The sequence below is a fragment of the Sciurus carolinensis genome, chromosome 16 (genome assembly GCF_902686445.1).
Source record: "Sciurus carolinensis chromosome 16, mSciCar1.2, whole genome shotgun sequence".
NCBI classification, from domain to species: Eukaryota; Metazoa; Chordata; class Mammalia; order Rodentia; family Sciuridae; genus Sciurus; species Sciurus carolinensis.
Window position 1 is genome coordinate 54,115,553 of NC_062228.1, and position 144,179 is coordinate 54,259,731.

Sequence of the window (144,179 nt, forward strand, 5' to 3'; positions counted from 1 at the left end):
CTATAAATCAGATCTGCTTTGTATGTTTGCCTCAGCGTGCTTCTCTGGTGTTAATCTTCAACATCTGAGGGAGCAGAACTCATCACCCATAAACAGCAGTATCAACATTATGGGTGGAGAAAGAAGTCGCTCTCTAAAGACTACACTTGGTGTCAATCACTTACCTAATATTCTTGGACAGGCCAAACTGCAAGGATGGAGAACAGACTGTGGTTTCCAGGGGTTACTATGAAGTGACCACAAAATGAACATAGGAGAGAGTTTTAGGGGTAAAGGAGCTGTCCTGTGAGAGACAACATTAGAGAGCCTGAGAAACAGGAGGGGCTTCAGGAACATGGACACCTGCTGTTGCAGTAGCTGTGGGTCCCTCTCCCCACCTAGAAGCTTCACACAACCAGCACATCCAAAGGAGTCAGTGAAATTCTCTCTGATTTTGCAGTTTGTGTGTATTCTTCACTGCACTGATTTCTACTATAAAAACATTTTCCAGTTGGGGGTATAGCTCAGTTATGTCCCCATACGTGTACAGCTCAGTTATATGCCTCACATGCACAAGGCCCTGGGTTCAATCACAAAATCACAAAAAATTTTTCCCCCTGTGGAAACATGGAAATACTAAGTCAAACAAAGTTATCTTGTGAAAAATCTTCACAGTGCACATTTAGAAACCTGCTGGGCAGGAGGCATGTCAGGGGCTGTCCTGCGGGGCTGTTTCTGGGCTTGTTCCTACCTGCTGTCTCCTCGTCTTCTTCCCTCTCATGACCCTGAGGGCTTACCCTGGATAGGAGCCAGTGGTGTGTCAGCTATGGTGCTGATAATTTAGATCTTTGGTAAGATTGGCACATTTCGTTTACAATATATCTTGCTACAGGGCACCGTGGTTTCATCATGGAAGAAACAGGTCATATTTTCTGCTATTTTAGAGTGCTGCTCATTAGACTTCCATGTGGATATCAAGTCAAATCTCAACACCTTAGTACAGTAGTTGTCTCCAGTGCTTCTTATCATGCAGCAATCCTTGATGGGCTCTTCTGTGGTTTTATAAGACTAGTTTTGTGATATTTGGGAAATTGCTTGTAGTTACTAAAAGAGATAGAAGTAATAGTATATAAGCTCCTATGTCCTGAAAAATCTCTATACAACATGTTACCAGAAAAGGATTTGATTTGGTAGCAACTCATAAGGAATATGCCTGGAGATTTCAATTTTCATGATATTTACAAATATTTTATTTGATGCTTATAAATCCTGACATGGGCACATATCATTATTTCATTGACTTTGGAGAGGAAATGGAAGTTTAGAAGTTAATTAAAATCCCACAGCTTATGTTAGAGCTGAGCCCCAAGAACCACTAAAAGGAATTATGAAGTTACCAAAGCCAGAAACTAGGAACAGCATCAGTCTCTGGGGAGTGTCAGTGGAGGTTACAATACAAGGAGGGAGGGAGACTTTCATTTTTAATATATAACAATTACATCCTGGAATTTTTCTTATCTATACATGTCTTAAATAATATTTAAAAATCCAGGTTGAACTAACAATCAGGAGTGTCACAGGCTATCACAATAAGCACAGTGAGGATGTAAGCATGAGTCCTATGGGTGCAGAGCAGGCACGTAACTGAACCAGAGAGGGCAATGGGAACAGGCTTGGATGGTGTGCAGGAGGTGTCTGAGTGGAGCCTGGGGAGAGCAGTCACTCAGGTGAAGGGCCAGGGAGGCCTGCAAGCAGGGACAGGTGGCTGAGCCAGGACATGGAGGCCTGGTTGGGGTGATGTAGCAAGTGACTGTTGGGTTGATGGGGAGTGGCAGGGAGGGGAGTAGGTGCTGGAGGACACACAAGGCCAGGTCCTGGAAGGTGTCACCTAGGGCTGGTGGGGAGTCATCAGTAACTCTGAGTTGTGAAAACTCATAATGAGATCTGCATTCTTCCAAAAGCAGGTCCCACTTCTGCCATCCTAGAGTATCTTTACCTCACACACTGGGGACCATCAGTCATCAGGGCTGTGAGGCACTTGTCCCAGCACCACGCCCTGTGCACTATTATTACTTTCTTTGTGGATTTATTCATTTTGAAATCAGTGTTGGCTTATGGGCATCAGAGGCAAATCTCCATGGCCTCTTGCATTTCCACACGTATTGCAGTGAGGCAGTGACTGTCCTCCTTTTCCACAGTTTTTTCAAGGATGTCACATAGTGAGTAGTGGAAGACAGAAAGTGTCTCCCTCCAGGGCAAAGCAGAGCACTGGTCAGCATCCTGTATAACTATGATGCCCTCTGTCATCTTCCTCCAGGATGAAGCCCAGGCAGCAGACTTACTGCCCACTTTCAAAAGGCACTACTTAGCTGGGTACCATGGCCCATGCCTGTAATCACAGATACCAGGAGACCAAAGCAGGAGGATCACAAGTTCAAGGCCAGCCTGGGCAATTCAGCAGCATAGTTCCAAGATAGAAATAAAAAGCTCTGGGGTGCAGTTCAGTGGTAAAGAGCCCCTGGGTTCAATTCCCATTAAAAAAAGAGGTGGCATTTAAAGTACACTCCATCTTTATACCCCTGCCTTGCCTTTATTTTTCAATATATGGCAACTCAGAAATTGTCTGCTTCTCATGGAAAACAGATATGGCTCCTGTTTGTGTGGAGTTGTACTGCATATTCCGGTCTTTATTTCCCCTGCAGAATGTGAGAATGTGTACATTGAATGTCCTTCCACAGCTGAGATTTCCCTGCTTTTTTTTGGTGCTGTTTTTGCCATGATTAGTGGTCCTGGATTTGGTCTAAGGGTCAACTGGGAGCCTGGCCCATTGGGCTGAGACTTGGGCAAACTGAAGCAAGACATGTGGGCTAGTGCTGGGGATGAGTGTATCCCCTTGATAAGAGCTGTGCCTAGGGATTTTGTAAATCAAAACTACATTTTAAGATGTTTACCTTAAAAAACATGCAGGTATCCACACCACTCAAGGCCACTCTACTGTCTGGAAATTTGAATCTCCTGAGCATTTGGGTGGCAGAGGCACTCCTTGTTCTCAGAAACAGAGAATATGCCTGGAGGCTTGATGGTGATTTCATAAACCTACAACAGAACTGGATCTATCTTTCCATTACAGGATCAGCCCCTGTAGTTTCAGGCCCACCGTGGACTAGGCATCAGGGCCAAGCAATGAACAATACTCTTTGTGAGACACACAGGCAAGCCTAAGGGAAGTTTGAAGACGGCAGAGAGAACAAGGAAGGGCTCGGAGGTAAGGCCAGGGGAAGTGAAGTGCCATCTCACTGTGTTGGGATGTATTCACCAGGAGGATCCCAGTGAGATTTACTACACCACATTCCCTTCTGCAGGTGAACTTGGTACCCTCACCTTCCTTTGCTGAAACCCAGGTCCAGGCTGAGTCATCCAGGGCTCCACTCAGAACCCAGCCTTGCGGCAGCCCCAAGCACTAAGAGGTAACATCTGAGGTCCCTGAGTACCAGCTGCACTGAGCATTTCTTCTCCCTGTCCCAGGGGCCATACATGTGCAGTGGAGCCTCCAGAAACTTCTAGCTCCCAGGTATTGAGTCACTCCAACCTTCGTGTCTTTCCTGCTGAAGCCTCAGAAATCATGGAGCAGAGACACATTGTTCTTGACTCCAGATAGTGTGGAAATAGTAAAATTGTTCCTTTATGCCACTACACTCTGGTGACTACTAGTGAAGCAGCATTTCCCTAGGACAGAAAGTGGCATGTGGCCATGAAGAGCTGCAGCACACAATTTTTTCTTGGTCTGCAGACACAAAAAGACTGTAGAGGAAATATTCATGAAGGTTGTATGGACCTTGGTCTGACTTGGTGGGAGTTGGGAGAAGAGGGGAAACTGCAAAGGAAATCTGATAAGAAGAGCTCATTATGTGCTGGTGGAAAGTTCAGTAACTATGAAACTTGTTATAGTATTTCAAATAATAAACATACCTAATGAACTTATGGAGTTAGTTGAGAATGTTTCTAGGCAGGGCATAGAACAGAGATATAAGATGGAATAAAAATATAACCAGTTTCCAGGCCAATTTTAGAGCATACACATAGAAGTTCCAGAACTTGCTTCATTTTAATATAAACTTTTTAAAACTCCTGTATCTCCTAATGGCAAGTTTCTCAAATTTTCAGAAAATTATTTTAAAGATCAGATCAAGGTGATGCTATTTGAGTTTTTCTTGACAACCTCATGTCTTAGTCTGTTTTCATTTCTCTAACAAAACCCCTGAGGCTGGGTGCTTTATAAGGAAAAGAGGCTTTTTAAAGCTCAGAGTTTGGGAGACTGAACCATCCAGATGGATGGCCCCATATCTCCAGATCTGATGAGGCTTCCTGGCTGTGTCAGCATGGTAGAGGTGTTCATGTGAGGGGAGAGATCACTTGGTAAGACATGAAGCAGGAGAGAGGGGCCCAGCTTATTTTTTAAAACTATTTTTTGATATCTTTTTTAGTTGTCAATGGACCTTTATTTTTATTCATTGTTTTTACATGTGGTGCTGAGAATTGAACCCAGTGCTTCACACTTGCTAGGCAAGTGCTACACCACTGAGCCACAGCCCCAGACCCAGCTTACATTTTATAAAAATAACAACCAGCTTTCTCCGAAGTCACCAGGGTGGGCCTTCCACCACCTCAACACTTTCACTGTGGGACCAAGTTTCCAGCACGTGAGTATGTGGGGGACACACTCAAATCATATTCAGATCATCACACCTCAGAAATATCCAAGGGGATGCCCCATGGGGCCTTTCAGTAAGACAGAATACCCTCTGAGCATCTCAAGGGCATATATCCCAGACCTTCCCTATCAAACTCTAGAGTGCTAAGAATCTATGTTCATCAGGTTATTATTACAAAGGACATTAAGAGGATGCAGATTAAGAGCCATTAGAAGCTGTACAGAAGGTGAGGACTAGAAGGGCCCCAAGTTCAGGGTCTCCTGCCCCAGTGGATTTGGGCTGCCTTACCCTCTCAGCACAAGATTGCATGACCAACCTGGAATCTCCCAAAGAATCTTAATGTCATTGTCCCTCCCAGGGGGCTGAAGATAGAGAGAAGGTCCTGTATCAAAAAGATGTACAGTGTGGTTTCTCTCTAGTGGGCTGACTCCCCTCAGTAAACACACAGAAGTCATAGCATGTTAAAGGTAATTGTAGTAAACAAAGCAGTGTTGACTCTGGTGAAAAATGACAGTGAGAAAATAAGTGAGAAGATGCCTACAGAGCATCAGATTCTATAGGCAGGAAGAAGTCTCCAAAAACAGGAAGAAACAGAAGCTAGATCTTATGGAAAAGAAAGGATTACTCTGTAGGGACCAAGGGTGCTTGGATTGGATCCAATGTACATAGAGAAGCATTAACAGTCAGCATATGGGGGCCAAGTCCTGAACAAGTGCTGATATCTGTCACTTATCATTTTAGGACAACTGCTCATATAAGGCATGCAAGAAGTTGGACTGGGTGAAACTACAGAGATCACCTCATGCAATTGTGGAGGTCTCCAGACCTAAGACTCAGGGTGCGTTGGACAGTAGAAGATTCAGGAGAACCAATGGCTAGTTCCAGTCCAGTCCAAGGGCCCAATAGTCGGGAGGGTCTCTGGTGTAGGTCCAGTCTGAAGGGTAGCAGGCTTGAGGCCCAGGGAAGAGTTGCCATCCACTTCAAGTCTGAAGATAGGGGGAAAACACCACCACCAATATCCCAGTTAGGAGAGAGTCACTCAGGTGTTGTGGTCAGTTTGGGATACCTTAGCAAAGTACCACAGACTGGGTGTCTTATAAATATCAGAAGATTATTTCTCACAATTTGGAGGATGAATGTCTGAGATCAGGTGCCAGGTTAGAAGGGTCATATTCTAGTGAGTCCCTCTTCCAGGTGCACACCATCATCTTCAGTTTTATCCTCATAGGCAGAAAGAGAATGAGAGATCTCTGGAGTTCCTTTTGATGAGCACTAATGCCAACCTTGAGAGCTCCACCTTCATGATGTAACCACCACCAAAAACTCACCATCTAATACATCACATTGGGGTTAGGATTGCAGCACTTGAATCTGGGAAGGCACAATCATTCAGTCCATTAAGGAGATTCAGCCTTTCCTATACTCCTTCAGGTAGTTGGGTGAGGTTCATCCACATCAGGGAGGGCTACCTGCTTTATTCATCTGCAGCTTAAGTGCTAACTCATCCAAAACATCCTCACAGAGACAGCCACAATAATATTTGACCAAACATCTGGGTACCTCATAGCTCAGTCAAGTTGACACACACATTTAATTATTACACAATGCTTTTGACATCTAGAATTTCCTTTGTATTTCTTCTGAGGATTTCCACCATCCCACTATCTTGCCTATTTGTTGTTGCATGTTGTCTACCTATTCCCTTAGAGATCTAATTGATCCTTTTCAATTCCTATAAGACTATAAAGAGAGAACCTATAGAATAGGAGAAGATCCTTGCCACCTTATGGAATGCATCCTGAGGCTGGATGATTCCTAATGAAAAGAGGATCACTTAGCTTACCCTTCTGGAGCTTTAAGAGCATGTTGGTAGCACCTGTTCAGCTCTGAGAAGGGTGTCAAGGCAGATGGTCACTTGTGATGGGAGTGTATGCAAGACCATGTAAGAGACAGGAAGACAGAGATGACCATGGAGTCAGGCTCACTATTCTATAATAACTCCTTCTCAGGAGAACTCACTCACCCCAGGAGACAAGCACTAATCCCTTCCAAGCCGTGTCCTGATGACCTAACCACCTCATACGAGGTCCCAGCTCTTGAAGTTTCCACCACCTGTTTACATTACCACACTGAGGACCAACCTTCCAGTACATAAATCTTTGGGGGACACAATCAAGCCATATCCAATCTAAAGCATTCCTCCCCAGACTCTCAAGCTCTATGTCTGCCTCACTATGTGTAATGCATTCTCTCCATGATCATAGTCCCAGTAACTGGGTATTTTATTTATTTATTTATTTATTTATTTTTGGTGTAAAGTGTTTTGGGTCCTTTGTGTGTTCTAGATATTAATCCCCCGTCTGAGGAATAGATGGCAAAGATCTCCCATTCGGTAGGTTCTCTCTTTGTACTGTTAATTGCTTTCCTTTGCTGTGCAGAATTTTTTAATTTGATGCATGTACACCAAAACTGGGGGAGGGAGGAGGTAGTGACTGTTCCTAGGAATATAGAAGAGAGATCAGTGGAGTGGGGAAAGGTGATTGAGTGGGAGGGAGAAGGGATTAGGAGAGGGAGGAAGTGTGATTCAATTGACCAAGCTATGCTGTGTGCATGTATGGATACACCACACTAAACTTCACATTCATGTATATCTATAAAGCACCTATTTTGAAAAACTACTGCAAATTAATGGAAGGAAGACCAGCAGAGTGGAGGAAGGGGAACAGGGAGAGGGAAGAAGGGAGCAAAAGGGGAGGTACTGGGACTGAAATGAAGCCAATTATAGTCTATGCTTGTATAATTATATAAAATGAACCCCATTAATATGTCTAACTATAATGCAGTAATTTAAAAAGTCCCCCAATTTTAACTCATTCCAGCATCATTAAAAAGCCCAAGTTCAAAGCCTTATTCAAGACTCAAGGTAAACTCTTTCTAGTTTTGAGCATAAAAAAAAAATAAAATCAAGTCACAGGGCTGGGTGCAGCTTTGAGGTGAAGAGGTGGCCCAGGAAGAACAAGGCACTGGGTTTAATTCACAGAACAAAGAGTAAAACCAAAAAATGTTCCATGTTTCCAAGATACAAGGGCAGGACAGGCACAGGGTAAAATACTCCTGGACATTAACCAGTGAAAGGCTCCAGAGAGATCAAATTTCCACAGGGCAGACACTAAGCCTCAAGCTCCCTGATTGGCACCCAGTGCAGATTGTTGTGTTCAAGGGACTTGGGCAACCCTGCCACCCCTGACTTTGGTGTTCAAGCCCAGATGGCTGCTCTCCTGGACAGTGCAGTGATGTCTGTGGCTTTCCTATTTGGTCGCTGCATGGTGCCCATTGCTCTGCATGTCTGAGGTCCTGGCAGCAGATCCACTCCCATGGCTTCACCAGTCATTGCCCCATTGGGGGATTTGTATGGCACCCCCACCCCTGCAACAAACTATAGACTGTCTTCCCAGGTTTACCACTAAAACCTTGGTGGGAGCTGCCATGACCTCCTCACTCTTGCATTCTGTGTGCCTGCAGAACCAGCACCTCACAGATGCACCAAGGGCTGCACTGGCACTGGCCTCACCTGGGCCTCCTTGAACTATGGCTGGAGCGGCCACAGAGCACTGTTTGGGAAAGCAGCAGCAGAGTCCCAAGGAGGCCCTGGACAGTGGGTCCTTGGAGAAAGCCCTGAGCCCCTTTCCCAAAGCTCTCTGCCCTGGAAGGCCTGTGGACCTTTGATGGTGAGACAGACTTGCAGGGTTCTAGATGCCCTCAAAGCCTCATGGGGGTGAGGTGGTTCTGCATGCTGGAGTTAGGGGTCATGGAGTCTTCCACCAGGATTTCAAAGGAAGGTCTGAGAGGTCAGGCCAAGTGCAGCAGAGTTTGGAATCCCTGCAGAGAGCCCTTGAGATGTTGATGTATGAGGATGGGAGAAGGAAGTCAAAGTTGTAGTGGGGACTCACAGTAACATGGAACATCTGCTGAGGAAGCTGTAGGAATCAAACAGAAGCAAGCCAAGAGAGAGGCCATTTGACTACGGTCAGCAAGGTCATAGGGGCAGAACTACACAGGCCTTTTATAAAGAACCTCATAATGTCATGTGCCCCCAATGCTGAATATGGAGTTTTGGATGTGTTTGCCCAGCTGGATTTTGGTCTTCCTTTGCTCCCACCTCTTCTTTCTGTGCTCCTATTTCTCCCTTTTGGAATGGAAATATTCACTTTGTGCCATGATATATGGGAGATCTGTACCTTGTGCTTGATCTTTACAGGGATTCACAGTCAAGAGTTTGCCTTGTGCCTTAGTGACTGTGAACTTGTTGGCAATGCTGAAACTGTTAAGACTGTGGAGAGTCCTGGAGGTGGACAGATTTAGTCAGCTTTAGTTTTTGTGACTAAAGGACCCAACATGAACAACTGCAGAGCAAGAAAGTTTATTTGAGGACTCACAGATCCAGTGGTCTTAGTCCTTGGAGGCTGGCCTCATTCCTTGGGGTTTGAAATGAGGCTGAACATCCTGGCTGCCTTGTGTGGTGGAGGGAAACAGTTCACATCATCGTCAGGAAGCAGAGTCCACTCGCCAGATGCAGATATGTACTCAAAGCCCAACTCCAATTTCTACCTCCTCCAATCATACCCACCACTTCAATTACCACTCAGTTAATCTCTATCAGGTGGTCAAATCACTGATTGGGTTAGAACCCTTACAACCCAGTCATTTCTCCTCTGAGCCTTCTTGCATTGTCTCACATGAGAGCTTTTGGGGGACTTCTCACATCAAAACAATAACATGGACTAAATATATTTTGCATTCTGAGATGGGCATGAGCTTTAGAGGGCCAAGGTGAAATGTTATGGTTTGGATATATGGGGTCCCATGAAAGCACATATGTACAAAAAGCAGGACTATTCCAAGATGAAATGAGTAGATAATGAGATTCTTAACCCAAATAGTTGATTAATTCATTTGATGAATAAAGATTTTGAATGTATTAATGGGTGATAACCACAGGCAGGTAGGGCTTGGCTGGATGAAGCAGTTTTTTCGTGGTGTGTTCTTGGGGAATTATCCCTGGCTCCTTCCACTAATTCTCTCTCTGCTTCCTGGTTGCCATGTCCTCACCTGCTTTCTTCTATCAAGGACTTCTACCATGATGTTCTGTCTCTTCTTGGGCCCAGAGCAATGGAGTTGTCCAACCATGAACTGAACCTCTGAAACGGTGAACCAAAATAAACTTTTCCTTTTTCAGATTGTTCTTGCTGGGTCATTTGGTCACAGGTATGAGAAGGTGACTAACACACCATATGCTTGTCCATTGCAGCCATCTATCCATATTTATAATCATTTACTTTCATTTTATAAAGTGGGCTGTAAAGTGTGGACCCATTTGTCTAGCCTTCTGATTGATTCTCTGGGCTCCTCTATAACCTTTCAATGAATTTCTTTTCTGGATTTTTTTTGGTGCTGGAGATTGAACCCAGGGCTTTGTCCATGTGAGGTAAGCACTATACCAACTGAGCTACAACCCCAGCCTACTCTTCTGGTTGTTATTTATCCTGATTGCAATACAGACTCCTAACGGAGTCATAGGACTTCAGATGAAATTGAAAGCGTTTCAGACTTGAGCAGTGAAAAAACTCTTGGAAAACTCAGAAAACCCTTATGGGATGTTTAATAGAAAAAAGTACTGTTATAAATGACTAATAGTACAGACATTGGTTAAGCAATGTGCTCATGCACCAGTCAGAACATGCAGTGTAAATATTGAAATTGTTGATATACATATGAAGAAAGAGTTAAGCAACTCATTCCTGGACCTCAGTGTAACCTTCAGAGCTGTGCTGTGGTCAGGCAGAGTATGAATGGATGCTCCATTGGAAGTCTTCTGTGGTTCTTTTATTAGTTTGGCAGAAAGTCTTGATAGAATAGGCATGAGAATTGGAGGCGGTGTAAAACTTTAATTTATTCTTTCAGAGTGAATATTTATACACTGTGCTTCAGAAATACTGCATATCTCTTTCAGGAGTGCTGCCCTGATATCTCCTCTGCAGATCTTAAGTGAAAGCATCACATGGTCTTCCCCAAAACCAAAAACTTATGGATTCCAAAAGGCTTCAGCCCCAGTATGCTGTGTGCAGAAATGAGGACCACAGTAACTGCTCCTCTCTCTTGGCTCTGGGAGATTGTGGCAGCCATTGCTTTTCTCCAGTTCCTGTCCCACGTTCTCCATGGGGGGAAATGTGAGGTCTCATAAGACTCATTGATGCAGCCAGGAACCAGTTTCCAGGAGTGCACTTAAAGTTGGGAGCTAGAGGAGGGTGTGGGGTTGAATGTTGGAGCTTCCAAGAAACATAGGAATGAGAACAAGAGATTCCATGAAATTATCCTTGGAGAGACCTAGCACTGAGCATGCTCCCTTCAGTCAGGGGATTTTCCCTCTTGCCTTGTGGGAAGGATGAGCTTGTGAAGTCACAGGGAACCACAACCCAAAAACTCCTTGAAAACCTGAAACCCAAGTTCAATAAACACCTGGAATCAGCTCTCAAGGAGAATTCCCACAATAAAATAGGTCTGCTAGTTGAATGTGAATTGCACATAAGAAGATAAAAATCTTCAGTGTAAGCACCCATCAAATGTTGTACCCAAAGTGCTCCAAAAATGGATTCATTATTTATCTGAATATCAAATGTATCTGGGCTTCTGCTGTGGTTTTGGTGTGGTTTTTCTCCAGAGGCTCCACTCATGGAAGGCTTTGCCCTCAGGGTGCTGGTATTGGGAGGTTGTGGAAAACCAAAAAGATGGAGCTTCATAGAAGGTCCCTAGGTCACTGGTGCTGTGCTCATGGGAGGGATTAAGGGAGGTCCCCTGGATTTCTTGGTTGTCTTTACAATATTATTGCAAAAATTCAAAACTGGCCCCATCCAGCCCTCTGGCTTCCTGTCTGGAAATGTGATCATTTATACCCACAGGTACTCCCTTGTGACTACCTATGATGACTATGATGGGCCTCTCCAGAGCTGAATTGATGCAATCCATACATTTGAGTCTCTAAAAATGCAAGCTTAATAAACTTTCCTTTACAAGTTGTCTTAGCTATTCCATTATGATGATGAATGCTGACTAGTAAAGTGTCCTTTTATAACTGGAATTTGGCAAACTCAACAAGCAGCACCTGGCTCTGGTGTCCATGAAATGCCCCTCCACTTCCTTGCAGATTTGAGATCAAGGAACCCCAGTGCTCCTTCAAGGAACCTGTTTAAATTAGGGATGTGGCAGAGGAACACTTAAGAAAGCATGACTTATTTCTAGCTTATCACACTCTTATCACCATCCCAGCTCAAGTCCATTTCAAGGCCAGAGTGAGATTTTCTCATGTGCAATCTGGTCCTGTTTAGAGTGTGGAATTTTCTGATCCAGCCGTGGCATATGTGGCTTCAAGCTTCACCCAGCCATGAAACACTCCCTTCCCTGGATTCTCATCTTGTCTTTTAGGTGTGTTCTCTGTGTCTTCACTTTCCGGGTTCCATACAGTCCAAGTCCAGTCCTAGGGACACTTCCTCCTTCCTGATCACCAAGATCCCAAAAGAATCAGTCTCAAACTTACACTGGGCTTCAGGCAGAACCAGAACTAATGTAGGACATTCCCCTGAAGGAAACAGACAAACCAGGTGCTGTGGCACACACCTGAAATCCCAGTGGCTCGGGAGACTGAGGCATGTGGATCATGAGTTCAAGGACAGCCTGGGCAACTTAATGATTTCCTGAGCAACTCAGTGAGAACTTGTCTCTAAATAAAATACAAAAAGGTGTGATTAGGCAGCTCTGGGTTCAATCTGTAATACCAAAATAAGAAAAAGAAAAAAACATAACTGAAAATCAGCCCCATCACCACCCCCCTTCCTTTCCACAGAGCTGGTTTGTTTTCTTGCACACCTGTGACCACACTTAGGGATTTCCAGTGATGAATAAGGAAGAAGGAGGAGGTGATTTGTGGTTGTGGAATGGATCTATTACAGAAGCCCAGCACTGGAGCCAGGCCTGGTGTTCTGTGCCACTTGAGGACATTACCCAAATTACCTCAGGAGAGGGCTAAACAGCCTCCAGTTGAGGGAACCAGATCTATTACACATGGAGGGCTGCTGTGTGGGATAGACCATGCTCACCTGGGGGACAACTGCACCTAAGGTCACACACCTAGAAATCCTCCAGATTTGTGGGTCTCCTTTGGCTGATGACTTAGGGGAAAAATCCCAGATGTCAGCTGTGATTGCAGGAATCCTTCCACCATCAAGGAAGGCACCAGTTGGGAAGTCTCCTGGACTCAAGGAGAGAAGGCACATGGAGAGAGCAGTGGGGAGGAATTCACCCTCTGCACCTCCTGAGAGAGGACCTGCTGTGTTTTCCACCCTCAGCTCCCCTCTCAGGTTCTTTTCTACCTTCTCTGCATCTGTGTTTCCATGAACCCCAATTGCAAAATGTTTCTCCTTTTGTCTTTTCAGATTAAAAAAGGAAAATTTTGTCAGAGAAGCCAGAGCTCATGTTCTCTGGAAGAGGCTTGCAGAGAAGCCTGTAGTCCTAGGCTACGGACATGGGTAGGCTAAACTACAGTTGTAGAGACTGAGTTTGGAGTCATTTCTCATCAGGATAGAATGAAATGTACGGTAGACCAAATGCAAACATGATGTTTTAATTATGTGCTCAGCTGAAAGAGATGCTTTTTACTTGGTGATTTTGCTTGTGAAGTGTGGACTTAGGTAACTAGTTCTGCATTGTTTCCTTATTTTCTTCTGCTTTGTTCATTCCTGAGTCAAAGAGTTGAAGTTCTTTTAGAGTACTGAGGGTATTAAAGCCCTCTGGCTGTTCACATGATGATGAATTTTCTTTCTCTGGCTGGATCCATCTTTCTTTCTGGACCAGTCATGCCCATGGCTTCCCTCTGATGAACAGTGGGGAAAGATCTGGATCCTAAGGCAGACTTGGCTGGGGATTCAGCATTATAGGTGCTTCGGGCATGTGTGGCCACCCCTCAGCCTCAGGCCACTGCATGTTTGCCTTTGCGAGGCACAGCACACAGAGCACTGTCTCTGCTTTACTGACTTCACTTCCCAGGAGGGTCTCATGCTAGAGACCACTTTAGCCATGATTAGGGATTGGAGAGCACATTTCTCTTCTGTTCTTGGATTCTGGCTGCAGGAGTGGTGCTGAGTCCCAGTCCAGGGGCTGCAGGGAGCACAGGGAGAGCTGTCCAGTCAGCACTGCTCAGAGCAGGAGGCCAGATAAATGTTGCCATGTACTAGGAAAACCTCTGCACGACATTGACTGTCCCCATACAAGAGGTGGGGGCGTGAGGGGCTTTGTTCCAGGGTTCACCCCAGGATCAGGCACTGCCAGTGCTAAGAGCAAAATCCCCTGCCCCTTCCCCCTTTCTCTCCATCTGGTCTTTTGTTGTTGAGGTCATTTTCTGTATGTCTGCTCATTCTCTGTGATCCTTCTCTGTATTTTTGAATTTCTAAACATTACTTAAAGTAATTATACAGATAATGAGGCAGAATAGATTAGGGACACTTGTTGAGGCTCCACTCCACCTGGATTAACAGAGGTGACACAAGGCTAAGGGTCTACCTTCTTCCTGTCCCTTGCAGTTATCAGAAGAGCAAGCCTTTCCCCAATTATAAACAGCAAGATTCTGTTTTCCATATGGGTGTGGTGACATACTCTTGTAATCTCAGTGACTCAGGAGGCTGAGGCAGGAGGATTGCAAGTTCAAAGCCAGTCTCAGCAATTTAGTGAGGCTCTGTTCAAGTTAGGGAGACCCTGTCTCAAAATAAAACATAAAAAGGGCTAGGGATGTGGGTCAGTGATAAAGTGACCCACTTTAAAATCCCAATACCAAACAAACAAAACAACAAACAAACATGTTTTCCAAAATATTTCCCTACCATCAGGGGGCATGCACAGAGATCCCCAAACTTGACCTATAGTAACCTGGAGGGAAGAATCCCTTACTTAAGATCTCATACATATTCCTTCCTTCTTATGTATTCAGTGTAAAACCTAGGAACAAACATTTGGTATACACACAAGAGATATTATGGGCAAAGCATGGGAATCTGTCAATCATCCCACATTTAGCATGAACCACTCCTAGTGAAAGGCTCATCAAAGTTGAACAAAGAACTCAGAAGTGTGTAGAAACCCATATCCCCTCTGCTTGGGACAGTAGATTTGTATGTCATGCTCCTGCTATCAGGGTGCAGCTTATCTTCCTCCAATAAACTCTCTCAACTGCTTTCCTTTGTCCTGGTAAATTCTTCTTACCACCCGCCCCACACTATACCAGTCATCATCTAAAGGTCCTGAGACAGACAATGTAGGAATGTATTTTATGAAAATACATTGATAACTAGAGTTTACACAGTGAGGGCTGGTTCTCATCACATGCCCTCCCCTCACCAGAGGTAAGTGCATTTACAGGGTGAAGTTTGTATTTTTCCATAAATTCTGCATAGTTGAATACATATGTATACATACAGACTACACATTTGATTTTCATAGGTAGACTGTCATACATACCTTCTTGAAACCCTAAATTATCACAGGCATTTCTGCCTGGATCTCCTTATTAGGGATAAATTGTAATTTTCTTCCTTTTGATTTGATCCTTTTGAAAGTCATTTAGTTTTCACCCCTTTTTCAGTCTTTTCCTAAAAATGCTACAACAGATGTCCATACATTATAACATGGACTTGGAAAGCTGCTTTTGCTAAAAATAGTGACTTTACTCAGGCCTGCAGATGCCCAAGGGACAACTAAAGCAGGACAAATCTTGGCATTTTGGCCTTTGCCTACATCTGTCTCCTTTATTAAATAAAACTTTGGGTCATTTTCTTGCTCAGTTCTGCATAGAGTCATGTCAATCATTTCAGGAGAGTTCACCTAAAAGCAAACAATGTGAGGTTTATCAGTCTTAGGTTTACCTAAATTCTCATCCTCCTTCAAGATTGGCAGATTTGTAGCTTCCTGTTTCAGATGCATGGTGTGGGCCTGGAAGATTCCAGTCACTGTCCTACACTTCCTACACTCAGGCTAAAAGATGCAACTGATACTTTCTCGATGCCTCTTTAGCATATATTTTGCTCCATGCTGTACCCCAACCATAGATACCCCTAAACCAGCACACCAAATGGGTTTTTCTGCTATCAGCCCCTTTCCCACATGGCGGGAGTTCTCTCTCTAATCATTTAAATAAATTCTGTTCCTTTTGCTCTTTCTTTCCATTATTATCCATTGATTTTGTTCTTCAGATTGATGAACAAGAATACAGAAGGAAATTGGCAAAGGGGAATCTAGTCTCATTCCGAAACTCTGGTATCATCCCTCTTCTCTACAAAAGCAGCACACTTTCCTACGTCGTCTTTCTGCTTTCCAATTTTTCTTTTATGTCACTACTAGGCACCTTCTCTTAAATCTAGGACCACACCAAATAAGCAAACAAATACACAAATACATAAATAATTTTCATTTAACTGGAGATAGGAAAGTAGAAAAAGAAATTAGTGGTGATTTGCATTACAGAGAAAGTGATGTGAAATCAGGTGTCCTGGAACCTGTTGACCAAGGACATGAGTAGAAAATTTTGAGAGATTCCCCTTTAAAGTAAGCAGGATTCTGGATTGGATTCTGCAGCAGGAAGTAGAAATTAGGAAACAAATGACAAAATTAAAATGAAGTCTGTACTTTAGTTAATAGCATTGTTTCCATGTTAATATTCCAGTTTGGAGAACTGAATTAGGATTGGGTAAGGAAGAAGTTACATTGGGGGAAATTATGTGAAAAATACATAGAAGTTTTGTTCTTCTTCACAATTCATTTGAAGTATGAAACTATTTAAAAATAGTAAGCTAGAAAATATTTTACATGACACATATCATAATTACCATGACCATTCCCCAAAGATATAATCATATAATCAAGAAGCCCTTTGGGCCACCTCATGCCTGAAATTACAATCATAAACTCCTCCTCTTCTCTGTGCTATGTTCTACGTTTCCTGGACTTTGACATGGTCCAGGGGATTCTTTGGAACCCTGGTGCTCAGTTACAATACTCTACAACCTGAAACACATCTGACCAATTGTTAGCCTAGATGTAAGAGCCAAGGTATGCTGATCATTTCAGAATGTGATGGGCATGTTGTGGAAACCCAGGGAGGCAATATCCTGACTACCACATGTAACCTGCATAAACCACTAAAGACTGAACAGGTCCAAGCTTAATGGTTTGCCTATTGTGTATACCTGCTGCCCTCTGCCAGATCTCATGTTAATGCAGGGATGCTTGGAGGTGAAATGATTGCAGTGTGAGAACTGTAACCTAATGAGTCCATCCTAGTTTGAATAGATGCCTGGGGTGTTTACCTGTAGGGTGGCGGGGTGAGCGTGGAAAAGATGAATCATTAGGTGTGGCCTGGGTGGATTCATCTTTCCTCTTGCCCTTTTCCCCCTTCCCTTTGTTTCCTGGCTGCTATGAATGGAGCAGTTCTCCTTTTCAAAACCTCCCACCATTTTGTGCTCCCACATCTTGGACCTGGAGCAATGGAGTCAGCTATGTATTGGCCAAGACCTCTGAAATCAAGAGCTCAAAAGAAACTTTTCTTCCTCTAAGTTGTTCTTGCGGGGTATTATGGTTACAGCAACACAAAGCTTACTAAAACAGAAATTGGTACCAGGAGTGGGGCTATTGCTCTCACTAGCCTGATCATATGGTGCTGAAGCCTTTGGAAACAGTTTGCAGGGGGAATTTGAGATAAGTCAGGCTGGAAAATCTTTAGAATGCTGGAAGCAGAACTTAATAGTGATTCTGGTGGAAACTCAGAGGGACAGAATGCCAACAGGAATGCAATCTTTGTTCATGAGGATTCAGAGGGAAATGAGGACTCTCCTGGGAATTGGACTAGAGGCCATTCATGTTACATTCTGGCAAAGGGGCTATCCACAACATGATCATGTCCTGAGATTTTCAGTGTGGCTGAAAAGAATAGTGGTGAACTAGTTAATCTGGTGGAGGAAATTTCATGGTAGCACAACATACAGTCAGTAGCATGGATATTGCTGGCAATTTTTATCCATGTGTACTGTGAGGATCAGGAGAAGAAAGCAAGACTAAAGGATGTTTAAAACTTGCAGTTTGACCAGAAAAGGACTTGTCAAACTAGGATCGAGGAAGGGGTACTTTACTAAAGAGATTATGTCCTAGATGTTCTTTGTGGAATTAGGGCAGAGGATGGGACCTGTTTTCTCTCTTGCATTTTGGTCCTATTTTGGTTTCATCCCTTCTTTCTATGCCGATATTCCTCTCTTTGGGAATGAGAATGTTTACCCTGTGCCACTGTATATTGTATAACTTGCTTTTAATATTTACAGAGTCTCACAGCCAAGAGTTTTCCTTGAGTCTTAGAGGAGATTTTGAACTTGGACTTCTGGGCAATGGTGGAACTGTTAAGACTAAGTGACTCTTGGAGATGAGCAGAATGCATTTTGCATTGTGAGATGGACATGAACATTTGGGGGTCAGGGCAGAATGTTATGGTTTGAATAAATCTGTACACCTAATGCTCCTGTGTTAATGCAGAAATATTCAGAGGTGAAATTATTAGATTCAGATAGCTGTAACTTAATTAGTCCATCCTAATTTAAATGGACAGACTATAGGCAGATGGGGCATTCTTGGAGGAGATGTGTCACTTGGGGTGCCCTGGAAGGGTTCGTCTTCAGTGTGGCCCCGCCCCCACCCCCCTCTCTCTCTGCTTTCTGGCTGCCACCAAGGGAGAAGCATTCCTGCACCACGCCCTTCCTCCATGATGTAGTCCTTCACCTTGGGCCCAGAACAATGGATTTAGCAGTCTCTAGTCTATATTTCTGAAACCATGAGGCCCTGCATCCCAAAAGGTTTCCTTTTCTAAGTTGTTTGTATTGGGAATTTTGGTTACAGTGACTCAAAGCTGACCAAACATCCTTTCTCTACTAAGAGTTCATGTTGCCTGGACCTTACCTGACCACAACACATGCTGGGAAAACTGCAGGAACTTGGCAAACATTTCTGTAAAACAAAAGTACTATTAGCATTTAAATAGATCATATTGTTGAAAAATCTTGATTTCCAAATATCATTACAAACCACATATCCTATTTATCAGTGATTTAAAAACCACTCATTTCTTTTCCTTACACACAAATTGGGGCAGGTCTCAGATTATGTCTCCTTCATGAATTGGTAATAGGTGAACAAACTTGGCCTGGAGAATTTTCACCCAGAATGGCTGATCGGTGTTCCTGTGAAGTGGTGCTGAGTGCTATTTGGGAGACTGGGAAAGACCTTTGACTGGGGCCCTAGTTCTCTCACATGGGCCTTTTGACAGGGCTCCTTGGTCTTCTTTGCAGACCGACAGATTAACTCCATGAGTAATTTAAAAAAAATGTTTGTTTTTGTACTGGAGATTAAACCCAGGGATACTTTACCACTGAGTTGCACCCACAGCCCTTTTTATTCTTTATTTTGAGATAACATCCCACTAAGTGACTGAGCCTCACCTCAAACTCTCCATTCTCCTGCCTTAGCCTCCCAAAATGCTGGGATTTCAGGTGTGTTCAACTGTATCTGACTCTTGGGAAGTTTCAAAGAAGCTAGTGTAGTAGATACAAAGCTTATGGTCTACTTTGGAAATTAGTCTTGATGATGGAAAACTATGTCATTGACATGAAACTCAGATTATTTGCAACACAATCATCAGGGAAACCCCAGATTTAACAGGGTGGAGGGAAAATTAATTTTCACTCTTCATTGGGAAAAATAGGAAGCATTTGGGGCCATCTTTCATCTACCAGATACATGGAAATTTATTATTAAAATAAATAATATTCAATCTTGTGCTCAACCCCTGTGGTAGCCAATGGCGCTCTTGTTGCCACCACCTCTGAGTAGAGGATGGTTGTGTCTGCCACATACTATGATCTTGGCAAATGTTTCAGGGGCATCTTCACCAAGGGCTATGGATTGGCTTGATACAATTTTTTTCAAAATAAAATCTGAGGATGTATTGGAATTACAATCAGAGGATCAGCCAATACAGAGACCCCAAAGAGACAGGCGACCTGGAAACAAGTACTGGTGGACAAACAACACCTGAAATTTACAGAGAAGCAGGATGGTGACAACATACTAGGCAGTGAGGCCATGGTGGAAGATCATCTTGCTCCTGGACTGACACTGACCTTTGATTCATGCCTCTCACCTAACACTGGGGGAAACGTGCTGAAATCAAGACAGGATACGAGCAGGAGCTCATCTACCTGGGCTGAAAGGTGGCCTCTAACATCCCTGAACCTTCCACAGAGGCATCTGGTGCTCAGAGGGCTGTCTGGTTGACTGACAAATGAATTCTGAGACTGCAGTGTTCCAAGCGACCCAGAACTACTTCACAGTTGGCAACAAGACTGATGATTTCCGGTTTCACACTAATGTGAATGACAGAACCAAGTTTGGTGGCTCCATTTATCAGAAGGTAAACAAGACGTTGGAGAACAACTACCTCTCCTGGACAGTACAAAACACTTGCTTTGGAATAGCAACAAAATACCAGATCCACCCTGATGCCTGCTTCTCAACCAAAGTGAACAACTCCAGCCTGATAGGTTTATGATACACCCAGATCCTAAAGCCAGGTGTCAAGCTGACTTGATCAGCTTTTCTGGATGGCAAGAACTTCAAAGACACTGTTCACAAACTTGGTCTAGGACTGGAATTTCAAGCAGGAATGAGTACTGTAACATCATTAATTTTAAACTATTTTGCAGCATAGCTACCTTCAGAATTTAGTGTACCTTTTAATGCTCTATGTATGGGATACAAGAATTGGTAAAAATCATGTTAGACCTAAGTTAAAGAGGATTCATCTTTAAAGTATTACCATTTCAGAAGTATAGATGAACCCAAGTCCATAATAAAGTCCTTTCAGCTGTAGATTTGTGTGTAAGAGACTTTGGTGGTCCATCTACAGGTTCTCTCTGTCTCTCTGTCTCTGTCTCTGTCTCTCTCTCTCTCTAAACTTAGAAAAGCCTGGAAGTGGAAGCTGGTAATGTGCTAATGTCTGGGCACTTTGCAAACTGCACTGAGTAAATGAATGAAGTGTGACTTCCTGGGAGTCACACATGGCTTCCTAACCTTAATGAATGAGACGCTTGTGCTTGGTGGTGTGTAAAAGCACATCTGAAGGGACTTTGTTTAGACATATTTTCATGACCTTTTTCTGCCCTAGTGCATCATGACCTTGTTTACACCACAAGTAGGCTTCAGGGGGTGGTTGATTTTTCTTTTGAGCCATTTTGGGGGGGGAGTGTGGGTGTAATGAAGCATGTAATTCCAGACTTCATTCCTTTTCATGTTTTTTGGCCTTTTCAACGGTGTATGAAACAGTTTCTAGGAGCTCCAGCTACAGTCTGGGGAAAGGCTGCGTTATTGTGATCCACAGTGACAACACTAGGAATCTACACTGGACCTCTGTTGTACTCTCACCAATCAATTTATTTTTTAGCAGTTTCATGGGGATACTTTATACAGTCTTCCATTGTGTGTGGAATTGGATCCTCCCCTTCAAATAATATAATTAACATCACTTAAAACTTGAACGTTATGGAAACCTTTAAAAATTCAATTTATTTTTAAAAACAGCTTTAAGTTTATAGAGAAATTAGGAAACAAATAACAGTTTCCATACACCTCCAATTGATTTTCCACTATTATTATGTTCTTAAATCAGTGTGGTAGTGTGTTATACTTAATGAAGCAATATTGACACATTGCTACTTACTAAAGCCCACACCCCATTCAGAATTCTCACAATTGCTTTCCAGAGAGGGAAGTGGGAGGTCTCAGGGCTACAGTTGAGGCAGTCAGAACCAATTTCCAGGAGTTTGGTCAATGCCCAGAGGTGTTGGGGTGTGTGTGGGGCTGAATGTTGGACCTGGCATGAAACAAATGAATGAGAACCAGAGAGCCCAACAAAGTGGCTGTGTCCCAGGGCCACTCTCCACCTAGCCAGTAAACACTCCCTCCCTGACTCTCCCCTCACTTCTTAGGAGCATCCTTTCCTGCCTTCCCATCTCTGGATCTCAGGTAGCATAAGACCAGTTCCCAGGAACACTGCCCACTCCCTGAGCACCTAGATCCCCAAGTGATCAGCCCCCAAACAACACTGGCCTTAGATCTCCAGAACTACCTTACAACATGCCCAGGTGGGAATCACAATCACAAATCAGCCCCATCACCAACTCATTCTTCCCCCACAGGGCTGATTTGCAACCCTGCCCACCTGTGCTTAGATTCAGATCCAGTGAGGAAAGGGTAATTAATAGGGAGGAGAGAATTTGTGGGGGAATGGGGCTCCCACGTAGCCCAGAACTACAGTGAAGCCTGTTTCTCTCTGCCCTCCTCATCTAATGTATCCCTGGGGAGGACTGGCCAGCTTCCAGGTGAAGGAACCAGGTCTAATACACATGGAGAGCTGATGTGTGGACTAGACCTCAGCACAAATTACCCACTTGGGGTACAACCACATCTAATGCCACACTTCCTGAAATGCTCCTCCAGATTTGTAGGTCTCCTGGGACAGATGACTTGGAGACAAAATGTCCCAGCTCTGAACTGTGACTGAAGCACTCCTTCCACCATCAAGGAAAGAACCAACTGGGAAGCCTACTGGGCTCCAGGAAAGAGAGAGCATGGAGAGAGCAGTGGGGAGGGTTTCAGCACCTGCCCCTCCTGAGAGAGGACCTGCTGTGTTCCCCAACCTCCAGCTCCCCTCCCAGGTTCTCTTCCACCTGCTCTGCATCTGTGTCTCTCTGAATCCCAATTTCAGAAAGCCTCTCTCTTTATTGGAAAGCAGATACTGGGGATTGAACCCAGGGGTTCTTTACCCCTAAGCTACATCCCCAGTGCTTTCTACTTTTTATTTTGCAACAGGATCTCTCTAATTTGCTGAGACTGGTCTTGAACTTGAGATCCTCCTGCCTCAGCATCCCCAGTTCCTTGGATTACAGGCACGCACCACCATGCCCAGTTCTCTTGATCTTTACAGATTAAAAAAGAATTCATCCAGGATGTGCAGCAGATGCTCTTTGGCAGGGGCTTAGAGAGGAGTCTGGCCTGGGATATGGGGATGGGCAGCTTACATTGCAGTTTTAGGAACTTCCAGCTCTGAGCATCATTTCTTATGATTATGAAGAGCAAGGTAAGGTGGTCCAATTTTTTTAACTTTGTTGTAAACTGAAAAGAATGGTCTTCCCTTGACTTTACTTCTTGCTGATCGTGGGATAAGTTCAGCATATAGAAACTCTTTCCTTATTCATTATCCTGCCTTGAGGATTCCCTAAGGAAGAGCTTAGGGTTTGTTGGGAGTTGAGGGCTCAGGTGCCTGAGAACAGGGCTGTGTACTCACTGATGGAATTGATTTTTCTGGCTCATTTCCATCTTTGTCCCTGGGTTAGGCAGCCATGCCTATGGTCTTCTATGTGATAAAGTTTGGAGAAAGTTCTGGAGCCAAACCCTAGAGTTTGTTTAGGATGCAGCCTGAGGCATTTGTTTTTGTTTAAGGAGGAAGTGTTACAGGTGCCTCAGGTGTGTGTGCTCATCCCTCAGCCTCAGTCCACTGTGTGACTGGTTTTGCAAGTCACAACTCTCAGAGCCCTGGGGACCTGAATCTCTTTTCTTTACTGACCTCAGTTCCCATCAAGGTAATAACCACATGCTAGAGACCACTTCAGCCATGATTAGGGATTGGAGAGTACGTTTCTCATCTGTCCTTGGATTCTGACTGCAGGAGAGGTGCTGATTCCTGGGGCTGCAGGGAGCACAGGGGGAGCGGTCCCGTCAGCAGTGCTCAGAGAAGGAGGCCAGATAAAAGCTTACCTGGACTTTTGAAACCCATGCACATTATTGATTATTCCCAGAGAAGAGGTGGGGATGCAGGATTTGCTTCCATGGCCCACACCAGAAGCCAGGCACGGCCAGTGCTAAGAGCGGAATGTCCTGACCTATCCCTACATTCCCTCCATCTGATTCTTCTGTTGATGAAATCATTTTCTCTCCCCACCATCTGTGATTCTTCTCTGTAATTTTTTTTTTCAATCTTCAAATACCATTGAACACCAATAGAGATAATGTAGTCCTGTACTATATTGAAAAACACTCATCTGCTGACATGGCAATGGATGGTCATCCTCATCACATGTACTCTCTTCCCAGAGGAAATTTCATGGGAAGGGCAGTGTCTGCATTCTCCTCTGTATTCTGAATAGCTGCATGCATATAAACACCTGTACATACAGTTCACATTTCCCTTTATGTAAAATGGATACTATAATATTCTCTTGAAATGCTACAAGACTACAGATATATCTTAGGGTTGTCAGGTTTGCATTTTATGAATAAATTGTAATATATTTAATTTGACCATTTAAAAATTATTTAATTTGTTCCCTTTTTTCTGTCTTGCCCTAAAATTCTGCAATTACTATCTTCTTAAAATTTTTTTATTTGTTCTAATGGGTTATATTTGATAGTAGAATGCATTTTGACACATTGTACACAAATGGAGCACCACTTCTCATTCCTCTGGTGGTATGTGGTGCAGAGTCACATCAGTAGTGTAATCATACATGTATATAGGGTACTAATGTCTGTCTCATTCTACTATCCTTCCCATCCCCACTGTCTCACTCTACCCCTCACTCCCCTGTGCATAATCCAAAGTTCCTTCATTCTTCCCTACCCACCCCCCACTATGGATCAGCACCTGCTTATCAGAGAAACATTTGGCCTTTTCTTTTGGGATTTGCTTATTCCTCTTAGCATGATAGTCTCTAGTATAGAGGTTTCACGCCAGTCAATATACAAAGTAGTGAAAGTCCTTTGAGTGAGCAAACTCCTTAGGACAATAAAGCTTTCTATTTGGATTAGAAATACTCTGCAGCTCCTCTGTCTTTGAGGCCTGGAGACATTGTCATCTTATAAAAACCTTTGGTAGTAGTGGACTCTGAGGAGCAAGCAAGTTATGTGATCTGCTCATGTGAAACACTAACTGCAGTATGTAACCTAGGTAACTTGGGATGACCCTGGAATAGATAATAAAACTTAACTGTCTTTCCCACAGGATCCACTTCTTGCTACACACCATCCTGTGTTCTTGCCTCTTTATTTGCTCTCCCCTAAACTCTTACAGCTCGACCCCAATTCACCTTTACAGCTGGTACCCTGAGCAGGGACCCTTGTGAGTATATTGATAGGAGAAGGGAATAGCTTACTGCCTAGAACAGGCTTTGATGCGTCACTCATCCCCTGGTACTGATCCCACTGTGGAGCTATGGGAAATTCCCTATCTGATGCTCAACACCAGCATTAGGCTGAACTTTCCTAGCTGTTTCATAAGGCTAAGCATTCTGTAAGTAATGCAAAACTTGCTGCTTTACTGTCTGAAATGGATTCTTGCTTGCTGTCCATGGTATCTGGAGAGTGGGTCCTTGAGATCCAAAGATTGGGGAGACATAGGTAAAAAATTTCACGAGGAACTGTGGGCTCCTATACCTGTGTTACATGCTTGGTATTTGTGTCAAGATGCTATCTCAAAAATAGCCCTGACAGAGTCACAAACTTCTCTGGTAGTCTCTACAACTGAAGTTTTTCTCAGTCACCTCCTCCTCCTTCCTCTCCTTCTTTTCCTTTCTAAATCCAGTCTTATTTATCTGAATGTCTCAGGCAGGCATGTGAGGAGGGAGAAACTCAGATATTGGCTGTCTGCCATATTAGATTAAATAATGGTAATCAGCCAGAATATGAACAATTGCCTTTTGCTGTGTTTAAAGAATTAAGAAAGACAATGTTGGAGAGTGGAATTAATAGTAATTTCATGCTCAATATGATAGAGATGCATTGGTGAAACGGTTACTTCTCCTGCCCCAAATATAGTGTTTTTACAAGAATACTCTGATTAAGCCCATGTTCAAGCTGAGGATAATGTTCATGGAAATGTTAATATTGATTATGAAGACTTGTTTTTTGTGGGTCAAAGAGGGACATTACAATAAGCTCAGTTATCCACAGATGCCATTGCTCAGATTAGAATCTTAGTTTTTAAAGCATGGAGGAGTCCTTTGCTATAATTCAGCAAGCCTCAGGGGAGCCTTATATTAATTTTGTTACTCAATTGAATAAAACTATTGGAACACAAATAGACAATTTGGAAGCTTCCAATATTCTGAGTAAACAACTAGCTTACAAAAATGTCAACCATGATTTTAAGGAAGTAATGAAATCCACTTGCCATAAAGTGGACACTACAATTTCTGATTTAATAAAAGTATGTCAGAATGTTGAAACTGAAAGTCATAAAGCAGGTTTACAGACTGCTACTTTCAAGCTCTGTGAGAAACTTTGTTACAATTATAAAAAAAAAAAAAACCTGGCCATCTTCTACAGGATTGTAAGAGGGCTGAGGATATAGCTCAGGTGGTAGAGTTCTTGGCCCTGCATTCAATCCCTAGCACTGCCAAAAAAGAATTGTAAGATTAAAATTGGCCACAAAAATGACCCAATCAGAAATGTCCAATCTGTCATAAAGGATTTCATTGGGCTAATCAATGCAGATCTAAAATAGACATGTTGGGAAACCCAATTACGGGTAGCCTCCTCACCCATGGCCAAAGGAGGAGGAACCCTTTTCACCTGAAAATGCAAATGTCTCCTGCATAAATGTTTTGGATTCAAACAGAAGCTCCTTCAACAAATCCTTCCATGCCACTAAGGGAAATACAGGGATAAATTTGATTACTGCTGAGGATGCTCAAATACGTCTCCCTGGGGAAGTTTGTAAAATTGCTACCCAAATTCAAGGACTTATACACAAAGATACCATTGGTTCAATTTTGACCATTCCTGCAATGCTAAAGAAGGAAAAATTATAATTACTGGAGTAATCGATTCTGACTATGCTAGTGTTATATACATTCAAGTTTGGTCTAAAATGACTTTAAATCTCCCTAAGGGATCCTTCATAGCTCAATTAATTGTCATTCCTTATATTACTTTCCTATAGCTCCTAATGAAAGAGGGAATACAGGATTTGGGTTCACTTTTATTTGAGCATGTTTACCTATTACTGAAAATGGACCAAAGTTTACCTTCTTTGTTTAAGTGAACAGTCAATCACAGGGTTATTGGACACCAGTGCTAATGTTACAGTTATACTTGTCTCAATGTGGCCTCATACATGGCCCTTACAGAGGGTCACCCCAGTTTGGGGCATAGGAGGCATTAATGAAAAATCTCTCTATGGTTATGCTCTGCCCCTTCCAGCCCACAGTAAGTTATTACTGAGATTCAACTGTATATTGTGGCAATTCCCTTTCCTATATGGGGCAGAGACATCTTACACAAGTTACAAATGTCTGTGGAGTTCCATTTTTATAGGGGCCTCTATGGACTTGACCACATTGCCATTAAAATGAAAGGTCACCACTCCTGTCTGGGTAGAACAATGGCCATTGTCTAAGGAGAAGGTGGCAGCCACAGAGGTGTTCATTCAAGAACAGTGACAATTGGGACATATCAAATCTTCTACCAGTCCATGGAATATGCCCATTTTTACCATAAAGAAAAAATCAGGGACATGGAGATTATTACAAGATTTAAGAGAAATTTAAGAATATGTATAACTAATGAGTCCACTTCAGTATGGATTGGCTAACACTAATCTTATTCCTCAGAATTTTTCCTTATTTCATGGACCTAAAAGACTTTTTTTTTTTTTTTAACTATTTCTTCCTTTTCTGATGATTGGGAGGAATTTGGCTTCACAGTTCCTGTTTTCAATCATCATAAGCCTGCTGATAGATATCAGTGGAAAGTTGTTCTTCAAGGTATGTTAAATAGCCCCACATTATGTCAACATTTTGTGAATAACACTCTTCCGCCTTTCCAACAATTATTTCCACATATTCTTGTTTATCATTATAAGGATAATATATTGATTGCTGGGCCAATACTTACAGAAGAGATTTTAACTAAATTACAACACATTCTATTACAATCTGGCCTCCATGTGGCCACAGAAAAAATTCAACAACTCCTTATTAATTATTTAGGACATAGAATACTTCAATGTAATTCCATTCCTTACATTTCCAGATTGACTCTTTCTTCCAAATATTCCTGAGTTCATTTGCAATAATTTTTAGGACATTTAAATTGGGCCTGACAATATATTTCTTTAACTACTGATAGGCTGTCACCTTTTTTCAACTGTTGAAACAGCAACAGAATCCCATCAGTTTTTTCCAGTTAACTCCTGAACTAACTGTAGCTCTTCAACATGTTAGTAAAAAATTATCTACAGTTCTTATAGACACACTCCCAACGCTCAGTGTTCCTTTATTGCTAATAATCTTTACAGGAAAGACTTACGCCTTTGCTATAGTTGTTGCCATTTTTAATCAAGACTTGTACATAATAGAGTGGTTATATTCTCCTCACTTTTCAGGAAGAAATGTGCTCTCTTATGCTGATATGTAAGCTCAATTGATCTCAGATATTTGCAATCGTATTTTATCTTTTACAGGAACAGAAATTCATGTACTTTATCTTACTTATGGAAAGACTTTACACTTAGAGTATTTACAATTTTCTTCATTTTATCAAGCTGTCTTAACGGATTTTTAGCTCCTATTGCTTTCCATGCAACTCCAGATGAACACGTTTCCTTATTGTGTCAAGTCTCTCACGGTCCTTCTTCTATAATCTCCATTCCACTTTCCAGTGGGATTACTGTCTATACTGATGGAGGAAAAAATGGGTGTGGTATCTATATTCACTGATAAAAAATGAATGGTTATTACATATTGTCTCAAGCTTCTTCTCTGAGCAGAATTAGCTGCTCTTTGTATGTTTCCCACTGCCCTAAACATCATTATAGATTCTCAGTGTTTAGCCAAACTGATGCCTCATTTCCTCTGCAATTTTCTCACCTCATTTGGACTCTAATTTATTATTACTATTTATCACTCTTCAATCTCTTTTACACTACAGGATTGTATGGCTCCAGTATTTCTTGCTCACATATGTAGCCACACCAAGATTCCTGGAACACTCACTGAAAGAAATGCTCATGCTGATGCTGTGTAAAATCACTTTATACTCTTTTCTGATGCGGTGCCATTGCACAATTTTTTTTTCATCAAAATGACTGTTCCTTAATGAAAACCTTTTCTATTTCCTCTCAACAGGCCTGTTTCATCATTAATAATTGCTCTCATTGCACACTTTCATTCCCCTACTTGGGAAACTGTAAACGCTCGAGGTTTACACTCTAATACTCTCTGACAGATGGATGTAACTCATTTTCCTCCTTTTCATACTTATTCCTTTTACATGTTACCATAGATACATCCTCAGGCTTTGTATAGGCCAGTGCACATCATTCAGACAAGGTCCCAGCCTGTACCTCTCATGTGCTCCTTTGCATTGCCACTATGGGTAACCTCATCATTTAAAAATTGACAATGCTCCTGCTTATACTTCTAGTGCCTTTGCTCAGTTTTGTAATCAATGGAATATAATTCTAACCCATGAAATCCCTCACAGTCCTACTGGACAGGCCTTAATTGAACATGCACATCACATGCTTAAAACATGCCTTTTAAATCAAAAACAAAAAAGGGGACCTAGGCTTGCTCATGTTAATGATGCCCTCAATATTGTCTTGTTCAAAATACATGCTCTTAATGTGCAGTATGAAGATAATACACATTCTACACATTGCTGATCCTCTGCCTTGGACAGGCACTTTACCCCTAAGGAACCACTAGCAAAGATTTATGTGAAATACCGAGTTCCATCAGATAAGATATAGTGGGACCCGGCACCCTTAATTACATGGAGAGTAGGGGTTTCTCAGCCACATCCTGCGTGGATGAGAAAATGGTTAACTGCCAGAGGACATTGCTGGCTATAAATCAATCAATTACCCATAAACTTATCTAGTCAATAAATGAACAAGAGCCAATACTCTTTTTAAATGAGAGGGGGTGTGATGGGTCTGAGCATAATAGCTCTGGCCTCTAATAACATGGAGTTGCCCAACTCTCTTTTATTTTTAGACACAGAGGTAAAGTGGCCTGGTACAGGAGGGGTTTCTTCTGATGAACAGGATGAGGTGGAGTTAGGGGAACCAATTTTCTCAGGGAAACTATCATATAAAGAGGTAGGGAACCACTCCCACAGTTCCACATACACCCCCGCCCCCCAGCAATCTGGTACACACCTCTGACAAGGAATCTCCAACAAAATCAAGAGACACAAGGGACTCCCAGTCTTCTAATCATCTAGTGACTTGGGGAATACAAATAGTTTAACAACATTGGCTCAATAATTTCTAGCTCCAATGGGTTTAGAATGTACCCTGGAATATTTGGTTACAACTCTGTTTGCAAATCTTACCCAACATTCACAAATATTGTGGCTATTATTGTGGTATTTCTCTGTTGTATCCCTGTTGGTGGCACCCCTGTACAGAAAACTGTTCCATCTTTGACTTCCCACACTCATTATAATATTTGCATCCACTTAGTGGAAATTGTTAATTCTTCTCAAAAATTGTATCCATCAAGTGATTGTGATAATAGGGTTGCTATTGATTATTTGATATTGTTATATCATAAGGGATGCTAGGAATATAAAAATATGTGTTGCTTCAATTTAACTGATGAGAGTAATCCCATTTAAAGGGATTGGATCATCTTAAAGACAGAGTAAAGAAGGTGCAACAAGATGATGGAGGTTGTGATTCATTAGATTGATTAACCTCATGGCTACCAAGTTTTACATGGTTCAAACAGCTTTTCACTGGGGGATGTTTATTGATACTAGCCATATTTTGTTGTACATGTTTCTGTCAATGTCTGTCTTGCTTTCTTTCTATACCTTCCTTAACAAAAGACAAGTCATGTCTGTTCAAAATGCCATAGAACACAAAAAAGGGGAGTTACAGAGGTTTCAGGCCAGTAAATGTACAGAGGAGTGAAAGTCCTTTGAGTGAGCAAACTCCTCAGGACAATACGGTCTTCTGTTTGAATGACTTAGAATCACTCTGCAACTCCTCTCTCCTTGAGGCCTGGAGACGTTGTCTTATTATAAAAACATTTGAAATTAGTGGACTCTGAGAAGCAAGCAAGTTATGTGATCTGCACATGTGCAAAACTAACTGCACTATGTAACCTAGTGTAACTTGATATGACCCTGGAATAGATAATAAAACTGAACTGAACTGGATTTCCCACAGGAGCCTTTTCTTGCTATACACCATTCTGTGTGCTTACCTCTTTATTTTCTTTCCCCTTAACCTTTATCGCTGGACCCCAATTAACATTTATACTCTAGTTCCATCCATTTACCTGCAAACACCATAATTTTATTCTTCATTAAGGCTGAGTAGTATTCCATTGTGTTTATGTACCACATTTTATTTTTTCATGCCTGTGGGCATATAGGTTGGTTCCATAGTTTAGCTACTGTGAATTGAGCTGCTATAAACATTGATATGGCTGTGTCACTGTAGTGTGCTGATTTTAAGTCTGTGGGTATAAACTGAGAAGTGGGATAACTAGGTCAAATTGTGATTCCTTTCCAAGGTTTCTGAGGAATCTCCATACTGCTTTCCATAATGGTTGCACCAATCTGCAGCCTCATCAGCAATGTATGCATGTACCCTTTCTCCCCACATCCTTGCCAACACTTATTGTTACTTGTATTCTTAATAGTTGCCATTCTGACTGAAGTGAGATGAAATTTTAGAATAGTTTTGATTTGCTTTTCTCTAATTGCAAGAGATGATGAACGTTTTCTCATGTTTGTCAGTTGATTGTATTTCTTCTTCTGTGAAGTATCTGTTCAGTTCCTTAGCCCATTTATTGATTGGGCTATTTGGGTTTTTGTTGTTAAGTTTATTAAGTTCTTTATATATTCTGGAGATTAGATCTCTATCTGTGGTGCATGTGATAAAGATTTTCTCTTATTGTGTAGGCTTTCTCTTCACATTGTTTATTGTTTATTTTGTTGTGAAGATTTTTCATTTGAATTCATCCCATTTATTGATTCTTAATTTCACTTCCTATGCTTTAGGAGTCTTCTTAAGGAAGTCAGATCCTAAGCTGAGAAGATGAAGATTTGGGGCTACTTTTTCTTTTATTAGTTGCAGAGTCTATGTTCTTGTGTCTAAGTCTTTGATCCACTTTGAATTGATTTCTGTGCAGGGTGAGATATAGAGGTTTAAGTTCATTTTGTTACACATGAATTTCCAGTTTTCCCAGCACCATTTGTTGACTAGGCCATCTTTTCTCCAATGTATGTTTTTGGCACCTTTGTCTAGTATGAGATAACTGTATTTATGGGGTTTTTCTCTGTGCCTTCTATCAGTACCATTAGTCTACATGACTATTTGGTGCCAAAACCATGACTTTTTTGTTACTGTAGCTCTGTATTGTAGTTTAAGGTCTGGTATTGTGATGCCTCCTGCTTCACTTTCCTTGCTTAGGATTGCCTTGGCTATTCTGCATCTCTTATTTTTCCAAATGAATTTTATGATGCTATTTCTAGTTCCATGAAGAATGTCATTGGAATTTTAATAGGAATTGCCTTGAATCTGTATGACACTTTGGGTAGTATGGCCATTTTGACAATATTAATTCTGCTTGTAGAAGTACAAGGGAGACCTTTCATCTTGTAAGGTCTTCTTCAATTTCTTTCTGTAGTTTTTATTATAGAGGTATTTAACCTCTTTTGTTAGTTTGATTCCTAAGTATTCTTTTATTTTTTGAGGTTATTGTGAATGGAGTAGTTTCGCTAATTTCTCTTGCAGTGGATTCAATGTTTATGTATAGGAATGCATTTGATTTATAGGTATTTGTGGGGGGCCATCCTTATTTAGCATAATCAGACTAGGTTGAGCCATGGGACACAGTGGTCTGGTTTGTAGGAACCGGTCACCACAGAGGAATGTCCCAGATTGCTGGGACACATGTGTCATTGAGTGGGAATAGTTCCCTGCCTGGTTCTGTGATAGTTCCCCTGAGAAAATGACTCTCCTAACTCCACATCATCCTGTTCATCACAGAAGAAGCCCTCCTATTCTGGGCCCATTTGTCTGTGTGTCTGCAAATCAAAAGATAGTTGGGCTACCCCATGTTGTTAGAGGATAGAACTGGTATGGCCGAAGCCATCATGCAACCTCTCACTTAAAAAGAGTATTGGCTCTTTTGTGTTTATTGATTAGATAAGTTTATGGCTAATTGATTGATTTGTAGTCAACATTGTCCTTTGGCAGTCAACCCTTTTCTCATCCATGTGAAACGTGGCTAGAGACCCCTCACAGGTATTGATTTTATATCCTGCTACTTTGCTGAATTCATTTACTAGTTCTAGATGTTTTCTGGTGGAGTTTTTTGTATTTTCTAAATATAGAATCATGTCATTGGCAAATAGTTATAGTTTGAATTCTTCTTTTCCTATTCATATTCCTTTAATTTTTTTGCCTGTCTGAAATATCTGGCTAGAATTTCAAGGATTATGCTGAATAGAAGCAGTGAAAGAGGTTATCCCTGTCTGGTTTCAGTTTTAGAGGAAATGCTTTCGATATTTCTTCATTTAGAATGATTTTGGCCTTGGAGTTAGCATAGATAGCTTTTACAATGTTGAGGTATGTTTCCAATATCCCTAGTTTTTCTAGTGTTTTCAACATGAAGGGGTGCTGTATTTTGTTTTAAAGACAACTACTGTACAATTTTGCTAGTTGCTAGGCAAGAAGATTTTTTAAAAAATGTTTCTTAGACATTGATGGAATTTTATTTTCTTTATTTATATGTGGTTCTGAGAATTAAACCCAGTATCTCACACATGCTAGGCAAGCTCTCTACGACTGATTCACAACCCCAACTCCAGGGATTGCTGTATTTTGTCAAATGCTTTTTCTGCATCTATTGAGATATGATTCTTGACTTTAAGTGTATTGTTGTGATGTATTACATTCATTGATGGCCGTATTTTGAACCAACCTTGCATTCCAGGGATGAACCCCACTTGATCATGGTGCACTATCTTTTTAATATGTGTTTGTATGTGATTTGCTAGAATTTTATTGAGAATTTTTGCTTCTATGTTCATTAAGGATATTGGTCGAGAATTATTTTTGTTGATGTGCCTTTGACTGGCTTTGGTATCAGGGTGATACTACCTTCACAGAATGAGTTTGAATGATTCTCTACTTTTCTGTTTCATGGAATAATTTGAGGAGAACTGGTGTTAATTCTTCTTTGAAGGTCTTGTAGAACTCAACTGAGAATCCATCTGGTCCTGGGCTTTTCTTGGTTGGTAGGCTTTTGGTGGTGTATTCTATTTCATTGCTCAAAATTGACATGTTTAAATTGCAAATGAAGCCCTGCTTCAGTTTGGGTGGATTGTATGCCTCTAGAAATTTGTCGATGTCCTTGAGATTTTCTCTTTTATTTAGTATAAATTCTCAAAACATTATCTAATTATCTTCTATATTGCAGTAGTGTCCATCATAATACTTCCTTTTGTATCATAAAATTTAGTATTTTCAATTTTCTCTCTCTTTTTGTTAGTTTGGCTAATGGTTTATCAATTTTCTTTAGTTTTTCAAAGAACCTACTTTTTGTTTTGTCAATTTTTTCTCTTGTTTTAATATCAATGATTTCAGCTCTGATTTTAATTATCTCCTGTCTTCTGCTGCTTTTGATGGTGATTTGTACATATTTACTAGGGCTTTGAGATGTAACGTTAGGTCACTTATTTGTTGATTTTTTATTCTTTCAGTGTATGAGGTCAACACAATGAACTTTCCTCTTAGCAGTGCCTTCATAGCATTCCAGAGATTTTGATATTTTGTATCGGTGTTCTAATTTACCTCTAATTATTTTTGATTTCCACCGTGATTTCTTCTTTTATCCACTCATCATTCAATAGCATGCTATTTAGTCTTCAGCTGTTGGAGTGGCTTCTACTTTTCTTTTTTGGTTTCATTGATTTCTAGCTTCATTCCATTATGATCTGATAGAATGCAGGGTAGTATTTCTATTATTTTGTATGTGCTGAGAGTTGCTTTGTGGCATAACATATGGTGTATTTTAGAGAAGGATTCATGTACTGAGAAGAAAGTGTATTTGCTTGATGGTGGATGAAATATTCTATAGATGTCTGTTAAATCTAAATAATTGATTGTATTATTTAATTTTAATTTTATAGCTTCTTTGTCTAGTTTTTGTTTCTAAGATCTGTTCAGTGCTGACAGAGGTGTGTTAAAGTCACCAAGTATTATTGTGTTGTTGTCTGTTTGATTCTTGAAATTGAGAAGGGTTTGTTTGATGTACATATATGCTTCATTGTTTTGAGCATATATGGTTATGATTGTTATGTCTTGTTGATGTATGATTTCCTTAAGCAGTATGAAATGTCATTATTTTTCCCTTCTGACTAACTTCAGTTAGAAGTCCACTCTGATACAAGGATGGGAACAACTGCTTGTTTACAGAGTTCATGTGAGTGATGTGTTTTTCCAAACTTCCACCTTCATTTGGTTGTTCACTTTTTATTCTTTTTTTGAATGTTCTCCATGCAATGAATTCTCCTTTTAGTACTGCTTTCATAGTGTCCCAGACATTTTGATATGTTGTATTGTCATTCTCATTTACCTGTAAGAATTTTTTTTTCTCATCCCTGATATTTCTGTTATCCATGCTTCCTTCAATAGCATATTATTTAGTCTCCAGGTGTTGGAGTAATTTCTGTTTTTTATTTTGTCATTGATTTCTAATTTCATCCCCTTATGATCTAATAGAACACAATGTAGTGTCTCTATTTTTTTGCACTTGCTAAGGGCTGCTTTATGGCATAACGTATGGTCTATTTTAGAGAAGTTTCCATGTGCTGCTGAGAAGAAAGTGTATGTGCTCTTTGATGGATAAAATATTCTATATATATCTGTTACGTATAAATTATTGATTGTGTTATTGAGTTCTGTGGTTTCTTTGTTTAGTGTTTGTTTGTAAGATCTATCCAATGGTGACAAAAGTGTGTAAAAGTCACCCATAATTATTGTGTTGTGGTCTACCTGATTCCTGGAATTTGGAAGGATTTGTTTGATGTAAATGGATGCACCATTGTTTGGGCTATAACTATTTACAATCATTATGTCTTCCTGATGTATAGTTCCCTTTAGCAGTATGAAATGTCCTTCTTTATCTCTTCTAACTTTGACTTGAAGTCCACTTTATCTAAAATAAGGATGGAAACTCCCACTTTATTACTGAGTCTGTGTGCATGGTATGGTTTCCCATTCTTTCACCTTTAGTCTGTTATCTATGAGGTGAGTCTCTTGCAGGTAGCACATTTTTGGGTCTTTCTTTTTAATTCAATCTGCCAGTCTATGTCTTTTGATTGATGAGTTTAGGCCATTAATGTTCAGGGTTATTATTGAGATATGATTTGTATTCCCAGTCTTTTGGGGTTATTTTTGGTTTAACTTGACTTGGTTCCTCCTTTGATTGGTGTTTCCTTTAAGGTAGTCCCTTAAATGCTGACCTACATTGTTGTTTTTTATTTCCTCTTCATGGAATTTTTTTTTGAGAATATTCTGTAGTGCAGGCTTTCTATTTGTAAATTCTTTTCCTTTTGTTTATCATGGAAGGATTTTATTTTGTCTTCACATCTGAAGGTTAGTTTTGCTGGGTATAGGATTCTTGGCAACCATGTTCTTTCATGTTGTTCCAGGCCCTTCTAGCTTTTAGGGTCTGGGCTGAGAAATCTGGTGCTATCTGTATTGGATTCCCCCTATATGTAATCTGATGTTTTCTCTCACGGCCTTCAAAATTCTATCTTCATTTTGTATATAAGGCATTTTCATTATGAAGTGCCTTCATGTGGATCTGTTGTGATTTTGTGCATTTGGTGTTCTGTAAGCCTCTTATAGTTGATTTTCCATTTTATTTTTCAGGTTTGGGAAATTTTCTGATATTATTTCATTGAATAGGTTGTTCATGCTTTTGGTTTGTATCTCTGTGCCTTCCTCAATTCTGATAATTCTTTTTTTTTAAAATGGAAAACGTACCAATTTCACAGCTCACAGAGCTATATTGGTACTATTATTTATTTTTTGTTTTTTCTTCAAATTTAATTTTCTTTTTTTTATTGTAAACAAATGGGATACATGTTGTTTCTCTGTTTGTACATGGCGTAAAGGCATACCATTTGTGTAATCATAAATCTACATAGGGTAATGTTGGTTGATTCATTCTGTTATTTTTCCCTTCCCCCCATCCCTCCCACCCCTCTTTTCCCTCTATACAGTCCTTCCTTCCTCCATTCTTGCCCCCTCCCTAACCCTAACTCTAACCCTAACACTAACCCCTCCCACACCCCATTATGTGTCATCATCCACTTATCAGCGAGATCATTCTTCCTTTGGTTTTTGGAGATTGGCTTATTTCACTTAGAATGATATTCTCCAATTTCATCCATTTGTCTGCAAATGCCATAATTTTATCATTATTTATGGCTGAGTGATATTCCATTGTATATATATATACCACAGTTTCTTTATCCATTCATCAATTGAAGGGCATTTAGGTTGGTTCCACAATCTGGCTATTGTGAATTGAGCAGCTATGAACATTGATGTGGCTGTATCTCTGTAGTATGCTGATTTGAAGTCCTTTTGGTATAGGCCAAGGAGTGGCATAGCTGGGTCAAATGGTAGTTCTATTCCAAGTTTTCTAAGGAATCTCCACACTGCTTTCCAGAGTGGTTGCACTAATTTACGGTCCCACCAGCAATGTATAAGTGTACATTTCTCCCCACATCCTCGCCAACACCTGTTGTTGCTTGTGTTCTTGATAATCGCCATTCTAATTGGGGTGAGATGGAATCTTAGTGTAGTTTTGATTTGCATTTCTCTCATTACTAGAGATGTTGAACATTTTTCTATATGTTTGTTGATTGTTTGTAGGTCTTCTTCTGTGAAGGGTCTGTTCATTTCCTTAGCCCATTTGTGGATTGGGTTATTTGTATTCTTGGTGTTGAGTTTTTTGACTTCTTTATAGATTCTGGAGATTAGTGCTCTATCTGAAGTATGATTGGCAAAGATTTTCTCCCACTCTGTAGGCTCTTTCTTCACATTGCTGATAGTTTCCTTTGCTGAGAGAAAGCTTTTTATTTGAATCTATCCCAGTTATTGATTCTTGCTTTTATTTCTTGTGCTATGGGAGTCCTGTTGAAGAACTCTGGTCCTAAGCCGACATGTTGAAGATCTGGACCTACTTTTTCTTCTGTAAGATGCAGGGTCTCTGGTCTGATTCCGAGGTCCTTAATCCATTTTGAGTTTAGTTTCATGCACGGTGAGGTATATGGATTTAGTTTCATTCTGTTGCATATGGATTTCCAGTTTTCCCAAAACCATTTGTTGAGGAGGCTATCTTTCCTCCATTGCATATTTTTGGCCCCTTTGTCTAGTATGAGAAAATTGTATTTATTTGGGTTTGGGTCCGTGTCCTCTATTCTGTACCATTGATCTACCTGTCTATTTTGGTACCAATACCATGCCATTTTTGTTATATTGCTTTGTAGTATAGTTGAAGTTCTGGTATTGCAGTATCCCTGGCTTCATATTTCTTGCGAAGTATTGCTTTAGTTATTCTGGGTTTCTTTATCTTCCAGATGAATTTCATGATTGCTTGCTCTATTTCTGTAAGCTACATCATTGGGATTTTAATTAGAATTGCATTGAATGTGTATAGCACTTTTGGTAGTATGGCCATTTTGACAATATTAATTCTTCCTATCCAAGAACATGGGAGATCTTTCCATCTTCTAACTTTTTCTTTAATTTCTTTCTTTAGTGTTCTGTAGTTCTCATTGTAGAGGTTTTCACCTCTTTTGTGAGATTGATTCACAAGTATTTTATTTTGTTCGAAGCTATTGTGAATGGGGTAGTTTTCCTAATTTCTCTTTCTGAAGATTCATCACTTATGTATAAAAATGCATTAGATTTATGAGCATCGATCTTATATCCCACTACTTTACTGAATTCACTTATGAGTTCTAAAAGTTTTCTGGTGGAATTTCCTGGTTCCTCTTAGTATATAATCATATCATCAGCAAATAGGGATAGTTTGAGTTCTTCTTTCCTATTCGGATCCCTTTAATTTCTTTGGTCTGTCTAATTGCTCTGGCTAGAGTTTCAAGGACGATATTGAAAAGAAATGGTGAAAGAGGGCATTCCTGCCTTGTTCCAGATTTTAGGGGGAATGCTTTCAGTTTTTTACCATTTAGAATGATATTAGCCATGGGCTTAGAGTAGATGGCCTTTACAATGTTAAGGAATGTTCCCACTATTCCTATTTTTTCTAGTGTTTTGAGCATGAAGGGGTGCTGTATTTTATCAAATGCTTTTTCTGCATCTATTGAAATAATCATGTGATTCTTGACTTTAAGACTGTTGAATGGTGAATCACATTTATTTATTTCCTGATGTTGAACCAACCTTGCATCCCTGGGATGAAACCCACTTGATCATGGTGCACTATCTTTTTAATATGTTTTTGTATGTGATTTGCTAAAATTTCGTTTAGAATTTTTGTGTCAATGTTCATTAAGGATATTGGTCTAAAATTTTCTTTCCTTGATATGTCTCTGTCTGGTTTAGATATCAGGCTGACATTGGCTTCCTAGAATGAGTTTGGGAGTGTTCCCTCCTCTTCTATTTCATGGAATACTTTGAAAAGTATTGGAATGAGCTCTTCTTTAAAGGTTTTGTAGAACTCGGCTAAGAACCCATCAGGTCCTGGGCTTTTCTTTGATGGTAGGTTTTTGATGACTTCTTCTATTTCATTACTGGAAATTGGTCTATTTAAATTGTGTATGTCCTCCTCGTTCAGTACAGGCAATTCATATGTCTCTAGAAACTTGTTGATGTCTTCGAAATTTTCTATTTTGTTGGAGTATAGATTTTCAAAATAGCTTCTAATTATGTTTTGTATTTCAATCCTGTCTGTTGCGATATTTCCTTGTTCATTCCGAATTTTAGTGATTTGGGTTTTCTCTCGTCTTCTCTTTGTTACTGTGTCCAAGGGTTTATCAATTTTGTCAATTTTTTGTATTGTTTCTTATGTTTCAATTTTGTTGATTTCAGCTCTGAGTTTAACTATTTCCTGTCTTCTACTACTTTTGGTATTGGTCTGTTCTTCTTTTTCTAGGGCTTTGAGCTGTAGTGTTAGGTTGTTTATTTGTTGAGTTTTACTTCTTTTATTGAATGCACTCCATGAAATAAATTTTCCTCTAAGTACTGCTTTCATAGTTTCCCAGAGATTTTGATATGATGTTTCTTTGTTCTTATTTACCTCTAAGAATTTTTTAATTTCCTTCCTAATACATTCTGTTATCCATTCATCATATAATAGCATCTTGTTTAATCTCCAGGTGTTGGAGTAGTTTCTGTTTTTTACTCTTTCATTTATTTCTAATTTCAATGCATTATGATCTGATAGAATACAAGGTACTGTCTCTGTCTTCTTATATTTGCTAACATCACCTTTGTGTTATAATATATGATCTATTTTAGAGAAGGATCCATGTGATGCTGAGAAGAAAGTGTATTCACTCTTTGTTGGATGGTATATTCTATAAATGTCTGTTAAGTCTAAATTATTGATTGTTTTATTGAGATCTATGGTTTCTTTGTTCAATTTTTGTTTGGAAGATCTGCCCAGTGGTGAGAGAAGTGTGTTAAAATCACCTAGTATTATTGTGTTATGGTCTATTTGGTTTCTAAAATTGAGAAGGATTTGTTTAACATACATGGATGAGCCACTGTTTGGGGCATAGAAGTTTATGATTGTTATATCTTGCTGATTTATGCTTCTCTTAAGCAGTATGAAATATTCTTCTTTATCCCTTCTGACTAACTTTGGCTTGAAGTCCACATTATCTGAAATGAGGATGGATACTCCAGTTTTTTTGCTTAGTCCATGTGCATGGTATGTTTTTCCCCATCCTTTCACCTTTAGTCTATGGGTATCTCTTTGTATGAGGTGAGTCTCTTGCAGGCAACATATTGTTGGATCTTTCTTTTTAATCCAGTCTATGTCTTTTGATTGATGAATTCAGGCCATTAACATTCAAGGTTATTATTGAGATATGATTTGTATTCCCGGTCATTTGACTCATTTTATTTATTTATTTATTTATTTTTGACACGACTTGGTTCCTCCTTTATTTTACAGTTCCTTTAGGATAGCTCCTCCCTTTGCTGATTTGCTTCTTTGTTTTTCATCTCTTCCTCATGGAATATTTTGCTGTGAATGTTCTGTAATGCTGGCTTTCTTTTTGTAAATTTTTTTAGCTTTTGTTTATCATGGAAGGATTTTATTTCATCGTCAAATTTGAAGGTAAGTTTTGCTGGGTATAAGATTCTTGTTTGGCATCCATTTTCTTTCAGGGCTTGAAAAATGTTGTTCCAGGCCCTTCTAGCTTTTAAGGTATGGATTGAAAAATCTGATGATATACCTATTGGTTTCTCCCGAATGTAATTTGGTTCTTTTCTCTCACAGCCTTTAAAATTCTGTCTTTATTTTGTATTTTAGGTATTTTCATTATAATGTGCCTTGGTGTGGGTCTGTTGTAATTTTGTGTATTTGGAGACCTATAAGCCTCTTGAACTTGATTTTCCATTTCTTTTTTCAGATTTGGGAAATTTTCTGAAATTATTTCATTGAATATATTGTTCATTCGTTTGGTTTGTTTCTCTAAGCCTTCCTCAATCCCAATAATTCTTAAATTTGGCCTTTTCATGATATTCCATAATTCTTGGAGATTCTGTTCATGATTTCTTACCATCTTCTCTGTTTGTTCAACTTTGTTTTCAAGGTTAAATATTTTGTCTTCAATATCTGAGGTTCTGTCTTCCAGATGTTCTATCCTATTGGTTGTGCTTTCTATGGAGTTCTTAATTTGATTTATTGTTTCCTTCATTTCAAGGATTTCTGTTTGGTTCTTTTTCAATATCTCTATCTCTTTATTGAAATGATCTTTTGCTTCCTGTATTTGCTCTTTTAACTGTCGATTGGTGCGATCATTCAATGCCTGTATTTGCTCTTTCATTTCATCATTTGCTTCCCTTATCATGTTAGTTTTGTACATTCGGAACTCCCTTTCTGTCATTTCTTCTGCCATACTGTCATTGGATTTTATTGATGTAACATCTAGATTTGTTTGAGGCATTTTCTTCCCTTGTTTTCTCATGTTGTTCAGGTATCAGTGGACTGCTGAGATGTTGCAGATTTCCTCTACTGACTTATAATGTCCCTGAAGATTGCTAATATATCCCCTCTTATCCTTCAGTAGCCTGAAGTCTTAGAGGAAGTTGATACTGCGGTGCTCCCCAAGGAAGCTGCCTCTCTAGGGGTGGTGGCCTTCAGGTGGGGTATATTCCCTGCTAGTGGGCAGAGGTGCCTCCACTTGTTGACCAATGGTCAACCAAAGGGGAACTAGGCTGCGGGCTGAGGCAAGGCCAGTTTGTGCCTGTGTCTCTGGTTTTACCGTACTTGTGGGAAAACCCCACCTGGCGGGGAAGACTCACCCGGTGCGGAGGTCTGCTGGTCAGTTCCCCTCCTGGAGGTTCCCCTCAATCCACAACTACCGCCTGGGCAAGGCAGCCTTCCCAGGCAATGTTCCCAGGGGCCCGGACCTACCACCTTGGCTTAGGAACCTTGCCCTTTGCAGACGAATCTCCTTAGGCTGCCCCTCCTCAGAGAAGCTGCCTGCAGTCCTGGAACCTTCGCTCTGCCCCTCAGCTTGTCTTTGTGCAGCTCTTCCACCGAGAAGCCACCTAGGTCCTGGGACCCTGGTCTGCACCTAATCGCCTGGCTATGCGGCCCCTCCTCTGGGCAGCCGCCGAAGCCTGGTGGGTTGCTCCAAGTCCAAGTGCTGTGCTGAGCGGCCTCCTATACAAAGCTCCCAGTTGTCCGTTTCACCGCTCCAGCGGGGGGGAGAGGTGTCTTGCCGGGCAACTCTACTTCACAAAGTTCCCTGCGTTCCAGCACTACCGCCCCATCCGGGATGCCTCCCCAATGGGAGAGACTCACCTGGTGGCTTTGAGTTAGTCTCAAGTCTTTCAATATCTCCTCTTTTGAATCCTGAGTCCTGGAGCAACATGAAATGCAACCACCCTCTAGTCCGCCATCTTGACTCTCTCCAATTCTGATAATTCTTAAATTTGGTCTTTTCATGATTTCCCACAGTTCTTGGAGGTTCTGTTCTTGATTTCTTACCATCTTTTCTGTTTGGTCAACTTCATGATTTCTTACCGTCTTTTGTGTTTGGTCAACTTTATTTTCAAGATTAAATATTTTGTTTTCATTGTCTGCGGTTCTGTATTCCAAGTGATCTAGTCTGTTGGTGATGCTTTCCATTGAGTTTTTATTTGGTTTATTGTTTCCTTCATTTCAAGGATTCATGATTGTTTTTCTTTTGAGAATCTCTACCTTTTTATTGAAATGATCTTTTGCTTTCTGTAGTTGCTCTTTTAACTGCTTATTGGCATGATCATTCATTGCCTGCATTTTCTCTCTTATCTCATTATTTGCTTCATGAATCATTTTATTATGTATATTCTGAACTCCTTTTCTGATATTTCTTCTACCATGCTGTCACTGGATTCTATTAATATAGAATCTAGGTTTGTTTGGATCATTTTCTTCCCTTGTTGTTTCATGATGTTTACATATCTTCCCCTCTAGCAGTGTAGATCTGGGGTATTGCTGTCTCCACCCATAGGCTTATAGTGACTATATAGGTTTCCAAAACCTTTTCTTTAAGGGGAGATCAATATTAACAGTGCCCAGTACAGACAATATGCAACCCTAAACCCAATAGCCCCTATGAAAATGTTAATAATATTGTCACAATAAAAAGAATGAGTTTAATTTTTATCTATAGTATAACAAATAGATTTGCAATAAGGTCTTCAGTTTCTAATGGGGGATGAAGCAGAGGGAGAAGGGTATAGGATGGAAGCGTTAGTGTGATAGGAAAAGAGCATATAGTAGTTCTAGATCATAGAAAGATGAAAGTGTAATCAAAAGAAAATGGTGGTTAGCATGAGAAAAGGAAGAAAAAAATTCTGAGAAAACAGACAAACAGAAGGAAATTAGAGAGAGCAGGAAAAGTATAGGAAAAAAACCAAAAATTTTCAAAATGAAGAAAAAAAGAGTTGGGGTATATTTTAGTTGGTGGAGTGCTTGACTAGCATAAACATTTATAACCATTATATCGTCCTGATTTATGCTTCCCTTAAGCAGTACGAAATGTCCTTCTTTATCCCTTCTAACATTGGTTTGAAGTCCACTTTATCTAAAATAAGGATGGAAACCCCCACTTTCTTACTGAATCCGTGTGCGTGGTAGGCTTTTCCCCATCCTTTCTCATTTAGTCTGTGGATGTCCTTATCTATGAGGTGAGTCTCTTGAAGGCGGCATGTAATCCAATCTGCCAGTTTATGTGTTTTGATTGATGAGTTTAGGCCATTAATGTTCAGGGTTATTATTGAGATATGACTTATATTCCCAGTCTTTTTGGTTTATTTTTTATTTTTTCACCTGACTTGGTTTCTCCTTTGATAGATCTTTACTTTAGTGTAGTTCCTCTCTTTGCTCATTTCCTTTGTTTTATTTATTTATTTATTTATTTCATTTCCTCTGCATGGAATATTTTGCTGAGAATGTCCTGTAGTGCAGGCTTTCTAGTCGTGAATTATTTTAACTTTTGTATTATCATGGAATGTTTTTTTTTCTTTTTAAAATCTGAAGTTTTATTTTGCTGGATTTAAATTCTCATTTTGCATCCATTTTCTTTCAGAGCTTGATATATGTTATTCCAGGACCTCCTGTTATTGATGGTCTGGGTTGAGAAATTAGGTGAAATCTGAATTGGTTTCCCCCTATATGTTATCTGATTTTTTTCTCTCACAGATTTTAAAATTGTATCTTTATTCTGTATGTTAGTCATTCTCATTATAGTGTGTCCTCAAGTGTGTCTGCTATAATTTTGTACATTTGGGGTCCTGTCAGTCTCTTGAAGTTGATTTTTTTCATTTTATTCTTTAGAATGGGAAGTTTTCTGATATCATATCATTAAAAGAATTGTGCATTTCTTTGGTTTGTATCTTTTTGCCTTCATCTATTCTGATAAACCTTAAATTTGGTCTTTTCAGGTTATCCCATATTCCTTGGAAGTTCTGTTCATGGTTTCTTACCATCTTCTCTGTATGGTTGACTTTGTTTTCAAGAGTGAATGTTTTCTCTTCATTGTCTGAGATTCTGTCTTCCAAGTGATCTAGTCTGTTGCTGATACTTTCCATTGAAGTTTTAATTTGGTTTATTGCTTCTTTCATTTTGAGGATTTATGCTTGATTCATTTTATAAATTGTGCCTCTTTATTGAAGTGGTCTTCCACTTCCTGTATTTTCTCTCTAATATCATCCTTTATTTCAAAGATCAATCTATGTATTTTCTAAACTCCCTCTCTGACATTTCTTCTATTGTGTTGTCTTTGGATTCTATTGTTGGAACATCTTGGTTTGTTTGAGGCATTTTGTTCCATTGTTTTTTCATGTTGTTTTTATGTCTTCTCATTTAGTGGTGTGGATCTGATACGGTACAATATCTACCCTATAGTCTTATAGTGTTCCTGAAGGTCTCCGGTACTTCACCTTTAAGGAGGAGACCAATATTAACAGCAAACAATACCACCTCCTATTAAGGCATTTCCAGTTTTGTCACAATGGACAATTATGAAGTATTCAATTATTGCCTACAATATAAACAGTAAGTTTGCTAAAAGAGTTTACTATTTCAAATGATGGACAATGAGGGAACAGAAGTGTAAGATGTGATGTTTATGAGGGAGAAGGAGAGAAGATAGATGTAAAAATTTATAGTAAGAATGAGGGAGGAATTAATAGAGGTTGACTGTTAGTATGAGAGAAGTGAGAAAGAGAATCCAAGGAAACAGTTGAGAGAAAATATATATATATATATACAGATTTTCAAAAGTAAAAATATAAGAATACACAACAAAACTGTAATATACTATTCAGACATGTTATTCCTCAATAAATTGATACATGAAAAATATGTGGATTCAAAGATGGTAGAGGTGTGTGAGAGAGGGTGACAGAAAAAAAATAAATAAAAAAGGAAAATTTCAATGGAATATTAAACGATTACTTCTGTAGGCTGCAAAATTTTTCTCAGCTTCCCTTCTCCACCAGTAGGTGGAGTTGTCTGAAGTGTGATGTTAACTCCAGTCTAGTGGGTGCTGGACTGCTTGGGTAGATAAGCTGATAGAAAGATGCCCTCACACCCTCTTCCAGTATTCCCACCAATTTTATCCAGCCCCTTCTCTCCCTGCACACTTTAGGACTCAATGAATTGGAGAAAGTCCAGTTTTCTACAGTTAGTCCAACCTGTGCTCACCACAGGGAACTGCCCCTAGTTTCTGGCTTTCCACAGGCTTGCCAGACCCAGACTAGCCCATGGAAACCGGGCTGCAATGTGATGGACCTGGGCTTCAACTTCCACAGTCCCTGCCTTGATGAAGTCCCAAGATCTCAATGCCCTTTCAATGTGCAGAGAGACCACCAAGGATCCACTCACACAGAGGAGTAACCCTGCAAAGAGGCAGCCAGATGGCAAACACTACCTCCCTGAGCAGAAAGACCTCAGATGCAGCCCAGAACTGCAGGTACACCAACATATCTCCACATCCTGGCCTGTGTCCCCAGATCGATGTGGCTGTTATCTAAGATGGAAACAATGGCAGCTGCAAAACTGTAGGCTCTAGCTGGTGTCCCAAGAAGGCAGTGGCCACATGTAACCAAACCTGTGGTTTGGTTAACAGACTTACAGGCAATGGCAGCAGGTGATATGATGGTGGTCTGTGGGTGGTCTGCAGGCAAGCAGCAAATGATCAGCAGATGGACCTTGGGTAATGGGTGATGGGCAGATGAAAGGTGGGTGATGGGAGGGTAAGAGGTGGGCAAATGGGCAAATGGTGAATGATAAGCAGTGGACAGCAAGCAATCTGCACTCAAAAGGCAGGCTAATTGCTGGTAGACAGTAGGTGATTGTGGCAGACGAATGTGGGGGGTATACCATTAGAGGTTGGTGGGCAGCAGCAACTACCTCAAAGAGAAACAGTATTTCCTCTGATTAAATCCTGAATGACGAAGAGACAAGGAATGCAGCTTTCCTCTAGTCTGCCATCTTGGATCCCCTCTGCAGTGAATATCTTTGCAAATCTTTGTGTACACATTAGTGTGTTTTGTCACCCACAGAGGTATAAGTGAGAATTCTGATGCAAGTTGTGCAGGACAGACCAAGCCACATGTGATTGATAAACCATGGAAACATAAACAATGAGCCAATTGATTACTTCACATGAGAAGAACCCTTCACTCTGTTGAGGCCAGGGTTTTCATTCTGCTCCAATGCACTCACTCCAAACCCTACAAAGACCATGATTTTATCAGATACTTTACTCTGGAGCTGCTACACACTGTTGTGTGATGTGCAGGTTCCAGGGACCTTCAGTCCTAAATGCCTCACAGCACGTCAAAACATCCAGTCCCTTCCTAGGGAACAGAAATCAACATTGGAGGTTTCAAGGACAGCTGCCCTCACTGACCCATCGCAACAGACATGCCTGGGCTCATGTGCTCTCCAACGTTTTGTCAAAATAAAGCTCCTTTCAAGAGCAGAGTCACAGCCCAGAAAGTGGGATCACCCTTTACCAACTCCCTCCCTGACAGGGCCTGAAGTCTTCCATATCATGGCATATGGACCCATTTCTTTTGGGTGAGTGAAATGTGTTTTGAAGGTTTTGCTTAAAAATACTTTTGTATTGGGTGAAAAACAGTCATTGACAGTGGGATAGTGTTCTAAATGTCTGGGTGACCTCAGGTGATGGTGTCACACTGCACTCCACAGGGGACTGGGACATTTCCACAATGAACACAGCCTCAAACAACTGGCAACCTCCATGCAGTCTGTGGCCTACAGTCTCAAAGCTGGAGTCTGTGGCTCAGGTGACATCTGAAGTCCATGACCCTGAAGAACCAGAGACTCAATCCCAAGATCCTGGCTCTTCCTTTGCTTGTCTGAATCAGCTCAACTTGTCCCCTCTGCTGGTTATCCATCATCCAGTGCACACAAGTATGTCAGCATGTTCAGGGGTCCTGTACACGGTGAGCCAGAATACTGAAGTGCACCTCCACCTTGAGTGTGAGTGACTGAGGACGTTACCCTTCGCTAGGTGAGCAATGCATGCCCCAGTGGGCCACCCTCTGGCTGCCTTCCACTTATGTCACTAGTTGGGCTGCTTCTGTTCAGTCTCAAACCCGAGCAAATTTTACAACAAATAAGCAAATAAACACACAAATGCATAAATAATCTTCATAGAACAGGAGATGTGGAAGTAAAAGAGAAAGATGGTGGTGACTGGCATGACAGAAAGTGGTGTGAAGTCAGGATTCCAGAAGCTGCTGCTGACCAAGGACATGAGAACTGTTTGAGAATCTTGTTAACCACAGATGTGATTGAGTCACATATTTAAAGTGCTAAAAAAGCCCCACGAATGTAGACTTCTATATTATGATAAATTAGCCCTCAAAAATTAAGTACCAAAGTTCCAACATACATCCCTGAGGGTGGTGACTGAAACCAGACTAGTTATCCTGTGGTTAACAACTGAGAAGACAGATGAAAAATGAGACCACTGCTCCCAGGTAGTGGACAAATGCATCAGAGTTCTCAATCTCTGAAAGAAGAGAAACTCACAAAGAGATTCCTGGATGACCACTGCCTGGGATACTTTCCCAGCTGAAGTGTAAGTGGCAGGGATGGAAGTGGAGGATCATAGTCTGCAGAGCTGTGGTTATTCAGGACAGTGGTGGAATTGGAACATCTCAAGTGTGGTATGAAGAAAGTGATCATAGGTGAGCCCAGAAGTCCATGGGGTTCTGCAAAAATTCCACACCAGGACCAGGCTCCACACAACAGGCAAGACCATCAAAAGCATATGAGATAGGTAAGTCTTGGGGATGCGCTACCTGTCTCATCTCTACCCACAGAATTTAAATCTGTAGAGTGACCACTCAGAGAGACCAATGCCTTTGAATGTAGTCTCTTGTTTCTCAGCTTGCTACAGATGGGAGCCCCAGCATGTCTAATGGGCACATAAGGAACCACCAGTCTTGCTGAGGAGGCAGAAGCAGGAGTGAGGGGGAAGCTGGGCCAGAGTTGTTACTGCTTCCTGTGGGAAAGGCAGGACCAGAGGGAGATACAGCTAAACTGGCTAGTTTGAGTAGCACCAGCAGGCTATGGGGCATAAGTTGTTATGTTCTGCTGCCTGGTTTTGGGTTTATTTAGAGTAGTGAAAATACTAGGTTGGTGTGTGGGACATAGATCTGTGAGCAGATCATAGGAGAGAGGTAAACAGTTTGGGTGATTATTTGGGTCCTATAATTAATGGATACCAAAGAGATAGAGACTCTGTAAAAACATACACCACTCTTCCAGTTAGAAGGGAATAAAAGTTATGATATTGAAAAGTAATGCAAGAATTAGCCATTAGGGGACAAATGAGAAAACTAAGTTCAACTCTATAGGTGAGTTGGTAGTGTCATGTTCATGTTAGCTTCCTGTGTTGAGAATTGAATTGGGATTAAGTAAGATGTTGCTTGAGAGGAAACTGTGTGAAAGGCAGACACTGTCCTGTCTTCATGACAGTTTTGTAACTCTGAAATGATTTCAAAATAGTAAGTTAGAAAATATTTTAAATGAGCCAAGTGCAGTGGCACACTCTATCATCATAGCTATTTAGGAAGCTGAGGCAGTAGATCTCAAGTATGAAGCTAACCTTGGTGATTTAGAGAGACCCTGCCTCAAAATAAAATAAAAAGGACTGGGGATGTAGCTAGTGGTAGAGCACCCTGGGTCCAATTCCCATAAAACACACACACACACACACACACACACACACAGAAAATATTTTAAATGATATAACAATAGCACAAGAGAGGCTGCTACTACTCCCTTTGAATAAAGAATGTCCACTATTCTAAAACACAAACAAAGAAAAATAGACCAAGAGCAATCCTGGAAATTCACTAAAGACACAATCAGGGTGTCTTAAATGCCTCCTCAAGCCTGAAGTTGCAGTTACAAACGCCTCTTCTCAGTACTATTGGCTAGGCTATCTGGGCTTTAATGTGGTCTAGGCCATTCTTCCTGAGCTGTAGGAAAGAGTTCATGGGAATTCTGGGGCACAGGTAGGATGACTCTATACCCACAAGAATACTGGCTAACTGTTGGACCAAGAGTAAGAGCAAAGACAGGCAGACCATTTCAGCATGGGATGGGAGTGGTGTTGAAGCCCATGGAGGCAAAGTCCCACACACAGTATGGCACCCAGATAAACATATAGAGACTGAATTGGTCCAGTTTCTACTGGCAGCAGAGTTACCACATTAATCCCCCCAGGTCATGCTGCCTGGGTCTCTCCTGAGAGCAGCTCATGCTGGAAAAATTCCAGAGTCTTGTCAAAACTCTCAATGACCCTGAGTCAGAGCCATGATCTCCACTTCTCCTCTTGACAGTGGAAGTCTTAACAAAGAGAAAGATTTTGGTCAGAATGATAGAAAGCCTTTTTTATAATGAGAAATAAAATTCCTATTAATATTTAAATAGAATCATTTCCCTGAAAACACTGATTTATGGAGTGTAATTACAAAGCATCTTTCCTCTTTCAAGACAGGGTCTAAAAAGCAACAATCATTTAATTTTCCTCACACATATGTGTTTCCACAGCTCTGTGGGGAAGGCTCATGTGTCCTTCATACAGAGGTAATGGGTGGACTGACTGGGTCTGGAGAATTTTCTTCCCGAAGGGCTCATTTTTGTTCCTGGGAAGCTGGTGGTGGGTGTCATTTGGGAGCTCAGCCCAGGCATTTGGCTGGGGCCACAGTTCTTTCTACATGGGCCTCTCATCAGGGCTATGTGGGCTTCCTCACAGCAATGAGCAAGTTTTCCAAGAATCATGAGCAGTAGCCACAAGGCTTATGATCTGTCCTTGATTGTGGAAAGAACATCACTGACATGAAAATTATTTCACTTTCACCCCATTCTATGAGAAAAATCCAGAAGTAAGAGGCAGGGACTAGAATCCACCTTTCATTGGGAGAAATACAGAGAATTTGTAGCCATCTTGAATCTACTGAATACATGGAATTTTCAATATTTTTTAAAACCAAAATTCAGTTTTTAGAATAGTTTTAGATTCACAGAAAAATAGGAAACTATACAAAGGTTACATACTTCCTGATTCCAGTTTCCCCCAGTATTAACTATTTACATTTGAAATAATTAGTGAGACACAATTCCTACAGCTTTACTAACTGGAGTCCAGGGTCTATTCACTTTCCTTCATTTCCACCTACTACCCTTCTCTTTGAGGGTACCACATCGGCATTGGGTTGTCAAGTCTCTTCAGCCTCCTCTTGACTGTGACAGTTCTCAGATTTTCCTTGGTTCTGAGACTTGACAGTTTTGAGAAGTACAGGTAAGGCATTTTTAAAAAAAAATAATTAATTTATTTTTATTTATTTATTATTATTATTTTTTATTTAGTTTTTAATTTTTTACAGACTGCATTTTGATTCATTGTACACAAATGGGGTACATCATTTCATTTCTATGGTCGTGCACGAAGTAGATTCATACCATTCATGTAATCATACATGTACACAGGGTAATGTTGTCTGTGTCAGTCCACCATTTTTCATATCTCCCTCTCATGTCCTTCTACATTTTGTTTAATCACAAATTCTCTTCTTTAATTTGCTATGTCGATGTGGTCAAAATCCTTCTTTTCCTGATTCTTGACACTGTCGTCTGTTAGACAGGAGTCCTGACTCTCAGGGTGTAAGAATTACAAGCTTGTGAATCTGTCTGATCTGCAGTGTCATGCTAGATGTTATCATGCAATGGGGACTGAGTTTGAAGCACCTGCTTCTACAGTATGAAGAAGCAGGTGACCTCAGGATGATGTCCTGGAGCCACAGAGGCACATCATTGTCTACATCCATCCAGATCTGTACCACACACATCATGTGCAAATAGAGACTCCTGAAATGAATGCTCTAATAAAACTTGAAGGATACTTTAATGTCTTTTATAAATCATTTTTGGTTTACTTCAAATTGGCCATGACCAAAGTGGACTCACATGAATATCCAAAAAGTCAGGTTGAATGACCTCTAGTGGTTTCCGCTCATGGTTTTCTTCTTTATTTTCCAGAGACTTTTCCATGGAACTTCACCATCGACCTGCTAAGTTTTCAGGATTTGATAAGCAGCTGTCTGGGTCCTTTGATGGCCTGCAGTCAATCCCCGTGACATCTGAAGGAGGAGCTTGTGCCTCGGGTGTCCTGTCTCACGCCAGGATTCCAGTCCCTGGACGCGGGGTTGAACCGTAATTCTGTGGTTTGTTTTCTTCCCTGTTTAATTCAAAACTTGGTCTCTTTGCTCACCTGGTAATGACAGTTGATTTCCACATACCAATACTTTACTGCAGTCAGAAAATATAAGTATTTCTGAAATGTGTGAATTCATATTTAAGGTTTTATAAGGTCATTCTAAGTCAATTCTGTCAATTTTGTATTAAATTTAAAATGAAAAAGTATAAAATGTACTTTGAAGTGATCAATAGTACTTATCTTTTTTCCCCTTCTTTTTGTACATATTGGAATGCATAAGGAGACTTTTGAAACTTCAAAGATACAATAGAGGTTTCAAAGTTTCCCTTTTGAACAACTCTACTATTCTAAGGAAATAATGATTATATGCTATGCTTTCCCCGAAAAACATCGTATATTCTAACAAATTAAGCCCTCCAAACGTTCTAAGTCCCTGATGTGCCAGGAGATCAAGGGCATGAAGGGTCTAAACAATATTCCCAGGATGGCAGCAGCTGAGGGAAATGGGCCAGGATGTACGTCCAGGTAGTCTGTTTCCACAATCCAGCAAATAATGCTATTGGTAGTAATTATGGAAATTAAGGTGACAATTGTCATTTAAATATAACTTAAATAGAAACTAGAATGAGAATTTCTATATAGGGATCAACTCCCAAGGCCTGCTGATGGCCGTGTTCTCTCTTCCTCCCTGCTTCGTGAGAGGCAGGCTCTTGAATTCACCCCCGGTGCCTTCTGATGTCATACATCTCTGCCTGGGAGGGCGAGATGAGATTATCATTTGTTGTTTTGCTTTTACCCAGAGAAAACATAGAAGATATTTACCATGTAAAAGAGCAAGATCATAAATAAATTTTTATTTACCCCCAAGATAAAAACAAAACAATGAAAGAAAGAAATTATTTCAATCATAAACTAATTTCAATTTTTGAATATTTTAAAAATAGGGAACTTGAATTTGTCAATATTTTCTTTTCTTTTTTTTTGGTTTTATTTATTTATTTTTTATTATTTTTTAATTTTTTTACATTTACATAGGGTAATGATGTTTATTTTATTTTTCCCCTCCCCCCACCCCTCCCACCCCTCTTTTCCCTCTACACAGTCCTTCTTTCCTTCATTCTTGCCACTGTCCTTAGCCTAACTCTAAACCTAACCCTAAACCTAATGCTAGCCCCTCCCACCCCCCATTATATGTCCTCATCCGCTTATCAGCAAGATCATTCGTCCTTTAGTTTTTTGAGATTGGCTTATATCACTTAGCATGATATTCTCCAATTTCGACCATTTGCCTACAAATGCCATAATTTTATCATTCTTCATTGTGGAGTAATATTCCATTGTATAAATATGCCACAGTTTCTTTATCCATTCATCAACTGAAGGGCATCTAGGTTGGTTCCACAATCTGGCTATGGTGAATTGAGCAGCAATGAACATTGATGTGGCTGTATCTCTGTAGTATGCTGATTTTAAGTCCTTTGGGTATAGGCCAAGGAGTGGGATAGCTGGGTCAAATGGTGTTTCCATTCCAAGCTTTCTGAGGAATCTCCACACTGCTTTCCAGAGTGGCTGCACTAATTTGCAACCCCACCAGCAATGTATGAGTGTTCCTTTTTCACCACATCCTCGCCAACACCTATTGTTGCTTGTATTCTTGATAATCGCCATTCTAATTGGGGTGAGATGAAATCTTAGGGTAGTTTTGATTTGCATTTCCCTTATTACTAGGGATGTTGAACATTTTTTCATATATCTGTTGATTACTTGTACATCTTCTTCTGTGAAGTGTCTGTTCATTTCCTTAGCCCATTTGTTGATTGGATTATTTGTATTCTTCGTGTAGAGTTTTTTGAGTTCTTTATAGATTCTGGAAATTAGCGCTCTATCTGAGGTATGGTTGGCAAAGATATTCTCCCACTCTGTAGGCTCTCTCTTCACATTTCTGATAGTTTCCTTTGCTGAGAGAAAGCTTTTAAGTTTGAATCTATCCCAGTTGTTGATTCTTGCTTTTATTTCTTGTGCTATGGGTGTCCTGTTAAGGAAATCTGATCCTGAGCCAACAAGTTGAAGATTTGGACCTACTTTTTCTTCTATAAGGTGCAGGATCTCTGGTCTGATTCCGAGGTCCTTGATCCATTTTGAGTTGAGTTTTGTGTAGGGTGAGAGATAGGGGTTTAATTTCATTCTATTGCATATGGTTTTCCAGTTTTCCCAGCACCATTTGTTGAAGAGGCTATCTTTTCTCCATTGCATATTGTTGGAACCTTTGTCTAGTATGAGAAAATTGTATTTATTTGGGTTTGTGTCCGTGTCCTCTATTCTGTACCATTGATCTATCTGTCTATTTTGGTACCAATACCATGCCGTTTTTGTTACTATTGCTTTGTAGTAGAGTTGAAGATCTGGTATTGCAATACCCCCTGCTTCGCTCTTGCTACTGAGGATTGCTTTAGCTATTCTAGGTTTTTTATTCTTCCAGATGAATTTCATAATTGCTTGCTCTATTTCTGCAAGGTAGATCATTGGGATTTTAATTGGAATTGCATTGAATCTGTATAGAACTTTAGGTAGTATAGCCATTTTGACGATATTAATTCTGCCTATCCAGGAACATGGGAGATCTTTCCATCTTCTAAGGTTTTCTTGAATTTCTTTCTTTAGTATTCTGTAGTTCTCATTGTAGAGGTCTTTCACCTCTTTTGTGAGATTGATTCCCAAGTATTTTATTTTTTTCGATGCTATTGTGAATGGGGTAGTTTTCCTAATTTCTCTTTCTGAAGATTCATCACTTATGTATAAAAATGCATTGGATTTATGAGCATTGATCTTGTAACCTGCTACTTTACTGAATTCACTTATGAGTTCTAAAAGTTTTCTGGTGGAATTTCCAGGTTCCTCTAAATATATAATCATGTCATCAGCGAACAGGGATAGTTTGAGTTCTTCTTTTCCAATTCGTATCCCTTTAATTTCTTTGGTTTGTCTGATTGCTCTGGCTAGAGTCTCAAGGACGATGTTGAATAGAAGCGGTGAAAGAGGGCATCCCTGCCTTGTTCCAGTTTTTAGGGGGAACGCTTTCAGTTTTTCACCATTTAGAATGATATTAGCCATGGGCTTAGCGTAGATTGCCTTTATAATGTTTAGGAATGTTCCCACTACCCCAATTTTTTCTAGTGTTTTGAGCATGAAGGGGTGCTGTATTTTATCAAATGCTTTTTCTGCATCTATTGAAATAATCATGTGATTCTTAACTTTAAGTCTGTTGATATGGTGAATGACATTTATTGATTTCCGAATGTTGAACCAACCTTGCATCCCTGGGATAAAACCCACTTGATCGTGGTGCACTATCTTTTTAATATATATTTGTATGCGATTTGCTAAAATTTTGTTGAGAATTTTTGCATCGATATTCATTAAGGATATTGGTCTGAAATTTTCTTTCCTCGATGTGTCTCTGTCTGGTTTAGGTATCAGGGTGATATTGGCTTCATAGAACGAGTTTGGTAGGGTTCCCTCCTCTTCTATTTCATGGAATAGTTCGAGGAGTATTGGAATGAGCTCTTCTTTAAAGGTTTTGTAGAACTCGGCTGAGAACCCATCTGGTCCTGGACTTTTCTTTGTTGGTAGGCTTTTGATGACCTCTTCTATTTCATTGCTTGAAATTGGTTTATTTAAGTTGTGTATGTCCTCCTCGTTCAGTTTAGGTAGTTCATATGTCTCTAGAAATTTGTTGATGTCTTCGAGGTTTTCTGTTTTGTTGGAGTATAGATTTTCGAAATAGCTTCTAATTATGTTTTGTATTTCACTCGTGTCTGTTGTGATGTTTCCTTGTTCATTCCGAATTTTAGTAATTTGAGTTTTCTCCCTCTTTCTCTTTGTTAGTGTGGCTAAGGGTTTATCAATTTTATTTATTTTTTTCAAAGAACCAACTATTTATTTTGTTGATTTTTCCAATTGTTTCTTTTGTTTCGATTTCATTGATTTCGGCTCTGATTTTAACTATTTCCTGTCTTCTACTACTTTTGGTATTGGTCTGCTCTTCTTTTTCTAGCGCTTTGAGCTGTAGTGTTAAGTCGTTTATTTGTTGATTTCTACTTCTTTTTTTGAATGCACCCCATGAAATAAATCTTCCTCTAAGTACTGCTTTCATAGTGTCCCAGAGATTTTGATATGATGTGTCTTTGTTCTCGTTTACTTCTAAGAATTTTTTTATTTCCCTCCTGATGACTTCTGTTATCCATTCATCATATAATAGTGTATTATTTAGTCGCCAGGTATTGGAGAAGTTTCTGTTTTTTATTCTGTCATTTATTTCTAATTTCAATCCATTATGATCTGATAGAGTACAAGGTAGTATCTCTATCTTCTTGTATTTGCTAACAGTAGCTTTGTGGCATAAAATATGGTCTATTTTAGAGAAGGATCCATGTGCTGCTGATAAGAAAGTGTATTCGTTCTTTTTTGGATGGTATATTCTATATATGTCCGTTAAGTCTAAATTGCTAATTGTGTTGTTGAGATCTATAGTTTCTTTATTCAATTTTTGTTTGGACAATCTATCCAGTGGTGAGAGAGGTGTGTTAAAATCACCTAGTATTATTGTGTTGTGATCTATTTGAATTCTGTAATTGAGAAGGATTTGTTTGACGTACGTGGATGAGCCAATGTTCGGGGCATAGATATTTATGATTGTTATGTCTTGCTGATTTATGCTTCCCTTAAGCAGTATGAAATGTCCTTCTTTATCCCTTCTGACTAGTTTTGGTTTGAAGTCCACATTATCTGAGATGAGGATGGATACTCCAGCTTTTTTGCTGTGTCCGTGTGCGTGGTATGTTTTTCCCCATCCTTTCACCTTTAGTCTATGGGTGTCTCTTTCTATGAGATGAGTCTCTTGCAGGCAGCATATTGTTGGATTTTTCTTTTTAATCCAATCTGCCAGTCTGTGTCTTTTGATTGATGAATTCAGGCCATTAACATTCAGGGTTATTATTGTGATATGATTTGTATTCCCAGTCAATTGACTCATATTTGTTTTTGACATGATTTGGTTTCTCCTTTATTTGGCTATTCCTTTAGGCTAGCGCCTCCTGTTGCTGATTTGCATCGTTGTTTTTCATCTCTTCCTCATGGAATATTTTGCTGAGAATGTTCTGTAATGCTGGCTTTCTTTTTGTAAATTCCTTTAGCTTTTGTTTATCATGGAAGGATCTTATTTCATCGTCAAATTTGAAGGTAAGTTTTGCTGGGTATAAGATTCTTGGTTGGCATCCGTTTTCTTTCAGGGCTTGGTATATGTTGTTCCAGGCCCTTCTAGCTTTTAGGGTCTGGATTGAAAAATCTGCTGATATTCTTATTGGTTTCCCTCTGAATGTAATTTGATTCTTTTCTCTCGCGGCCTTTAAAATTCTGTCTTTATTTTGTATGTTAGGTATTTTCATAATAATGTGCCTTGGTGTGGGTCTGTTGTAATTTTGTATGTTTGGAGTTCTATAAGCCTCTTGTACTTGGTTTTCCATTTCATTCTTCAGATTTGGGAAATTTTCTGTTATTATTTCATTGAATAGATTGTTCATTCCTTTGGTTTGTTTCTCTAAGCCTTCCTCAATCCCAATAATTCTTAAATTTGGTCTTTTCATGATATCCCATAATTCTTGTAGATTCTGTTCATGATTTCTTACCATCTTTTCTGTTTGGCCAACTTTGCTTTCAAGATTAAATAATTTGTCTTCAATGTCTGAGGTTCTGTCTTCCAGGTGTTCTATCCTATTGCTTATGCTTTCTATGGAGTTTTTAACTTGGTTTATTGTTTCCTTCATTTCAAGGATTTCAGTTTGGTTTTTTTTTCAGTATCTCTAACTCTTTATTGAAATGATCTCTTGCTTCCCGTATTTGGTCTTTTAACTGTTGATTCGTGCGATCATTTAATGCCTGCATTTGCTCTTTCATCTCCTCCTTCAATGCCTGCATTTCCTCTTTCATCTCCTCATTAGCTTCCCTGATCGTTTTAATTACGTACATTCTGAACTCCCTTTCTGACATTATTTCTGCTGTGCTGTCATTGGGTTTTATTGATGTAGTATCTAGGTTTGTTTGGGACATTTTCTTCCCTTGTTTTCTCATATTGGTCAGCTGTCAGTGGGACCCTGAGATATTGCAGTTTTCCGCTACTGGCTTATAGTGTTCTGGTAGATTTCCAGTGTATCACCTCCCAGCCTTCAGTAGCCTGATGTCTTGGAGGAATCTGATAAAGCAGCTCATCCGAAGAAAACTGCCCCTAGCCCCCTACTGGTTCCACGGTTTGGAACTGGCTCTGTGCGGAAATGCTCTCACTGTGGGCCTGCGCCGTGCAGCTGGCCGTGTGGGAGGAGCCCACTGCTGGAGTGTGGAAGGCTACCTTGGGAAGACTCTAGCTGCCCTGCCCGGCTCCAATAAGCCACCTCTATCTGGGCCTGCCACCCGGGCCGAGCTTTACCCAGTGGGCAGACTCACCTGTGGCTCTATTTCAGTCCGAGTCTCTCAATGCCTCCCCTTCTTAACTGCAGGGTTCTGGAGCGACTGGGGGTGCAGTCTCCCTCTAGGCCGCCATCTTGGATCGCCCCCTGAAATGAATTCTCTGTCAATATTTTCCCACTTTGCCTTTAAATAAAATTATCTGATCTAAGCCTGAAGGCATTTGAGGACACATATTCTGAAGGTACAGCTTTGCCACCATCCTATCTGTGGTAGCCTGAGGCAGTCCTCCGTATATAGCATGCTTGGATAACACCAGAATGCCTGGAATGTCATTCCCTTGTATGGGGTAGGTGGCCTGCCACATGCCAGGAAGCAGGCAGTATCTTTTGACCTCTCCTGGAACAATATTTCAGAAGATATTAGATTTATTTGAGGGATCTATTAAAATGCAGATTTTTTTTTTTTTTATACCTGGGGTTGAACCCAAGGATACATAACCACTGAGCCACATCCCCAGCCCTATTTTGAATTTTATTTAGAGACAGGGTCTCATTGAGTTGCTTAGCACTTCACTTTTGCTGAGGCCGACTTTGAACTCTCCATCCTCCTGCCTCAGCCTCCTGATGCACGGAGATTACAGGAATGTACCACCCATACCAGACTAAACTGCAGATTTCTTTATAAACTATACAGCCCAAAGATTCCGACTAAGGACTTGGGTAGGCCAGGCCAGAGGAATCTGCATTTTTAACTTTAATGCAAGACCCTCCAAAATAGAGGCTCTCAGTATGTCTTGAGGGGCTCAGCCCTTGGGGGAACTCGAGGCCACGCAAGCTTTCAGCACCTCGAGAGGCACATACAGTGCACCAGGCGCTGGGTTGATGGCCATGCAGCAATGAAATTGTCACTGAAAAATTCAAGTATCTGTCAAAAGAATAATCTCTGATTTGTTAAAGAAAAGCAGTTTCATTTCTGTGTTGATCAAGCATCAAGGCGTAGGATTGGAAGGACACAGCCTTATCACAGCCCTGGGATGACCTGAACCATGTCACACAGAAACCAAATGCCTTAATGTTTCTCAGCACGTTTCCAACTATGCCACCTACTCTTTCATAGGCCTGGTGTCTAATTCCTCTTCCCATAGCTGCATGCAAGGGCTACTGCTGATCCATACAGATTCTGGAACTAGCAGGATGACATCTGTAACAAGCAGCGAGGAAAAGAGGGCCTGTCCTGGTGTCACCCGTTGAAGACCAGCCCTTAGCTGTCACGGCGTGCCAGTCCACCTCGGCTTACTGGCTTTTGTTTGTTGTTTGGTTTCCCACCAAACAATATCCGTATTCCTTTGCCAAAAGGAGTCTCAACATGCAACACATATGCGTGTTGAAGTATGTATTCACAGAGTGAACACATGAGTGAGGCCTAAGGAAGGTTCTCAGCCTGTGGACATCTTAAGAGCTAAGGACTGCTAATGGGAAGACAGGTTGATGGATGATTTTTCTAGGTGTTCCTTGGGAATTGTACATTTATTTAAGTGAGTCCTATGTGCCTGTTTTTTGCTAGAAGCTGTGTGAGAGATGCAAATGTAATAATTAACAATTTTGTACAAGCAAGATCTGTCTTGGCCTGGTTGACCTGGCTATGATTTAGGATCTGCTGGGGGACAGAGCCGAGGAGACACTGTCTCAGTTGTCCCCGCTGTGGCAAAGATGGGGAGGAGGACGGCAGCTTGACATTTGATGGCAAGTGGGAGAATCCTCCTGTGCAAGGAGTCCCTGGCTCTCCACTTTTCCCCACTGATGAGCCTACAAGCTAAGTCCTCCGAGCAGCGTGGAGAGGACACTTCTCAGCACAGAGCAGCACATGGAGCTTCAGAGACAGGGTCCCCCTCCTGCAGAGCCATGGGCCACCCTCTTTCCTGAAAAAATGCAGTATGAAATCCTGCTCTCCCAGGGAGCAAAAATATAGTCACAGGAAAGACAGGAGAGCACGATAGTACGTGAAATGAGATCTTTATTTGTGAGACAAAAGTCACGATCCTTTGCTCTTTTACCTGGTAAGGCATTTTATAGAAGGTCCTGGTACTGGAATCTGTGTGAGGTTTTTCTCATGAGTACTCTTGAGTCCTTGGTTTGGGGGAGGAAGGTCACAGAGGTAAATCACCATGCTCATCACCTCAGAGCAACGTGGCACACAACCGATGACTGTGACACTGATCACCACACAGATGGAGCATTCTTTAGATTTCTCTAGTGTAAAGTTACTTTTTCTCTCCCCTTTATATACTGTGCTCTTTGGAACCAGGGCCTTATTTGCAGCTACACATCAGGAATGGAGTTATTCTCCCCATCCTTGAGGATGCTGTGTCCACATAAACTGCTTAGAATTCTTCTGCACTGGGGATGTGCCGTTTCCTATTTATTTACTTGTGCACACATACAAACATACGTACCAGTCTGGATTCAAGCATATTTATTTCAAAGGTTGGATTTGTCTTAGTCCATTCCTGCAATTGCAAAATACCTTACACTGGGTACTTTATAAACAACAGAAATTTACTTCTCCTGGTTCTGGCAGTGGCAAGTCCAAGATCAATGTACCAGTGAGATTCCATGTCTGGTGAGAACTGCTCTGGGCTTCAGAGGTGGTGCGTTGTTTTGATTTGTTTTGAAATGGGGTCTTTCTATGTTTCCCAGGCTAGTCTTGGACTCCTGGGCTCAAGTGATCCTCCTGCCTCAACCTCCTGAGTAGCTGAGGCTGCAGGTGTGTGCCACCATACCTGGCTCAGATGGTGCCTGGCTGTGGTGTCTCACAGGGTGCATGTTAGTCAGTTTTTTGTAACTGGAACAAATACCAGAGGTAAATCAACTTCATGAGAGAATGTGCTTCCCTGATCCACAGTTTTGTAAGCTCCAGTTCATGGTCAGTGGGCCCCACTGCTCTGGGCCCTGTGATGAGGCAGCCTGGATGGCAGGAGTGCCTGGCAAAGGAGGCCACTCACCTCATGGCATCCAGGAAATTAAGGGAGGAAGGGGTCAGTGTCTCAGAGTCACCTACAGGGATTGACCACACTGAACTGAATGCCCACAAGTAGGCCCCACCTCTTACAGTTCAACCACCTCCCAACAGAGACACACACTTGGGACCAAGCCATTAACTCATCAGACTTTGGGGGACATTTCAGAACAAAACTACAGCAGAGTCAACAGGGGAAAAGTGACTGCACACTTCCTCATCCCTTTATACAAGCAGTAGTTTCTATCAAGAGGATGGAAGAGTGACAACCTAATCTTTTCCTAGTTCCCACCTCTTGATACTATTGCACTGGGGGTTAAGTTTCAACACCTTTCTGGGAGGGATACAAACATTCAAACCACACCAGGATTATCAGCCCATATCACTTAACTTGTTTTTGCCTTAATGGTTCCAGTGTTGTCACTGAGAGCTTTTCCAGTTGGCTCCTGAGCTCCTGGACACATGGTGATTAATGTGGGTGTTATGAGTTTTACATGTGTGCTTTTTTTCACTGCCTTATATCCTGGCACCCCATGTCTCTGGCTCAGGTTGTATGCTTCCCACCCACAGCCAAATCTCACATTTCTCCAAAGGTCCTGCAACTTGCTTTCACATATTTTCTCTCATAAAATTATTCTGTGATTCTAGTTTGTTAATGTTCAATAAATATTCTCACTTGATGAACTTAAATTTTCAGAAATATATAAAAGTGAAAACAATGATTTTAATTTAAAAGTTACATTTTGCCAAGATATATTGCTATATTGTGTGCATGTATGAATATGTAATAAGAAATCCCATCATTATGTACAACTATAATGCACCAATAAAAATTGTGGAGTGTAAAAAATAAATAAATAAAGTTACATTTCATTGAACAGGGTTTCTGCCTTGGAGGGGTGAGGGCCATGGTGTCACCTACACACAGACACTGGGGACTCGCTTGAGGTGGTGGTAAATCAAAATCCATTTATTGTGTACCAAGCTTTTGGTTACATAGACTATACAGCTGCTTACATGAGGGGGGACTCCTTGTGTATCACCAATGAAAAGGTCATTAACTCCGCTTATCGCGGGTGTTTCAAGGCTACAGGCAAGAATCACAAGTCCTCTGGATGGTGTTCCAATCCAGCCTGAGTGGTGGACTTTTGCTCACACCATTGGCTCTGTGACTGCTGCCAAGTATGCCTGTGGGACATTACCTACAACATTTCATTCTATCTTCCCCGAAGCTTGACATAAACAGGACATGGGCGCCTTTTTCTGTCTCCCCAACAGTAGGTGCCTGCGCACTCGGGGTCTGCATCTTTCTCCCTTCCCAGAGCATCTTTTGCTGCCCCCTAGTGTTCACTACTGGCGTTTCGACTTGAAAACCAGGGAGAGGGCCGCTCTTCTGAGAGAATGTGAATGTGACATACAAGCTGTTTGATCCATTTTTAACTCGCCCTTGACCTCACGCTTAAACTATACACACACACACACACACACACACACACACAAAGGATAAAAGCCCCAGACTAATTGCTTAGAGTGGGAACTGTTCATTGATGCCCATAGAAAGTAATTGCCTGTGGCTTACATAAATTTGTTAGTACAAGTTCATGGAGGTGTTGGAGAAAAAGTTCACAACAGATTTTAACATCTCCGTGGTCAGTTTGCTTCAGGTTATCTTATCCCAGCACTGTTTCTTTGGAACCATCCTAAGATTAAAATAAAATATAGTAAAATGAAATGAAGGTGGAGTGTGTTATCAGGCAGCATACTTTATCATTAAAAAGATCCTCTATATGAATATGGACTGTGAGTACACACACAGCCCCAGTGTACCTATGCAACTTGGACTTCAAAAAACAGTGTAAGAAGTGAGCCCTGGATTCCCTGGGAGGAGTCTTTTTTCACTGCAGCGTGTGTTGGAATCTTAAGGGCTGATACCAGCTAATGGTTTCTGTGTGTATTGAGTGGTTGTTTGCTGGGCTAGTCTGCACTATAACCCCGCGAAGGCACCAGATATGAACGTGACTGAGTGTCCTTCAGTGTTACCATTCTCAGCTACAATTTCTCTGCAGTGACATGAGAGACCCCAAGTGAGAACCAGTTGGCTCAGCTGAATCCTGGGAACTGTGAGAAGGGAGAATAACATTACTGTTGCTGCCTCCAGTCACTACATTGTGGGGTGGTTTGTTAAAATAGCAGTTGATAACCTGAGAACTTCCACCGCAAAATGACAGTATGAATTATATCTACACCAAGGTATTTTAGGGCTGAAATCCAGAAAGTCATCCAGCACAGGTCCAGAAACAGAGTAGAAGGAATTCAATAAATATGGTATTTTGGTGCTAAAGAGAATTGTCCTGAATCCATCTCTGGAAAAATGGGTAGGGAATAATTTGTGGAAGAGTTTGCCATAAAGCAGAATCTTACAGAGTGGAGAAGTTGGGGAGACAGAGGTGGACAACACTGAGATATCTAGAACATGCCTCAGTGCTCCCAATTGAAGGCTGATACTATAACACTTTGGTGAAACCAGACTGCAAGATCAGAGTCATTTGGCAGAAGTAGAGATTTTCTTCATTGTGCCCCTGGAACTAAAAATGTGCTTACTCCTCAAAGGTTTGCAATATTTGAAAAATTATGCTCATCTTGCATCTACTGGCCCTTAAGGCATGGATTCAGAGTTAATTCCCATGTAGAATTTTCTCATTCCCACAAGTTCTACTGCCTCACAACACCCTCAACTGTGGAGAGCAGTGACAGAGGATGGGAGAGCAGTGACTGAGATCGGGGGTCTCTGATGACCTCATGGCTGTGGCATGACTGGTGCCTGGGAATGTTCCTGTGCAAGGCACAGGATACTCAGCTGCCGTGGCAATGCCCTGCATGAGGAGGTTGTGCAAGAGTCCTGTCAGCTCTGACCTTGATCTCAGGCACACAGCTCCTGGGAAGGAAGGAAGGAAGGAATTCTTAGGCTAGATGTCGGGGTTTCGGCCGGACCCCTGGCCCTAGGTGTGGCAAGGCTAAGATGGCGCCTGGCAGTGAGCCAGAGCAGTTAACTTTTGCACAAACAACTGACATCGTATTGAGGAAGTTCGAGGGATTGGCTGAGCTCCCTGATGGACAGTACAGGTCCACTGTATGCCTGCCTTTGCTGCCTGTATCTGTTATGCTCCCCCCTCGTGCAAAAAGGCTGATTGGTTACAAGTACTGTATATATTGGAGTGTAAGTTCCTCAAAGGAGAAAAAAGAAAGAACTATGAGAAAGTAAGCGCGCAAAATAAAGAGCTCTTAAGAACCAGGTTTGCGTCTCGTCTCTCTGCGGGCAGGGAGCGCGACAAATGGTGCCGAAATCCCCGGATCCAAAGAACAATAATTTTTCACAGACAAGGGTAAGTTAAGTGGTAAGTAATAAAGTAATAAAATAATAAAGCAATAAAGTAATAAAGTAAGTAAGGCTAGAAAGCCCGGTAACAGAGAAATATTAATAGGCTTTAAGCCCGGTAACAGAGAAATATTAATAGGCTTTAAGCCCGGTAACAGAGAAATATTAATAGGCTTTAAGCCTGGTAACAGAGAAATATTAATAGGCTTTAAGCCCGGTAACAGAGAAATATTAATAGGCTTTAAGCCCGGTAACAGAGAAATATTAATAGGCTTTAAGCCCGGTAACAGAGAAATATTAATAGGCTTTAAGCCCGGTAACAGAGAAATATTAATAGGCTTTAAGCCCGGTAGCAGAGAAAGATTAATAGGCTGAAAGCCTGGTAAAAGTTCACAGAAGGCAGGTTCGTTGCCCGGTAAAATTAGTTAGTTTCAATTTATGAAGTGGTACCAAACTGTGTGTGTGGTGTGTTATTTTTGTGTTTGTTGTGTGGCTTGTTTGTGTGCTTGGAGCTCTTAGTGCTGTAAGATTTAATCATAGGAACAGAACTGTCTAAGACTGGAATGCAACAGCCTCTTGGGGAGTTACTAAAAAGTCATGGAGATAATTGTTTCATAATTTTCTGCATTCAAACCTAACCTGATTTCTCAACCAGGTAAAAAAGGGTTAAAAAGTCCTGGGTGATCCTCCCTCCCCCTGCCACATTGCAATGTAACTACAGCATCTCAAGGAGAAAAGGGGGGTAACCTAAAGATAAGAAGAAAAGAAGAAAAAAAGTGTCCGTTTTAAACTCCTGAGCCGCTACACAAAACTAACTTATTCTTCAGGATTCTTGTTTTGTTTTTTCCTTAATGCTGTATTTTTGAGCTCATAATTTTGATCCTGCATACCTAGGTTAATGATTTTTTTTTCTTTTTGATCAGTTCTATTTTTTATTCAACTGAAGTTTTTGAACAGCTGTTTCATTGCAATGAACATTTACCTATAAAGTTACAAGGCCTTTGATTTTGTGTTATGTGTTATGTTGTGCTGTCTAATGTCATGTTTTGTCAAAACTGAGCGCTCTTAAAATTCAAATTGGGTAAACTAATGAAAGTAAAATGTCTTTTAAAATAACTTGCAAGTCTCCAGGTGGTCAAACTAATGAAATGTTAATGTTAAACAATGTCTAATATCAATTGCTTCTAGGACTTTTCTTCAGCAGGAAAGAGGCAATGGATCCTGTTCAGGACACTTGTCTGATATCTTGGTTTTATAAAATAAATAAATTGGAGTTAACATGTATGGGATTACTCAAATGTGTTTGTAGAGACGTCTGGTTAATTTACAAAGTTAAAATGCTAATTGTTAAATAACATCAGGTACTCTTAACTCCTTTAATTCCATGGGGTATCATACTTAAACCTTATTGGTGTTCTCATAGTATGGTAAATAAAAGGGTTTAAAATTGCTTTGTGTCATCACTAAACTAAAAACAAGGTTACTAAAAGTTATGTCCTAACAAGTGGAATTCTATATACAAAGGGTCCCAAAAGTTTCAACTGTGTTTCAATTAAGAGTACTATAAACAACAAAATATTTAATCTTATTAAAATAGGGTGATTTATCTAAATTCAGAAATTTCATAAGAGTTGTTTCAGAATGTGAACAAAAAGGGGTCAACAAATAGGAAAGAAAAAATAAAAGGTTCTGGGTATGGAAATGTATTTAGTAAAAGGAAAAGAAAATGTTTCTGGATAAGAAAGTCTATATGTAATAAAGGGCAAGTTTCAACAAGTCTGTGTGTAACTAAGTTGGTTGTATGTATGTAAATCAGCTAAAGCTATTTAAGGTTTTTCCTAAGGTGAAATACTAATGTTCTGATATAAGCCAAAGTTTAATCTATATGGTAAAATGACATGGTAAAATAACAAAGTTTTCTTAAAAACACCAATTCATTCTTAACTTTGTGTCTCTTAAGTTTTATTCTTTAAAACAATTGTCTTAAAAATAGGGGTTTATACAATTATGGTTAAACAACTGTTAAAGATTGTACTGCATTATAAAGTCTAAATTTTTCTCTAAAAACTAAAATTGGTAAGAACCAATTCCTCACTAAAATTAAAATAACTCTAACCACAGATGTACCTTATAACCCACAAAAACTAGGTATTGTTAAACATGCACATCTCACCCTCAAAAATGCTCTTTATAAACAAAAAGGGGGAATAGAGGAGACCTTCAGGTCCCCTAAAGATAAACTTTCTCTTTGTCTCTTTGTTTGGGGTTTTTTTTTTAACTGTGGGTAATAAGGGTAACCCGGTGCTTTACTGGAGCTGCGGCTCAGTTTGTGTGTTTCCACGGAATAAACTACTTACTACCTCTTTTTAGTCTCTTAGGAGGAACAGTTCAACTATGTAACAAAACAACTGCTTCTCTCAATTGTACTTCAGATTTGTGCTATCTCTCAATGTTAAAATGCTTCTAGGTTCCTGCTGGCAGACTTAATGTGTGTTCCTACTTTCTTGCCCATACCAGTTTCTGTTACAGATGATGAATTGCCAGTATTGCTTTCTAGAAACAAGAGAGACTTTGGAATCACCGCAGCAGTCATTACCACCATAGTTGCATCAGCAGCAGCAGCAGCCGCAGCAGCTGTAGCCTTGACGACATCAGTACAGTCAGCAACTAAGCTTAATGAAGTGGTCCAGCAGACAGCTACTGCTCTGTCTACTCAACAAACAGTAGATCAACACATGAAAGCGGGAATTCTCTTGGTGAACCAGAGGGTGGACTTACTCCAGGAACAAATGGACATTTTGCAGGAACTGTTAAGCGTAGGATGCATTTATCACCTAAGAGGACTTTGTGTTACACCCATAGCTTATCATAACTTCAGCTATGCAGCAAATTTGTCTAGAATCTTGTCTGTTCAGCTACGTTCCAACTGGTCTTATGAATTTGATAATCTTACTGCTATTCTTAGATCTCAAATTGTTAGTCTCAATGCTACTAGAGTTAATGTAGCCCCTATGTCCGAAGTACTAAGTTGGCTATCCTCTTCTTTCAGTTTTGTAAAACAATGGGCAGGTATGGGAGCCTTTTGTATGTTCATGGTTGTTGCTGTTGTCTTCCTCACACGCTTTATCATGCGCATGCGCCGAGATCAAGCTAGAGATCGTATCATTTTCCATCAGGCCATGGCTGCCCTAGAGGCCGGCAGTTCCCCACAAGTATGGCTCACGATGCTGGATCGCTAGCCAGACGGGTAAGGAAGGAGGTGACCACCGTACCGACCTAAGACAGGAGCTGTAGCATGCTCTGCAGTTATCCGATGACGGGTAAGGACGGTGGTTGACCACTCCGCCTAAGACAGGCACGGTCCCGAGCTTTCCTTTTCTTTTTAAAAGAGAAAAGGGGGAACTGTCGGAGTTTCGGCCGGACCCCTGGCCCTAGGTGTGGCAAGGCTAAGATGGCGCCTGGCAGTGAGCCAGAGCAGTTAACTTTTGCACAAACAACTGACATCGTATTGAGGAAGTTCGAGGGATTGGCTGAGCTCCCTGATGGACAGTACAGGTCCACTGTATGCCTGCCTTTGCTGCCTGTATCTGTTATGCTCCCCCCTCGTGCAAAAAGGCTGATTGGTTACAAGTACTGTATATATTGGAGTGTAAGTTCCTCAAAGGAGAAAAAAGAAAGAACTATGAGAAAGTAAGCGCGCAAAATAAAGAGCTCTTAAGAACCAGGTTTGCGTCTCGTCTCTCTGCGGGCAGGGAGCGCGACAGCTAGACAACTACAATATTCATTAGCTCTGATTCTCCTGAGCCTGCCCACTTCACAGTAACTTTAAACAATGGACCTCCTTGAGACCTGCACAAAGTTCCTAACATTGCACTTTGCAACTGTGGAAAAGCTACATAGATGTCCTTATTTCTGTTACTTTCCTGAATACAAAGAATAATGGTTGCATAGTCTTTAACCTGATAATGAGACATATAAGTAACGATTTCTGGTGTAACTCTTTAGATCTGCATCTCCATCAGAGATCACAGCTCACCTAATCCCAGTTTAATCAGCAAAATCTGTGTTTGTGAATCTTTATTTTCCAATCCTCCTTCAACCCTTGCCAGACCCGAGAGTTTGGTTGCTCTGGTCATGGTGGTTGGTGGCCTGTGCTGATCCAGATACAGGGGATCTTCTTTAGCCATTAGAGGAGATGCTCCCAGAGGCCTGCCATAGAAGCACCTCCTCAAGGTAAGGAGGTTGGGGGAGTGAGTCAGAGTCAGGTGTAAAGTGTGGGAAATACAGGATCCAAAGAAAGGGTCATTATGTGTCTGTCCTTAGAGATATGCTTAAGAATAGAGGTAGTGTTGTTAGAAGCTCACAGCTTTTGCAATTTGTAAACATAAGTACTAAAACTTGTCCCTGGTTCCCTTTAGAAGGAGTGGTAAGTGTAAAGATGTGGGTGACTGGCACTCTTCTTAAAGTTATACTTGCAGCTTGAGGAACAAAAGAGAAAACAAGGGCTTTTTAGAGAGAATATAAACTATGACACCATGTTTTAAGAGAAAAGTCTTACAAAAGAAAAAAATAATTATGGCAGGTTTCCTTACCTCTTAGTTTCTGCTGGATTTCTATCTGTCCAAGGTTATGTTTAAAAATGTAAATTACCCACCTGCAGGATTTACAAGGCTTATGAAAAACTAGTTAAGACATAAGAAAAATAGTGTCCCTTTTAAAATTCAAATGACTTACTAGCTATCTTATCTGTTTTCAGCTGGTTTTCTTAACCAATTCCTCTCTAAATCTACAGCACAGAAAGAGAAAAGTGAAAAATTCTGAATGTACAAGCTTTCTTTTGCTAAAATTTTTTCTTTTTTTCCTGAGGACTTCACAAACTTCCACATTATTTAGATATCTGAGCTGTCTCTTATCTGAGCTAAAAGTACACTCTGACCTGAAGAAGATGTGAGTATTGCAGTCATCTAATTTTTTTTTTTATAGAAAACTCTGGTTTTTAAAAATTCTACACATTAACGTATTTTTCTGATCAGTATTATTTTATGTAACTATTAAGGTTTTTACTCTTTGTTCAGAAGCCAACTTCTCCAGGTTTAACTTTTAAATACATTCAAAAATTCTTTCTAAATAAATCCTAAGGAGGATATCAACATGGTGATGTTGGGAATGAGTTTGATAACTACCAAGGACAAATAGCTGGTTACCTGAAACCTTTGATTCCAATGTCCTTCATGGTTGTTAGTTTTTATACCTGGCATTTCCAATTGGACAGACCTATCCTATATTTAAGTCATAATATTGAAGTCTGATGAGGTCTATATTAATTTATAATAGGTTAAATCTAATAGAGGATTTAATATACATCAATAACATTACTTCCTACCCGTGGAGCTTCACTTACAAAAATTTACAAAATCTTTGTTTCTTGTCTGTTTTGTGTATGTGTGTACACCTGTGAATTGTGTTGTTGGGTCTATATATTATGTACATGGTATCAAAATTGGCACTTAGACAAATGAGTGCTCAACAATTGTCAGGGGCGGGCTCTGAGGGCCCCAGAGCCACACCATGGCCTGATCTCTAAGATGGCGCCTGGCAGCTTGCCAGACATAGCTGCACTCATATACAAGTTTTAGGAAGTAACTCTGGTTGGCTGTTGTACATGAGGCAATCCTGGTATCTGCCTGGAGACTGTTCCTTGATAGGCTGACTTTCCTGGTAGTCTACTCTCTGATAGGTTGATGTTCTCAATATAAATTTGAGACTTGTGGAATAAACCCCTTTTGGTTCCTGTGATCAAGAAGAGCGTACGCATTGTGATTGTCCCCGAGGGCGGTGGGCGATCATAAACAATTAAAATTTAAGTAAAGATATGGATCTAAATAATTTAATTCAAATCAAATAATCAGATAAAATAAAGTCTTTAAAATTCTAACTCATAAGTTTTTTCTAGGTGGTCAGACAATTATTACAGTGTTGATTTTTATAAGATGTCTATAATGAGATGTAATAACCATTGCTTCTAAATTTTTCTTCAACAGGAAAGAGATGTTTAATAGTGCTAACCACATTTGTCTGATATTTTTATTTACAGTTAAATGAGTAAATTATATTTAACAAATGAAATTAATCTTCATAAATGTGTTTTTTTATGGATTAATTTAAAAAGGAGTTTAGGATTGCTTTGTTTCTGGGTCTTAACTAAAGCAAAATTACTGAGTTAAAGTTCTAACAGGTGCAATTCTATATGCAAAGGGTACAAAAACTTCAGTTGTGCTTCAATTAAAGCACTGTAAACAGCATAAAGTATTTCATCTTATTGAGAGGAGTAATTGGAACAAATTCAGAATTTGCATAAGGATTATTTCAGAATGTAAATTTAAAAAGGGATCAATGGCTAGGAAAGAGATAAAATTTGTGAAGGGACAGAGATAGAAGGTCTGAGTACATGACAAGAATGTCTGAGTACATGACAGGAAAGTTTGTGTAAGTGACAAAAAGATTTGTGTCAGTTGTAGTTTTGTAAAGGTGACCTCTTCTCCAGACACAGGTAAAATATTCATGTTCTGATGTGAACCAAAGTTTAATCCTCTATATGTTAAAGTAATAAATATTTCTTAAATCATTAATTTGCTCCTACATATGAAGATAATTTCTTATGCCTGTGAAGTCTTATTAAAATAAATCAATAAATAGATAAACCAGTCTTTATAAAAATTATTGTTTGTCCAACTCTGGTTAAAAAATAACTATTTTTTAGAGTATTATGCTACATTCCAGATTCTAAATTTTTCTTCAAAAGTTAAACTTGGTTAATATAAAAACATCTGTTAACTGGTTTCTTTGTATTCCAGAAGTATTCATATAAAGCCTTTAAAATATAAGGTTTTGGAGAACATTTTACAAAGCTGATGTTCTCTGTAATAGTGGTCTATTATAAAAATAACAAATTTAATTAAGAAATTATGTGATTTAACATTTAATAATGTGATAAAAATAATTTGTCATAAATTATAAAATTTTGTGTTACTCTCTACACACTGAGAGGTAAACTTAAATATATTTTAATAGATAATAAGGAGAACCTGGTTTATTAAAGTTTGATAATATGGGATGTAAACACATTATTCCATTTTTGCACAGGAGCATTAAAAACTCTCTTGCCTTTTTAATTCATATTTCAGATGTAATGTTAAATTATGTTAACTGATTCATATGGACTAAAATGATGTACTAAAACATTATAAAATAATATTTAAGAAAGAGATTAAAGATTAGTTTCAGAAATAAAATACCTTATCTAAGATTTATTAAGAGGTCACACCTCACTTGAGTAAAGACTCTGCTTCTCACCTTATTCCATCTTAAGTTAACCACTAAATTTCACTTAAAGTTAGGTTCAAAAGAAAGTTTTTTTGTTATAAAAATTACCATAATATTTTTTCTAATTTATTTTTATTGTAAACAAATGGGATACATGTTGCTTCTGTACATGCATTAAAGGCATATCATTTGTGTAATCATGCATTTACATAGGGTAATGTTATTTGATTCATTTTGTTATTTTTTCCCATCCCCCCAACCCTCCCACCCCTCTTTTCCCTCTATAAGTCCCTCCTTCCTTTATTCTTGCCCCCCCATTATGTGTCATCATCTGCTTATCAGCTAGATCATTCTTCCTTTGGTTTTTTGAGATTGGCTTATCTCACTTAGCATGATATTCTCCAATATCACCCATTTGCCTGCAAATGACATTACTTTATTATTCTTTATGGCTGAATGGCTGAGTAATATTCCATTGTATAAATATACCACAGTTTCTTTATAGATTCATCAATTGAAGGGCTTCTAGATTAGTTCCACAATCTAGCTATTGTAACTTGAGCAGCTATGAACATTGATGTGGCTGTATCTCTGTAGTATTCTGATTTTAAGTCCTTTGGGTATAGGCCAAGGAGTGGGATTCCTTTCTGAGGAATATCCACACTGCTTTCCAGATTGGCTGCACTAATTTGCAACCCCACCAGCAATGTATGAGTGTACCTTTCTCCCCACATCCTCGCCAACACCTGTTGTTGCTTGTATTCTTGATAATCGCCATTCTAATTGGGGTGAGATGGAATCTTAGGGTGGTTTTGATTTACACTTGTCTTATTATTAGAGAAGTTGAACATTTTTGCATATGTCTGTTGATTGCTTGTAGATCTTCTGTGAAGTGTCTGTTCATTTCCTTAGCCCATTTGTTGATTGGGTTATTTGCATTCTTGGTGTAGAGTTTTTTGAGTTCTTTATAGATTCTGGAGATTAGTGCTCTATCTGAAGTATGAGTGGCAAAGATATTCTCCCACTCTGTAGGCTCTCTCTTCACATTGCTGATAGTTTCCTTTGCTGAGAGAAAGATTTTTAGTTTGAATCTATACCAGTTATTAAATCTTGCTTTTATTTCTTGTGCTATGGGAGTCCTGTTGAGGAAGTCTGGTCCTAAGCCAACATGTTGAAGATTGGGACCTATTTTTCTTCCATAAGATGAGGGTCTCTGGTCTGATTTCAAGGTCCTTAATCCATTTTGAGTTGAGTTTTGTGCAGGGTGAGAGATAGGGGTTTAGTTTCATTTTGCTGCATGTGGATTTCCAATTCTCCCAGCACCATTTGTTGAAGAGGCTATCTTTTCTCCATTGCATATTTTTGGCCCCTTTGTCTAGTATGAGAAAATTGTATTTATTTGGGTTTGTGTCCGTGTCCTCTGTTCTGTACCATTGATCTACCTGTCTATTTTGGTACCAATACCATGCCGTTTTTGTTAGTATTGCTTTGATCATAGTTGAAGTTCTGGTATTGCGATATCCCTGGTTTACTCCTCCTGGTAAGGATTGCTTTATTTATTCTGGGTTTCTTATTCTTCCAGATGAATTTCATGATTGCTTGCTCTGTTTCTATATGGTACATCATTGGAATTTTAATTGGAATTGCGTTGAATTTGTATAGCACTTTTGGTAGTATGGCCATTTTGACAATATTAATTCTGCCTATCCAGGAACATGGGAGATCTTTCCATCTTCTAAGGTTTTCTTTAATTTCTTTCTTTAGTGTTCTGTAGTTCTCATTGTAGAGATCTTTTACATCTTTGGTTAAATTGATTCCCAAGTATTTTATTTTATTTTTTTCAAGTGGTGAAAGAGGGCACCCTTGCCTTGTTCCAGTTTTTAGGCAGAATGCTTTCAGTCTTTCACCATTTAGAATGATATTAGCCATGGGCTTAGCATAGATGGCCTTTACAATGTTAAGGGATGTTCCCACTATCCCTTTTTTTTTCTGCTGTTTTGAGCACGAAGGGATGCTGTATTTTATCAAATGTTTTTTCTGCACCTATTGATATAATCATGTAATTCTTGACTTTAAGACTTTTGATATGATGAATTACGTTTACGGATTTCCAAATGTTGAACCAACCTGCATCCCTGGGATTAAGCCCACTTGATTGTGGTGCACTATGTTTTAAATATATTTTTGCATACGATTTGCTAAAATTTTGTTGAGAATTTTTGCATCAATGTTCATTAAGAGTATTGGTCTGAAATTTTCTTTCCCTCAATGTGTCTCTGCCTGGTTTAGGTATTAGGGTGATACTGGCTTCATAGAATGAGTTTGGGAGGGTTCCCTCCTCTTCTATTTCATGGAATACTTTGAGGAGTATTGGAATGAGCTCTTCTTTAAAGGTTGTGTAGAACTTGGCTGAGAACCCATCTGGACCCAGACTTTTCTTTGTTGGTAGGCTTTTGATGACTTCTTCTATTTCATTCCTTGAAATTAATCTATTTAAGTTGTGTCCTCCTGGTTCAGTTTAGGTAATTCATATGTCTCTAGAATCCTGTTGATGTCTTCCAGATTTTATGATTTGTTGGAGTATAGATTTTCAAATTTGCTTCTAATTATGTTTTGTATTTCAGTCGTGTCTGTAGTGATCTTTCCTTGTTCATTCCATATTTTAGTAATTTGAGTTTTCTCTCTCCTTCTCTTTGTTAGTGTGGCTAAGGGTTTATCAATTTTGTTTATTCTTTCAAAGAACCAACTATTTATTTTGTCAATTTTTTCTATTATTTCTTTTGTTTCAATTTCATTGATTTCAGATCTGATTTTAAATATTTCCTGTCTTCTACCACTTTTGGTGTTGCTCTGCTCTTCTTTTTCTAGGGCTTTAAGCTGCAGTGTTAAGTAGTTTATTTCATGATTTTTTTTCTTCTTTTATTGAATATGCTCCATGAAATAAATCTTCCTCTAAGAACTGCTTTCATAGTGTCCCAGAGATTTTGATATGAAGTGCCTTTGTTCTCATTTACCTCTGAGAATTTTTTATTTTCCTCCTGCTATCTTCTGTTATCCATTCATCATGTAATAGCATATTATTTAATCTCCAGGTGTTGGAGTAGTTTCTGTTTTTTATTTTGTCATTATTTCTAATTTCAATCCATTATGATCTGATAGAATACAAGGTAGTATCTCTATCTTCTTGTATTTGGTAACATTAACTTTATGGCATAAAATATGGTCAATTTTAATGAATGATCCATGTGCTGCTGAGAAGAAGGTATATTTGCTCTTTGTTGGATGGTATATTCTATATATGTCCGTTAAATCTAAATTATTGATTGTGTTATTGAGATCTATGGTTTCTTTATTCAATTTTTGTTTGAAAGGTCTGTCCAGTGGTGAGAGAGGTGTGTTAAAATCACCTAGTATTATTGTGTTGTGGACTATTTGATTCTGGAGTTGAGAAGGATTTGTTTGACGTACATGGATGAGCCAATGTTTGGGGTATAGATATTTATGATTGTTATGTCTTGCTGATAGATGCTTCCCTTAAGCAGTATGAAATGTCCTTCTTTATCCCTTCTGTCTAACTTTGGCTTGAAGTTCACATTATCTGAAATGAGGATGGATACTCCAGCTTTTTTGCTATGTCCATGTGCATGGTATGTTTTTTCTCATCCTTTCACGTTTAGTTTGTGGATATCTCTTTCTATGAGATGAGTCTCTTGCAAGCAGCATATTGTTGGATTTTTCTTTTTGATCCATTCTGCCAGTCTATGTCTTTTGTTTGATGAGTTCAGGTCATTAATGTTCAGGGTTATTATTGAGATATGATTTGTATTCCCAGTCATTTGGCTCATTTTTTTTTTTTTGACACAACTTGGTTTCTTGTTTATTTGGCTATTCCTTTAGGCTAGTTCCTCCCTTTGCTGATTTGCATCATTGTTTATAATCTCTTCCTCATGGAATATTTTGCTGAGAATGTTCTCTAATGCTAGCTTTCTTTTTGTAAATTATTTTCATTTTTGTTTATCATGGAAGGGTTTTATTTCATCATCAAAACTGAAGATAAGTTTTGCTGGGTGTAAGATTCTTGGTTGGCATCCATTTTCTTTCAGGGCTTGATAAATGTTGTTCCAGGCCCTTCTAGCTTTTAGGATCTGGATTGAAAAATCTGCTCATATCCTTATTGGTTTCCGCCTGAATGTAATTTGATTCTTTTCTCTTGTGGTCTTTAAAATTCTGTCTTTATTTTGTATGTTAGGTATTTTCATAATAATGTGCTTTGGTGTGGGTCTGTTGTAATTTTGGGTATTTGGTGTTCTATAAGCCTCTTGTACTTGATTTTCCATTTCATTCTTCAGATTTGGGATATTTTCTGATATTATGTCATTGAATATATTGTTCATTCCTTTGGTTTGTTTCTCTAAGCCTTCCTCAATGCCAATAATTCTTAAATTTGGCCTTTTCATGATATCCCATAATTCTTGTAGATTATGTTCATGTTTTCTTACCATCTTCTCTGTTTGGTCAACTTTGTTTTCAAGATTAAATATTTTGTCTTCAATGTCTGAGGTTTTGTCTTCCAGGTGTTTTATCCTATTGGTTATGCTTTCTATGGAGCTTTTAACTTGGTTTATTGTTTCCTTCATTTCAAGTATTTCTGTTCATTTTTTTTTTCAATATCTCTAAATCTTTATTGATATGATCTTTTACTTCCCATATTTGCTCTTTTAACTGTTGATTGGTGCAATCATTTAATGACTGCATTTGCTCTTTCATCTCATCCTTCAATGTCTGCACTTGCTCTTTCATCTTCTCATTTGCTTCTCTGATTGTTTTAATTATGTACAATCTGGACTCCCTTTCTGACATTTTTTCTGCAATGCTGTCATTGGGTTTTATTGATATAGCATCTAGGTGTTTTGGGGACATTTTCTTCCCTTGTTTTCTCATATTGGTCAGATAACAGTGGGACTCTGAGATATTGCAAATTTCCTCTATTGGCTTATAGTGTCCCTGCAGATTTCCAGTATATCACCTCCTAGCCTTCAGTAACCTGATGTCTTGGAGGAACTTGATAATGCAGTGCTTCAGAAGAAAGCTGCCCCTGGCCTGCTGCTGGGTGCAGAGCTGGGAGCTGGGTGTGCTCAGAAAGCCTCTCACTAGGTGGGCCTGCTCCAAGAAGCTGACTGTGGACTGTGCCTGCCACTGGATGGAGCCGGGCTGCTCCAGAATACCTCTGGCACCCCTGCCCTGGTCCAAGAAACTGCCTGCGGACCGGATTGGGGCCCACTGCTGGAGGCTGGGTGTGTGTGGAAAGCCTCTCCCTGGGTGGATCTGCTTGGAGAAGCTGGCTGTGGACTGGGCCTGCTGCCAAATGGAACTGGGCTGCTCAGGAAACCCTCTCGCAACCCTGACCTGCTCCAAGAAGCTGCCCACTGTACTGGCCTGCTGCCCAAGCCAAGCTTCACCCAGTGGTAGTGACTCACCCAGCGTCTCTGAGTTGGTCCGAGTCTCTCAATACCTCCCCTTCTTGAATCCTCAGTTCTGGAGTGACAGGAGATGTAGTCACCCTCTAGTTCACCATCTTGAAACCCTACTATAATCTTAAAATACACAAGAAATATAATATATAGCTAAATAAAGGTTTGGGATTACAAAAATCATGTTTATCAGCTCATAGCAATTGTACAATCTAAATATGTTTTTACTCTTGTTAAATTTCCTTTGGTATATTCCTTGTAAACTTTATAACTATTGTCTATTAGTTCCTTACAAAAATACAAAAGACCTTTTCTTTTTATATTTGGACAGCCTAATTATAGAACACTTGATTCTTCCACAAAACCTACAAATTACAGGTGATGGTTTACTTATTATCAATGATTTCCAAAAGTTCCTGGAAGATTTTAACTGGTTAGGGCTTACTATTATCTACTGAAGATTTGAGGCCTTTATTGATATATTATTTGGAGACCCTTCTCTGGCCTCTCCTCAACAGCATACTACAGAAGCAAGGCTGCCTTAATGAAAGGTGAAGCTGCTATCACAACTGCCCAACTTCCTAAAATTAATTTATAGGAGCCTATACATGTGTTAATATTTTCTATTTTTCATACCTTACAGGGGTCGTATGGCAGACTTCAAAAGTTTTTAAATGGCTTCACCATGTCTAGTCTCCTCCAAAATCTTTAACTCCATTTCATAATTTTGTTAAAGACAAAAACTGAGTGCCCTTTTCAGTTTTAATGCCTACATCAACTTTGACAATCCCTATTTGCCTTCCAGGTGACTTTTACTAATTTTTCTGGCCAGTAAAAAATTCACATCAAGTTATTTCCCACTGTTTGGCTGCTTTTGTTGTGGTGTGCTGTCCATTGCAAATTAAAACTGATAATAGTACTTCGACTTATACTAGTTTTTCTTTTCAACAATTTTGTGATCAATATCATGTTGAACACTGAATTTGCATTCCTTATAATCCTCAAGGCCAGGCAATTATAGAGTGGGCTCATTTATCTCTAAAGTTACTATTACAAAAACAAAAAGGGGGAAATAGAAGCCCACAAAGTTGTTTAAATCATGCTCTTTTTAAATTAAATTTTCTGAACTGTGAGCCTGAAGATCCCATGGCAGCAGAGCAACATGTGGTTCATACAACAGTTGGCTCAACAGTTCTGGTCTGGAGGAAAGACTTACAAACAGGACAGTGGAATGGATGAGATTCAGTGATTATGTGGGGTAGAGGTCATGCCTGTATCTTTCCAGAAAGTGCAGCTCATACTCCAACCACGGTTCAAACGATTGAAGCTCATACCAGAAGTGTTGATCCTGGTACCCACCAAGAAAGAGATGTTGGGGAAGAAGAAGAAGAGAACTCATCGAACCCAGAAGGCTGGTTGGCCAACATGGGACTACAGAAGAATCTGACCTACCAGGTTGAACAGATGGTAAATCAACAGGGAAATACAAAGTCTTCTGCCACAATGCTTGTGGTCATGCTGGCTTTTATAAGCTATCAGGTAAGTAGAGTTTATGGGGAAATTTACTGGACTTACTTTCCAGATCCACCCTTCACACACCCAGTAATTGGACTAGAGAATCTATTCCAATATTTACTAATGATTTTTAGACAAACACATTATACCTGTCCATTCAGATGGATTGAATTATACTGGATACAGTGGGAGTTGGTCCCACAATGACAATACCAGCTGTTTAAAAGAGACCCCAGGAGATAAGACAGCATATGGGGGAGAAGCCAAGGTAGCCCAACTCACTGGCCCCTGGGATGTAACTAAGAATGGGACTGCCTGATGACATAACCATGTTTCGCATGGTACATCCACCAATACCTTACTGTCCTAATCATACTACTACAGAATTAGATGCCATTCCTCAATGGATGGAGTGTGCCAACATTTGGCCAGCATGTCATAATATCTATAGCAGTGATGAATATATTTTGGATTGGTCTCACAAAGTTGATGAGAAGAACTTATATATAAAATTATATAAAATAAATGACCCCAGAGGATTTATAAGTAACTTTCTGACCTTCAGTTGTGGTGACATACAAAGAGATCTTTGGCATTTGATAGCTGCCCTAGATTTTCTTAACTTTACTACACTCCCCTTTCTGATTTTGTAAATAAGGATTGTAAAGTGGCTTCTTGTTATGGCTGTGAGTCTCTGTACAATCCCCTTACGTTTTAATTACTAGAAATATAAAAATAAACAGGATAAGAGAAAAGTATTATGTAACTTGTTATAGCTGTAATTTGAGCAATTGTATTACTATGTATACTAGATGGCAAGGAACACTTGTGTTAAGATGATTTTCTTTTATTATGACTCCAGCTAATATTTCAGATCCTCGTATTTCAATATGGGAGTTTGTATTCTACAGCAGAATCGTGTCCAGTTAGATAGACACCATCATGTCTTGTTATAATTGAAGTAGTCACCTTGATATCTGCTTTAGTTTCTGTTATGACTGCTGTTACAGTTTTATCCAAAAGCATAAAGAATGCTCAATTTCCTAATGATTTAGCTCAGAATACTTCTAAAGTTTTGCAGAATCAGGCTAATATTGATGATAAGTTAGAGGCAAAATTAGATGCTCTAGAAGCTAGAGTTATTAACATAGGAAATGAAATTGCCACTCTTATATGTAGAAAAAAGCTCCACTGCCATGTTAACTAAAGATATTTTTGTGTCACAGCATCAAAATATAATGCTTCTCAATGGGGTTGTGAGAAAGTTAAAAGTCATTTGATGGGCATTTAGCAAAGAAATAATGGTAGCCTGGATCTTATGGAGTTACGTCATTATATGCAGGGCATTCAGGAAAGTAAAATTGATTCTGTGGAACCTGCATGGCTTGCTAAATAAATAATTAATGACCTAAATGGCTTTAATCCCTGGAAATTGTTAAAACATACAGTATGGTACATTTTTTGAATTATATCTTTGCTACTAATTCCTTTTGTTTTATAAAAATAGGATGGGGAATCTTCTGAGAAGAAATCCAATGACTCCAAGTCTTAACCCATCACTTACATTTAAAAAATGTAAAAGGGAGAGATGTGGAGAGTGGTAACAGAAGATGGGAGAGCAGTGACTGATATTGGGGGTCTCTGATGACCTCATGGCTGTGGCATGCCTGGTGCCTGGGATGTTTCTGTGCAAGGGCACAGGATGCTCAGCTGCTGTGGCAATGCCCTGCATGAGGAGGCTCTGTGCAAGAGTCCTGTCAGCTCTGACCTTGATCTCAGGCAAATAGCTCCTGGGAATAATGTTCTCATGCTAGGCAACCACAATATCTCACCAGCTCTGCTTCTCTGGTTCCTGCCCACTTTACAGTAGCTTTTTTTCTTCCAGGGGACCACGGGTTTATTGGAAGGTCCACACATGCTCATAGCATCACACAATAACAGAGTGGTTACGTGGGGCATGGGATGTGTCCTCTTCCCACAGCAGGCCCAGAGGCAGTGGGGTGCAGTCTCCTTTCTTGTGACTCAGAACCACCTGGATCCCTTTCTCCAGGACAGTTGAGGGAGGGGGCTGTGTGGTGGGCCACAGGCCTGGCGGGGTGTGGGCAGGTGTGTCCGAGGTGGCGAGTGAGTGTCATTCACTCCAGAGACTGCAGCATCAGCATCTGCTTCAGCTCCTTCCTCTGTCTGGTCTCATGGATTTTGCTTGTCAGGAACACCTCGTCCACAACCCTGTAAACCTTGTAGAAGTTGAACACCAGGTCCAGTTCACAGACATTGTGGAAATACTCATTCAAGAACTCCACAAATTTGTTGATGGCCTCCAGAGAGGCCAGGTTGTTGTCATTGATGTCCACACAGAGGCAGAAGTACAGGCCAGTGTAGTGTTGATAAATGATCTTAGAGTTCTGAACTCCACAAAGTTGGTGTGCTTGGCATCTCAGAGACCATGGCGTGTACTTCCTCTATCAACTTCTGCTTCTTGTCATCATCAAATTGCATGTACCACTTTGCCAGGTGCGTCTTGCCTGCCTGGTTCTGGATGAGGATGAATCAGATCATAGCAACCCCTGTCTGGACCCCAGCAGCCCCAGTCCTGCAGCAACTGGGTGGCTCTAGCTCTGGCTGCAGTTGCAGAGTCCCTACAGTAACTTTTAACAATGGACTTTCTGAGAGTTACAAAAGTTCCTAACATTGCACTTTGCAACTGTGGATTGCAACTGTGGAAAAGCTACATAGTTTCCCTAATTTCTGTAACTTTCCTGAATACAAAGAATAATGGTTGAATAGCCTTTAATCTGATAATGAGGCATATATAAATAAAGATTGCTGGTGTAACTCTTTAGATCTGCATCTCCACCTGAGAGCAGAGCTCCACCGAATCTCAGCTTAATCTTCAAAATCTGTGTTTGTGAATCTTTGTTTTCCAATCCCTCTTCACCCTTTGCTGGACCAAGAGTTTGGTAACGTAGGTGGAGTCTCTCTACTTCACTTTATATTTTATCAATGTTTCCAAAGAACCAATCTGTGGCTTTGCTGAGGTTTTCTACTGTGTATCTATTTTCTACTTACAACTGCCAGATCACAGCAGCAGTAGTTTTTTTGGATTCATAATGGCATTCACAGACCAAGGGGGAAAAGTGGACTTTGACTCGGCACCAGGTTTCAGGGACATTCTGGGCACTGGCTGCTTGTAGTTTTTCTTTTTTTTTAACTAAGCATATATTTCTCTTTAATTATATCTACCAAGTAAGTAGTATGTGTAGAGAAAGTTAATTTTTTCCAACTAAAAACATACTTTGTTTAGTACCTTTAAATAATATGTAGGCACTCACTGAAAAATGTTTTTATTTTATGTACAAATAATGGGCAGATGTTATACCCATAAATTCTATCTTCCATAACAATTAGGAACCTGTCTTTAAAAAAAGGGAGAAAACTACACAACAAAATTTAAAAGATACTGGGATTTCTTTGCTTCTAGAACATTGCTAGGCAGGGGGAGAGGAAGGGAGCTTGCTCTAACAGGAATCACAAATTAGAACTGAGTATTCTCAAAAGCAGAAATAATACAGTGCCATTTCAAGTAAAGATTATTCAGCTCTCCTTGGAAACACTCACAAATACCTGCCAAGAACAGGTAAACCAGGTCAAAATAACCCAACATAACTATGTTTCATCGTATTATGCCGTTATTCTCCTTAAAGCTAATAAATCAAAACAAAAAACACAATAAAAATAAATGATTTTGAGATTGTCATACAAATTATTACTTCCTTGTTGTGTCCTCCCTTCTCTAACATAATAAAGGGAACATTTTACTGCAAAGAAAAAATTTGATTTTATATATCACTGGCCATGAATTTTTGTAATTAGTTATTACATAAATGCTGTCAACTGCCATTATCCAAAAATCATGACCACTCTGTCCACAATCCACTTGTGCATTTATAAGCAGAATTTTCATGATTCCATAAACACGTCTATCAATGATGACATTGCTGAGGTGCAATCTAACATCCATAATCTGATGCTGTGCAAATAGCAGCATAGGAGAAAAGTATTTCTAATCACCTTTCACTTCAGTGACCATATATAAAAAATCAGTAATTTAGAATTAAATTCTAAGTCTCCAAAAGAGATTTTTCAAATGTATATATAGAAATGGTTACAGAGATTGAGATATTTAAGGAACATCCTCCATGTCCACATCCTGTTATAACTGCTGTACCATTTTTTTTTTCTTCCAGTTGTTTTCCTTTGCCTGCAAGAAGGGTTCAGATAAGATGGATGTTTTGCTTGCCTTCTTTAATATCCTGAACTTTCTTAGCACTTTATTTTTCTTCAATCTGTTCATTATAAATATTTCTTGGTGTTTCTTTTTGATCTCTTTAACTCTCTTCATTGCATCAATAGTTTTATTGCATAGTTCTTGATGGTATTTGACAGGTTCATTTCTACCTTTTTCAAATTCAAATGAATTATCCAGTGTTAAGTTCTTTACCATTTGCTTTCTGAAATGCTTTAGTCCACCTGACTTTGTGAGGATTGTGCTTCTATTTAAAGTTCTCATGACATTTGTATTTACAGAATCTGAATACCTTGCAATCATTGTGGATGAGCATCATGCCATGGCAGGGGTAGATAGTCCCCGAACAGAAATAACACTTCTCCATATGCATGTTGAACCAGCATGAGACCCCACCAACCAAATGGAGAACTGGGGAGGAAGTGACCTGCTTGTAGTTTTGAATTGCATTTCCCTAATGATTAATGATGTCCAGAATGTTTTCATATGTTTATTGTCTATTTGTATTTTCCCCCATTGGATTAATATTTATTCTTGTCCATCTAATTGTAAATTGGGTGCTCCTTATTGAGTTGTAAGTGTTCCTTATATATTCTGGGCATAAATTTCTTAGCAGGTATATTGTTAGCAAATATTCTCTCCCATTCTGTGGACTATCTTTTGCAAAGCTTCTTATATAGGTTATAATACCATTTAATTTTGGGATCAAAGGCACAGTTTGCATGTTCCCAACATAATACTCTATCACTTTAATACTCTCAAGCCTGGCATGGTAGCTCATACTTGTGATCCTCCCATGTGGGGAGGCTGATACTGGAGGATCACAATTTCCACAACGACCTCAGCAAACTTAGCAAACACCTTGGCAATTTAGTGAGGCCTGTGTTAAAATATAAAAATAAAAAGAGGGTTGGGGATGTGTCTCAGTGGTAGAGCACTTGCATACCATATGTGAGGCACTGGGTTCAATCCTCAGCACCACATAAAAATAAATAAGTAAAATAAAGGTCCATCAACAACTTAAAAAAAAAAAAGAGCTGGGGATGTGCTCAGTGGTTAAGTGCCCCTGGTTGAATCCCCAATACAAGCAAAAAAAGAAACAACAAAAAACTTCAAAATGCATCCACCACTCTCTGGGTTTTTCTGCGACATCCCTGTATTCTCCCCCAGGTGGCAGCAGGCGACTGCTCAGAGTCCGCAGTGACTCGCAGACTTGCAATGCGCAGGCGCTTCCGATAGAGCTCCCTCGGGCAGCGCTTCCACGCAGAGGGGCTGGAAGGCCAAGTTTCTGGCGCTGTCTCTTACTTGTGTCACTATTCAGTAGCTGCTGCTGCCTCTGGACGCCCTGGACGTTGCCGGAACCATGACTGAGGCAGTCCTCTCCATATGACTGGGATTTGGTGGTTTCAGTGCTGTACCAAGTAGCGCTGTGGTGGTCTTCCTGAGTGTCAGGCTGTCCAAGTTCCTAGCCTTGAAAATGGAGTCCAGCGAATTGTAGCCTACCTGCAAGTCACTTAGGTGCATCCACCGAGTGGACTGGAGACAGCGTGAACCTCCTTAACCTGGGTGAGAGCCAGGACACACCTGTGAGGAGCAGAACTTGGTGTCCACTTCCGACCCCAGTCTGCCCTCCAGCCCAGCACTGGAGTTGCCTGGCAGCACTGCAGCCTGAGCTTGGAAACCCCAGCCCTTGGGAGCCCCGCAGCTGAGGCGGATCAGCTCCAGCTGCACCTACATGTGCACCGGCCCGCCAGCACTGGGACAGCCAGTCTTTGACTGTGGAACTTTCGGAGTGGACGAGGGATGTGAACATCCACACGAAATGGAGATATCGGTGCTCTGACCTGCAGGGAAGCTCAGATGAGAGGTCCTCGGCATTCCTGTCTCTGCTGAAGCAGGTGCCACCGTGAGGTTCTCAAAGTTAAGGTTATGATACACGTTAAAATTAATGAAACATCTTCAAGCATGGTCATGAACTAAAGGCTCAGGTTGTTCAGATCTCCTCATTGTAACCTAATGTCTTTTTCTGTTCCAGGGCATGACATTGCACTTAGTTTTTGAGTTTCTTCAATCTCTAAACTCTGACAGATTCTCAGACTTTCCTTGATTTGATGTTTCCAGTAGTACCAGCAAGCTGTTTTGTAGAACATGCCTGTCTTTGGATTTGTTTGGTATTTTTTCCATAATTAGACAGGGGTTATTGATTTGGGGGAGGAAGGCCACAGACAGAATGTCTCATTTCTATTGCATCAAGAATACAGCCTTTCAAGCTGGGTGCATTCCTGTAATCCCAACAGTTTAGGAAGGGAGGCTGAGGCAGGAAAGCCAGCCTTAGCTACTTAGTGAGGTCCTAAGCAACTTAGTGAGAACCTGTCTCTAAGAAACATATTCTTTTAAAAGGACTGAGGATGTGGCTCAGTGGTTAAGCAACCCCTGGGTTCAATCCCTGGTTAAGAAAAAAGAATATATCCTTTTAACATACTTTATGATAATGATGATGATGATGATGATGATGATGATGAAATTGATCACCTGGTTGCTGCAATAATTTTCAGGTTTTTTCAATGTAACATTCTTTATCTGCCCAAATGGTACTCTTAAGAACCAAGTTTTATTTAGAGCTCACACTTCAAAGAGTATGGAATTGCTCTCTCCATCCTTGAGGTGACTGCATTGGAGATGTGTCTCTTCCTTCTCATTTATTTATACAATCATTTATTTATACCAGTACAGTTGTCCCTTAGTATCCTAAGGGAATGGCTCTAGGAATCCCTGGAGATAACAGAATTCAAGGATATTCAAGTATCATATCCAATGGCATAGTTTTTGCCTAGAACATATGCACAGCCTCCTGTATACTTTTTCTCTAGATTACCTATGTAACTCTTTTAGTCAGCTTTTTCACCACTGTGTCTAAAGTATCTGACAAGAACAATTGTAGAGGAGGGAAAGTTTATTTGAGGGCTCACAGTTTCAGAGGTCTTAGTTCATAGAAGGCTGGTTCCATTCCTCAAGGCTCAAGTTGAGGCTGAACATCATGGCAGGAGAAGGTGGTGGAGGGAAGCAGTCATATCATGGTGATCAGAAAGCAGAGAGAGCCTCCATTCTCCAGATATAAAATATATATACCATAGCCACACCCCCAATTAACCACTTCCTCTAGCCACACCCCGCCTACCTCCAGTTACCATTTAATCCCATTATGGATTAATTCACTGGCTGGGTTAAGATGCTCACACCCCAATTTTTTCTCCTCTGAAACTTCTTGCATTGTCTCACACATGAGGTTTGGGGGGTCACCTCATATCCAAATTATAACAGTAACTAATACAATATAAGTGCTGTGAAATAGTTGTTATACTTCATTACTTAGGAAATAATGACAACCAAACATCTGCTTGTGTTCAGTAAAGGCACAGAAATTTAAAATATTTTTGATCTATAGTTAATGCAACCCATGAATGTGGAACACACAGATATGAATGACTACAGTAGGAACTCATTGATAGTCAGTTTTATTTGGGGGTTTGTATTAGTCTGTTCCTGCTATAACAAAGTGCCTTAGACTGGGCCATTTTTAAACAACAAAAATTTACTTCTCCCAGTTCTGGAGGCTTAAGGGTCCAAGAACAAGGTGGCAGCATGTCCCAAGTAAGGTGAGGGCTGCTCTCTGCTTACACCATGGGGTCTTCTTGTTGTGCACTCACACACACAAAGGGAAAACAGGCACAAAGAGACTTCCTCGTGTCCTTTTATATAAATATAAATTTTATTCATGAAGAGTCGGGACCTAATTACCTCCTAAGTTTCCCATTTCTTAATACTATTGGATTGATGATTAAGTCTCAGACATCAACAGGGAGGGACATAAACATTCAAACCACACCACAGTTATTCAGTATCACTGACCTAATTTTTACTCTGCTGCCCACTGGAGCTCCAACACATCATGACTAATGTGGGTTTTAGCATTTTTGTAATGATTTTTTTTTTCACTTCCTTATTACCTAGCTCTATGTGCTCCAGGCTCAGGTTGTGTGCTTTCTAACCCACATGTACAATCAGATGTTTCTCTAAGAACAGCTTGCTTTCACATGTCTTTCCTCTTTTAAATTTATTCTGGTGGGGTTTCAAGATGGCGGACTAGAGGGCGGCTGCATTTCATGTTGCTCCAGGACTCAGGATTCAAAAGAGGAGATATTGAGAGACTAGGGACCAACTCAAAGCCACTGGGTGAGTCTCTCCAGTTGGGGAGGCGTCCCGGATGGGGCAGTAGTCCCAGAACTCAGGGAACTTTGTGGTAGAGTTGCCCGGTGAGGCACCCCTCCCCACTGCTGGAGCAGTGAACACGGACAACTGGGAACTTTGCAGAGGAAGCCGCTCAGCTCAGTGCTTGGTTTCAGAGTAACCCGCTGGGCTTCAGCGGCTGCCCAGAGGAGGGGCCGCATAGGCAGGCGATTAGGTGCAGAGCAGGGTCCCAGGACCTAGGGGGCTTTTCAGTGGAAGAGCTGCAGAGACAAGCTGAGGGACAGAGCGAAGGTTCCAGAACTGCGGGCAGATTCTCTGAGGAGGGGCAGCTTAAGGAGATTCATCTGTGAAGGGTGAGGCTCCCAGGCCCAGGAGGTAGGTCTGGGCTCCTGGGAACGTTGCCTGGGAAGGCTGCGCTGCCCTGCCCAGGCAGAAAGATCCCCCTCCCCCTGCAGGAGTAGTGAACACGGTCAGCTGGGAACTTTGCAGAGGAGGTCGCTCAGCACAGCACTTGGTTTCAGAGCAACCCGCCGGGGCTCCAGCGGCTGCCAGAGAAAGAGCTGGGCGGCAAGCTGTTTGGACTCAGAGCAACCTCCTGAACAATTGGGGGGGGGGCTGTCCTGAGGCGGAGGAGGGGCACAGTGAGTTGCTTGGTCTCCAAGCGACCACACAGAACACCGGGTGCTGCCTGGAGGAAGAGGCGTGTGGCAGGTCGCTGGGGCTCGGAGCATCTGTATGAGGCTCTAGGTGGCTGCTCAGAGGAAGGGTCGCATAGCCAGGTGATTAGGTGCAAAGCACGGTCCGGGGACCTAGGCGCTTTTTGGCGGAAGAGCTCCACAGAGACAAGCTGAGGGGAGGAGCGAAGGTTCCAGGACTGTGGGCAGCTTCTCTGATGAGGGGCAGCCTAAGGAGACTCATCTGCGAAGGGCAGGCCTCCCAGGCCCAGGAGGTAGGTCTGGGCCCCTGGGAACATTGCCTGGGAAGGCTGCCTTGCCCAGGCGGTAGTTGTGGACTGATGGGAACCTCTAGGAGGGGAAATGACCAGCGAGACCTCCCCACCGGGTGAGTCTTCCCCACCAGGTGAGGTTTTCCCACAAGGACAGTAAAACCAGAGACACAGGCACAAACAGGCCTTGCCTCAGCCTGCAGCCTAGTTCCCCTTTGGTTGACCATTGGTCAACAAGGGGAGGCACCTCTGTACACTAGCAGGGAATATACCCCACCTGAGGGTCACCACCCCTAGAGAGGCAGCTTCCTTGGGGAGAACCGCATTAACTTCCTCCAAGACTTCAGGCTACTGAAGGATAAGAGGGGCTATACTAGCAATCTTCAGGGACATTGTAAGTCGATAGAGGAAATCTGCAGCATCTCAGCAGTCCACTGATACCTGAACAACATGAGAAAACAAGGGAAGAAAATGCTTCAAACAAATCTAGATGTTACATCAATAAAATCCAATGACAGCATGGCAGAAGAAATGTCAGAAAGGGAGTTCAGAATATACATAATTAACATGATAAGGGAAGCAAATGATGAAATGAAAGAGCAAATGCAGGCATTGAATGATAGCACCAATCGACAGTTAAAAGAGCAAATACAGGAAGCAAAAGATCATTTCAATAAAGAGTTAGAGATATTGAAAAAAAACCAAACAGAAATCTTTGAAATGAAGGAAACAATAAACCAAATTAAGAACTCCACAGAAAGCACAACCAATAGGATAGAACACTTGGAAGACACAACTACAGATATTGAAGACAAAATATTTAACCTTGAAAACAAAGTTGAACAAACAGAGAAGATGGTAAGAAATCCTGAACAGAATCTCCAAGAACTATGGGATATCATGAAAAGGCCAAATTTAAGAATTATTGGGATTGAGGAAGGCTTAGAGAAACAAACCAAAGGAATGAACAATCTATTCAATGAAATAATTTCAGAAAATTTCCCAAATCTGAAGAATGAAATGGAAAATCAAGTTCAAGAGGCTTATAGGACTCCAAATACACAAAATTACAACAGACCCACACCAAGGCACATTATAATGAAAATACCTAACATACAAAATAAAGACAGAATTTTAAAGGCTGTGAGAGGAAAGAACCAAATAACATTCAGGGTGAAACAAATACAGATATCAGCAGATTTTTCAATCCAGACCCTAAAAGATAGAAGGGCCTAGAACAACATTTTTCAAGTTCTGAAAGAAAATGAATGCCAACCAAGAACATTATACCCAGCAAAACTTACCTTCAGAATTGACGATGAAATAAAGTCCTTCCATGATAAACAAAAGCTAAAAGAATATACAAAAAGAAAGCCAGCATTACAGAATATTCTCAGCAAAATATTCCATGAAGAAGAGATGAAAAACAAAGAAGCAAATCAGCAAAGGGAGGAGCTATCCTAAAGGAACTCTCAAATAAAGAGGAACCAAATCGTGTCAAAAATAAACAAACAAATAAATAAAATGAGTCAAATGACTGGGAATACAAATCATATCTCAATAATAACCCTGAATACTAATGGCCTGAATTCATCAATCAAAAGACATAGACTGGCAGATTGGATAAAAAAGAAAGATCCAACAATATGTTGCCTACAGGAGACTCATCTCATAGAAAGAGATACCCATAGACTAAAGGTGAATGGATGGGAAAAAAACATACCATGCACCTGGACTCAGCAAAAAAACTGGGGTATCCATCATCATTTCAGATAATGTGGACTTCAAGCCAAACTTAGTCAGAAGGGATAAAGAAGGACATTTCATACTGCTTAAAGGAACCATAAATCAGCAAGATATAACAATCATAAACATCTATGCCCCAAACAGTGGCTCATCCATGTATGTCAAACAAATCCTTCTCAATTTCAGAAACCAAATAGACCATAATACAATAATACTAGGTGATTTTAACACACCTCTCTCACCACTGGACAGATCTTCCAAACAAAAATTGAACAAACAAACCATAGAACTCAATAACACAATCAATAATTTAGACTTAGCAGACATTTATAGAATATACCATCCAATGAAGAGTGAATACACTTTCTTCTCAGCAGCACATGGATCCTTCTCTAAAATAGACCATATATTATGCCACAAAGCTAAATGTTAGCAAATACAAGAAGATAGAGACACTACCTTGTATTCTATCAGATCATAATGGATTGAAATTAGAAATAAATGAAAGAGTAAAAAACAGAAATTACTCCAACACCTGGAGATCAAACAACATGCTATTATATGATGAATGGATAACAGAAGCTATTAGGAAGGAAATTAAAAATTTCTTAGAGGTAAATGAGAACAAAGAAACATCATATCAAAATCTCTGGGACACTATGAAAGCAGTAATTAGAGGAAAATTTATTTCATGGAGCACATTCAATAAAAGAAGTAAAACTCAACAAATAAACGACCTAACACTACAGCTCAAAGGCCTAGAAAAAGAAGAACAGACCAACACCAAAAGTAGTAGAAGACAGGAAATAGTTAAACTCAGAGCTGAAATCAACGAAATTGAAAGAAAAGAAACAAAGAAAAAATTGACAAAATAAATAGTTGGTTCTTCGAAAAAATAAACAAAATTGATAAACCTTTAGCCACACTAACAAAGAGAAGAGAAGACGAGAGAAAACCCAATTCACTAAAATTCGGAATGAACAAGGAAATATCACAACAGACACGACTGAAATACAAAACATAATTAGAAGCTATTTTGAAAATCTATACTCCAACAAAATAGAAAATTTCGAAGACATCAACAGGTTTCTAGAGACATATGAATTGCCTAAACTGAATGAGGAGGACATACGTAATTTAAATACACCAATTTCAAGTAATGAAATAGAAGAAGTCATCAAAAGCCTACCAACAAAGAAAAGTCCAGGACCAGATGGGTTCTCAGCCGAGTTCTACAAAACCTTTAAAGAAGAGCTCATTGCAATACTTCTCAAAGTATTCCATAAAATAGAAGAGGAGGGAACCCTCCCAAACTCATTCTATGAAGCCAATATCACCCTGATACCTAAACCAGACAGAGACACATCGAGGAAAGAAAATTTCTGACCAATATCCTTAATGAATATCGATGCAAAAATTCTAAAGAAACTTTTAGCAAATCGCATACAAAAACCTATTAAAAAGATAGTGCACCATGATCAAGTGGGTTTCATCCCAGGGATGCAAGGTTGGTTCAACATCAGGAAATCAATATATGTAATTCACCATATCAATAGACTTAAAGTCAAGAATCACATGATTATTTCGATAGATGCAGAAAAAGCATTTGATAAAATACAGCACCCCTTCATGCTCAAAACACTAGAAAAAATAGGGATAGTGGGAAGATTCCTTAACATTGTAAAGGCCATCTATGCTAAGCCCATGGCCAATATCATTCTAAATGGTGAAAAACTGAAAGCATTCCCCCTAAAAACTGGAACAAGGCAGGGATGCCCTCTTTCACCACTTCTATTCAATATCGTCCTTGAAACTCTAGCCAGAGCAATTAGACAGACCAAAGAAATTAAAGGGATATGAATAGGAAAAGAAGAACTCAAACTATCTCTAATTGCTGATGATATGATTATATACTTAGAGGAACCAGGAAATTCCACCAGAAAGCTATTAGAACTCATAAGTGAATTCAGTAAAGTAGCGGGATATAAGATCAATGCACATAAATCTAAGGCATTCTTATACATAAGTGATGAATCTTCAGAAAGAGAAATTAGGAAGACTACCCCATTCACAATAGCATTGAAAAAAATAAAATACTTGTGAATCAATCTCACTGAAGAGGTGAAAGACCTCTACAATGAGAACTACAGAACACTAAAGAAAGAAATTAAAGAAAAAGTTAGAAGATGGAAAGATCTCCCATGTTCTTGGATAGGAAGAATTAATATTGTCAAAATGGCCATACTACCAAAAGTGCTATACAGATTCAATGCAATTCCAATTAAAATCCCAATGATGTACCTTACAGAAATAGAGCAAGAAATTATGAAATTCATCTGGAAGAATAAAAAACCCAGAATAGCTAAAGCAATCCTTGGCAGAAAGATTGAAGCAGGAGGTATCGCAATACCAGATCTTCAACTCTACTACAAAGCAATAGTAACAAAAACGGCATGGTATTGGTACCAAAATAGAAAGGTAGATCAATGGTACAGAATAGAGGATACGGACCCAAACCCAAATAAATACAATTTTCTCATACTAGACAAAGGGGCCCAAAATATGCCATGGAGAAAAGATAGCTTCTTCAGAAAATGGTGCTGGGAGAATTGTAAATCCATATGCAACAGAATGAAACTAAACCCATATCTGTCACCATGCACGAAACTAAACTCAAAATGGATTAAGGACCTCGGAATCAGACCAGAGACCTTGTATCTTATAGAAGAAAAAGTAGGTCCAGAGCTTCAACATGTCGGCTTAGGACCAGACTTCCTCAACAGGACTCCCATAGCACAAGAAATAAAAGCAACAATCAATAACTGGGATAGATTCAAACTAAAAAGCTTTCTCTCAGCAAAGGAAACTATCAGCAATGCGAAGAAAGAGCCTACAGAGTGGGAGAAAATCTTTGCTAATCATACTTCAGATAGAGCACTAATCTCCAGAATCTATAAAGAACTCAAAAAACTCTACACCAAGAATGCAAATAATCCAATTGACAAATGGGCTAAGGAAATGAATAGACACTTCACAGAAGATCTACAAGCAATCAACAAACATATGGAAAAATGTTCAACATCTCTAGTAATAAGAGAAATGCAAATCAAAACCACCCTAAGATTCCATCTCACCCCAATTAGAATGGCGATTATGAAGAATACAAGCAACAACAGGTTGGCGAGGATGTGGGGAGAAAGGCACACTCATACATTGCTGGTGGGGCTGCAAATTAGTGCAGCCACTCTGGAAAGCAGTGTGGAGACTCCGTAGAAAACTTGGAATGGAACCACCATTTGACCCAGCTATCCCACTCCTTGGCCTATACCCAAAGGACTTAAAATCAGCATATTACAGAGATACAGCCACATCAATGTTCATAGCTGCTCAGTTCACAATAGCCAGATTGTGGAACCATCCTAGATTTCCTTCAATTGATGAATGGTTAAAGAAACTGTGGTATATATATATACAATGGAATAATACTCATTCATAAAGAATGATAAAATTATGGCATTTGCAGGCAAATGGATGAAATTGGAGAATATCCTGCTAAGTGAGATAAGCCAATCTCAAAAAACCAAAGGACGAATGATATCGCTAATAAGTGGATGATGATACATAATGGGGGGTGGGAGGGGTTAGTGTTAGGGTTAGGGTTAGGGTTAGGGAGGGGGGCAAGAAAGGAGGAAGGAAGGACTGTATAGAGGGAAAAGAGGGGTGGGAGGGTGGGGGGAAGGGAAAAAAATAACAGAAGGAATCAAACAGCGTTACCTTATGGTAATTTATGATTACACAAATGGTATGCCTTTACGCCATGTACAGAGAAACAACATGTATCCCATTTGTTTACAATAAAAAAAAAAAAAAAAGAAACCCTAGTAGTGAACACTGGGGGGCAGCAAAAGATGCTCTGGGAAGGGAGGGAGGGAGGGCAGACCCCAAGGGCACAGGCGCCTACTGTAGGGCTCGCTTGGACCCAGGGGGCTGAGGGAGTTCACTGCGTGCCAACATTCCAATGCTGTCACGTAAAGAAATTGCGAGTGCGGCCCTGGAGGTGTGAAAAGTTGTCACCCGTCCCCTTGGATTTTGGCCAGTGGTTGAAACTGGATCTCCACACCTTGAAACTGGAGCTTAGAGAATCGCAGCCTGCTCAGGTCATTAAAGTGCATCCTCCTGAGGACTGGAGACAGCGGGCACCCCCTTAGACTCAGAGAGCCAAATTACACATGTGTGGCTCGGGAGCCTCCATGTCCGCCTCCGCCACCAGCCTGGCAACAGAGTCTGCAGGCCGTGCCTTGCGTTTGTAAACCGAGTTCCTGGAGACCTGCAGCCGAGGGGCGCATCTGCTCCAGATGCACGTACCTGTGCAGGGTCCCAGCCAGCTCAGCGGCAGCCCGGCTTTGCCTCAGGGACCTTCTGGAGACAAGGAGGGGTGTGAATAGCCATTGCTGTCTTCTCCAGTGAAGCTCAGGTGGGGGATCCTTGGCATCCTGGTGTCTGCAGAAGCCAGACGCCACGGTGAGGTTCACAGCCTTACATGTCTGCAATATCCACGGTGTCAGTGGACGATCACCCTAATGTTACAAATCAGAGAGGAGCCTTCCTGCCTCCGTCCTCCCTGCCTGTGCTCCCAGCAGTAGAGAATTAGAAGCCAGGTCAACGGAGAAGATGCACAGGTTGGGGAGACAGAGAGAAAGGCGCCCATATCCTGTCCTATGTCAAACTTCGAGGAAGATAGAATGAAATGTAACTTTATTTTTTAAAATCCACTTTTTTTTATTGGTGCATTCTAGCTGTACATAATGATGGGATTTGTTGCTACATATTTGTACATGCACACAATATAGCAATATAACTTGGCAAAATGTAACTATTTTATTAAAATCTTTTTTATTTTTATGGACTGCATTTTGATTCATTGTACACAAATGGGGTACAACTTTTCATTTTTATGGTTGTATTCAATGTAGATTCACACCATTCATGTAATCATACATATACAAAGGGTAATACTGTCTGTTTCATTCTACTATCTTTCTGTCCCCCAATCCCTTCCACCCCATTTTCCATGACACTACCCAAAGTTCCTTCATTCTTCTCTTACCCCCACCCTGTCTCATTATATATTGTCATGCACTCATCAGAGAACACATTCGGCCTTTGGTTTTTTGGGTTTGGCCTATTTCAGTTAGCATGATATTTTCCAACTTCATCCATTTACCAGCAAATGCCATAATTTTATTCTTCTTTATGGCTGAGTAATATTCCACTGCGCATATATACCACAGTTTCTTTATTCATTTGTCATTTGAAGGGCATCTTGGTTGGTTCCACAATCTAGCTATTGTGAATTGAGCTGCTATGAACATTGATGTGGTTGCATCACTGTAGTATGCTGATTTTAAGTCCTTTGGGTATAAATCAAGGAATGGGATTAGCTGGGTAAAATGGTGGGTCCTTTCCAAGCTTTCTGAGGAATCTCCATACTGCTTTCCAGAGTGACTGTGCACCTATTTGTAACTCCACCAGCAATGTATGAGTGTGCCTTTTTCCCCACATCCACACCAACACTTATTATTGCTTGTGTTCCTTGATAATAGTCATTCTAATTGGAGTTAGATGAAATCTTAGGGTGGTTTTAATTTGAACTTCTCTAATTACTAGGGAGGATGGGCACTTTTTCATATATTTGTTGATCACCTGTATATCTTCTTCTGTGAAGTGTCTGCCCATTTCCTTAGCCCATTTATTGATTGGGTTCTTTGTATTTTGGGTGTAAAGTTTTTTAAGTTCTTTACAAACTTTGGAGATGAGTGCTCTGTCTGAAGTGTGTGTGGAAAAGATTTTCTCCCACTCTGTAGGCTCTCTTTTCACATTATTGATTGTTTCCTGTGCTGAGAAAAATCTTTTTAGTTTGAATCTATTCCGTTTATTAATTCTTGCTTTTTATTTCTTGTGCTATGGGGGTCTTGTTAAGGAAGTCTGGTCCTATGCCAACGTAATGGAGATTTGGACCTACTTTTTCTTCTATTTGGTGAAGTGTCTTGGGCCTAATTCCTAGATCCTTGATCCATTTTGAGTTGAGTTTTGTACAGGGTGGGAGATAGGGGTTTAATTTCATTTTATTGCATATGAATTTCCAGTTTTGCCATCACCATTTGGTGAAGAGACTATCTTTTGTCCATTGTAAGTTTTTGGCAACTTTGTCTAATATGAGATAATTGTACTTATGTGGGTATGCCTCTGTGTCTTCTATCCTGTACCATTGGTCTACCTGTCTATTTTGGTGCCAATATCATGTCATTTTTGTTACTATTGCTCTATAGTAGAGTTTAAGGTCTGGTATTGTGATACCTCCTGTATCACTCTTCCTGCCCAGGATTGCTTTGGCTATTCTGGGTCTTTTGTTCTTCCAGATGAATTTCATGATTGCTCTTTTACTTTCTATGAGAAATGTCATAGGGATCTTAATTGGAATTGCGTTAAATCTGTATAGCACCTTTGAAAGTATGGCCATTTTGATAATATTAATTCTGCCTATCCAAGAACACAGGAGATCTTTCCAACTTCTATGGTCTTCTTCCATTTCTTTCTCTAATGTTCTGTAGTTTTCATTGTAGAGATCTTTCATCTCTTTGGTCAGATTGATTCCCAAGTATTTTTTTTTTTTGAGGCTATTGTGAATGGAGTTGTTTTCCTCATTTCCCTATCAGATATTTCATCACATATGTATAAAAATGCTTTAGATTTATGTGTGTTGATTTTATATCCTGCTATTTTCCTGAATTCTTTTATGAGGTCTACAAGTTTACTGGTAGAGTTTTTTAGATCCTCTAAATGTAGAATCATGTCATCAGCAAATAGTGACAGCTTGAGATCCTTTTATCCTTTTCATATCCCTTTAATTTCTTTGGTCTGTCTCATTGCTCTTACTAGTGTTTCCAGGACGATGTTGAATAGAAGTGATGAAAGAAGGCATCCCTGTCTTGTTCCAGTTTTTAAAGGGAATGCTTTTAGTTTTTCTCCATTAAGAATGATGTTGGCCATGGACTTAGCATAAAAATCCTTCACAATGTTGATGTATGTTCCTACTATCCTTATTTTTTCTAGTGTTTTGAGCATAAAAGGGTGTTGTATTTTGTCAAACACTTTCTCTGAATCAATTGAAATAACCATATGATTCTTAACCTTAAGTCTATTGATGTGCTGAATTACATTTATTGATTTTTGGATGTTGAACCAACTTGCATTCCCAGAATGAACCCCACTTAATTGTAGTGCACTGTCTTCTTAATCTGTTTTTGGATGTGGTTTTACAGGATTATGTTAAAGATTTTTCATCTATATTCATTAAAGCTATTTGTCTACAATATTCTTTCCTTGATGTTTCTTTGCCTGGTTTGGGTATGAGGGTGATATTAGCTTGAGTTTGGTAGGGATCTCTCCTTTTATATTTCCTGGAATACTTTGAGAAGTAGTGGAATGGGTTCTTCTCTGAAGGTCTTGTAAAACTCAGCTGAGAATCGGTCTGGTCCTGGGATTTTCTTGGTGGGTGGGCTTTTGATGGTTTCTTCTATTTCATTGCTTGATAGTGATGTGTTTAAATTGTGCATGTTCTCCTGGTTCAGTGTGGGAGAATGATATGTCTCTAGAAATCTGTCGATGTCTTCAGCATTTTCTATTTTGTTAACATATAGATTTTCAAAGTAACTTCTCATTATGTTATGTATTGCAGTGATATCTGTTGTGATATTTCCTTTTTCATCACAAATTTTAGTAATTTGAGTTTTCTTTCTTTTCCTCCTTTTTAATGTAGCTAAGGGTTTTTCTATTTTGCTTACTTTTTCAATGAACCAACTTTTTGTTTTGTCAATTATTTGAATTGTTTCTTTTTTTTTCAACTTCATTAAGTTCAGTTCTGATTTTAATTATTTCCTGTCTTCTAGTACTTTGGTGTTGTTCTGTTCTTCTTTTTCTAGGCCTTTGAGCTGTAATGTTAGGTCATGTAGTTGTTGACTTTGTATTCTCTTCTTGAATGTACTCCATGCAATGAGTTTTCCTCGTAGTACTGCTTTCATAGTGTTCCAGAGATTTTGATTTGCTATCATCATTCTCATTTACCCTTATGAAATTTTTTTATCTCCTCCCTTATATTTTCTGTTATCCATGCTTCATTCAATAGCATATTATTTATTCTCCATGTGTTGGAGTAATTTCTGTTTTTTATTTTGTCATTGATTTGTACTCAGTCCATTATGATCTGATAGAACACAAGGTAGCATCTCTATTTTTTTGCACTTACTAAGGGCTGCTTTGTGGCATAACTTATGGTCTATTTTAGAGAAGGATCCATGTGCTGCTGAGAAGAAAGTGTATTTGCTCTTTGATGGATGGGATATTCTATATATGTATGTTAAGTCTATTCGCTGATAACCCAGGTGTGGTTTGAATGTTTGTGTCCCTCCCAGAAAGGTGTTGAAACTTAACCCCCAGTGCAATAGTATCAAGAGGTGGGAACTAGGAAGAGATTAGGTTGTCACTCTTCCATCCTCTTGATAGAAACTACTGCTTATATAAAGGGAATGAGGGGGTGTGCAGTCAATTTTCCCATTTACTCTGCTGTAGTTTTGTTTTGAAATGTCCCACAAAGTCCGATGAGTTAATGGCTTGGTCCCAAGTGTGTGTCTCTGTTGGGAGGTGGTTGAACTTTAAGAGGCGAGGTTGTGTCCCTGTAGGTGACACTGGTACTCGGGCCCTTCCTCACTTAACCTCCTGGCTGTCATGAAGTGAGTGGTCTCCTTTACAAGGCACTTCTTCCATCCAGGCTTCCTTGTCACAGGCCCCAAAGAAGTGGGGCCCACTGACCATGCACTGGAGCCTACAAAACTGTGGGTCAAGGAAGCACATTCTCTCATGAAGTTGATTTACCTCCGGTATCTGTTCCAGTTATAGAAATAACTGACTAACATGCACCTTGTGAGACACCACAGCCAGGCACCATCTGAGCCAGGTATGGTGGCACACACCTGCAGCCTCAGCTACTCAGGAGGTTGAGGCAGGAGGATCACATGAGCCCAGGAGTCCAAGACTAGCCTGGGAAACATAGAAAGACCCCATTTCAAAACAAATCAAAGAAGGCACCACCTCTGAAGTCCACAGCAACTCTCACCAGATCTGAAATCTGGCTGGTACCTTGATCTTTGACTTGCCACTACCAGAACCAGGAGAAGTAAGTTTCTGTAGTTTATAAAGTACCCAGTGTAAGGTATTTTGCTATAGCAAGAATTGACTAAGAAAAACCCAATGTTTGAAACAAATATGCTTGAATCCAGACTGGTATGTATGTTTGTATGTGTGCATAAGTAAATAAATAGGAAATGGGACATCCCCAGTGCAGAAGAATTCTAAGCAATTTATGTGGACACAGCATCCTTAAAGATGGGGAGAATAACTCCATTCCTGATGTGTATGCTGCAAATAATGCCCTTGTTCCAAAGAGCACAGTATGCAAAGGGAAGAGAAAAGTAAATTTATACTAGGGTAATCTAAGGAATACTCCATCTGTGTGGTGATCAGCGTCACAGTCATCAGTTGCGAGCCACGTTGCTCTGAGTTGATGAGCATGGTTATTTATTTCTGTGACCTTCCTCCCCGAAACCAAGGACTCACGTGTACTCATGAGAAAAACCTCACACAGATTCCAGTACCAGGACCTTCTATAAAATGCCTTACCAGTAATTCTCAAAATTGTCAAGTCTCAGAATCAAGGAAAATCTGAGAACTGTCACAGTCAAGAGGAGGCTGAGGAGACTTGACAACCCAATGCAGATGTGGTACCCTCAACAGAGAAGGGCAGTAGGTGGAAATGAAGGAATTCAAATAGGCCCTGGACTTCAGTTAGTAAAGCTGTAGGAATTGTGTCTCACTAATTATTTCAAATGTACCACAGATATGTAAGTAGTTAATACTGGGGGAAACAGGAATCAGGAAGTACATAAGCTTTTACCGTTTCCTATTTTTCTGTAAATCTAACACAATTCTAAAAACTGAATTTTGGTTTTAAAAAATATTGAAAATTCTATGTATGCAGTAGATTCAAGATAGCTACAAATTCTTTGTATTTTTCCCAATGAAAGGTGGAATCTAGTCCCTGCTTCTTACTTCTGGATTTTTTTTCAAAGAATAGGGTGAAAGTGAAATGATTTTCATGTCAGTGATGTTCTTTCCAAAATCAAGGACAGATCATAAGCCTTGTGGCTACTGTTCATGATTCTTGGAAAACATGCTAATGGATGTGAGTAAGCCCACATAGGCCTGACGAGAGACTCATGTAGGGGGAAATTTGGTCCCAGGCAAATGCCTGGACTAAGCTCCCAAATGACACCCACCACCAGCTTCCCAAAACACAAGTGAGCCCTTCTGGAAGCAAATTCTCCAGGCCCAGTCTACCCATTACCTCTGTATGAAGGACACATGAGCCTTCCCCACAGAGCTATGGAAACACATATGTGTGAGGAAAATTAAATGACTGTTTCCTTTGATACCTTTCAAGAAAGAAGAAAGATGCTTTGTAATTACATTCCATAAATTAATGTTTTCAGGAAAATGATTCTATTTAAATATTAATAGGAATTTCATTTCTCATTATAAAAAAGACTTTCAATCATTCTGAACAAAATCTTTCTCTTTGTTAAGACTTCCACCGTCCAGAGGAGAAGTGGAGATCATTACTCTGACTCAGGGTCAATGAGAGGTTTTCCCAAGACTCTGGAGTTTTCCCAACATGAGCTACTCTAAGGGAGGACCAGGCAGCATGACCTTGGGGGGTGGGTAATGTGGTTACAATGGTGCTAGTAGAAACTGGACCAGTTCAGTCTCTATAGAGATTTAACTGGGTTCCATAAGGTGGGTGGAACTTTGCCTCCCTGGGCTTCAACACCACACCCATCTCATGCTGAAACAGTCAACCTGTCTTTACTCTTACACTAGGTCCAACAACGGGCCAGTCATCTCGTGGGTGTAGAGTCACCATACCTGTTCCCCAGAGTTCCCATGAACTATCTCCTATGGCTCACAAAGAATGGCCTAGACCACACTAAAGCCCAGGGAGTCTAGACAATAGTACTGAGAAGAGGAGTTTGTAATTGCAACTTCAGGCCTGAGGAGGCATTTTGGGTACCCTGATTGTGTCTTTAGTGAGTTTGTGGGATTTCTCTTGGTCTATTTTTGTGTGATTGTTTTTTGGGATAATGGATAATCTTTATTCAAAGGCTTAGTAGCCTCTCTTGTGCTATTGTTGTATCATTCATTTAAAATAATTTCTCTTTCCCTCTCTCTCTCTCTCTCTCTCTCTCTCTCTCTCACTCTGTGTGTGTGTGTGTGTGTGTGTGTGTGTGTGTGTGTGTGTATGTTTTATTGGGATTGGATCCAGGGTGCTCTACCTCTGAACTACATCCCCATCCTTTTTATTTTTATTTTGATGCAGTACCCTCTTAAATCACCAAGGTTAGCCTCATACTTGAGATCTACTGCCTCAGCTTCCCAAATAGCTGGGATGACAGAAGTGTGCCACTGCACTTGGCTCATTTAAAATATTTTCTAACTTATTATTTTGAAATCATTTCAGACTTACAAAACGGTCGTGAAGACAGGACAGTGTCTGCCTTTCAGACAGCTTCCTCTCATGAGCATCTTACATAATCCCACTACAATTCTCAACACAGGAAGCTAACATTGACATCATACTATCAACTCACCTATAGGTTTGAATTTAGTTTTCTCATTTGTCTGTTAATGTCTATTTCTTGCTCCAGGAATGTGCATTACTTTTCAATATCATAACTTTTTTCTTTCCAACTGGAAGAGTGATTTATGTTTTTACAGAGTCTCTATTTATCTCTTTGGTATCAGACACAAATAATCATCCAAACTGTTTATCTCTCTCCTATCATCTGCAGACCAACTGGAGACCAACCACAGACCACCATTGGATTGCCTGCTGCCCGCTGTTGCTTGTAAGTCTGTTGTTCCAGTTCCTACAGGTTTGGTTACTGGTGGACACTGCCATCTTGGAACCCCAGGCAGAGTGTACAGGTTTGCAGCTGCCATTGCTTCCATCTTAGGGCATGGCCACCTCGATTTGGCGACACAGGCCAGGGCCTGGAGATAGGTTGGGATACCTGCAGTTCTGGTTGCTCCTGAGGTCTTTCTGCTCAGGGTGGTGGTGGTTGCCATCTGGCTGCCTCTTTGCAGGGTCACTTCTCTGTGTGAGTGCATCCTTAGTGGTCTCTCTGCAAGTTGAAAGGGAATTGAGATATTGGGACTTCAGCAAGGCAGGGTCTGTGGAAGTTGAAGCCCAGATCCATCGGATTCCAGCTGGGTATCCATGAGCTAGTCTGGGTCTGGCAAACCTGTGGAAAGCGAGAGACTAGGGGCAGTTCCTGCAGTAAGCACAGGTTGGACTAACTGGGGAAAAGTGGACTTTCTCCAGTTTACTGAGTCCTGAAGTGTGCAGGGACAGAAGGGGCTGGATAAAATTGGTGGAAATACTGGAAGAGGGTGTGAGGGCATCTTGCTATCAGTTCACCTTCACAAGCAGTCCAGCATCCACTAGACTGGAGCTAACATCAAACTTCAGACAACCCCACCTATTGGTGGAGAAGGGAAGCTGAGAAAATTTTTGCAGCCTTCAGAAGTAATCATTGAATTTTTCATTGAAAATTTCCTTTTTTATTTCTGTTTTTGTTACCCTCTCTCACACCTCTACCATCTTTGAATCCGAAATTTTCATGCATCAATTTATTGAGGAATGGCATGTCTGAATAGTATATTACAATTTTTTTGTTTATTCTTATATTTTTACTTTTAAAAATATGTATATATATTTTCTCTCATCTGTTTCCCTGGATTCTCTTTCTCACTTCTCTCATACTAAGAGCCGACCTCTATTAATTCCTCCCTCACACTTACTATAAATGTTTACATCTATCTTCTTTCCTCCCTCATAAACATCACATCTTACACTTCTTCTGTACACTTCTCTTATTGTCCATCATGTGAAATGGTAAACCTTTTTAGCAAACTCACTGTTTATATTGTAGACAATATTTGAACACTTCATAATTGTCCATTGCAACAAAACTGTAAATGCCTTCATAGGAGTCATTTGAGTAGAGGTGGTATATCATTTGCATTGGGTGTTGTTAATATTGGTCTCCCCCTTAAAGGTGAAGTACTGTGGGCCTTCAGGGACACTATAAGACTATAGGGTAGAAATTGTACTGCATCAGATCCATACCACTTGATAAGCAGACACAAAACAGCATGAAAAATCAGTGGAAAAAAATGCCTCAGAAAACCAAGATTTCCAACAGCAGACTCCATAGACAACCCAGTAGAAGAAATGTCAGAGAAGGATTTTAGAAAATACATAGATTGATCTTTGAAATAAAGGATGGTATTGGAGAGAAAATACAAGTAGTGAAAGATCACTTCAATAATGAAGACAAAACATACACTCTTGAAATAAAGTCAACTATAAAGAGAAGATGGTAAGAAACCATGAGCAGAACTTCCAAGGAATATGGGATAACCTTAAAAGACCAAATTTAAGATTTATCAGAATAGATGAAGTAAAGGAGATACAAACCAAACAAATGCACAATTCTTTCAATGACATAATATTGGAGAATGCCCCAAATTTAAAGAATAAAATGTAAAAGCATCAGCTACAAGAGACTTACAGTACCCTAAATGTACAAAATTAAGCAGACCCACATCAGGACACAAGATAATGAGAATGACTGACATACAGAATAAATATTGAATTTTAAAGGCTGTGAGAGAAAAATTCAGATAACATGTACAGGGATACCAATTCAAATTTCACCTGATTTTTCAACCCAGACCCTCAATGCCAGGATGTCCTGTAGTAACATATATCAAGCTCTGAAAGAAAATGGATGTCAACTGAGAATTTATGTCCAGCAAAATTAAACTTCAGATTTGAAGAAATAAAATCCTTCCATGATAAACCAAAGTTAAATAATACACAACTAGAAAGCCTGCACAACAGAATATTCTCAGCAAAATATTCCATAAGGAGGACATGAAAAAAAAAAAACAATGAAAACCAGGAAAGAGGAATTACACTAAAGAAAATATCAATCAAAGGAGAAACTAAGTTAAGTTAAAAACACAAAAATAATCCAAAAGCCTGGGGATACAAATCATATATGAATAATAACCTTGAACATTAATGGCCTAAACTCATCAATCAAAAGACATAGACTGGCAGATTGGATTAAAAAGAAAGACCCAACAATATGCTGCCCTCAAGAGACTCATCTCATAGATAGGACATCCACAGACTAAAGATGAAAGGATGAGAAAAACCTACCACACATACGGATTCAGTAAAAAAGCAGGGATTTCCATCCTTATTTCAGATAAAGTGGACTTTAAGCCATAGTTAGTCCAAAGATATAAAGAAGGACATTTAATACTGCTTAAGGGAACCATAAATTAGGAAGATATAACAATCGTAAATATTTATGGCCCAAACAATGGTGCATCCATGTACATCAAACAAATCCTTCTCAATTCCAGGAATCAAATAGACCACAATACAATAATTCTGGGTGACTTTTACACACAGCTGTCACCACTGGAGATCTTCCAAACAAAAACTAAACAAAGAAACCATGGAATTTAATAACACAATCAATAACTTAGACTTAACAGACATATATAGAATATTTAATCCATCAATGAGCATGTACACTTTCTTCTCAGCAGCACATGGGACCTTCTGTAAAATAGACCATATGTTATGCCACAAAGCAGTCCCTAGTAAGTGCAAAAAAATTGAGATGCTACCTTGTGTTCTATCAGATCATAATGGAAAGAAATTAGAAATCAATAACAAAATAAAAAACAGAAATTACTTCAACAACTGGAGACTAAATAATATGCTATTGAACGAAGCGTGGATAACAGAAAACATCAGGGAGGAGATAAAAAAATTCTTAGACTAAATGAAAATGATGATACAACATAGCAAAATCTCTGGGACACTATGAAAGCATACTAAGAGGAAAATTTATTGCATGGAGTCCATTCAATGAAAGAACAAAAAGTCAACATCTAAATTATGGTGAAAGATTGGGAGAACACATGACTCACGTGGACTGCATAAACAAGCAGGGTTTTTCATCCTCATATCAACGTGGACTTCAAACCAAATTTAGACAGAAGTGGTAAAGAGGAATTGGAGGTTTCTGGTTCCGCTGCCCTCTTTTTCTTCAACAAGGTTCCCGAGTAGCAGATGCAGAGATGCAGATCTTTGTGAAGACCCTGATGGGCAAGGCCATCACCCTAGAGGTCGAGGCAAGTGACACCATTGAAACTGTCAAAACCAAAATTCAAGACAAGGAGGGCATCCCACATGAACAGTAGTGTCTAATTTTTGTGGGAAAACAGCTGGAGGATGGCCCCACTCTCTCAGATTACCACATCCAGAAATAGTCCATCCTCACTTGTCGCTTCACCTTTGAGGTGGCATCACTGAGTCTTCCCTGCACCAGCTTTGCCAAAAGCACAACTGTGACAAGATATTCTTTTCCAAGTATTATGCCCGCCTGCACCCCCACGTTATCAACTGTCTCAAGAAGAAGTGTGACCACACCAACAACCTCTGCCTTAAGACAAAGGTCAAATAAAACTCCTTGCTGGCTCTTTCCCCAAAGCATGGCCTCCTTTCAAGTACCATGTATGGCCATAGGACCTCAATAAAATTTTCCTTACATTGCATGGAGTAGTTAAAAAAAAAGAAGAAGGAACAAAGAATGACATTTCATTCTGCTTAAGGGAATCATACATCAACAAGTCATAATGATCTTAACTATATATGCTCCAAACAATCAAGTATGTATGTACATCAAACCAACCCTTCTCAATTATAAGAATCAAATAGACAACAACACAATAGTACTTGGTGACTTTAACACTCTCAGCACTGGATAGATCTTCCAAACAAAAACTAAACAAAGAAGCTATAAAATTAAAATAATACAATGAATGATTTAGATTTAACAGACTCATACAGAATCTTTCATCCATCATCAAGCAAATACACTTTCTTCTCATCAGCACATGAATCCTTCTCTAAAACACACCACATGTTATGCCACAAAGCAACTCTTAGCACATACAAAATAATAGAAATACTACCCTGCATCCTAAAAGATCATAATGGAATGAAGCTATAAATCAATCCTTCAATAAAAAAGAGGCTACTAGAAAAGCTGAAGACTAAATAACATGCTATTGAATGATGAAAGGATAACAGAAGAAATCAGAGTGGAGATAAAAAATAATTAGAGGGGCTGGGGTTGTGACTCAGTGGTAGAGCACTCACCTAGCATGGGTGAGGCCTTGGGTTCCATCCTCAGCACCACATAAAAATAAAATAAAGGTATTGTGTCCACCTAAATCTAAAATATATATATATATATATATATATATATATATATATACATATATATATACTCACACACACATATATATAATTAGAGGTAAATGAGAGCACAGATACAACAGATCAAAATCTGTGGGATGCTATGAAGTCAGTGCTAAGAGGAAAGTTCATTGCATTGACCTCATACACTAAAGGAATAAAAAGTCAACCTATAAAATACCTAACATTACATCTCAAAGTCCTAGTAAAAGAAGAACAAATCACCATCAAAAGCAGCAGAAGACAGGAAATAATTAAATTCAGAGCTAATATCATTGATATTGAAACAAAAGAAACAATTCAAAGAATTAACATCACAAAAAGTTGGTTCTTTGAAAAACTAAAGAGAATTGATAAGCCCTTAGCCACACTAACAAAAAGAGGAAATTCAAACTACTAAAACTTATGATATAAAAGGAAATATCATGATGGACACTACTGCAATATAGAAGATAATTAGATAATGTTTTGAAAATTTATACTCAAATAAAGGAGAAAATCTCAAAGACATTGACAAATTTCTAGAGTCATACAATCTACCCATACTGAAACAGGAGTTCATACACAATTTAAACATGTCAATTTTGAGCAATGAAAGAATACACCATCAAAAGCCTATGAACCAAGAAAAGCCCAGGACTAGATGGATTCTCAGTTGAGTTCTACAAGACCTTCAAAGAAGAATTAACACCAGTTCTCCTCAAATTATTCCATGAAACAGAAGAGGAGAGAACCCTTCTGAATTCATTCTATGAAGGTAGTATCACCTTGATACCAAAACCAGACAAAGACACATCAAGGAAAAAACTCTAGTCCAATATCTCTGATGAACATATATGCAAAAAATTGTCAATAAAATTCTGGTGAATCACAAACACATATTAAAAAAGTACATGATGATCAAGTGAGGTTCATCCCTGGAATGCAAGTTTGGTTCAACATATGGAAACCAATTAATGTAATAATCATATCAATAGACTTAAAGACAATACTCATATGATTACCTCAATAGATGCAGAAAAAGTATTTGACAAAATACAGCAATGCCTGATGCTGGGGTTGTGAATCAACAGTAGAGCTCTTGCCTTGCATGAGTGAGGCACTGGATTCATTCTCAGAACCACATATAAATAAATGAATAAAATAAAAGTCTATCAACATCTAAAAAATGTTTTAAAAAATCTTACCTAGCAACTAATGGGATTGTACAGTAGTTGTCTTTAAGAAAGCATACAACACCCCTTCATGATCAAAACACTAGAAAAACTAGGCATAGTAGGAACATACCTCAACATTGTAAAAGCTATCTATGCTAAGTCCAAGGCAAACATCATTCTAAATGGAGAAAAATTGAAAGAATTTTCTCTAAACATGTAACAAGAAAGGGATAACCTCTTTCACTACTTCCATTCAACACCATCCTTGAAACTCTATCCAGAGCAATCAGACAAACAAAAGAAATTAAAGGGATGTGAATAGGAAAAGAAGAACTCAAACTATCATTATTTGTCAATGACATGATTCTATATTTAGAAGATCCAAAAATTCCACCAGAAAATATCTAGAACAAATAAACAAATTCAGCAAAGTAGCAGGATATAAAAATACCTGTGGGGTTCTCTCAGCCATGTTCCACGTGGATGATAAAAGAGTTACCTGCCAAAGGACAATGTTGTCTACAAATCCATCAATTACCCATAAACTTATCATCAATAAACACACAAACTTATCTAATCAATAAACACTCTTTTTAAATAAGAGGGGACATGATGGGTCTGGCTATACCAGTTCTGCCCTCTAACAACGTGGGGTAGCCCAACTCTCTTTTATTTTATAGTCATAGAGGTAAAGGGGCCTGGAATGGGAGGGGCTTCTTCTTGGATGAGCTGGATGACGTGGAGTTAAGGGGGCCATTTTCTCAGGGAAACTATCGTCACAATCAGACAGGGAACCACTCCCACACAGTGACACATGCTTTCTGGAATTCTGGGACATTCCTCCGTGGTAGCCAGTTCCTACAAATCAGACCTCTGTGTCCCGTGGCTCAACCTCATCTGATTCTGCTAAATTAGGATGGCTCCCCACAAATACTCATAAATCAAATGCATTCCTATACATAAGAATTGAATCCACAGCAAGAGAAATTAGGGAAACTACTCCATTCATAATAGCCTCAAAAAATAAAAGGATACTTAGGAATCAATCTAACAAAGGGGTTAAAGACCTCTATAATGAAAACTACAAAAAGAAACTGAAGAAGACCTTACAAGATGAAAGGTCTCCCTTGTTCTTGGATAGGCTGAATTAATATTGTCAAAATGGCAATACTATCAAATGTGTCATACAGTTTCAAGGCAATTCCTGTTAAAATTCCAATGACATTGTTCATGGAACTAGAAAGAGCTATTATGAAATTCATTTAGAAAAACAAGAGACCCAGAATAGCCAAAGCAATCCTTAGCAAAAAGAGTGAATCAGCAGGCATCACAATATCAGAACTTAAACTAAGCTACAGAGCTACAGTAACAAAAAAGTCATGGTGTTGGCACCAAATAGACATGTAGACCAATGGTACAGATGGAAGACACAGGGACACAGAGACAAACCCAAATAAATATAGTTATCTTATACTAGACAAATATGCCAAAAACATACATTGTAGAATGATAGCCTAGTCAACAAATGGTGCTGGGAAAACTGGAAATTCATATGTAACAAAATGAACTTAAACCTCTATATCTCATCCTGCACAGAAATCAACTCAAAGTGGATCCAAGACTTATCCACAAGAACAGACACCCTACACCTAATAGAAGAAAAAGTAGGTCCAAATCTTTATCATGTGGGCTTAGGATCTGACTTCCATAAGAAGACCCCTAAAGCACAAGCAGTGAAATTAAGAATCAATAAATGGAATGGATTCAAATGAAAAAAACTTTTTCACAGCAAAGTAAAAAATCAATAATATAAAGAAAGAGCATACAGAATGTGAGAAAATCTTTAGCACATCCACTGCAGATAGAGCACTAATCTCTAGGATATATAAAGAACGCAATAAATTTAACAACAACAACAAAAAAACAAATAGCCCAATCAATAAATAGGCTAAGGAACTAAATATATACTTTACAGAAGAAGAAATAAAATCAATCAACAAACATGAAAAAATGTTGATCATCTCTTGCAATTAGAGTAAAGCAAATCAAAACTACTTGAAGATTTCATCTCACTTCAGTCAGAGTGGTAATTATTAAGAATACAAGTAACTATAAATGTTGGCAAGGATGTGGGGAAAAGAGTACATGCATACATTGCTGATGAGACTGCAGATTGGTGCAACCATTGTGGAAAGCAGTATGGAGATTCCTTAAAAAACTTGGGAAGGGGGCTGGGGAGATAGCTCAGCTGGTAGAGTGCTTGCCTCGCAAGCACAAGGCCCTGAGTTCGATCCCCAGTACCGCAAAAAAAAAAAAAAAAAAAACAAAACTTGGGAAGGAACCACCATTTGACCCAGCTATCCCACTCCTCTCTATATACCTAAAGGACTTAAAGTCAGCATACTATAGAGACACAGCCACATCAATGTTCATAGCAGCTCAATTCACAATAGCTAAACTATGGAACCAACCTAGATGCCCAGAGGAATGAATCAATAAAATGGGTGGAACTAGAGTGTAAATGTTAATTGGGGTCCAGCTATAAGGTTAAGGGGAGAGAAAATAAAGATGCAAGAACACAGGATGGTGTATAGCAAGAAGTGGCTCCCATGGGAAAGCCAGTTCAGTTTTATTATCCATTCCAGGGTCATATCAAGTTACACTAGGTTACAGAGTGCAGTTAGCTTTGCACGTGTGCAGATCACATAACTTGCTTGCTCCTCAGAGTCCACTAGTACCAAAGGTTTTCATAATAAGACAGTATCTCCAGGCCTCAAGGATAGAGGAGTTGCAGAGTATTTCCAATCCAAATAGAAGGCCTTATTGTCCTGAGGAGTTTTCTCACTTGAAGGATTTTCACTCTCTGTACATTGACTGGTCTGAAACCTCTATACTAAAGAATATCATGCTAAGAGATATAAGTGAATCCCCCAAATCAAAGGCCAAATATTTTCTCTAATAAACAGAGTTTGATCCATAGTGGGAGGTGGGTAGGGAAGAATGAAAGAACTTTGGATCATGCAGAGGGAAGTGAGGAGTGAGGTGGGGCAGTGGGGATGGGAAGGGTAGTAGAGTGAGACAGACAGTATTACCCTATATACATGTATGATTACACTACTGGTGTGACTCTGCACCATGTACAACCAAAGGAATGGGAAGTTGTGCTCCATTTGTGTTCAATGTGTCAAAATGCATTCTACTATCATGTATAACCAATTAGAACAAATAAAAATAATTTTAAAAGATAATCATTGCAACATTTTTAGGGCAAGACAGAAAAAAAAGGAAAAAATTAAATGATTTCAAAGTGATTTAATGAAATATACTATAATTTATTCATAAAGTGCAATTCTGGGAAATTTAAGAAATATCTGTGTTCTTTTAGACCTTCTGAAAATAGTATAATATTCTATTTATATAAAGGGAAATGTGAACTGTATGCACAGACATTTATATGCAGGCAGCTATTGAGAATACAGAGGAGAATGCAAATGCTGCCCTGCCCATGAAATCTCCTCTGGGGAGAGAGGACATGGGCTGAGGATGACCAGTCTTTGGTGTGTCAGCAGATGAGTGTTTTTCAATATAATATATGCCTACATGTATCATTATTATACATGGTATTATATACTACCATCTCTATTGGTGTTCAAGTGTATTTGAAGATAGAAAAAAAGTCAACATGACAGAGAAAAATCACAGAGGGTGGGAGAGAAAGAAAATGATTTCATCAACAGAAGGAGCAGATGGAGGGAACATAGGGAGAGGTCAGGGCACTCAGCTATTAGCACTGGCAGTGCCTGGTCCCTGGGGTGGGCCCTGGAACAAAGTCATGCACACACCAACATCTTGTCCCCTCTGGGGAGAGTCAATAATGTGCATGGGTTTCCACAGTCCAGGGAGGCATTTATCTGGCCTCCTGCTCTGAGCAGTGCTGACTGGACAGCTCTCCCTGTGCTCCCTGCAGCCCCAGGACCTGGACTCAGCACCCCTTCTGCACCCAGAATCCAAGAACAGAAGAGAAATGTGCTCTCCAATCCCTAATTATGGCTGAAGTGGTCTGTAGCATGAAGTTTTTAACTTGATGGAAACTGAGGTCGGTAAAGCAAAGAGATTTGGGTCCCCAGGACTCTGAGACCTGTGACTTGCAAAGTGAAGCACACAGTGGCCTGAGGCTGAGGGGTTGCTACACACACCTGAGGCACCTGTAATGCTTCATCCTTAAACAAAAACAAGTGCCTTAGGCTGCATCCTAAACAAACACTAGGGTTTGTCTCCAGTTGGTTCCCCAAACTTTATCACATGGAAGACCATGGGCATGGCTGCATAGCCCAGGGAGGAAGATGGAGACCAGTCAGAAAAATCAATTCTATCCATGAGTCCACAGCCCTCCTCTTGGGCATTGGATCCCTCAACTCCCAACAAACCCTAAGCTCTTCCTTAAGGAATCCTCAAGGCAGGATAATGAATAAGGAAAGAGTTCCTATATGCTGAACTTATCCCACAATTGTCAAGAACTAAAGTCAAAGGAAGACCATTCTTTTCAGTTTATCACACAATTAAAAGAATTGGACCACCTTACTTTGCTCTTCATAATCATAAGAAATGATACTCAGAGCTGGACATTCCTAAATGTGCAATGCAAACTGCCCATCCCCATATCCCAGGCCAGACTCCTCTCTAAGCCCCTGCCCAAGAGCATTTGCTGCACATCCTGGATGAGTCTTTATTTTTAATCTGGAAAGATAAAGAGAGCCAGGCATGATGGTGCATGCCTATAATCCCAGGAACTGGGGCCGCTGAGGCAGGAGGATCTCAAGTTCAAGACCAGTCTCAGCAACTTAGAGAGATCCTAATGCAAAATAAAAAGTCGAAAGGACTTGGGGTGTAGCTTAGGGGTAAGAGCCCCTGGGTTCAATCCCCAGTATCCACTTTCCAGTAAAGAGAGAGGTTTTCTGAAATTGGGATTCAGAGAGACACAGATGCAGAGCAGGTGGAAGAGAATCTGGGAGGGGAGCTGGAGGGTGGGGAACACAGCAGGTCCTCTCTCAGGAGGGGCAGGTGCTGAAACGCTCCCCATTGCTCTCTCCATGCTCCGTCCTTCCTGGAGCCCAGTAGGCTTTCAAGATGGTTCTTTCCTTGATGATGGAAGCAGTGCTACAGTCACAGTTCACAGCTGGAATATTTGCCTCTAAGTCATCTGTCCCAGGAGACCTGTGAATCTGGAGGAGCATTTCTAGAAGTGTGACATTAGATGTGGTTGAACCACAGGTGGGTAAAATGTGCTGAGTCTAGTCCACACATCAGCTCCCCATGTGTAATAGATCTGGTTCCTTCACCTGGAAGCTGGTCAGTCCTCCCCAGGGATACATTGGATGTGGGGGGCGGGCAAAGAAAAACAGGCTTGACTGTAGTTCTTGTCTACAGAGCCCCATCGCCCCACAAATTCTCTCCTCCCTGTTAATTAACATTTTCTCACTGGAAACTCCCTGAGCACAGGTAGGCAGGGTTGCAAATCAGCCCTGTTGGGGAGGAATGAGTTGGTGATGAGGCTGATTTGTGATTGTGATTCCCGCCTGGGCATGTTGTAAGGTAGTTCTGGTGTTCAAAGGCCAGTGTTCTTTGGGGGCTGATCATTTGGGATCTAGGTCCTCAGGGAGTGGGCAGAGTTCCTGGGACCTGGTCTTGCACTGTCTGAGATCCAGAGATGGGAAGGCAGGAAAGGATTCTCTGAAAAAGTGAGGGGAGAGTCAGGGAGGGAGTGTTTACTGGCTAGGTGGAGGGTGGCCCTGGGACACAGCCACTTTGTTGGGCTCTCTGGTTCTCATTCATTTGTTTCATGCCAGGTCCAACATTCAGCCTCACACGCACCCAACACCTCTGGGCATTGACCAAACTCCTGGAAACTGGTTCTGACTGCCTCAGTTGTTCCCCTGGGACCTCCCATTTCCCTCTCTGGAGAGCAACACTGAGAATTCTGAATGGGGTGTGGGCTTTAGTATGTAGCAATGTGTCAATATTGCTTCATTATGTATAACACACTACCATGCTGATTTAAGAACATAATAATAGTGTAAAATAGATTGGAGGTATATGGAAACTGTTATTTGTTTCCTAATTTCTCTATAAACTTAAAGCTGTTTTTAAAAATGAACTGAAATTTTAAAGGTTTCATTAATGTTCAAGTTTTATGTAATGTTAATTACATTATTTGAAGGGGCAGATCCAATTCCACACAAAATGGAAAACTGTAAAGTGCCCCCTTGAAACTACTAAAAAATTGAGTGGTGAGAGTACAACAGAGGTCCAGTGTAGATTCCTAGTGTTGTCACTGTGGATCACAATCATGCAGCCTCTTCCCAGACTGTAGCTGGAGCTCCTGGAAGCTGTTTCATACACTGTTGAAAAGGCCAAAAAACATGAAAAGGAATGAAGTCTGGAATTACATGCTTCATTACACCCACACTCCACCCCAAAATGGCACAAAATCAAGAGTAACCACACCCTGAAGCCTACTTGAGGTGTAAACAAGGTCATGATGCACTAGGGCAGATAAAGGTTATGAAGATCTGTCCAAGCAAATTCCCTCCAGATGAGTTTTTACACACCACCAAGCATGAGCATCTCATCCATTAGGGTTAGGAAGACAGTGTGTGATTCCCAGGAAGTCACACTTCATTAATTTACTCAGTGCAGTTTACAAAGTGCCCATACATTACCAGCCTCCACTTCTAGGCATTTCTAAGTTGAGAGAGAGAGAGAGAGAGAGAGAGAGAGAGACAGAGAGAGAGAGACCTATTATCTGTAGAGGGGGCTGTCAAGGCCTTTTTCACACAAGTCTACAGCTGAAAGGAAATTTTATGGACTTGGTTTCCCTCTATACTTCTGAAATGGTAATGCTTTAAAGATGAATCCTCTTTGATTGAGGTCTAACATGATTTTCACCAATTCTTGATCTCATACATATAGCATTATAAGGTACACTAAATTCTGAAGGTAGCTATGGTGCAAAATAGTTTAAAATTAATGATGTTATAGTATTCATTTCTGCTTGAACTTCCAGTCCTACATCAATTTTGTGACCACTGGGTTTGAAAGGGATAAATTGAAGGTCAGTGTCAGTCCAGGAGAAAGGTGATCTTCCACCGTGGCCTCACTGCCTAGGATGTTGTCACTGTCCTGCTTCTCTGTAAATGTCAGGTGGTGTTTTTCCACCTGTACTTGCTTTCCAGGCTGTGTTTTTTGGGGGTCTGTGTTGACTGATTCTGAGATTGTAATGCCAATCAATTCTCAGATTGTGTTTTGAAAATAAAAATTGTATCAAGCCAAATCCATAGCCCTTGGTGAAGACCTGCCTGGAACAATTGCCAAGATCATTGTGTGTGGCAGACACAACTGTCTTCTAATCAGAGGTGGTGGCAACAAGAGCTGTGGGAGTGCTGTTGGTTGTCATAGGGGCTGAGGCACAAGACTGAATATTGTTTACTTTAATATTGAATTTCCATGTATCTGGTAGATTAAATGTGGCCACAAATGCTTCCTGTTTTTTCCAATGAAGAGTGAATTCTAATTTGTCCCCTGACCCCATTAAATCTGAGGTTGCCCTGATGACTGTGTTGGAAATGATCTGAGTTTCATGTCAGTGGCATGGTTTTCCACCATCAAGTCTAATTTTCAAAGTAGATCATAAGATTTGTGGCTACTGCACAAGCTTCTAGAAAAACTTGTCCATGAGTCAGATATAACTGCACATTCCTGAAATCCCAGCACCTTGGGAGTCTAAGGCAGAAGAATGATGAGTTTGAGGTGAGCTTCAGTGACTTAGTGGGATGTTATCCCAAAATAAAGAATAAAAACGGCTGTGGGTGAAGCTCAGTAGTAAAGTATCCCTGGGTTCAATCCCTAGTACAAAAACAAATAAGTTTTTAAAATTGCTCATGGAGTTCATTTGTTGGTCTGCAAAGAAGACCAAGGAGCCCTGTCAAAAGGCCCATGTATAGAGGAAAAAGAGGGGTGGGAGGGGTGGGGGGAAGGGAAAAATGGCAGAATGAATCAAACAACATTACCCTACGTAAATTTATGGTTACACAAATGGTATGCCTTTAATCCATGTACAGAGAAACATGTATCCCATGTGTTTACAATAAAAAAAAAGGTCCATGTGGATAGAAATGCATTAGACTTACATGCATTGATTTTATATCCTGCTACTTTGTTGAATTCATTTATTAGTTCTAGAAGTTTTCTAGTGGAGTTTTTTGGATCTTCTAAATATAGGATCATGTCATCAGCAAATAGTGACAGCTTTAGTTCTTCTTTTCCTATTTGTATCCCTTTAATTTCTTTGGTCTGTCTAATTGCTCTAGCAAGTGTTTCAAGGATGATGTTGAATAGAAGTGGTGAAAGAGGGCATCCCTGCCTTGTTCCAGTTTTTAGAGGAAGTGCTTTCAGTTTTTCTCCATTAAGAATGATGTTGACTGTGGGCTTAGCATGCATAGCCTTTACAATGTTGAGGTGTGTTTATACTATTCCTATTTTTTTCTAGTGTTTTGAGCATGAAGGGGTGCTGTATTTTATCAAATGCTTTCTCAGCATCAATTGAAATAATCATGTGATTCTTAACTTTAAGTCTATTGATGTGGTGAATTGCATTTATTGATTTCTGGATGTTGAAACACCCTTGCATCCCTGGGATAAACCCCACTTGATCATGGTGCACTATCCTTATAATATATTTTTGTATGCAATTTGCCAGTATTTTGTTAAGGATTTTTGCATCTATGTTCATCAGGGATATTGGTCTAAAGTTTTCTTTCTTTGATGTGTCTTTGTCTGGTTTTGGTATCAGAGTGATACTAGCCTTACAGAATGAATTTGGAAGAATTTCCTCCATTTCTATTTCCTGAAATACTTTAAGGAGTATTGGTATCACTTGTTGAATTCAGCTGAGAATCCATCTGGTCCTGGGTTTTTCTCAGTTGGTAGGTTTTGATGGCTTCTTCTATTTCAGTGCTTGAAATTGATCTGTTTTGATTGTGTACATCTTCCTGATTCAGTTTGGGTGGATCATATGTCTCTAAAAATTTGTTGATAACTTTGATATTTTCTATTTTGTTGGAGTATAGATTTTCAAGGTAGCTTCTAATTATATTATGTATTTCAATAGTGTCTGCCTAATGCATTTCTATTCATAAGTGATGAATCCTCTGACAGAGAAATTAGGAAAACCACTCCATTCACAGTAGCCTCAAAAAAAAAAAATACTTGGGAATTAATCTAACAAAAGAGGTGAAAGACCTCTACAATGAAAACTACAGAACATTAAAGAAAGAAATTGAAGAAAACCTTAGAAGATGGAAAGATCTCCCATGTTCTTGGATAGGCAGAATTAATATTGACAAAATGGCCATACTACCTAAAGTGCTATACAGATTCAATGCAATTCCAATTAAAATCCCAATGACATTCCTCATAGAAATAGAGAAAGCAATCATGAACTTCATCTGGAAGAACAAGAGACCTTGAATAGCCAAAACAATCCTTAATAGAAAAAGTGAAACAGGTATAACAATACCAGACATTAAACTATACTACAGAGCAATAGTAACAAAAACAGCATGGTATTGGCACCAAAATAGACAGGCAGACCAATGGTACAGAATAGAAGTCACAGAGACAAAACCACATAAATATAGTCCCCTCATACTAGACAAAGGAGCCAAAAATATACAATTTGAGAAAAGATAGCCTGTTCAACAAATGGTGCTGGCAAAACTGGAAACCATATGCAGTAAAATGAAATTAAACCTTTACCTCTCACTCTGCACAAAACTCAACTCAAAGTGGATCAAAGATATAGGAATTAGACCAGAGACCCTGCACCTAATAAGAAGACAAAGTAGGCCTGAATATTCATCATGATGTTTTAGGATCAGACTTCCTCAATAAGACTCCCAAAGCACAAGAAATCAAAGCAAGAATCAATAAATGGGATGGACTCAAACTAAAAAGCTTTTTCTCAGCAAAGGATACAATCAAGAATGTGAAGAGAGAGCCTCCAGAGTGGGAGAAAATCTTTTTGACATGCACTTCATATAGAGCACTTATCTCCAAAATTTATAAAGAACTTACAAAACTTTACAACAAAAATACAAAGAACCCAATCAATAAATGGGCCAAGGAACTGGACAGACACTTTACAGAAGAAGGCACACAGGCAATTAATAAATATATGAAAAAGTGTTCAACATTTCTAGAAATTAGAGAAATGCAAATTAAAACAATTCTAAGATTTCATCTTACTCCAATTAGAATGGCTTTTAACAAGAACACAAACAATAATAGATGTTGGCATGGATGTGGGGAAAAAGGCACACCTTTATCTTGCTGGTGGAGTTGTAAATTGGTACAGTCACTCTGGAAAGCAGTATGGAGAATCCTTAGAAAAACTTGAAATGGACTCAACTTTTGACCCAGTTATCTCACTTCTCAGTTTATACCCAAAGGACCTAAAATCAGCAAACTACAGTAACACAGCCACATCAATGTTTATAGCAGCTCAGTTCACAGTAGCTAGATTGTGGAACCAACCTAGATGCCCTTCAACAGATGAATGGATAAAGAAACTCTGGTATATATACACAATGGAATACTATTCAGCCATAAAGAATAATAATATTATGGCATTTGCAAATAAATAGATGGAATTGGAGAATATCATGCTAAGTGAAATAAGCCAAGCCCCCAAAAACCAAGGGCTGAATGTTTTCCCTGACAAGTGGAGGATGATATATAATGTGGGTGGGGATGGGGAATGAGAGAATAATGGGGGAACTTTAGAATATGTAGAAGAAAATGAGAGGGAGGGGGTATGAAAAATGGTGGAATGAGACCCTATGTACATGTATGATTACACGAATGGTATGAATCTACATTGTGTACAACCATAGAAATGAAATTATGTACCCCATTTGTGTACAATGAATCAAAATGCAGTCTGTAAAAATTAAAAGCTAAATAAAAAAAAGGTCCATGTGGGAAAACTAGGGTCCCAGTCAAAGACCTGGCCTAGGCTCCCAAATAGCACTCAGCACCACTTCCCAGGAACACAAATGAGCCATTCTGGATGAAAGTTCTGCAGGCCAAGTCTGTTCGTCTATTAGAATTACATGAAAGAGAAACAATCTGAGACCTGTTCCAATTCATGTGTAAAGAAAAGAAATGTGTGTTTTTTAAGCCATTAATAAAGAGGAAATGTGGTTTGTAATGATATGTGGCAATCAATATTTTTCAGCAATATGATCTATTTAAATACTAATAGTAATTTTGACTTACAGAAATGTTTGCCAGGTCCCTGCTGTACTCGCAGCATGTGTTGTGGTCAGGTAAGGTCCAGGCAACATGGACTCTAAGTACAGACTGGATGTTTGGTCAGCTTTGAGTTACTGTAACCAAAATACCCAACACAAACAACTTAGGGAAGGAAGCTTTCTTGGGTGTGGGGGGCCTCATGGTTTCAGAGATCTCATCTAGAGATGACTAAGTCCATTGCTCTGGGCCCAAGGTGAAGGACTGCATCAGGGAGGAAGGGCGTGGGGCAGGAATGCTTCTCCGTTGATGGCAGCCAGAAAGTAGAGAGAGAGAGGGGAGGGGTGACACAATGAAGACGAACCCTTCCAGGGCACCCCAAGTGATCCACCCCTCCAAGCATGCCCCATCTGCCTACAGTCTGTCCATTTAAATTAGGATGATTAGGTTACAGCTATCAGAATCTAATAATTTCACCTCTGAATATTTCTGCATTAACACAGGAACTTAGGGGTACATCTTTATTCAAACCAAAACTTTCTGTCCTGAAATCCAAAAGTTCATGTCCATGTCACAATGCAATATGCATTCTGTTCATCTCCAAGAGTCACTTAGTCTTAAAAGTTCCACCATTGCCCAGAAGTCCAAGTTCAAAATCTCCTTTAAGACTCAAGGAAAACTCTTGGCTGCAATACTCTGTAAATATTTTAAGCAAGATATATATATATATATATACACACACACACACACATATCCATATACAGTGGCAAAGGGTAAACATTCTCATTCCCAAAGAGAGGAATAGGGGCATAGAAAGGAGGGATGAAACCAAAGTAGGACCAAAATGCAACAAAGAAACAGATCCCATCCTCTGCCCTAATTCCACAAAGAATGTCTAGGACATAATCTCTTTAGTAAAGTTCACCTTCCTTGATCCTAGATTGACAAGTCCTTTTCTACTCAAAGTGCAAGTCTTAAACATCCTTTAGCCTTGTTTTCTTCTCCTGATCCTCACAGTACACCTGGATAAAAACTTACAGGAATATCCATGCTACTGACTGTATGTTGTGCTGCCATGAAATTTCCTCCACCAGATTAACTAGTTCACCACTACTCTATTCAGCCACACTGAAAATCTCAGGACATGGTCATGTTGCAGATAGCCTCTTTGCCAGAATGTAACATGAATGGCCTCTAGTCCAATTCCCAGGAGAGTCCTCATTTCCCTATGAACACTCAGGAGCAAAGATTGCATTCCTGTTGGCATTCTGTCCCTCTGAGTTTCCACCAGAATCACTATTAAGTTCTGCTTCCAGCATCCTAAAGCTTTTCCAGCCTGACTTATCCCAAACTCCCCCTGCAATCTGTTTCCAAAGACTATGGAACCACATGATCAGGCTAGTGAGAGCAATATCCCCACTCCTGGTACCAACTTCTATTTTAGTAAGCTTTGTGTTGTTGTAACCAAAATACCCAACAAGAACAACTTAGAGGAAGAAAATTTTGTTTGGCGCTCATGATTTCAGAGGTCTCAGCCAATACATGGCTGACTCCATTGCTCCAGGCACAAGATGTGGGAGCACAAAATTGCAGGACGTGCTGATAAAGGAGCGCTGCTCCATTCGTAGCAGTCAGGAAACAGAGGGAAGGGGGAAAAGGGCAAGAGAAAAGATGAATCTTCCAAGGTCACACCTAATGACTCATCTTTTCCAAGCTACTCCACCTCCCTACAGGTAACCACCCCAGCCATCTATTCAAACTAGGATGGACTAATTAGGTTACAGTTCTCACACTCCAATCATTTCACCTCCAAGCATCCCTGCATTAACATGAGATCTTGCAGAGGGCAGGGGGTATACATAATAGGCAAACCATACCACTGTACTTGTCGGGGTACCTCGGACCCCACCCTAGTCTGGCACTGAGCCGGGGCGGCCCAGTTTGCAACATGGAGGACCCCACCCTAGTCTGGCACTGAGCCGGGGCCCCTGGTTTGCAACAAACAGCTAACATTGCTTAAGGAAGTTGGCCCGGCACTAAGCCAGTGCCAGAATGGACTGCTCTGATTGGACAAGGTGACTCATGCTCGCTGCGTGCCCTCTTGTTGCCCTTATTGTATTACATTGTTATCATGCTCTCCCCACATGCTCTGTAACCTGATTGGCTCATGATTCATATATAATGGCCATGACTTCCTTGTAAGGGGAAGAGAGAGAAAGGAGAAAGAGGAAGAAGAGGAACAATAAAGAGCTCTGACGAACAACCAGTGTGTCGTGTCTCTCTCTGCGGGCAGAAGGGAACGCGACGTGTACCTGTTCAGCCTTTAGTGGTTTATGTGGGTTACATGTGGTAGTGAGGACATTGCCTCCCTGGGTTTCCACAACATGCCCATCACATTCTGAAATGATCAGCATGCCTTGGCTCTTACATCTGGGCTAACAGTTGGTCAGCTGTGTTGAAGGTTGTAGAGTATTATAACTGAGCACCAGGGTTCCAAGAATTCCCTGGACCATGCCAAAACCCAGGGAATCTTAATACATAGCACAGAGAAGAGGAGGATTTTATGATTGTAATTTCAGGCATGAGGTGGCCCAAAGGGCTTCTTGATTATATCTTTGGGGAATGGTCATAATAATTGTGATATGTGTCATGTAAAATATTTTCTAGCTTAGTATTTTTAAATAGTTTCAGACTTCAAAAAATTGTGAAGAAGAACAAAATTTCTATGTATCTTTCACACAACATAATTTCTTACTTACATAATCCTAATTCAGTTCTCCAAACTGGAATATTAACATGGACCCCAGGCTATTAACTAAAGTATAGACTTCATTGTAATTTTGTCATTTGTTCCCTAATATCTACTTCCTGCTGCAGAATCCAATCCAGAATCCTGCATTACTTTAAAAAGAAAATTCTCAAAAATTTCTTCTCATGTCCTTGGTCAGCAGTTTTCAGGACACTTGATTTCACACCACTTTCTCTTTGATGCAAATCACCACTATTTTCCTCTTCTACTTCCCCATCTCTGGTTAACTGAAAATTATTTATGTATTTTTGTATTTATTTACTTATTTGGTGTGGTCCTAGATTGAAGAGAAGGTAGCAAGTAGTGATGTAAGAGAAAAATTGGAAAGCAGAATGAGGACATGGGAAAGTGTGCAGCTTTTGTAGAGAAGAGGGATGATACCAGAGATTTGTAATGAGACTAGATCCTCCTTTTCCAATTTCCTTCTGTATTCTTGTTTATCAATTTGGAGAACAAAATCCACGGATAATAATTGGAGGAAAGAGCAAAAGGAACATAATTTATTTAAATGAGTAGAGTGAGAACTCCCAACATGTGGAAAAGGGGCTGATAGCAGAAAAAACCATTTGGTGTGCTGGTTTAGGGGCTTCTATGATTGGGGTACAGCATGGAGCAAAATCTGTGTTAAAGAGGCATTGAGAAGGTATCAGCTGCATCTTTTAGTCTGAGTTTTTATCCTTCCTGTAACTCCCACCTGGTTCACTCCCACTCCCATTTTCTTTTTTCTGGGAGTTGGCCAGGAGTATTACCCGAGGTGAGCCTCAGGGCCTTTTACATTTAAGGTATCCATTTATATTTCTGCCTGTTAGCATCCTGGTGTGGTCTGCATTTAAACTAGACCTTGACTGGGGCCCATCACTTCTGATTGTTGACCATAGTCTCTTCATATTTAGCAACTACTTCAACTGCACATAGTCAAGGAGACATGCAGTTTGGTGTTCTGATTCACTGTGTACTGAATCCCTGAACTTGACACCATGCCCATGTGCCACTGAATTAAAGGGAGTATGAGGATGGGGAAAACTGAGCTGATAGGAGGAGGAAGAATAAGGATCACATCCTTGATTCCTGGTTCCTGAAAGTCATAGGTACTGCAACCCACCCAACCCAATGACCCAGTTTTAAGACTGGGCAGCAGCCAAGCATGGTGGCACATGCCCATAATCCCAGCAACTTGGGATGCTGAGGCAGTAGGATCACATGTTCAAAGACATCCTCAGCAAAAACGAAGCACTAAGCAACTCACTGAGACCCTGTCTCTAAATAAAATACAAAATAGGGCTGGAGATGTGACTCAGTGGTTGAGTGCCCCTGAGTTCAATCCTGGGTACCCAAATGAAAAAAGACTGAATGGCAGCCCAAATGCAGAGTGTAATCTTGTTTGGGCTTGTGCTCCCATGGGTAAATATCAACCTCTGCAGAGTGCAGCATGGTGCCATCACATGGGGTTCCCTGGAGTTTCAGATGATTTATCCCATTACCAATGACTCCTTTTTCCTCCAAATAGAAAAACATTTAAAAAACCCTTCAAAGCACTTCACACTCACCCAGAATAAATGGAATCCAACTGCCTTGATAAGGAGTATTTGGGCCTAGCCCTGCAATGGAGGGCATAAGAGTTCCAACCCACAAGTCGTGCATCCCTTTTTGAGAGGAGGTATGTTTTGAATAACTCTCTCTTTTCATGATTTAGTGAAAGTGGTTCATCTTGACATCTTATATTAATTATTCTCCCCTCAAAGTGATGAGCATTTGTGTGAGGCAGTTCAGTTACAAGTTCCCCAGGATATGCACCATGACACAACTTCAAGTGACATCTCCAGGAATAAACCTCTGATTAACATGAATGTCTTGTGCATTGTTTGGAGTTAGTAAATTTTATTAACAGCCATTCCAAATGCATTTAAATTTATAGAATCAAAATCCTGGACATGCCATTGTTCATTCTTCTTGTTAATAATTTATTTATTTTTTCTTCTCTGCAAATCTGTCCTGCAAAAGTTGCATCATGATTTCCAATTCCACTGTTGCGACTGACTGAATGCTCTGATGTGTGCACAAAGATGTACACACAAGATGCTATTACCAGACTCCTAAATCAGGGACCTGATTCTGGGGATTCCAACAAATCAGGTCCAGTCACTCACCCCAAGAAACAAACAGAAAAGGTGATAGTGAAGAACAGGAAAAGACGTTCAATCAACATGGCCATGTTGGGAAGGTAAAATGAGATCGAGCATCTCAGTCCTGTCTTCAGGTTGCTGACAGGAGTTTTAGGGTTAAATGGAGAAAGAATTGTGCAGTGGTGTGAAGTCTTCATATGTAAGCAGTCCTCCCCAAGTTGGTCACTCACACTGTTTATCCATCAGACCTGTGATCCTGAAAGAGGCAATTAAGTTTCCAATAGAAGATTGCTCCTGTTTTTTGGGCGTGGGTCTGCCTCCTGCTGTAGGAAGTGTAGGACAGTGACTGGAATCTTCCAGGGCCACTCCAGGCATCTGAAACAGAATGCTGAAAATCTGCAAATCTTGAAGGAGGATGAGAAGTTAGGTAAATCTAAGGTTGATAAACCTCATGTTATTTGTTTTTAAGTGAATTCTTCCAAAATGATTGACATGACTCTGTGCAGAGCTGAGCAAGGAAATGACCCAAAGTTTCATTTAATAAAGGAGACAGATGTAAGCAAAGGCCAAGATGCCAAGCTTCATCCTGCTTTAGTTGCCCTTTGAGCATCTGCAGACCTGAGTAAAATCACTGTTTTTAGCAAAAGCAGCTTTCCAAGTCCACATTATATGTTGTACATCTGTTGCAGCATTTTTAGGAAAAGACTGAAAAATTGGGTGCAAACTAAATGACTTTCAAAAGGGTCAAATGAAAAAAATTACAATTTATATCTATTATGGAGATCCAGGCAGAAACACCTGTGATCACTTAGGGTTTCAAGGAGGTATGTATGATAGTCTACCTAAAAAGCAAATGTGTAGTCTGTATGTACACATATGTATTCCACTATGCAGAATTTACAGAAAAATACAAACTTCACCCTGTAAATGCAATTACTTCTGGGGAGGGGAGGGCATGTGATGCAGATCAGTCCTCACCATGTAAGCTCTAGTTCTCAATGTATTTTCATAAAATATATTCCTACATTTTCTGTCCCAGGACCTTAAGATGATGACTGATATAGTGTGGGGTGGTGGCTTTGAAGAATTCATCAGGACAAAGAAGAGCAGTTGAGAGAGTTTATTGGAGGGAGATAAGCTGCACCCTGGTAGCAGGAGCATGACATAGTCATCTGCCTGCCCACTCAGAGGGTATATGTGTTTCTATGCACTTCTGAGTTCTTTGTTCACTTTTGATGAGATTTTCACTAGGAGTGATTTGCCACAAAGAAAACTCATATGCAGGTCAGTATAGTAATGAGCTCTTTAATTGAACATAGCAAGCCTTTTTATATGGTTTCAGAACAAAGAAGGCAATCTTCCAGCAGCAATGAATAAGTCCTTTTTGCTTAGGAAACAGCTACTCTCAATAATTTCTTAATCTACTTTGTGTTGAAACATCCTGAGCTCTGCCCCTTTTCAAGGACAGATGAACCTCCTTGTTTGCAAGTAATGTCCTTTTCTCAGAACATTCTAGACCTGTTGGTAGAACATCCTGTTTGCAGGCAAGCTCCACCAAGGACCACAGAGTGTCTCATTTGCAAGCATGCCAGTAGCCATTACTTCTGATTCTCCACGTCTCCCCTGTTTTGTTTTTGTAAATGTGCCAGTGTAGAAGCAATTTGAGAGGCCTCATTTTTCAGCTGTTGTCACTTTTTCAAGTGCTGGAAGATTATACATAAAATAAAACACAAAATAATAATTATTACAGTATTACCAAAAGAAGTTGACAAAGCAGTAGCTATATGGCCCAAAGGATTTAAATTAGCAATACTGGAGGATAGTCCCGGAACAATGTCAGATCCTGTTATGTCAGGTAAGGTTTTACTAAATGTGTCCATGATAGTTTTTTCTAACTCCATGATTTCTAAGGTTAAATTTTGATGTCCAATCAAATGATTTTGAATCTTTTCCCAAGAGTCACTGATATTACATGGAACAGGAGTTACACAGATATGATAAGAATTCCAATCACATTTTAACACACTTCTTGTTGCTAAAATGGTCACCTGATCCCCAAGTCATGAAACTGTGTGTTGAAGATCAAGTACATCTGTAGCTATTTGAGAGTCCAAGTCTTTTTGTTGTTGCCATAATAGATGAGTATCTTGATGCCGGATTTGCATGAAATTTGCAGTTCTGGTTGCCATCATGAAGGTTCTCTACAGTGACAGTTCCTGAAATTGCCTGATGAAGGGATCACTCATCCTGCAACTTAATAAGTCTGGAAGGAACCCAGAAAGGCACCTCACCTGTAGAAATAAGAGCAAACCCTCTTCCATACGATGCGGCAATCCAGACACCCATTCTTTAGTTTCATCTTGATACCATATAGGTACTTCTAATTTTTGAAAGAATGAGGACTTCGTTGTAGAAAAATGTTGTTGTACTGCAGAAACATTAGAAGCTGACCAAATATTCAAAAAATTTAAAGTTAATAAAGTTTTATAAAGTATATTTTGAGGAGTATAAGCCATATGCATTTTCCCCTTTTTTATTTTTTGTATATATATTTTTAGAGTGTGATTAGCCCTTTTTATGATTGCCTGACTTTGACTATTATATGGTATTTTAAATGTATGTGTAATATTATACCATTGCAGAAAGATGAATAATTTATGAGGGGTATAAGCAGGTGTATTGTCAGTTTTAAGCTCTGATGGCACAGCCATGATAGCAAAAGAAGACAACGGATGTGTAATTACTGCATCAGCTTTTTCAGAAGAAAGTGCTGTGGCCCATGAAAATGAGTATGAGTATCAATAGTATGATGTACATATTTTAGTTTTCTAAAGAATTGAATAATGACAACATCCATTTGCCAAATTGCCTTAGGATGCAGCCCTCTTGGATTAACACCAGAAGGATAGTAAGGAATATTAAAAGGAGCACAAGAGGGACAGTTAGCTATAATATTTTGTGCCTGCCTTTGAGTTATATGGTATTTTTTATGCAAGCCTTTAGCATTTGTATGTTGTAATGAATGTTCTTGAGATGCCTTTTGTAATGGAAACAGTAACTGATTAATATTTTTATTTCCTTTGGTTATTGTTCCTGGCAGTTGTGAATGTGCTCTTATATGAGTAAAATATACAGGAATAGTCCTCTGTAAAAGTAAGTTTTGTGTATATGCAAACAATTTTTCAATGACACATTTAGGATTGATAGGAAGAGCAACTTGAGGAAATGCATGTACAAACCAAGATGGCATACTGTGAATCAGAAACTATATTAAGAGGGATATTAGGAAAATCTATTAAAACCAAGGTAATTGCCCATATTTCAGCAGGTTGAACTGAGGCAAATTTATGAGGATATATTTTAGATTCGGTAGAAGTCCAATATCCAGCAGAGGTTATATTAGTATCAGTAAAAACAGTTAATCCAGAAAGTGGAATTGGAGAAACAGGATTTACTAATATTACAGAATGTTTTTATTCAAAAAATTTTGATTTAGGATATTGAGTAGAAGTCATTCCAGGATATCCAGATAAGGCAATTTGCCAATTCTCATTTAATTGTAAATTATGAGAAATTTGCTGATTAGTTAATTGAGTAATGATCATGGAAGTTTCCATACCACCTAATTGTAATAACCTAGATCTACCTTTAATAATAAAAAATGCCAATTTATCTACATATGTAGTTAATCACTTGTTATATTTATTTGGTAAAAAATCCATTCAATTATATGGTCTTCTTGAACCAATACTCCAGATGGTGAATGAGGGGTATGAAAAAGAATTGAACAGGTTTCCTTAAGTCTATATAAGATAAATATCCTTCATTTAAATGTTGTTTAACCAATTTTAATTCTTGTTCTGCTTGTTTAGACAACACTCTAGGACTATGTAATTCAGTGTCACCTTCTAAAGTAGCAAATAGATGTTGTAATTGATAAGTGGGAATGCCTATAAATGGACGAATTCAATTGATGTCTCCTAATAACCTTTGGAAATCATTTAAAGTTTTTAAATTATCCTTTCTAATTTGAACATTTTTGAGGTGTTATTTTTTGCTTATCTAAAATAAAACCTAAATATGAACTTGAAAAATCAATTTGTACTTTCTCTGGTGCTATTTGAAGGTTGAATTTTGATAACACACTTAGAACTTCTTTATAAAAAGGTTCTTGCTCACTTTTTGTAGGAGTAGTTAATAAGAGATCATCCATGTAATGATACAAAATAGAGGAGGGAAATTGTTGTCGAACAGGTTCCAAAGCCCTAGCTACTTATTCTTGACATAAAGTAGGACTATTAACCATACCTTGAGGTAATAGTGTCCATTTATAATGTTTAACAGATTGTTGATGATTATATTCTGGAACTGTGAAAGCAAACTTTTCTTTATCTTGAGGTTTTAAAGGAATAGTGCAAAAACAGTCTTTTAAATCAATAACAGTTATTAACCAATTTTGTGGTATGAAGCCCAAGTTGTAATCCTCCCATAGGTTTAATACATTTATTAATTTCCCTTAAATCTCTTAATAGTCACTGTTTTTTAGATTTCTTTTTAATAATGAATACAGGAGAATTCCAGGGGAAAGTAGAGTATTTAATATGTCCTGCTTGTAATTGTTTATTAACCAATTGTTTTAATGCTTTGAGCTTTTCTTTATTTGGAATATTAGTTAACCAAGTTAGGGGCAGTGCTTGAGGGGATTAAACAGTGGCTATAAGTTTTTTGAGGGAATATGTATATAAGTCTTAAGCTGAGATAAAATATCTCTTCCCCAAATGTTAATGGGAACATTAATGATATAAAAAGTTGTAAAAAATCTGACAAGTTCTAAAGTATGGCAAGAAAGAGGACCAGAACTGATCCTTATGTCAGCTATTGCTCTTAAACCATTTAGAGTTATTTGACATTTCTGTTTAGGCCATTCTTTAGGCCATTGTTTTATGGAGATAACTGACACATTGGCTCCAATATCTACTAGTCCTTCAAAATATCTTCCTTGTATATTTAGAGTCATAGATGGTCTTTGATCTGTAATCATGGTTTCCCAGAAAAGATATTTTCCTATACTACCAAAATCCTCCCATTGTAATTTGATTTTTAGAAGGAAATTGAAAAAAGGGCAATAATAAAATTTGAGCAATCCGTTCTTTTTTGACCATGGAAAGTGTTTGAGTAGAATATGCCATAATTAAAATTTCTCCTGTAAAATCAGGATCAACAACTCCAGGAATAACATGAATACCCCGCAGGGCAGAGCTGCTACGTCCAGTAATTAATCCAAAACTTCTGGTAGGGAGAGGTCCATAAACACCAATTTTAATTTTATAATTTTTCCTCAGGGATATCATAATATTTTCATTAATGGGTAAATCAGCAGCTGCACTTTGTTGAGTGGCAGCATATAGATTGTCAATTGTTAATTTAATACTATTTTGGTGTTGTTTGAGGATAAGAGTCGGGATTGAGAGTTGCTGGATATAGGTGGGAATTGGTCCCCGGTATTGTTTGTGGGCCCCAGGGATGAGGGCCTGCTGGGTAGTTTCCTGACTTAGGTAAGGGGTTTCCATCTTTATCTGTTTTAGATCAACATTCATTTGTCCAATACCTTGCTTACATCTTCGACAAACTTCTAAGGGTAATTTCTTTATCCTAATTGGAATGTTAACATTATCTTTTCATTTATGACAATCTTTTTGAAAGTGACCCACTTTCCCACAATTAAAACATGTTCCAGTTTTATTAGGTTTTAAAGCTCCTGCTATTGTGGCAGCAAATACTGAAGCCTGATGTTCAGTTCCTCCCACTCCAGCACATGCTCTAACATATTCACCTAAAGAAGCATTTTGTCCCTTTAATGGTCCAAGAACACATTTACATTCAGGATTTGCATTCTGAAAACTAATGTCTCTAACAAAACTTTTGCTATCTGATCTTGACCTACAGCTCTTATCATTGCTGTATGTAATCTAGCTAAAAAATCAGTATAGGGCTTGGTAGCTCCTTGAATGGTTTTAATAAAAAGGGTTGAGCTTGACTGGTTGGAACTATGCATCTCTAGGCCCACAAAAAAACTTGTTGGACCTGTTGAATATCTTAATCAGAGTATTTAGCTTGCTAACGTAAAGTTCTATAATTACCTTCCCCCATTAATTTATCTTCCATAGGACCAGGGGGATTTTGTGCCTCATTTTCCTGAGCTTGTTTTCTAGCTTCATCTTCCCACCAGCTTCTCAGTTGTAACCACTGATATCCTTCAAAAACTGTTTTAGCAAATGCTTCCCAATCCAAACTAATAAGTAATTTGGATGTCCCTAGATTTTCTAACATGCCTAATACAAAAGGAGATTGAGGACTGTATTGAGATATAGCAGATTTTAAATCCTTTATGAATTTATATTCCACAGCTGTATACTGAACATCCACCAGGTGGGGGTTTTGAGGATTTTGCCTGAGCACCTATAATGCTGGATTCCCACCCAAGTCTGCCTTTAGGATCCAGATCTTTCCCCACTGTTTATCAAAGGGAAGGTCAAGGGCATGACTGCTCCAGAAAGGAAGACAGATCCAGCTAGAGAAAAAAATTCATCATCAGGTGAACATCCAGAGGGCTTTAATGCCCTCAGTACTCTAAATGAACTTCAACTCTTTGATTCAGGAGTCAGCAAAGCAGAAAAAAATTAGAAAATGGTACAGAACTAGTTAACTAAGTCCACACTTTGCAAGTCAAATCATCTAGTAAAAAGCATCTCTTTCAACTCAGCACACAATTAAAACATCATATTTGCATTTGGTCTACTTTACATTTCATTCTATCCTGATGAGAAATGACTCCAAACTCACAGTCTCTACAGCTGTAGTGTAGCCTGCGCATGTCCATAGCCTAGGACTACAGGCTTCTCTGTAAGCCTCTTCCAGAGAACATCAGCTCTGGCTTCTCTGACAAGCTTTTTTTTTTTTTTCTTTAATTTGAAAAGACAAAAGGAGAGACTTTTAGCAATTGGGGTTCAGAGAGACACAGATGCTGAGCAGGTGGAAGAGAACCTGGGAGGGGAGCTGGAGGGTGGGGGACACAGCAGGTCCTCTCTCAGGAGGGGCAGGTGTTGAAAGCCTCCCTGCTGCTCTCTCCATGCTCCCTCCTCCCTGGAGCCCAGCAGACTTCCTAACTGGCACCTTCCTCGATGGTGGAAGAGTGCTTCAGTCACAGCTGACACCTGGGACCTTTTGTCTTTAAGTCATTTGTCCAAGGAGACCCACAAACCTGGATGATCATCTCTAGAAGTGTGGCATTAGGTGTAGTTGTGCCCCCAGGTGGGCAGAGGTGCATGGTCTATTCCACACATCAGCCCTCCATGTGTATAGATCTGGTTCCTTCACCTGGCAGCTGGCCAGCCTTCTCCTGGGGGACTTTGGGTAATGTCCTCAAGTGGCAGAGAACACCAGGCCTGGCTCCAGTGCTGGGCTTCTATAGGAGCCCCATCCCTCAACCACAAATCTCCTCCTCCCTCTTCCCTATTCATCACCAGAAAATACTGAGTATGAGCACAGGTGTGCATGGAAACAAACCAACTTTGTGGAAAGGAAGGGGTGTGGTAATGGGGCTGATTATCAGTCGTGTTTCTTTTTTTTTTTTTTGTATCATGAAATTGAACCCAGGGCTGCCTAATCACACCTTTTTATATTTTATTTAGAGACATGGTCTCACTGAGTTGCTCAGGAGCTCATTAAGTTGCCCAGGCTGTCCTTGAACTCATGATCTACCTGCCTCAGCTTCCCAAGCCACTAGGATTACGGGTGTGTGCCATGGCACCTGGTTTATCTGTTTCCTTCAGGGGAATATCCTACATTAGTTCTGGTCCTGCCTGAAGCCCAGTGTAAGTTTGAGACTGATTCTTTTGGGATCTTGGTGATCAGGAAGGGGGAAGTGTCCCTAGGATCAGGCCTTGGACTGCCTGGAATCAGGAAAGTGAAGACACAGAGAACACGCCTAAGAGAAAAGATCATAGTCCAGGGAAGGGAGTGTTTCATGGCTGAAGCCACATATGCCTCTGTGATGTTCTCTGACTTCCCACGGCCAGATCAGAGAATTCCACACTCTAAAGAGGAGCAGATTGCACATGAGGAAATCTCACTCTGGCCCTGAACTGGACTTGACTTGGGATGGTGGTAAGAGTGTGATAAGCTAGAAATAAGTCATGCTTTCTTAAGTGTTTCTCTGCCACATCCCTAATTTAAACAGATCCATTGAAAGAGCACTTGGATTCCTTGACCTCAAATCTGCAAGGAAGTGGAGGGGAATTTCATGGACACTGGAGCCAGGTGCTGCTTGTTAAGTTTTCTAAATTCCAAAAAAAAAAGGACACTTTACTAGTCAGCATTCATTATCTTAATGGAATACCTAAGACAACTTGTGAAGGAAAGTTGATTAATCTTTTAGAGATTCAAATGTATGAATTGCATCAGCTCAGCTCTGGGGAGGGCCCTCATAGCATCACACCATCATAGATAATCGCAAGGGAGTATGTGTGTGAGTATAAATGATCACATCTTGAGACAGGAAGCCAGAGAACTGGATGGGGCCAGGTTTGGACTTTGCAATAACATTGTAAAGAGAACAACCATGAAATCCAGGGTACTTCCCTTAATCCCTACCATGGGCACAGCCCCAGTGACCTCGGGACCTCCTATGAGGCTCCATCTTTTTGGTTTTCCACAACCTCCCAATACCAACACCCTGAGGACAAAGCCTCCCATGAGTGGACCCTTTGAAGAAAAACCACACCCAAACCACAGCAGAAGCCCTGATACATTGTTACACAGAGAGATAATGAATTCATTTTTGGAGTACTTTGGGTAAAACATTTGGCAGGATTTTACACTGAAGATTTTTATCTTCTTATTTGAAATTCACATACAACTATCAGACCTAATTTTTTTTAATTTCATAAGTTTTGTTAATTTCCTGTATCATTAAACATTTTTCATATTGCTACATATCCTTTATTTTTAATGCAGTATGTATACTTTTTAAAAACTTAAATTGACAGATAAAATCATATTATCATGGGCTGGGGTTGTAGCTCAGTGGTAGAGTACTTGCCACACATGTGTGAGGCACTGAGTTCAATACAATAAAAATATTGCGTCCTTCTACAATTAAATATGTTTTTAAATTATATTATCATGTAAAACATTGTTTTTATACATATTATGGAATGGAAACTGATCTAATTAACAAATGCATTGCCTCATGTAATTATTATTTTCATGATGAAAACTGTTCACTCCACATTTTTCAGGAACACAATATACTGTCATTAACTATAGTCTAAAAGATGAACAATAGATTTTTTTTTAACAGTGCTGGGGATTGAATCCAGGGCCTCATGCATGCAAAACAATTCCTCTTACCACCAAGCCATATCCACACAGCTCTGTACAATAGATTTCTTTTTTTTTTAATTTATTTTTATTGTAAACAAATGGGATTCATGTTTCTGTTTGTACATGGAGTAACAGCATACCATTTGTGTAATCATACATTTACATAGGGTAATGATGTTTGATTCATTCTGTTATTTTTTCCTTACCCCCACCTCTCCCACCCCCCTTTTCCCTCTATACAGTCCCTCCATCCTCCATTCTTGCCTCCCTCACACCCCCCATTATGTGTCATCATCTGCTTATCAGTGAGATCATTCACCTTTTGGATTTTTGAGATTGGCTTATCTCACTTAGCATGATATTCTCTAATTTCATCCATTTGCTTGCAAATGCCATAATTTTTTATTCTTTATACCTGAGTAATATTCCACTATGTGTGTGTATATATATATATATATATATATATATATATATATATATATATATATATCACAGTTTCTTTATCCATTCATCAATTGAAGGACATCTAGGTTGGTTCCACAGTCTGGCTATTGTGAATTAAGCAGCTATGAACATTGATGTGACTGTATCTCTGTAGTATGCTGATTGTAAGTCCTTTGGGTATAGGCCAAGGAGTGGGATAGCTGGGTCAAATGTTAGGTCCATTCCACGTTTTCTAAGGAATCTCCACACTGCTTTCCAGAGTGGCTGCACTAATTTGCAGCCCCACCAGCAATGTATGAGTTACCTTTTTCCTCACATCCCCTCCAACAACTATTGTTGCTTGTATTCTTGATAATCGCCTTTCTAATGGGGGTGAGATGGAATCTTAGTGTAGTTTTGATTTACATTTCTCTTATTACTAAAGATGGTGAACATTTTTCCATATGTTTGTTGATTGCTTGTAGATCTTCTTCTGTGAAGCGTCTGTTCATATCCTCAGCCCATTTGTTGATTGGGTTATTTGTATTCTTGGTGTAGAGATTTTGAGTTCTTTATATATTCTGGAAATTAGTGCTATATCTGAAATATGAGTGGCAAAGATATTCTCCCACTCTGTAGACTCTCTCTTCACATTACTGATAGTTTCCTTTGTTGAGAGAAATCTATTTAGTTTGAACCTATCCCAGTTGTTGATTCTTGATTTTATTTCTTGTGCTATGGGAGTCCTGTTAAGGAAGTCTGATCATAAGCCAACAAGGTGAAGATTTGGACCTACTTTTTCTTCTTTAAGATGCAAGGTCTCTGGTCTGATTTCGATATCCTTGATCCATTGTTAGTTGATTTTTGTGCAGGGTGTGAGATAGGGGTTTAGTTTCATTCTGTTGCATATGGATTTCCAGTTTTCCCAGAACCATTTGTTGAAGAGGCTATCTTTTCTCCATTGCATATTTTTGGCACCTTTGTCTAGTATGAGAAAATTGTATTTATTTGGGTTTGTGTTCATGTCCTCTATTCTGTACCATTGATCTACCTGTCTATTTTGGTGCCAATACCATGCTGTTTTTGTTACTATTGCTTTGTAGTATAGTTGAAGTTCTGGTATTGCGATACCCCCTGCTTCATTCATCCTGCTAAAGATTGTTTTAGCTATTCTGGGTTCCTTATTCTTCCAGATGAATTTCATGATTGCTTGCTCTATTTCTGTAAGGTAGGTCATTGAGATTTTAATTGGAATTGCATTGAATGTGTATAGCACTTTTGGTCGTATGGCCATTTTGACAATATTAATTCTGCCTATCTGAGAACATGGGAGATCTTTCCATCTTCTAAAGTCTTCCTCAATTTCTTTCTTCAATGTTTTGTAGTTTCATTGTAGAGATCTTTTACCTCTGGTTAGATTGATGCCCCAGTATTTTATTTTTTTTTCAGGCTAATGCAAATGGAGTTGTTTTCCTCATTTCCCTTTTAGCTGTTTCTCACTTGCATATAAAAATGCTTTAGATTTATGTGTGTTGATTTTATAGCCTGCCATTTTGCTGAATTCATTGATGAGGTCTAGTAGTTTTCTGCAGGAGTTATTTGGATCCTCTAAAGATAGAATCATGTCATCAGCAAATAGGGACAGTTTAAGTTCCTCTTTTCCTATTCGTATCCCTTTAATATCTTTAGTCTGCCTAATTGTTCTGGTTAGAGTTTTGAGGACAATGTTGAATAGAAGTGGTGAAAGAGGACATCCCTGTCTTGTTCCTATTTTTAAAGGGAATGCTTTCAGTTTTTCTCCATTAAGAATGATGTTGGCCATGGGCTTAGCATAAATAGCCTTTACAATGTTCAGGTAAGTTTCTACTATCCCTATTTTTTCTAGTGTTTTGAGCATGAAGGGGTGTTGTATTTTGTGGAATGCTTTTTCTGCGTCAATTGAAATAACCATATGATTCTTATCCTTAAATCTATTGACATGATGGATTATGTTTATTGATTTATGGATGTTAAACCATCCTTGCATTCCAGGGATGAACCCCACTTGATCGTGGTGCACGATTTTCTTAATATGCTTTTGGATGCGGTTTGACAATATTTTGTTAAGAATTTTGCATCTATATTCATCAAGGATATTGGTCTGAAATTTTCTTTCCTTAATGTTTCTTTGCCTGGTTTGGGTATGAGGGTGATTTTAGCTTCATAGAATAAGTTTGGTAGGGTATCCTCTTTTTCTATTTCCTGGAATACTTTGAGAAGTATTGGAATGAGATCTTCTTTGAAGGTCTTGTAGAACTCGGCTGAAAATCCATCTGGTCCTGGGCTTTTCTTGGATGGTAGATTTTTAATGACTTGTTCTATTTCATTGCTTGATATTGATCTGTTTAAATTGTGTATGTGCTCCTGGTTTAGTTTGGGAGGAGCATATGTCTCTAGAAGTTTGTCAATGTCTTTGGTAGATTCTATATTGTTGGAATACAGATTTTCAAAGTAACTTCTAATTATGTTATATATCTCAGTGGTGTCTGTAATGAAATTTCCTTTTTCATCATGAATTTTAGTAATTTGCGTTTTCTCTCTCCTTCTCTTTGTTAGTGTGGCTAAGGGTTTGTCTATTTTGTTTACTTTCTCAAAGAACCAACTTTTTGTTTTTTCAATTTTTTGAATTGTTTCTTTTGTTTCAATTTCATTGATTTCAGCTCTGATTTTAATAATTTTAATAACTTTTGCTGTTATTCTGTTCTTCTTTTTCTAGGGCTTTGAGCTGTAATGTTAGGTCATTTAGTTGTTGACTTTTCATTCTTTTCTGGAATGTGCTCCATGCAATGAATTTTCCTCTTAGTACCACTTTCATAGTGTCCCAGAGATTTTGATATGTTGTATTGTCATTCTCATTGACATCTAAGAATTTTTTTTTCTCCTACCTGATGTTTTCTGTTACCCATGTTTCATTCAATAGCATATTATTTAGTCTCCAGGTGTTGGAGTAATTTCTGTTTTTATTTTATCATTGATTTCTATTCTCAGTCCATTATGATCTGATAGAACACAAGGCAGTATCTCTATTTTTTTGCATTTCCTAAGGGCTCCAATGTGGTATAACATATGGTATATTTTCGAGAAGGTTCCATGTGCTGCTGAGAAGAAAGTGAATCCACTCGTTGATGGATGGAATATTCTATATATGTCTATTAAGCCTAGGTTATTTATGGTGTTATTGAGTTCTATGGTTTCTTTGGTTGGTTTTTGTTTGGAAGATCTATCTAGTGATGACAGCGGAGTGTTGAAGTCATCCAGAATTATTGTGTTGTGGTCTATGTGATTCCTGAAATTGAGAAAGATTTGTTTGATGTACAGGGATGCACCATTGTTTGGGGCATAAATATTTACTATTGTTATGTCTTCCTGATTTATGGTTCCCTTAAGCAGTATGAAATATCCTTCTTTATCCCTTCTGACTAACTTTGGCTTGAAGTCCACATTATCTGATATTAGGATGGAAACCCCCGCTTTTTTGCTGAGTCCATGTGCGTGGTAGGTTTTTTTCCCATCCTTTCACCTTTAGTCTGTGGATGTCTTTTTCTATGATATGAGTCTCTTGCAGGCAGCATATTGTTAGGTCTTTCTTTTTAATCCATTCTGCCAGTCTATGTCTTTTGATTGATGAGTTTAGGCCATTAACGTTCAGGGTTATGATTGAGATATGATTTGTATTCCCAGTCATTTGTCTTATTTTTGGTTTTTAAGTTGGCTTGGTTTCTCCTTTGAGTGGTTTTTCTCTAATGTAGTTCCTCCATTTGGTGACCTACATTGTTATTTTTCATTTCCTCCTCATGGAATATTTTGTTGAGAACATTCTGTAGTGCAAGTTTTCTATTTGTAAATTATTTTAATTTTTGTTTATCATGGAAGGATTTTTTTTTTTCATCTTCAAATCTGAAGGTGAGTTTTGCTGGGTATAGGATTCTTGGTTGGCAACCATGTTGTTTCAGAACTTGAAATATGTTGTTCCAGGCCCTTCTAGCATTTAGTCTGTGTTGAGAAGTCGGCTGCTATCCATATTGTTCTCCCCCTATTTGTAATCTGATGCTTTTCTCTCGCAGCCTTCAAAATCCTATCTTTATTTTGAATGTTAGGCATTTTCATTATAATGTGCCTTGGTGTGGATCTGTTGTGATTTTGTGCATTTGGTGTTCTGTAAGCCTCTTGTAATTGATTTTCCATTTCATTCTTCAGGCTTGGGAAATTTTCTGATATTATTTCATTGAATAGGTTGTTCATTCCTTTGGTTTGTATCTCTGTGCCTTCCTCAATCCCAATAATTCTTAAATTTGGTCTTTTCATGATGTCCCATAGTTCTTGAAGATTCTGTTCATGATTTCTTACCATCTCCTCTGTTTGGGCAACTTTATTTTCAAGATTTAATATTTTTTCTTCATTGTCTGAGGTTCTGTCTTCCAAGTGGTCTAGTGTTTTGGTGATTCTTTCCATTGAGTTTTATTTGGTTTATTGTTTCCTTCATTTCAAGGATTTCCATTTGGTTTTTTTGAGAATCTCTATCTCTTTGTTGAAATGATCTTTTGTTTCCTGCAGGTGCTCCTTCAGTTTATTGGTATTATCATTCATTGCCTGCATTTGCTCTCTTATCTCATCCTTTGCTTCACGCATCATCTTAATTATGTATATTCTGAACTCTTTTTCTGACTTTTCTTCTAACATACCATCTTTGGATTCTATTAATATAGAATCTAGATTTGTTTGGATCATTTTCTTCCCTTGTTTTTTCATGTTGTTCACGTATCTTCCTCTCTAGCAGTGCAGATCTGGGGTATTGCATATTTCCCCCTATAGGCTTATAGTGGCCCTATAGGTTTCCAAAACCCTTTCTTTAAGGGGAGATCAATATTAGCAGTGCCCAATTCAGACACTATGCAATCCTAGACCAACTAGCCCCTATGAGGACAATAACAAAATTGTCATAATAAACAGAATGAGTTCAAATATTATCTTCAATAGAACAAACAGGTTTGCCATAAGGTCTGTAGTTTCTAATGGAGGATGAAGAGGATGCAGAGGGATTTAGAATGTGGCTGTTAATGGGATAAGAAAAGATTATACAGAAGTTCTAGATAATAGAAAGGGTGAGAGTGTAATCAAAAGAAATTGGATGGTAGCATGCAAAAAAGTAAGAAAGAGACTCTGAGGGAACAGGTAAAAAAAAGGAAAAGAGAGCAAGAAAAGTAAAGAAATAAAAACTTAAATTTTTTCTAAAGGATAAAAAAGAAAATCTACAGTATAACAGTCATATAGTAATGTAACCTCCCAGTGTTCAGTAGCCTGATGCATGAGAGGTACCTGACAATGAGCTTCAAGTCTCCAGCAGGCATCTCAAGATGGGATTTACCTGACCTAATGATCAGAGCTACTGCTTCCAGGATTATCTGAGATGGCCACTCTGGCTTTGAAATGTGTTGGCAAATGGGGAGCTGCAGCTCGGAGTGTGGACGTGGTTAACTGGAGGTCCTGGAGGCGGGATGCAGTTGGTCAGGCAGGGGTCCTGGAAGTCCAGTGTGTTTGGTGTGGTTGTGGGATCCTGGAGGACAGGTGCAATCAGTTGGTCTGGGGTCCTGGTGATAGGGCGCAGTCAGTTGGTCTGGGTGTCCTGGCAGCAGGGAGCTGTCAGTCGATGTGAGGGTCCCAGAGGCAGGGAGTGATTGGTCGGTCTGAGGGATCCTGGAGACAGGGCTCATTCAGTCCGGCCAGGGGTCCTTTGGGGCCTGGCTGTTTTCTCAAAATGGCCCAAACCTATGTTAATGTGGGAATTCTCCTTGAGAGATGGTGCAAGGTGTTTATTGAACTTGGGTTTCAGGTTTTCAAGGAGTTGTTGGGTTGTGGTTCCCTGTGGCTTCACAAGCTCATCCTTCCCACAAGGCAAGAGGGAGATCCAATGGCTGAAGGGAGCATGCTCGGCACTAGGTCTCTCCAAGGCTAATTTGATGGGATCTCTTGTTCTCATTCCTATGTTCTTGGAAGCTCCAACATTCAACTCCACACCCTCCACCAGCTCCCAGCTTTAAATATACTCCTGGAAACTGGTTTCTGGCTGCATCAATGAGTCTTCTGAGACTTCACATTTCCCCTCATGGAGAATGTGGGACATGAACTGGAGAAAAGTTATGGCTGCCACAATCCCCCAGAGCCAAGAGAGAGAGGAGCAGTGACTGTGGTCCTCATTTCTGTGCACAGCATCCTGAGGCTGAAGCCTTTTGGAATCCACGAATTTTTGGTTTTCAGGAAGACCATGTGATGCTTTCATGTAAGATCTGCAGAGGGGATATCAGGGGAGCACCCTGAAAAGAGATACCCAGTATTTCTAGAGCACAGTGTATAAATATTCACTCTGAAAGAATAAATTAAAGTCATACATAGCCTCCAATTCTCACACCTATGCAATCAAGACTTTCTACCAAACTAATAAAAGAACCACTGAAGCCTTCCCATGGAGCATCCATTCATACCCTGCCTGACCTCAGCACAGCTCTGCAGGTGACACTGAGTTTCAGGGATGAATTGCTTATCTCTTTCTTCATTTGTATATCCTGACCAATTTCAATGTTTACACCACATGTTGCTACATGGTGCTTGTGTTCATGAGCACAATGCATGAACAATGTACCACAAGTCATTTATGACAGTACTTTTTCCTGTTAAACATTCCATAAGGATTTTCTCAGTTTTGCAAGAGTTTTTTACTGCTCAAGTCTGAAACACTTTCAATTTCATCTGAAGTCTTATGTCTCCTTCAGGAATTTGAATGTAATCAGGATAAACAACATCCAGAAAAGAGGGAGCTGGGATTGTATCTCAGTTAGCAGAGTGCTTGCCTCACATGCACAAAGCCCTGGTTCAATCTTCAGCACACACACACACAAATCCAGAAAAGAAATTCATTGAAAGGATATAGAGGAGCCCAGAGAATCAATTGGAAGGCTAGAGAAATGGGCTCACAGTTTACAGCCCTCTTTATGAAACAAATTAATTGATTATAAATAGGGAGAGACTACTGCGATGGAGAAGCTCCTGGTGTGTTAGTCATCTTCTCATAGCTGTGACCAAATGACCCAGCAAGAACAACCTGGTAGAGGAAACGTTTATTTTGGTTCACAGTTTCAGAGGTTAAGCTCATGGTTGGACAACTCCATTGTTCTGGGACCAAGATGAGACAGAACATCATGGTAGAAGTTCTTGATAGAAGAAAGCAGTTCAGGACATGGCAACCAGGAAGCAGAGAGAGCTAGAGTGCAAGGAGCCAGGGATAATTCCCTAAGAACACCATGAATGACCTACTTCATTCAGCCCAACCCTACCTGCCTATGATTACCACCGATTAATACATTCAAAATCTTTATTCATCAAGTGAATTAATCAACTATTTAGGTTAAGACTCTCATTATCTACTCATTTCATCTTGGGACAGTCCTGATTTTTGTACATATGAGCTTTCATGGGACTCCATATATCCAAACCATAACATTTCGCCTTGGCCCTCTAAAGCTCATGCCCATCTCAGAATGCAAAATATATTTAGTCCACGTTATTGTTTTGATGTGAGAAGTCCCCCAAAAGCTCTCATGTGAGACAATGCAAGAAGGTTCAGAGGAGAAATGAGTGGGTTGTAAGGGTTTTAACCCAATCAGTGATTTGACCCCCTGTTAGGGATTAACTGAGTGGTAACTGAAGTGGTGGGTGTAACTGGAGGAGGTGGAAATGGGAGTGTGGTTTTGGGTACATATCTGTAGCTGGTGAGTGGACTCTACTTCCTGACCATGATGTGAGCTGCTTCCCTCCACCACACATGGAAGCCAGGATGTTCAGCCTCATCTCAAGCCCCAAGGAAAGAGGCCAACCTCCATGGACTAAGACCTCTTGATCTGTGAGTCCTCAAATAAACTTTCTTGCTCTACAATTGTTCTTGTTGGGTCCTTTAGTCACAGAAACTAAAGCTGACTAAAGCTGTCCACTTCCAGGACTCTCCATAGTCTTAACAGTTTCAGCATTGCCAACAAGTCCAGGTTCACTAAGGCTCAAGCAAACTCTTGGCTGTGAATCCCTGTAAAGATCAAGTACATGGTACAGATCTCCCATATATCATGGTACAAAGTGAATATTTCCATTCCAAAGGGGAGAAACAGGAGCACAGAAAGAAGGGGTGGGACCAAAGCAAGATCAAAATTCAGCTGGGCAAACACATCCGTAGCTCCATATCCAGTACTGGGGGCACATGGCATCATGAGGTTCTCTCCAAAGGGCTTGTGTAGTTCTTCCTTTATGGCCTTGCTGACTGTAGCCCACACGGCCTCTCTCTTGGCTTGCTTTTGCCTGATTCCTGCAGCTTCCTCAGCAGATGTTCCATGTTACTTGGTGTCCCCACTGCAACTTTGGCTTCCTTGTCACATCCTCACACATCAACATCTCAAGGGCTCTCTGCAGGGATTCCAACCCTGCTGCAGTTGGCCTGGCCTCTCAGGCCTTCCTTTGAAATCCTGGTGGAAGCCTCCATGACCCTAACTTCAGCATGCAGAACCACCTCACCCCCATAAGACTTTGAGGGCATCTAGAAATCTACAAGTCTGTCTCACCACCAAAGGCCCACAGGCCTTCCAGGCCAGAGAACTCTGAGAAAGGGGCTTGGGGCTTTCTCCATGGACCCACCGTCCAGGGCATCCTTGGGACTCTGCCCCTGCTTTCTCACACAGTGCTGTGTGGCTGCTCCAGCCATGGTTGAAGCAGGCCCAGGTGAGCCTAGTGCCAGTGCAGCCCTTGGTAGCATCTGTGAGGTGCTGGTTCTGCAGGCACACAGAATGGAACAGTGAAGAGGTCATGGCAGCTCTCACCAATGTTTTAATGGTAAACCTGGGGAGACAGTCTGGAGTTTGCTGCAGGAGTGGGGTGCCATAGAAATCCCCCATGGGGCAATGCCTGGTGGAGCCATGGGAGTGGATCTGCTGCCAGGGCCTCAGACATGCAGAGCAATCAGCACCATGCAGCAATCAAATAGGAAATCCACAGACATCACTGCACTGCCCAGGAGAGCAGTCATGTGGGCTTGCACAGCCACTCAGGAGTGGCAGGGCTGTCCAAGGCCCTTGGACACTGCAGTCTGCACGGGTTGCCAATCAGGGAGCTTAAGGCTTAGTGTCTGACCTATGCTGGGGCCTATGACCCCCTTTACTGGTTAATGTCCAGGAATATTTTACCCTGTGCCTGTCTTGTCCTTGTATCTCAGAAGTATGTAACTTTTGTTTTTGTTTTTTGTTTTTTGGTTTTACTCTTTATTCTGGGAATTGAACCCAGTGCTTTGTGCTTGGTGGGCCATCTCTCTACCTCAAAGCTGCACCCAGCTTGTAACTTGATTTGTTTAAATTTTATTTTGTTTTTTATATTAGATGAGCTCACAGTGGGGAAGAATTTGCCTTGAGTCTTGAATGAGGCTTTGAATTTGGCTTTTCATTGATACTGGAATGAGTCTGAATTTGGAAACTTTTTTATTACTGCATTAGAGTTAGACATAATAATGGAGTTCATTTTAATATAATTATAGAAGCTTGGAGTATAATTGGGTCCATTTCAGCCTCCAAAACCTCTTCTTATGCTCTCCTCTTCACTTCCCCTGTTTCAC

The 144,179-nt window shown here is 39.8% G+C and overlaps 4 pseudogenes; 2 read left to right on the forward strand and 2 right to left on the reverse strand.

The window, feature by feature from the left end:
- Positions 1–19,626: 19,626 nt before the first annotated feature.
- On the forward strand, positions 19,627–81,084 carry LOC124966148 (voltage-dependent anion-selective channel protein 1-like; annotated as a pseudogene).
- Positions 81,085–81,667: 583 nt separating this feature from the next.
- Positions 81,668–82,091, reverse strand: LOC124966462 (AP-2 complex subunit sigma-like; annotated as a pseudogene).
- A 1,624-nt stretch (positions 82,092–83,715) lies between these two features.
- LOC124966454 (probable ribosome biogenesis protein RLP24) lies at positions 83,716–84,211 on the reverse strand (annotated as a pseudogene).
- A 21,903-nt stretch (positions 84,212–106,114) lies between these two features.
- LOC124966466 (ubiquitin-60S ribosomal protein L40-like) lies at positions 106,115–106,500 on the forward strand (annotated as a pseudogene).
- Positions 106,501–144,179: the final 37,679 nt, after the last annotated feature.